Source organism: Panthera leo, chromosome D2 (genome assembly GCF_018350215.1).
Source record: "Panthera leo isolate Ple1 chromosome D2, P.leo_Ple1_pat1.1, whole genome shotgun sequence".
Classification (NCBI taxonomy): Eukaryota; Metazoa; Chordata; class Mammalia; order Carnivora; family Felidae; genus Panthera; species Panthera leo.
The window spans coordinates 44,958,018-45,060,909 of NC_056689.1; the positions used below are offsets into that span (position 1 = coordinate 44,958,018).

General features: G+C 47.7%; 2 protein-coding genes across 3 annotated transcripts; both read right to left on the minus strand.

Moving 5' to 3' along the window:
• Nucleotides 1-14,107: 14,107 nt before the first annotated feature.
• LOC122202548 (annexin A8) lies at nucleotides 14,108-31,453 on the minus strand. The gene is made up of 12 exons (XM_042908974.1): nucleotides 31,320-31,453; nucleotides 26,412-26,502; nucleotides 25,309-25,403; nucleotides 23,825-23,938; nucleotides 22,977-23,067; nucleotides 22,143-22,222; nucleotides 21,584-21,643; nucleotides 20,963-21,056; nucleotides 20,613-20,708; nucleotides 18,857-18,915; nucleotides 17,596-17,718; nucleotides 14,108-14,988 (listed from the first exon to the last, which is right to left on the minus strand). The coding sequence occupies exons 1-12, from the start codon at nucleotides 31,338-31,340 to the stop codon at nucleotides 14,929-14,931; spliced, it is 984 nt and encodes a 327-aa protein (XP_042764908.1). The 5' UTR covers nucleotides 31,341-31,453; the 3' UTR covers nucleotides 14,108-14,928.
• Nucleotides 31,454-42,672: 11,219 nt separating this feature from the next.
• Nucleotides 42,673-79,607, minus strand: LOC122201990 (anthrax toxin receptor-like). 2 transcript variants are annotated; one of them, XM_042908081.1, is made up of 18 exons: nucleotides 79,124-79,607; nucleotides 69,577-69,648; nucleotides 68,208-68,279; nucleotides 64,440-64,521; nucleotides 64,313-64,346; nucleotides 63,214-63,293; nucleotides 63,069-63,137; nucleotides 62,649-62,729; nucleotides 62,495-62,555; nucleotides 56,056-56,154; nucleotides 54,778-54,847; nucleotides 54,126-54,216; nucleotides 52,367-52,552; nucleotides 51,076-51,111; nucleotides 49,910-49,990; nucleotides 48,394-48,471; nucleotides 43,304-43,587; nucleotides 42,673-43,154 (listed from the first exon to the last, which is right to left on the minus strand). In XM_042908081.1, the coding sequence occupies exons 1-17, from the start codon at nucleotides 79,396-79,398 to the stop codon at nucleotides 43,333-43,335; spliced, it is 1,722 nt and encodes a 573-aa protein (XP_042764015.1). In that variant the 5' UTR covers nucleotides 79,399-79,607; the 3' UTR covers nucleotides 42,673-43,154; nucleotides 43,304-43,332. The 2 variants fall into 2 exon arrangements, with proteins under 2 accessions (XP_042764015.1, XP_042764014.1); XM_042908080.1 differs by lacking the exon at nucleotides 42,673-43,154 and having other exon boundaries at nucleotides 43,272-43,587.
• Between the last annotated feature and the right edge of the window lie 23,285 nt (nucleotides 79,608-102,892).

Below are 102,892 nucleotides of genomic sequence, written 5' to 3' on the forward strand. Positions count from 1 at the left end.
TTTTAATTCCTTGAAATTTGTTGAGGTTTGTTTTATATGGCCCAGGATATGGTCTATCTTGGCAAACAGTCCAGGGACACATGAAAAAATTATATTTTTCTATTGTTGGATGGATTGTTCTAGAAGGGCAATTAAATTCTTTTGGTTGGTTGTGGAGTTCTGATCTTCTGCATCCTTGCTGATTTTCTGGGTAGCAGTTCTATGGGTTTCTGAGACAGATGTTGAAGTCCCCAAATACAATTTTGGATTTGTGTGCTTTTCCTTCGAGCTTCATCAGTTTTTCCTTCATTTTTTTTGAAGGATTTGTTGTTTGGTGTGTATACATATAGGGTCATTATGTCTTCCCCCTGAATGAATGAATCCTTTTATCATTTTGTAATGCTCCTCTTTGTTTCTGGTAATTTCTTTATTAATATTGATAAAGATATTAATATAGCTGCAACTAATTTTTAAGGTTCATGTGTGCATTGTGTATTTTTTCCCATCATTTTATTTGCAGTCTATCTCTGTCACGGAAGTTGAAGTGAGACTTTTTGTAAGCACGATAGAATTGTTGTTTAAATCCACCCTGCCAGGCTCTGTTCTGCTCGGTGCAGTTAGACCATTGATAGTAGGGCAATTATTGATACGTTAGGGCTTAAATCTGCCATTTTATTATTTGCTTTATGTTTGTTTAGTGTGACTCTTGTTCTTCTGTTGCTCTTTTTTTGGGTCTTCTTGTGGGTTACTTGAACACTGTTTAGGATTTCATCTTGATTTATTTATCATGCTTAAGAGTGTATCTCTTTGTACGGATTTCATAGTGGTTGCTTCGGACATCACAGTAACTTGTATGTCTTATCAAAGTCATACCCAAACTGGATTTTACCACTTTGAGTGAAGTGTTAAAACCCTGTCTGTTCGAAGCCACTGTCAGGCCTGTTGAGTGAAAAGAGCTTCTCCTGCCTCTCCTGGGATCCTTAACAATATATTTGGCACTGCAGACCCTGCCCCCCAATTCTTTCTCTCCACACTTCGTGAACCTTCTGTCTTCCAGAACCGTGTTGCACTCTGTCACTTATTAATGTCCCCCCTCTCCTTTCGCTTCTGCCTTATTTTTGTTATTATTATTATTCCATTTTAAATCTACAAGCTTCGATTTCAGTGATGTCTTCAGAAAAACAGGAGATGAAGGAACAAAGGAATGGAAAACCCCAAGGGCCCTTTTAAAGACATACTGTAGGAAGAGCCTGGACTTGGGCTCTGGGCAAAGCTGGTGAATCAAGAGCTAAGCGCTGCTCACTCGCTCCAAGCGTGGCCCACGTGAGTGTGTGATCACACTGAGCCCGCGCGTCCTCCTGGGCGGCACACAGTGGTGCTGGAAGATGAGCGAGTGTGGGGAGTCTGGTTCAGGGCCTGACACAGAGCAGCTCAGTAAAGGGCCCTTGCTATCTGTGTGCCTGCACGGTGGTCCAAAGCGGGGGGCTGGGAGGGTGCGGCTTGTCTCTGTGGGGCCACCACCGGCCTCTTTCCCTGGCTCCTGAAACGGGGCTGACTTAGCCACTTTTGGTATCAAGGAATGTCTCAGAAAAGGAGGAGTGTCCCCCTTGGAGGGGACAGCGGACTGGTGGCTGACCTGAGAGCAAAGGAGTGGGTTAGGGCCATTTTAAGAAAGTCACTGGCCACTACACACTGTCTGTGGGAGGCCCCCCCAACAAACCACCACATCCAACATCATTAAATGCAGTGTATATATAATGATATAAGTTATATATAACTACTATATATATAGTACACATATATTTTTCAGTAGGCTCCATGCCCAACATGGGGCTTGAACTCACCGCCCTGAGGCTGAGAGTTGTATGTTCTTCCAACTGTGCCAGCCAGGGGACCCAGTATTGAACTACTCCAAAACACGTTCACCAGGTGACATAATGCTGTATATCGTAAGACCTTTCATTAATGAGACATTTTTTGCAGTTTTATTTGAGTATTTCAGAGGTCCCGATAGTTCCCCATGCCTGAAACATTTTTACGAGCCCAGGAAGAGCCCCGAAGGCTCTCATTCTCAGCTCACAATGAATGAAGCAGCCCTGCACAGTGTTCTCGGGAGGGTGGTGAGGGCCCGGTCCGCTGACGGAAGCCTCGGCCGGGACGCTCACCGCACCAGAGGCAGAGCTTTGTGCCACCACGATCAGGTTGCGTAACGCACCTTCAGCAGGACTGATCCCACGGAACCTGCAGCAACTGGCTGGTGAGCAGGGCACAGCAGGAAAGACATCTGGGGGACGAGCAGGTGAAATCCTGGCTCTATTGCCTCCTGGCTGTGTGACTTCAGTCAACTTATTGCCCACTCTGAGCCTCAAATGCTCTAAAGTCCTTCTACCTCTAAAATCTCTAGGACAAGAATGGCCATGAGGTTCTGATTTGTTGGTCGCTGCCCCTTATTTACTCTTTTTCTCAAATATGGGTGGTTGAGTGTACTTAAAAGGGGTATTTCTGTGTACTGTCCTTACGCCGAGACCATGAGGAAACCCACCGTGCAGAAGGAATGGGGGTACTTGCACTGGAAATGCCTTTGTCTTTTTTTTTGTTTTTAATTTTTTAACGTTTATTTTTGAGAGAGACAGACAGAGTGTGAGTGAGAGAGAGGCGGAGAGAGAGGGAGACACAGAATCCAAAGCAGGTCCAGGCTCCGAGGTGTCAGCACAGAGCCTGATGCAGGGCTTGAACTCACAAACTGTGAGATCAGGACCGGAGTTGAAGTTGGACGCCTAACTGACTGAGCCACCCAGGCACCCCTGGAACTGCCTTTGTCTTATTGGCAAATGGAAGGGGAGAGAGGGGATAAGGTGCTGGATTTATAGAGAATGAGGGTCACACCCCTTTTCTTGGAGTAGAGATATCCCTGGCTTCTTTATCTCCCCTGTTGCAACTCCTGAATTGCTAAGGCCTGAAGCTTCCAGGTTGGCCTGACAAATGCTCTCCATGCTGATGGGAGTGAAGGAGACTGAGATATTTCTCGGGCGAAGGGAAAAGAAAGGCCAGTTGAAACGTACCCAGCATCCCACTGTGGGGCTTGAAAAGAGTAGGCACCATCAGCAGGTGCTTCATGAAACCCAGGTGGGCAGCTCAGGTGGGCCTGAAAGCTTCTGCTTGTGTTTGCTCTGGGCCGGCCAAGTCAGGGTTTGGGAGGAGGGCCATGCCCGAGAAGATGGGGCTGTCTCTGGGAACATACCTAGGCTGCCATTACTCAGTCCAGGAGAAAGGCCAGGCTGGTGCAAGAGCCACAGGCCAGAATCTAGGGTCACAGGATGGCCATGGCCTGGTGCCCTTCCCAGCAAGGGTGGGTCCAAGCCAGGAATTATTTCTCTTCTGACAGTGAAGTCCAGGTATGGGGTCAGGATGGGAGAGGGCGAAACTATTTCAGCTCTTATTGCTGTTATATTATTGCTGGTGTTGGAAACACACGTTGAGCTTCCTTGTGGTGGGCATGGGACATTAAACACGAATGACAAAGTATCTCTCTGATGAGGCTCACATTCCAGGGGGAGACAGACATCCCCTCCCCTAATAATCAGGCAAGTGCAAAATGTAGTACTTCCTGGAGAGAAAAGCCAAGAGATGGAGAGAGAATAATGGTGGTAGGGTTAGGTTAGAGTTCAGAAAAGGAAAGGAGGAGTGGTCTCTGCTGAGGAGTGGGAAGGAGGAAGCTGAGGCTCAGAGAAGTGAAGTTACTCACCCACGGCCACCTGCTGGTCATAGCAGGGCTAGTGGGCTTTCCCTCTCGCTTTGCCCTCCTCAGTATGTCTACCCACTGGGACAGGGTCTGAGCCAGGACAGAAACTATGGCACTAGGGTGTGGAGACGGTGAAGGGCTTCATGCAGGCCGTCAGGCTCAACCTTCAAAGGAATAACTCGGAGTCCAGTGTCCTGTCCCCTTTCCCATTACCCTTGACTTTTCCTGGCTCTGCTCCAGTGGGCTCAGGAGTGAGGCCCACCCTTTGCAACATGTGACTGAGGAGAAGTCAGATTGTAAAGGAGAAGTTGGAGAATTCTAGGATGGAGAAAACAGGTACAGAGGGGGTGAGTGATTTGCCTAAGGTCACACAGCTGACCTGGAGTAGTCTCCCCAGGAGTCCCCTAGTACTCTTCCCACTGCCATGGTTATCTTCCCTCCCAGTGAACTTATAGGGACCCCAAGGAATGCGTCACTAATGATGTAATTTCACGGAATGTGGGAGCGAGGGGTGTGTGTGGCACAGACACAGTGTACTAACAACGTAATGTGAAACTAGCATATGCCTGGCACATGGTAAGCCCTCCATGAGTGATTGCTTCCCTCTCTTTCATCACCTGGTTTGGGACGTGATGTCAGAGCTCAGAACCTTGCACGTGGTTGGCACTCTACTCAAGTTTGCTCATTGACGGCATGAATGCTGAGGTGTGGAGATGGGCTCCTTCCCACTTACTTATACTCAAAGGACGCTATTTATACACCTGCTGGGGGGAAGGTGTAGAGGGAATCAACTTTCATTTCCTCTCCCCCAATTATACGATCCTGCCTGCACCTGTGTACCTGTGCACATGTGTGCATACACACACACGTGCACACACACATACAAGCTTTGGGGATTAGTGAGGAACATAGCCAGGTCTAAGATTATATTTGTTGGCCTCTTTTTTTTTTCTCATGCTTTAGTAGAAAAAGACATTCCTCCAAGCCCACAGCTGCAATCTTCCTGAGCAGTGTTCAGTCTTTAATCATGTTGCAGAGGACAGGATGATCCGTGACTCAGGAATCTGCTTCGTTGATAACTCAATTCGGTGGCTGGGTCACATTTGTAAGCAGTGATAGCACATTCTACGGAAACCCGGAATCCAATTAGGGCTAAGGGCTGCATCATTTCTCATCCCTCACTGTCTTCCACAGCCCCCGGCCGTTCGTCTTTCATGGTTGAAGGCTCCCTGAGGTCTGCAGGGCCAACCTCTGACCCTCCCATCAGGGGCCTTGGCTGCTTTTCTCATCTTCACAGCAGCTGCGAGTATTGGAACCAAAGCTTGAGGGGACAGGCTCTTCTTGTTCCCTGGGCCTGGGCCTCTCAGGACAATCCCAGGCTTTTGGTGGTTAAAGGTATTTCATTACCTCGATCCCACGTAGTCTTGGAGGTCCTGGGTATTTTCAAAGCCCACTCACCAGAGAGTCATTTGTTTGAGGCTGTGTGCATTAGTTATTGGCAACAAATGTTGAAGCAGAGACCATTAGAAAATCAGACGTGAGGGTTTTAACAACACAGAAAGCAGACCCCAAATAGGTTTAATTGGTTGCACTCATATAAAAGTGCCAATAGATAAGGGTTACATGACTGGGCCACAGGCCATAACCAGAAGTTTCTGGATTTTTCTGAGATTCATACTCAGTTCCCAGATTCTAGGACTATTGAGGATTTTTTTCCCCCAGAAATTTCTGATGGACTACATTGATCCCATGGTCTCAACCTCCTCATTTTATGAGAACTTCACTTGTTCCACTACATTTCCCCCTCCCTCAGTGTTCATTCAGCTTCTTCATTTAATGAACTATTTAGATAAGTGACAGCAAATAACTTTCAACTTGCATGTCAGCTCCAATAGATCGGTAGTGGCTGCTCTAAAAACTGGGTCTAGAAGATTCTGACCTAACTGAGCACAGAGGGGAAGAATGCCATGTTCAATTAGCAAAGCCCTCCATGCCTGCCAGAGGGTGAGAAATGGCATTGTATGTCACATCATTTGCTATCTTTGCACTGAGCCATTCTAAGCTCTGAGAGGGGCCCTGTTAAATAAGATGAACAGACCTGGCCCTCACCTTGTTCCCAGTGTCTCTCATCTTAGGGATGATTAGCAAGCAAGTGTTCCCAGATCAATCGGTGGTGCCCTGGTCGAGGCAGATGTAAGTATCACTAAGCCATCTTGTCGAAGCACATGGACTTTGGAGTTGGATGTTCCTTAGTACAAATCCTGCTTCTGGCACTTCATGGGCAAGGGGAGGGCAGTGGGCTAGTTATCTAAGTGCTCTGAGCCACTCGCTGTATCTTCAAATGTAAAATGAATACCTATCTCACAAGAGAGTTGTCATTAAATGGCATCAGATTTTGAAGTATAAGGTGCTTACCTTATGTTAATGATTACTATTATAATTATCATTGGTTTGGAAACACAGATAGGTCTCTAAATTTTGTCTTGGGTACAGAGAAGTCTCCACAAAGATGCCTTCTTTTGAATTGCAAGCGGTACACAGGCATCCTTCAGTAGAAGACAGAGACCATTCAAACAGAGGAGGACATTCTGCTTCTTGGTTAGGGAAACCTGAACTATGGAATATAAAAAAACTTTTAGGGTTAAAATTCAAAGCAACTTTCCTGAAATAAAAGAAGACTTGAATTTATTGGCTGAAAGGAAAATTGATATAGAGTCGTCAACACTGAAACAGATGCTAAGAAATGAATGCTTGACTTCAAAGAAAAAAAATTCCAGTGAAAAACCATCCCTTCAAAAACCAGGTAAAACCCCCCACAAAACTCCAAAAGAACAATCACACAAAATCTCAGACCAAGAAAAGCACTTCCAGAGTGGCAGAATAATGACCTCTGAAAATATACATCTTCATAAAAGCAATGAGAACACTAGTGAAAGTTGTCCAAGTCAACTGTTTCAGAGCTCTGGAAATTAACCAAAGGCTTTCAACAATCTGGGTATTATTGAAGAAAAATGGATGAATTGTGGTAAGAATAGCAAGTTTTGTGGTGTTTTAACTTGCCTTACTCCCATCCTCCTTTCAAGGGCCATGGTGCATTTGAAAACCAAAATTCTCACAGCCGTGGTAAGGAGAGCCAGCAGCCTGGCAGCCACTGGAGAGGACAGAATGGGTTTGGAGCTTTCCAAAAAACCCCATTCTCAGAGAATTGTCACTATTTGATCTGACAGCTCCCTGGAAAAGCTCCCTTCTCAGGGATTATCTTTATTTGACATGGATCAGTGCTTACTCTATGCAAACAGCCCTATCCTGAGGGCATTTGTCAAAAACAATCAGCAGCTTGGGGTAGCAATACCAGTTGGGGCTAACAAGGGGCTGATCAAAGCACTAAAAAGGCAAAACTGGAGAATGAAATGTCCATAGGGACTTGGAAAAGCTCTGGCATGTTCCTGGAATTCTAGAAGGCCACATGTGTGTGCTGGTTTGTACATATACCCAAGAAAATCCTGTGTAAGGCTTAACCTATTATTGACCTTGAGGCTCTGAGAAGGCAGGAAATAAAGACTGAGAGTTGGAAGTTGCTTACTGGTGTGTTGAAGACATACCTCAACACACACACACACACACACACACACACACACACACACACACAGTTTCATAGCAAAAGTAGGGAGTCTTAGTGGTTCAGGTACTAGAGGAAATCTCTGTCCAGTCATTAGGTGACCATTAAATTAACCAGTGAGAGACATCAGTAGCCACGTGTGAGAAAGAATATAGAATTTAGATAATTAGTCCAGCAAAATCACGAAACAAACAAACAAACCAACAGAAGACACCAGCAGAACAACAAGAAGAACCCTGGAAGACTTTTGATTTCCAGACTGGCCACATTATATAATTAAAAATGTCCAATATTCAAGAAAAAATTATGAGAGATAAAAAAGAAACAAACAAACAAACCCAGAAACTAATGGTCTATTCACAGAAAAAAAAAAAAGTAGTCTTTAGAAACTACCACTGGGGAAGCTCTGACATTGGAATTATTGTCAAAGACTTTTTGACCAACTGTTATAAACATCTTTAAAGAACTAAAAGAGGGGCGCCTGGTTGGCGCAGTCGGTTAAGCGTCCGACTTCAGCCAGGTCACGATCTCGCGGTCCGTGAGTTCGAGCCCCGCGTCAGGCTCTGGGCTGATGGCTCGGAGCCTGGAGCCTGTTTCCGATTCTGTGTCTCCCTCTCTCTCTGCCCCTCCCCCGTTCATGCTCTGTCTCTCTCTGTCCCAAAAATAAATAAAAAACGTTGAAAAAAAAAAAAAAAAAAAACTAATTAAAGAACTAAAAGAAACCGTGTCTAAAGAACTAAAAGAAAGTATGGTGATATCTCACCAAACAGAGAATATAATAAACTTTTCTATAGAAATTACAGAAAAGAGCCAAATAGAAATTCTGGAGTTGCAAAGTACAATTAGAAATGAAAAATTCACTAAATGGCCTCAAGACAGATTTAAGCATGAAGAGGAGAGAATTTAGCGAAGGTTAGTCACTTGAAGATAGGTCAATTGAGATATACATCAGAGACCTGTGGTACATCGTCAAACATACCAACATATGCATAATGGGAGTCCTAGAAGGAGAAGAGAGACAGATTTAAAAAATGGCAGAGCAAATATTTGAAGAAATAATTGCCATTAGGTTTTCAAATTTGATGAAAAATGTTAATCAACACCCCTTGTACTCCATCTAAGATAAACCCAAAGAGATCCACACCTAGGTACATCAGAGTCAAACTATCAAAAGTTATGACCAAGCAATTCTACTCCTAGTATATACCCAATAATTTGAAAATGTATGTACATGCAAAATCTTTCATCGTATATTCGTAGCAGTTTTATTTATAACAGCCTCGAAGTAGAAACAATCCTAATGTCCATCAGCAGATAAATGGGCAGACAAATGTGGTATTCCCTTCCAGGAGTGGGGAAGGATTGATGAGGAAAACATGGCTGACTCACTAAGCTCCACTAAAAGGAAGGATCTGAGCTGGCAATTCACAGAAAAACCAATACAAAGGGCTTTTAAATATATAAAAAGCACCATATGTTTAAAACCGTTTGTCATCATAGGAAGATTATGCTTTACCCATCAGATTGACAGTGATCAGATTGTGAAAATTTACTGTGTTAGTGAGAGGATTAGGAAACTGGTTCTTTTCTTTTCTTTTTTAGATGATGCAAATGTCATTTTGGGGGCAATTTGGCAAAATTCCTCTCAATTACAACTCCACATGACCTTTGATCCATGCACTATATTTTAGGAGTCTATTGCCTGACTGCAGGGTAACAAGCCTTACAAGAATATTCATTGGAGTATTATTTCCAATAGCAAAAGCCCCCAAACACCCTAAATAAATGTCCATTGAGCAAAGAATTGCATTTACTGGGTTATTCGGCAATCACATTTCTGGGCATTTCTCAGAGACATTAATGTAAGTCCACCCAAAAATCTGCACACAAGTATTCATAGCAGCTTCATCTATAATATTTGTATCGATGGCTACTTTACATACAATGAAATGTACCATTCTTAAGGTTTACAATTCTATATGTTTTGGCAAATTCATACTTGCCTGTAGCCCACCCTTTATGGTATTTAAAACATTTCCAATACCCCCTAAAGTTCTTTTGTGCCCTTTCTATTTCATCTCTGTCCCCTCAACCCACCCTCAAATCTCAGGGCAAGTACTAGCCTGATTTCTTTCACTATAGATCAGTTTTCATATAAATGGAATCATACACTATATGTTCCTTTATGTTGGCTGTATTTGTTCAGGAACATGTATCTGAGATTCTTCTGTGCTGTAATGTGCGTTGATAGCTCACTTCCTTTTCTGAGCCACCCAGGCACCCAGTAAGGCATATGTTTACACTTACGAGAAACGACCACATTTTTTTTTCTAACGCATTGCATCATTTACTTTCTCACCAGCCAAATAGATGGGCCTATTTGAAATTTTTAATGAGCATGCAGTTTTCATGTGCGTGTTGGCCCTTTGCATATATTCCTCTGTGGAAGTGTTTGCTCAAGTCTTTTGTCCATTTTTGAATTGGGCTTTTTATTACTGAGTTGTGAAAAATTTTTTTCCTCCAGCTTTATTGAGATGTAATTGGCATATAACACGGTGTAAGTTTAAGGTGAACAATGCGTTGATTTGATACCCTGATATATTGCAAAATGATTGCCACCATAGGACTAGCTAACACCTGCATCTCGCCACGTAGTTACCGTTTCTTTCTTGTGGTGAGAACATTTAACATCCACTATCTTAGCAACTTTCAGGTATATAACAAAGTAGGAATTCTTAAACATTCTGGCATGAAGTCCCTTAGTTGGTATGTTTTGTGAATACTTCCTCCAGTCTTTGACTTGTCTATTTATTTTCTTATCGGCAAAGTTTAAAATTTTTGATAAGGTCTGATTTATCAGTGTTTTTGCATTGTAGTTTCTGCTTTCTGTGTCTTGTCTAAGAAATATTTTCTTTCCCTAAGGTGGTTAAGATATTCTGTTTTATCCTTTAAACTTTTAAGTTTATGTCTTTGCTTTATTTCCGATGTTTGAAAAACCAGATGTTTACGTTACATTTAATATTTAAAAAATAACTAATTAAAGGGAAACATGTAAGAGAGTCAGTGGGAGCTGCACTTGGGTTTTGAAGCCCAAGATGTAACTTGGTTGTGTCCAGCCAGGTGGCCTTGGGCAGATCACTCCCCAGGGAACAAAATGGGCCAAAGAGTATAACAATGGCCCACTGAGGGTCCGTATAGGTAAGTGGTTTTGAAACCTAATTGGAGAAGGCTGCGGCTCAGCGGTGAGGACACACAGCCCACTAGAGCTGGCATCCAAGAAAACACAGAACGTCCCCCACATAGTGATGAAGAAGAGGGCCAGGTTTTCCCCTCCACAGTCCCTCAGCCTTCTCTGCTGGGCAGTGGGGGTCAGCTCCTGGCTGACAGTTAGCCTTTCAGCCACAAGAGGGCACTGTGCGAGCAGGTTTCTAGGCCAGCTGGGCGCTGCCTTGCAGCACGGATTCAGTGCTGGGTCCAGATAGCAAAGGTGGTGGTGTATTGGCTTTCCAGCGGCAGCGGGAGGCTTTATAAGTCATGTGTGGTCACACGGAGAGGTGGAGAGGAGGGCAGAGCAGTGCCTTCACCGGTGATGTAGAAGGCCCAGCCAGTGTGTTCCCTCCGAGCTGGAGGCCTCAAGATGGTGCCATATCACAGCCCAAGGGCCAGGAAGGGGCTGGTGGAGGAACGAAGGTAGAGGCCACTGGGCCATCATCAGACAGAGCCCACTTTGGCCCAATACCATGAGGAAACTTGGACACCAACATGGGCCATGAAAGTCCCTGGACCCTCACTCTGATGCCGAGAGCCACCAAGCTATTTCAGCTGTTAATGTGCTGAAAGGGGAGCTGTGGAAGGTCAGCACTGCTCCTCACCACAGGGTCAAAGATGCAGTGGCCTGGGGCTACATCAACACCATGTAAAAGATTTTCCCACACCGGGACAGAAGGTGGCCAAGGCCAGTCTCCTCCTAAGGAAGTAGCTTCAGGACCACAGGGTACTAGGCTGGGAGGTTGGAGGGAATCACTGTTTGTAGTTGCAGCGGCCACAGCACTGGGCCCGTTCCAGACTCATGCAGGTGAACTCGTCATCTGTGGGGTTGCCAGAAATCGTACCCAAATCCATCCCAGATGCTCCCTTTCCCGATCCCTTAAAAGCTCCCATTGTCCTTTGAGCTTCTCAGTCTGATAGCTTGAGTCCTCCCTGACTTGACTCCTGAAAACACCTTTATCTTTTGACTCTCCCACCTTGGGAGGCCTGAACACACCGTTCCTATAATCTGATGGAGCCCAGATCTGCCCTGCTGTGTTTGCATTCCTCCCTCTGCCTGGAATATCCTCCTCTATCTTGTCTACCTGATAAGCCTGAGTCATCCTTCAAGACTCTGCTCAAGGGGCACCTGGGTGTCTCAGTCAGTTGAGTGTCCTACTTCAGCCCAGGTCATGATCTCACGGTTCATGGGTTCGAGCCCCACATTGGGCTCTCTCCTGCCAGTACAGAGCCCGTTTCAGATCCTCTGTCCCCCTCTCTCTGCCCTTCCCTTGCATTCACTGTCTCAAAATAAATACACATTTAAGGGAAAAAAAAAAAGATTCTTCTCAGGCATCACCTTTCTTACAAAGCCTTACCTGGTCAGCTCCAACCTGGCTGCAAGTAGAAAGCTTGGCCACGGAACAAAAGTACAGGGTGCTGAGCACAAATCTGTTCCCCCCTCTACTCCTTGCCGAGACAATCCTGATTTTGCCCAAGTATTCAGTCCTCAGCAAGGTGACACTTCCCCTGGTCAAGGATAAACATGGAAGAGGCCAAGCCCAATATGGTTCTGGCCATGTCTGCATGGCCCACTGGACTGGTGGTTGGTGGGTGGGGAGGGCTGAGCTCTTCCAAAGGGACTCAGACAGGGACGGATCCTGCTGGGCTTGTTCGTCATTGCATGGTCAAAATCTGAAGCCGGGCCTGGTGCTAAGCAGGTGCCACAGGAGTTGAGAGAAGCTGTCTTCTCCATCAGATCTTTTAGGACTATTTTCATTAGGGCTGGTGAGTAGGTTTCCCTCCTCCCAGAGTCTAAGAGGCCCAGGGTGTCTTCTTAGACTCAGAGGTGATGAAGGATTAATTCAGGTCCCGTGGCTAATTGGGTCTTCTGTCCCCAAAGCCTGTACTCTTGTTTGTTTTTGTTCATTCAAAAACATTCATCAAATGCCTGCTATATGATAGGCATGGAATGTTCAGGAATGGATAAAACCAAGTTCCTGCCCTGCTGGGGCTCCTAGCCTTTTTGAGGGACACACATAAACAGGTAATTATCCTCTGATGCCATAAGGGCATGGATTCTTCAGAATAGAGAGACTTATTAGTTGCTCATTAGAGCATCCACTCTGGACAGTTTAAGCAGAAAAGGAATTTATGAAAAGCCACAGGACAGCTCACAGAATCCTGTGCCAAATGAAAATGATGTCTCAAATCATGCCATGAGACAAACCCGAACTCAGTTTACTAGATCAGGTCCTCCTTCCCTACCAGCTGGTATTACAGAGGAAGAGACCAGGTCTAGCTTCTGAGGATAAGGAAGCTTGGATCTGAGGATTGAGAGGGAGTTTATTAACATATGATTTCCTGTAGAGAAGTACAGATAACAGTTTTCATTATAGAGTTATGGCAAGGCTACAATCAGGGAGCACCTTGCTTCTCCTTTTCCTCCTTTGCTGAACTCAAACCGATCAGACCCCAAAATATTATTTTTTACATTATTTTTTAATTTCAGTTTTTACATTTACATCCAAATTAGTTAGCATATAGTGCAACAATGATTTCAGGAGTAGATTCCTTAATGCCTCTTGCCCATTTAGCCCATCCCCTCCCCCTCAACCCATCCAGCAACCCTGTGTTTGTTCTCTATATTTGAGTCTCTTATGTTTTGTCCCCCTCCCTGTTTTTATATTATTTTTGCTTCTCTTTCCTTATGTTCATCTGTTCTGTGTCTTAAAGTCCTCGTATGAGTGAAGTCATATGGTATTTGTCTTTCTCTGACTGACAGATTTTGCTTAGCATAATACTCTCTAGTTCCATCCACGTAGCTGCAAATGGCAAGACTTCATTCTTTTTGATTGCCGAGTAATACTCCATTATAGATATATCCCACATCTTCTTTATCCATTCATCCATTGATGGACATTTGGGCTCTTTCCATCCTTTGGCTATTGTTGATAGTGCTGCTATAAACATTGGGGTGCATGTGTCTGTTTGAAACAGCACACCTGTATCCCTTGGATAAATGCCTAGTAGTGCAATTGCTGGGTCGTAGGGTGGTTCTATTTTTAATTTTTTGAGGAACCTCTATACTGTTTTTCCGAAGTGGCTTTGCCAGCTTGCATTCCCACCAGCAATGCAAAGAGATCCTCTTTCTCTGCATCCTCGCCAACATCTGTTGTTGCCTGAGTTGTTAATATTAGCCATTCTGACACCAAATTATTTTTAAGAATACAGATGCATTAAAAAGAAAAAGGACAAAAGAAAAAAATCCCAGAGCAACTGTAAAAGTACCTTAGGACTATGTCTGTTTTATCTGAAGTGCCCAAAAAGTTATTCTAGCAAAAATGATTTGGAGGTGCAGAGGACACTTTCAGTGCCCTGGCCATGTCCCCTTTCCCACCTGTGTGCTCAGGTTTGTTTCAGCGCCTCCCCACCCCCATGACAAGCTCTTAAAGATCACATTTCTTTTATGAACGCGGACAAATTAAGTTGGGCCTGGTCTGGCCACTGATAAAAATCCAAAGGCACTTAGATTTGAACGTACAAGTCTTTATTATTCTGAAAAGCACAACCCAGGCATCTCAGCTTTAGCTGCCATTGCCATTTGGTTGGAATGAGAGATGCTCCCTGCTCATGTCAGGGGAGGAAAGAACAGCTTCTTTGATCAAGGATTGGATAAGCCCGGGCCCCTCAGAACACAGCGTCCCTGGGGTGGGACATCGATTTGCAGCTTTCTCTATTAGTTAGACAGCAAGGGAATTTTTATTCTACCTACAGACTCAAGTTGTGAAGAGTTTTTAGAGGAGGCTCATGAATGAATGTGAGGGACCTCCCAGTGGGCCCGAATGTGTGTGTGTCTCTCTCAGCGGCTCACATGCATGGGCTCTGAAACACATGGGTTCCTCTGGCCTCCCTGGTGGCCTTTCAGAGAGGCGTATCAGCTGAGATGCTTATGCAAATTCCATATTCTCTGGTCTTCGCAGATCTTGATTTAGTACACGGGGTGGGGCTGTGTACCTGCGTGACCTGGGCACAGGTGACTCTGGCACAACTTGGGAAGCTCCTTGTGTGGAGGAAGAAACAACCCCTTCACACCAAGGTGTCTGTCAGGCCAGATTATACTCAGGTTGGCAATGTGCTCACATCCAGAACTGACTGGGGGAGGGGGCAGTGGAGGGAGGAGCCCCAGGCAGAGAAGCTGGCTGGAAAGCACTAGAAGCTGGGAGACAGAAAACTGAAAGGCAAGTTGTGCCCCCCCACCCCCACCCCCCCAATCCATGGCCAAGGTTGAGCAGGCAAGACCCTGTGGCTCCGGCTTCGGCCTTTGCCCCACTCTGAGCCTTCAGGAATCACTGCCCACCAGGTTCAGCAGGGCGTTCTTGTAGTCACCACTGGTGTCTCCCTGAGGACAGGAGGGACAAGAGAGTCACAGGGGTATCTGTCAGCTGCGGTTATTACTACAAGTCATGGTCTTCGGGAAGAGACCTGACACATCCCCTGTGGGTTCCCATGACACAGGCCCACGCTATGCCACCCACATTTTCTTGTTTTCCATTTCAGGCTATTTCTTTGTATCTCCTTTGATTCTCTTATGAGTACAGGGGAGCTTAATGTAGAAAATGAATCACAGACACAGTTCTGCTCTGGAGCAAGGAAGGCATTTGGATGGTCCCCTACCCCCCTTAGCTGTCCCAGGACTCTTCCCCATGTCAGGACCTGGGCAGGCCCCACCACTCATTTATTTGACATGACCCATCATTTATTCAACACCTCCTATTGCAGATCAGGGAACCGAGGTTGGAAGTAGGGCCCCCAGGGCCATATACCCATACCCACATACCTAGAGGCAGTGGGGGAGGTGGTGAGAGCCCCGGCTTTGGGTCCACGCAGAACCCAGACCAAAACTCTGTCACTCACTGACCCTGTGGCTGAGGCAAGTCCTGTCTCCACCCTGAGACTCCCGCTCATCTGTCAGCTGACATTGATGCTGATAATACAAGCATTGCTAAGATGTGCTGAGGAGTGACTAGCAGGGGAAACGTGGGCTTGCCTGCATAGCAGGTGGCTCACATAGGGGTGCAGCAGCTGTCTCCCAATAGGATAGACCCCACAAGGCCAATGGCTGAACCCCATATGTGTGGTCTACCAGTCCCCTTTAGCTATGAGGCGGGTCCTGATAGGTCTGGCTGGTCCAGGATCTGCACACAGAGCCAGGGAGAACAGGGGAGGGCATATCATCAACTCCCTTTTTATGCAGTTGAGGAAAAGGGGAGGGTGAGGATATAAGTGATAGGGGTGGGCCAGTTTCCCTTTCCTATGCGCTACAGCAGTTTATGCCTCATGAGAATCACCGAGTCCTTATCGGTTTAGTCAGCTTTGCTTGTGCAATCATTTGGGCGTGAAATTTTCTTGTAGATTTTTAACCACATTTAAAATTTCTTCCTTCCTTCCTTTCTCCCTCCCTCTTGTCCTCCCTCCCTCCCTCCCTCCCTCCGTTCCTTCCTTCCTCCCCCTCCCTCCCTCCCTCCCTCCTGTCCTCCCTCCCTCCCTCCTTCCTACCTTCCTTCCTTCCTTCCTTCCTTCCTTCCTCTTTTACTATTCACAAAACAATTTTTGTAATATAGCATTTTTGTTTCTGTGTTATTTTGCTTTTTTTCAGAAAACTATTCATGGTGTCTATCTTTTTAAATGTGTGGGTATAAAGTTATCCATGGTTTTTTTTTTTAATTTTTCTATTAATTTCTATACAGAAGTTTTTAATGCTGGTATCACCATTGGGCATCATTTTTGCTTTGATGACAACTACAGAAAGTGGTCTATATTAAAAAGAAAATATTTGGCAATTCCAAGCAAATTTTCGTAAGTGACAACAGTAGGCAAAACCTAACGAGGGCGGGCTTTCTTGTATGTCTAGACGGGGGACTAGATCATCGATGATATTTTTCAGGCGCTAATTAGCCTGCTAAGTCTCCATCATGAAGTCTACACACTGGATGCATCAGTGTTTCTGTTCCTCTGAAGTCTGCCTGTGGCTCAATCTAACTGTGATGGTGAGAAGGTAGAGACATTTCCCTGATGCCATAGAAACCATGTATCGTTGAAAATTTTCCTAACACTCTCCTGGGACTGGAGGCTGGGAAAGCCATTGCTGCAGGTGACACATCAGGAGCCAGGGCTGGGTTTTGGGCAGCACTCCTGTCTTTTGACAACACTGGCTGGAAAGCCAAAAACAAAACAAAGAATAATCCCGCGGTCCTTCACCCCCACCTACCCGCTGGCCCATCCTGAGACATTTTAAAGTAGAAATGTCTTTTTACCATACTGTGAGCTATGTGTTTCTTGGAAAGAGTGGCTGACAACAGATATTTGTAGAATAACTAGAGACTTGACTTGACCCAATGGAGACTTAGGGGTATACTTCTCGAGGTTTGACTTCTGTTCATGAAACTGTCAAGACGTCATTTGCATTAATAACTAGAAGAGCTATTACAAAATTATAGCGGTGTGATTATCACTGCATTTTCTCGGGTCCAGAAGGTTTACTGACCAGCATCTGGTTTGGTAGTGTGCTGGAGCCCATCTGACTTATCTCCTTAAAATCATGCTGCTAGGATTAGATGTGAAGTCTAGATTTGAAAGCTACTGCCTCAATTCCTACCAAACTATATACTGTCATTGACATTCGGACATGGCTTCCTCCCTCTGAAATGATTCAGTGTGTCATTTTCAAAAGGACGACCATAGCTCGAACGCAAAGCCAACTCCGGGTGTGATGTACACGGGCCTCCATGATCTGGTCAGTGTGCACCTGCCCAAGTCCCCTCCCAGCCCTAGCCACACTCACCCCCTTGCCAATCCCTGTACACACTGCATGGCAATGAATGCTCGAGTGTGACACCCACTGGGAAGGGATGGACACATGTGACTTAGGACTTTGGTCACAGCATCCAGGCCTCCCAGTAATGCCTCCGTTTCAAACTAGTGGTAGAATCAGGAACTCATGGCTTACCATGATCATGCTGCTGAGGGTCTTGCCGTACATCTTCGTGAACTGACACTTGATAAGATTTAAGTCAATTTCGCTTCTTGAAACGATGTTTCTTATCAGGGTTCCATCACGCGTCCCTGCTCCCTGGACAAGACACAGCAATCAACGATCACTGCTGGCCCTTCTGGTCCATCTCTGTGATGAGGGACGCATCTGTGCTTTGGGTGCAGGGGGCCTTACGGGGGGACGGAGATGCAGGAATGAGCCTCTGCTTCATCGGGTGAAGCACTGAGAGGGGTACTTTCGTAGCTCAGGATCTCCATTCCCTCAATCTCTTCTCCCTCACTGGCCCACGTATCAGCCCCTATTGGGAGCCAAATGTCCCAAAGTGCACTGTGTGTTGGCTTTGCCACATCAGATTCTAGGCACAGAATACTCACCACTAAAGGAATACGACGTCTTCCTAGGGTAGCGACATCATGAAGCTCGGCTCAACTGGCCAAGTCACAAGCAGGACCTTCCTGCTTACTTTCATCTTTGACTAGTCTCATGTCAGATGGCCAAGGGAACCCCATGCCCTCTCTCACTTCCTGGCCATAGAACTTAGGACTCTAGTTGCAGGTGGTACCAACAAGCACAGATCAGAGAAGGTGGCCACTGACTTCAGTCTCAGGGAATCACTTTGAATGTCTATCTTCCAGTTTGGTTCCAGGTGCCGGAAACTTCACCCGATACAAGTGGCTTGGATGTCTGTTTGAATGGCTAGTGCAGCCTCTTGGACAACAGACAAACCCAGATTGGCATATCTGGGATGCACACGAAAGTTGAGTGCTGCGTGTGACAATCTCCCTCTGAACTTCCATTCAAAGGGCGCCTTGACTTCCTGCTCTCTCCAGGAGGTCACATGGTGGGATAAAACGGACAGGTGGACTGGCTTGGGTTCAAATCAAGGCTCTGCCACTTACCAGCTGTGTGACCTTGACCACAAGCCCTACTTTCACCATCTCTAGGATGGCAGCTATGACACAGGTCTCACAGGATTGTGATAGAAGGTCAGTGCAATGAACACCTGCAAAAACACCTGCTCAGATTCACCCTCACGAGGTGTGGATTCCCTTCTCTGGACTCAGCTTGCCCTTTGAGAGCTACAGCATTCTGATCACAAGAGGTTGGAATAAGAGAAGACACAGGGTTGAAGACGGTAGTGGCTCTGAACACCTTGGCTTTGTAGTTGGTGCCGAGTAGGGCTGACAATAAAGGGCACAAAAGGCAGAATAGTTACCTTCAAGGCGTAGTAAAGTCGCTCTGCAAAGTAGCTGTGGAGGTTCTGGGTGCATTTCACTGACAAACAAGAAAGCTCTGTTACCACTAGAGGTTGTAGGTGGCATTGTGTACATGTTTATTTATTTACGTCCTGCCTTGGGTCTTAAGGGCCAGCATTATGCAATTCTTGGCCTATTTATTTATGCTTTGCCTCGTTCAAAAACAAGAGGCTTTGCGTTGGGTGGGGTGGGACAGGGAAGGAAGCCTGGGGCACTGGGCACAGGTCTGAAGGCACAGAGCAAGCAGGCAAAGCATGAGGTGTAAAGGCACTGGGGTCCATAGGGCTGGCCCGTGGGAGCTTGGCTCTGTCCAGGGCAGCCCCTAGGCTCTTACACTCCAGAGCCAGCTTTGCCAAGAATCCGGCCACTCAGCTCCACAGAAGAGCCATGGTTATAGTGACCACCGGCCTCAGAATGTCCACTTTACCTGTCGCTTATCAGTAAGGTCCCTGCATTTGAATTTCCATGTGACAGATGGGGCCCAGCCCCAGAGCACTAAGGGCATCAGAGGGTGGGCCCCACACTCGCTTTCATAGATGCTGCTGCAGAGACTCGGCATCTGGGTCAGGGAGGTTGGCACTCTAGCCCAGGGCAGCAGAAAGAGTGTGGGCTTTGCTTGAAGTAAGCCGGTGTTCAACAGCCTGCTGATGGCCTGGCATGACTTCATTGTCTGACCTGCCTGCCTTACCCAGTCCTCATCTGCGAGGGGGATGATGGGAGTCTTCAAGGAGAATAGGAAGTGGCCAGCACAGGAGGGAACTGCACACCCTGCTTTTCCCTGTCTGAAGATTTACCAGGAGGTCGTTCAAACTCCATGCAGGGGCTGACTGACTGAGATTGGAGCGGGGGGTATGCTGAGATGCTCCAACATAGACGGGTTTTTATCACAGCAGTCAAAGCCTGCTGGGGAGTGTCAGATGCCCCGGGCCACCCTGCAAGACCCAGGCACACCGTGGAGCTCCCCTGACTGCTCAGCACCGGATGGGGACAGCCTGGTGTGGAGGTGAGTGTCCTAGCCCCGGGGCCCTGACCTTGGCTCCATCATGGCAGGGAGGAGAGGAAAAGTCCCTCTGCCCCTGGGCCTCAGCTCTTTGCTGTGCCACGGTTCCCCTCCCTGTGATCTCAGTTCTGGCCCCCAAGATGTGGTCAAGCTTTAGGGAAGGTTCTCAGTGCTCCCCAGCATCAGCCCATCAATCACTCAGTTTGGACTCCAACTATGCGTCATCATTTCTTCGATGAGCAACCAGGGAAGAGACCAGGCTGCTGGCTCAGGTCTAGACAGGTGGCTTTCTTCAGGGCTTCACAGCCAGAACCAGAATATTCCCTGTGTGGCTGTTGGAGGGGAGCACAGGCCCTGGGTCTGACATAATCCTGCAAACGCACACACACATTCACACACTCACTTATTCTCACATGCCTCCTGCTCACACTAGCACTCACACTCACACTCGCACTCACATAGCACAGGGATTACGTGGGCAGTACTGAGAATAGTCCTTGGTGGGACACGCCACACGGAAGACACGGGGGGTAGAATAATTCCAGTGTCCTGGGCTGAAGGGTACATGTGTGTGGCCTGGCGGTGGCCAGCGGTGGTCCCTTGAAGGTGGACATAGGGACCCAGTTGCTTGCTATTGCCACCCCGGGCACAGCCCCACTGCCGAGCCCCGTGACTGTGGACGCACGCGTGTCTGAGCACCGAGCCCCATCTCTTACCCACTGTGAGCATGGCCTCCTCCAGGGAGCCGTGGGTCTCACTCTTGATGCTGTCCTCAATGCTCTTGCTGGCGATTTTCTCATATTCCTCAAACACTGTAGAGAAACACCCTTTCTTAAGGGATATGCGGTCTCAGTGCGACACCCCTGGCGTCTCAGATCAGAGACTGCATACCCATGTGCCATCCCTGACCTCCACCTGTTTACCGGGGAAAGGGTCCCTTTCCCTGGCTCTCACCCCAGCTGCATGACTAGACAAGGATGCACACTGGATAGTCAGCGTGAAGGGAGAGGCCCTGTGGCCAGGCCGCCCTGCGCCGCCTTACATTGCCTCCTTCCTTCCCCGGTACCTCTCATCAGGTGCGTGGCACTGCGTGTGCACAGGATGGTGATGAATTTCATCTCGTCAGTCCCGTGAATCTTCTCGCCCGCGGCGTACAGATCCTAGCATTGGGACAGCCGCAACAAGCCAGTGAAGGGGAGCAAGGAGGTGAGGTCTCCCCCCGACCCACCCACCAGGTCGGTTAAAATCCCTTCTGGATACCGGGCCAGAAGCCACCCTGCCAGCTCCCCTGCCTCCCCCTGGGGCTTTGCTCTGCCTCTGGGCATCTCCAAGCACTCTGCCAGCAGGCAGAACTATGGCGATCTGAATGTGCCCAGTGGGTCCTCAGAGGCCTAGAGTCCCCAGGTTGGGCTGTTCCAGGACAGAGCTCCAGTGGAACCCTCCCAAGTCACTCCCCTTCTTGCTTTCTGAGTGTCTCCGACAACCTCACTTTCCTCCCGGGACACCAAGGAGATAAAGGTCTGCAGAGAGCGGGGCGGGGTCCCCGCCTAGCTTAGTGCCAAAGAGAACCCGGATGGGCAGAGGGGCTGAGTGAGGCTTCCAGGCATCAGCCCCAGGAGTCTAGATGGCAGAGGGTGGGGCAGGAGGCCTGCAGGGCAGAAGCAGCTGAGGGTGTATGTAGCCTCACCTGTGCATCTTGGACGGCCAGTCCTGGGTCCACAAAGCCGCTCACGTCATCCCTGCTGCCCTAGGAACAGAAAAGGTGACGATGTAAGGCAGGCTAGCCCAGCAGAGCAGCTGAGGCAGAGGGGAGAGCTGGGCAGGAGGGAAGGCAGGGCTCTACAGCTTTCTGGCCATGGGCACTTCAGCAGGCCAGTTACCCTGTCCGGGGCCAGGTTTTCTCATCTGTAAAATAAGAGTAGTAAGGGCTGCCTCTGAGGGAGCTGGGGGAATCAGTGAGCTAAGGTAAGCAGAGTGCCTGGCAAGGGCTGCGTGTGTGAAGCACCCGCTAGGGGACAGGGCACTTTCCTCCCAGTTCTATGGCGCCCCCATGTGGCTGTCAGGGAGGTGCAGGTGTGTGAATCCTGCAACCACGCAGGGAGGTACCCAATGAGCCCAGGCCGCTGGGGCTGTACCTTGGCCCTCCCTCCACCCCACCCCAGCAGCTCTGCCCAAGAACTGCTCTCCGGGGCCCAGCTGATGGGGTCCTCCAGGCAAGGGGCTCCCAGCAGCCTGGGCTGTGATACCTGCAGGAGGCACACGAGGATCCTCTCCAGGTAGCCGCTGGTGTCTGCCTGGATGTCTTCCTCCAGGCTGGCCCCATAGTCTGCAGGGTAGACAGGACCGTGAGGCACAGGCCCGCTTTCCTCCTCCCAGCCCCATTCCCTGCGCTTCCCCCAGTTAAAGCCTTCTGGTAAGAACGAGTCACGTGGAGTGGACATACTCCCCAGGTGCCTGAATGGCAGAGGCCCCACCTCCTGGTGGTCACTCAGAATGAGGAAGCAACACAGACTGCCAGCCCAGCTCCGATCGCAAAGGTGGGTCAGGCCAGAGAGCCCCTCCAGGGGCTGCCTCCTGAGCTCTGCTTCATGTGCAGTTTGGCAAAGCCAGAGCCTTCAGGCACATTGCCCACCGGGCAGACCACGGGGAGGACATGCTGGCCTCCGTTTGCCTTGCATCCTGAAGACTCCATGATAGCTGGCCTGTGGTCTACACCCCCCATTGCAATGGGGCCCCCGCACGGTCCCCAGGGTCAGCCTGTGTCCAGCCAGGAAGGAGCCAGCCCCATCCAGCGCAGACACAGCTCGGGGCCCACCGCACTGCCATGCCCTCAAGGGGCAGAGAGTTTAGGGTGCGTGCCCCTCTCCCCCAGCAGCCCGTGGGCTTCAGGAGGCTTAGAGACCATCAGGCACAGGACTGGGCATACAGTAGGTGCTTAGCACCCATGTGTGGAAAGGCCCAGAAAGGGTCTCTTCCAGTGTGGCTCAGTGCACTGCTTGTCCCTCATCCCCTGCCAGGCTGCCAAAGCCTGTGGCCATTTCCAAGTGAGCCTCGATCTCAGGCCTCGCACCTTCCCTCACCTTCCTCGTAAGCCTTCATTATCTCCTGCAGCTGGTTCTTGGTCCGAGAAGCCAGGATTTCGATGATGACGCCCTCTTTGGTTCCCAAGCCCTGTGGATAAAAACCTCTGTCTGCTGGAGAGCTCTGCCCGTGCCCTCCTGCTCTGTCCACACCCTCCTAACTAGAGGCAGAACCCGTCACTGCTCTGCCCCCTCCGATGGGGGCCTTCACTGGGGGGTGTTTCTGGAGGAAGTCGCACGTGTTTGTCTCCAGTGGTGGATCCTGTGGGCAGGTGAGGCGATGGGAAAGTTCTGTTTTGGCTCCGCCCTCCATGCTGGTTGGTCTCCAGCCAGGTCTCTCCACCTCTCTGAGCCTAAGGCTTCTCTCCTCGGGATCAAAAGTTGCCCGCCCCAAAGGAGGATTAGAGATAACAGATGTCAAATGCTGGGGCCGCACACCCAGTGAGTGTCCTTTCTATGGAGATGATTCTTCTAGCCGGACCCTGATTCCCTCCTTGATCATCTGCCAGGGCGGAAGGAGCAGTGGGAGTAATAGGAAATCCGAGAGACCAGGCAGAGACCGCAGACGTAGCTCTCTAATTCTTGCACACCTGGTCTGGCGCTGTCCTGAGAAGTGCTGAGTTTGGCTTCCTTGTGGTGGGGGGACGGCAGAGGCCAGCCAGTCTGGGTGTGGGGGCAGTCAGGGCAGCAGGCTGCAGGCTCAGCCGGCCCGGTCATTTCAAAAGGTGGCTCAAGGGGAGCTCGGAGCTCCCAGTGCCAGGCTCTCTTGGGAAAGGTGTCCCAGGCAGTGCCCCCACCCAGTCCTCCTAGGTGTTTCTGCCCCTCCCCCACCCCACCTGCTTAGTTACCTTCATGGCATCGTGCAGCTCCTTGGCTTCGTATCTGTATGGTGGGTACATGAGGGCCACGATGAGCCTCTCAAACTTGCCACTCAGCTCCGACTTCAAGGTCTCGGTGAGATCCTAATGCAAGAGAAGGAAGGACAATGTTCTGGGTGTCCTGCCCACCTGAGTGTGGACAGCAGGGTGTGCCAGCCAGTCCTGGGGGCTCTGGCTGGACTCCCCTGTGGGCTCTGCCACGTGCTGGTGCTGGCTGGGGTTTCTTGGGCCAACCGCTTTGCCTCTCTGAGCATCATCATCCTTACCTGTGAAATGGAGACAGAGATGCTCCTGCTTTATACCATTGCTTAGGGGACTGGCCGAGAGATGTGTGTGGCTCGACTCAGCTCTCAGTGCGGTGCTGGGCCGAAATACACATTTATCATTGCTCATCATCAAATCCCATCATAGCCCATGGGCACTGAATAGATGCATGATTGAATTAAGGAATCTATCTCATGTGTGTCTCCTTCTAGGGACACTGGTCTCCAGAAGAAGCCACAAGACCACACCCAGCTGATCTGCACGACACAGCAAAGGACCAAGGACCTTGTCAGACCTGGATTTAAATCCCAACCTTGTTGCCTGTAGGCTCTGGGATCTTGGGTAACTTATTCCACCTCTTAAAACATCAGTTTCCCCTAATGCTGAATGCAGAGAATAATGCCAGTTGTGAAGATTAAGAGAAAGAAATTTAAAAAAAAAGTTAAAAAGGACACTGGTGCCCCCTGGAATATTTAGACTTCATCATTCACTTTCCTGCGTCAAATCTTCCAACTCATGGCATGCGTTGGTGGAGGTTTCCTCCAGCCATGGCTATGTGTGCCTTTGTTCCTGTGTTTGGCTAGTGCCCCAGTGCCTGGCTCTGACCCGAGCTGGTGGAAGGAAAGGGGAGAGAAGAAGGGTCCAGCCTGTGTGCTCCCTGGAGCTCCCTTGAGGCAGAGAGAGGAGGCACAGGGCACAAGAAGCTCCAAAATGAAGGGAGAGTCCTGTGCCATAGAACGGAGCGGAGCTTGGCCTGCACCTCTGTGCGTGGGCAAGAGAAGGGCGTTCCAGGCTGTGGGAACAGGGTGAGCAAGGTACAGAGGCCGGGAAACAGCTCAAGGACAGGGCTGTGGAGCCAATGTCAAGGAGCTCGGTGAGAGAGACGGGGGTGGAGAGGAGGAGGCGGGCAGGCTGGACTGTAGAATGTCTGACACCAAGCCAGGGGTGTGAGGAGCCATAGGTAGCTTTTCCCAATAAAACGCAGGATGGCTAGTGAAATTCTAACTTCAGATAAGCAATTAATAATATTTTTGGTGTAAGCGTGCCCTATCCGCCCCATGGTTCTAGAAGCTGGCCTCAGACAAGGGCCTCACCCAGAAGAGAGCTGCCCCCCCCGCAGGCTGTCTCCGGCCACAGCAGTGCCCGCCCACCCCCACCCCGAGGAAACCGGACTCCCGTCCCACCCTTACCTTGCCAAACTGCGCCTTGAAGGACTTGGCGATCTGTTGCCGCTGTGCGTTGCTTCTCTTCGTGAGCACATCAATGATGGCCTGCTCGTTGGTCCCTGCAGGGGGGCACAGTGTGAGCACCCCCACTGCTCCCAGGGAGGCTGGGGGCTGAGCAGGAAGGAGGGAAGCTGCCTGGTGGCCAAGAAGTGGGCACACACCTCCTAGATAGCTCCAAAACCTGACGATTTCATGGTGTCGATAAGACACCAAGGCCGGAAATCCTTCTGTCCTTTCCCCACCTCCTACCCACACAGTGTTGGGGTGCTGCCTGGGGCCAGTCTCAGGGTGATAGAATCTGAGGACCCTCTGGTCATCTGGTCTGCTCTGGACGTCGCCTGGGGCCTTTGGAGCTTGGACAGTGAGACCTCCCATCCTGTCTTCTCTTGTGCTAATGGCAGTGGGGGGAAATAGGACCGAGGGCCCAGCAAACTGGATCTTAGTCCCATCCCAGCAGCCGGTGGGCAAGCAGCCTCATCTCCCTGGGCATCCCTTTCCTCCTTTGGGAAGTGGAGATGATGGCAGAGATCTCACAGGAAGTAGAGGTCATGAGCATGCTGTCAAGGTTCACCTAGAAACGGCGCTTCCAGGCCCTGGCTGGATTCAGGAATGCGCACACTGGAGACAAGGAAGGAGGCCCCCTGTGCCCAGCCCAAGCAGAGGGGGGAAGCTGAGTGTCCCAGTTCAACCCTACAGAACCTTCAGCTTCATCCCTTCCAAAACTTACAGTGACAGGTGGGTCCAGATTTCCTGAGGCCATTCTGTGAGAAGCCTCAGACCGAGCCGGGTAAAGTTGCCCACCCAGGGACGCATAGGCACGCACAGCAGATGGCCTCCTCTTCCCGCCCAGGGAGGCGCAACCACCTTTCCCCTTCTCCTGCCTTGGGGGGTGGGGGTGCACGTAGACCAGGGCTGGGGGAGGGGGCCTGTGTGCTTCTCTGGGTGCCGGGAGTCAGTCCCAGACTCCCAGGCTGTCCCCTGACATCCCCTTTGCAGAGCCGTGAGTGCAGCGGTCTTGAGCAGAGCGGGCAGGCGCTCCCGAGGGAAGGCGGAGGACATCCACTCACCAATCCCCTTCATGGCTTTGTAGAGGGTCTCCGCGTCGGGGTCTGGGTTAAAGTGGGGACTGCCCTTGACGGTAACACCCTCCTGTTCAATCTGTAAAAGAACCCAGGCCTGTTCAAAGTGGGAAGGCAGGGAAGGCAGAGCAGACTGCCAGCCCACCTCGCAGGCTGCCCCTGCAGGGCGAGCACACAGTTCAGCCTCTGTGGGCCACTGGTGGAGGATCTCAGCTTTCGGTGCCAGCGCCAGCCCTGGGGAGTTGGGGGACGCAGACTCGTGAAGGTGGCTGGCACTGTGGCCACTTTCAGAGCCGCCGCCCAGCCTCTGGTGTCGGGAGGAGGGAAGAACCAGAAGGAGGCCCTAGGATGGGGGGCTGGCCTGAGAAAGGAGCAGCAGGGGCTTGGGGGGACCTCCTTCAGAGTCCAGCAATGGTTCTATCGGGATGACAAAGGCAATTAACCACGACGTGCTCCTGCCCACCTGGCTGCCTTCGGAAGAGGCTTACAGTTTCCCTGCCTCAATGTTCTCACCAGACCTGTTTTTGGATCTTCTGTGAGAAGAATCCTGAGGCTGGGGAGGAGGTTTACCTGAGGTGATGGGAGCTTGGGAGGAGAAGGGGGGGCCCTGCAGGGTGTGTGTACAAAGGAACACGAATGGCAGTATATCCTATGAAGTGTAGCTTGGGGTTAGACCTCCTGGGGGGTCTCTGACTCAGGCCAGCCGCCCAGGAGTCAGCTGTGTGGGGAAGCTACTATTAAGTGAGGGTTCCCTGAGAGACCACAGCCTGCCTGGCCTGGTTGTGAGGGGTCAGTGGTTCTCCTCTGGGCTCTGTGGGACTGCCAGATCACCTCCACAGAACCGCTCTTTGGTTAATAGGCTGGCACCACCCAGAACCACAGCTAGTGGGAGGGAGCCACATAACCTCTCCTGCCCCTGCCCCTGCCCTGGGGTGTGGGCTCCGATCAGGCCAGGCCTCTCCCAGCTAGTGCCATCTGAGGGCAGGGAGCAGGCCCCACCCACCACACCCCCCAGCTCCCTCCAGCATGGTTGACAGGCAGTGGGAAAGGACAACGCACCCCAAACCACAAGGACAATGAGCAAGCAAGGACAGGCTTCATGGAGTTGAACGCGCTACCTGGAGAGTGGGCAGACAAGGCTGGGAAGAGAGGCATGGTCTGAGCTCAAGCTGCCTCCTTTCTGAGAAGTGGGTACTTAGAAGAAGGTAGAGAGTCAGGGCACCCAGCTGAGCATCCTGACAGCTTAGGGCCTTTGCAAGTCCCCAGGCTCATGGAGGACAGAAGGTTAGGTTTAGAAAGAGCTGCATGGTGCTCTGAAAATTGTGATATAAACAAGATAACCAAAGTACTTGGGCCCTTGACCTGGGCCAAATCTTTAATTCAGGGCTTGCCCGAAGGCTCTTTAGATTTGTGCCCTGTAGAATTTCACAGATGCAAATGAATGATCTTTTTTAAGTATGTGTTTGTGGGAAAGGGATAGTAGAGGAGTGAAGGGAGATTGGACATTGGAATCTGAAGAAGACTCAAGAGATCCTTCAACGGAAAGGAGTTTAGTCCCATTGTGTTTGGTCTCTCGTGCACTTATACACCTACTTCTTCTATCTGCCCCTCATCCACTCATCTACTTTCCCACCTACCCACCCACCAGCCCACTCATTCATTCATCTATTCATCCATTCTCCACCCATTCAACAGCCACATCCACTCATCCATCCACCCATCCATCCACCCATTTAATCACCACATCCATCCTTCCTTCCTCCCTCCCTCCCTCCTTTCCTCTCCTTTCCTTTCCTTTCCTTTCCTTTCCTTTCCTTTCCTTTCCTTTCCTTTCCTTTCCTTTCCTTTCCTTCCTTCCTTGTCCTGATTAGATACAGGGCAGATTGCCATCTGTGGGGTATATATGAGGATATTCCTTTTGAGTAAGCGGTAAAAAGGCTTTCTATACCCTTTGGTTGAATTTCCAATGTCTGGTAACAAATTTTCCTATCTCATTTCTTAGCACCATGCACAAGAAACATTTCCTTGCTCAAAGTCCATCCAGAAGAGCCTGTGTAGTCCCAGAGGTTGCCCAATTGTGTGCATGAATACATTGTATCCCTTGTTTGTGGAGTCTGAGCTGCTGTTACTACCTGTAGCCATTTGATCATCTCCTTTGGGCCAGGCCCTCTGTGCAAGATGCTGTAGGTGTTGTAAGTGCAATGCTGCACAACTCCTTGACTTCTCCAATAGTTGCACTAGGTAGGTATGAATGCCCCATTTTACAGGACAGGGAGTTGGGCTCAGAGAACTTGGCAAGGTGACACAGCTAGTAAGTGGTGGTGTCGGCACTGGTCCCAGAATCTGACTCAGAAGTTGAGCTCTGTGTACTTCCCTCTTTCGATGATGACTATTGATGACTCCACCTTTTCGAGACAGTGAACTTCCCTAGAACCCTTCACTGAAGGAAGCCTTGCCCACAGGGTGTCTGGGGGCTCGAGCTCTGGGTGCCACCCGTGAGGGGCTTTCTCCCTGCCCCCAAACTGGCAGTAAACGTGCAGTGACCGAGTCACTGGGGAGCAGCCCACTCAGCAAGTCTGAGTTCAGCTCGGGCGGTGGTGTTAGTCAGCCACTCCCGGGGGGCGGGGGTGGTGATTTTGCTGCATTAAGAAGCCTCAGCCTCTCTGCCCACTCCGAGGTTTTAGGGGATAAAAAGTACAATTATCTGGAATCAGACCCCCGAATATTAGCAGGGAGGATAGAACTCCAGATCTTCCTATCTGAAACACTGCCCTGTTGGAGGAAGAGTCTGTCTGGGCCCCCTGCCTGGAGTGAGCTTGTCCAGACAGGAACATTTTCACCGAAAGGATGACAGCCCTGCCTGAGACTCTATCTGTAAGAGCTCTGTTCAGGGAAGCCGCCACACCTTTACCCTCCCTCGTCATGAGGCTGCCCTGGGAGACAGGACTTCATCTCAGTGAGACAGGCACAGACAGGCGCCCTCTAGCTGATCTTTCACAAGCCACCCTCCACCCCCACCCCCACCCCAGTCCTGGGCCTGGTCCTCGCTGGCAGCTCAAGCTGTCCCAGGTGGGGTCTACCCGCGATCTTGCTGACCCAAACCAGTTCCCCCCACTGGTTTTGGGGCAGCCAAGGTCCACCGTTTGGGCTCTGGAAATGGGTTTCTCAGAGTCTAACCCAGACTCTAGCACTTACTAGCATGGCCACCTTGGGTACCCGCTGAGCCTCCCGTGCCTCAGTTTCTTCATCTGTGGATAAGGACACTGGCGTCTACATTGTAGAGGTGGGACGAGGCTCAAGGGAGATATTGAATGTGAGATGCTTAGAGGGATCTCTGGCACACGACAGGTGCTCAGCGAAGGTCATCATTATCCTGCCAGGTTGGCAGGTCCCTGCAAGGAGGCTTCACCCTGGGGTTCCTTCCACACTGAGAGCAAGGCCCAGAGCCAGGCAGGCTAGGCCAGCAGCTGACAGTGGGAAAGTGCCCAACACCGGGCTCTCCCTGCCACGTCTGCGTCAGGCCAGGCCAGGCCAGGACAAAACTGGAGGCCACTGTAGCCCCTTGACCTGTCCTGGCTGCTTCGCCGGGACCCAGACAACTGCCCCACCATTGCCACTAGCTTCCTCTCTGTCCAGGCCTGGTTTGTCTGAACCCAACAACTCCTGGGTTGAGACATTTGTGGCAAAGAGATTTCCTGAAGCAGGATAAGCCTGGGTCACCCACTGCCCCTCACAGACAGCTTGGGGACGGGGTGGAGAGAGACCTGAATTCTAGCTAGATCCCTGCCTGCTAGCTGTGGGACTGAGCAAGTCACCCAGTGTCTCTGAGACTCAGTTTTCTCATCTGTAAAATGGAAAGAGCAGCCCTGATGTCCTGGGGTGCCTGGGGATGAAATGCAGGAGTCGTGCCTGGGCACAATGTCACCTGCAGGTGTCATCTGCTTGTCCTCTTTGTCCCTGTCTTGTGTTTTCAACTCCTTTGCATGAGATGGCCTCAGACTCAAAGCCAGGTGAAACACTCCCAAGAATCTGTTAATTCAGCTGGGACGCAGGAGACTTGGGGACAGGCTGTGCTGTCTTCCCCACCTCAGTCCTCCATGACTCTATAAAGCATGGATTTTAGCCACTTAAGGCCCCTGTGGGCCAGGTCCTCCTGCCCTCTCTTCTCTTTCTTCAATCTTGATGAATAAACACCACTGATCGCCGGAGGACTGCCTGCCCTCCCATGCCCTAAGGTGTAGGCATTGATGGGTCCGCCAACATCAGCCAATTTGATCGTGTTGCTCATCATCTCAAGGGTCTTCAGTGGCTCCCCATTACTCTTAAGGTAAAGCCCAAGCCCCTTGGCCTGCCATGCGAGGCCTTTTAGGACCTGCCCTGCCTGCTTCTTTAGGTCTCTCTGCCCCCATTCCTCTCTCCTCTCACCCAGGACCCTCTCTGGAGACACTTCTCTCCAAAGCCAAGCTGCCCACCCTTCTGGGCTTTTGCGTGTGTGTTCCCTCTGCAAGGAACCATCTGCTTGATTCTCCTCAAACACACGGATGTGCACACATACCACACGCATGCACATATGACTCACACATGATAACCCGTAGCTTCGAGCAGCCTGACCCCTCCCTGCCGGGGCTTGTCCTCTGGGCTTCCCCAGCCTCTCAGTTCCCCTCAGTGCATTTCAGGGTTTCTTTATCTGTCTGCCCCCCGCCCCCCACTACACACACACAACTTCTCTCCTAACTGTGAGCGCCTCCAGGGCTGGGACAGTCTCTTCTCTCTTGCCTCCTCAATGGGCAGTCTGGTGCATGGCCGGCAGGCAGCGTGATTGTTGACTGAGCTGTCTTCTGTCTACTGACACCCTGCAGGCACCCAACCTTCCACCTCTGCTTGCTCTGCACTTACCCAGGCTTTCCACCAGGCCATCTTGTTCACCTCTCGATCGTCCTTCCCCAGGGAGACGAAGTAGGACCGGTCCACCTTCCCTCTGCTCCGAGAGGCACAGGACTGGCCCTCCAGAGGAGGGGCCGGGTTGCTTGGGGTTGGGTGTGGTGGTGCAAGCAGGCCCCAGGCCCCACCCTGAGCCGCCCCCGCCCCCCTCCCTTTCCCTCTGGGCTCTGCCTGGCTCTGGGTCCCTCCTGTGCCTCCCAGGCCGCACCCAGGCACCGCCCCGGCCTGCCGGTGGAATTTTGCCACTCGCTGCCAGACGTCTGGGCTGTGGCTGTTATGCAGACTGGAAAGTCTGAGTCCCGACCTTTGAAGTCCCCACTTAGTAAACATCTTTACTAGATCCGATCTATATAAAAAAAAGAAGGAAAGCACCTCTCCCTTTCTTTTATGGCGCAGTTTCTATGCCATTAACAGGGCAGTGGGGAGCCCGGCAAAGGACATGGGCACTGGCGGCCTCCATTTGTTGGGGTGTCTCTAAGTCTGGACACCTCTTTAATCACTGCGTGCATTCTGTCCCCCTTATTCTTTGCCTCAACCCCAAAAGCAGGTGTGGGCGCCATGTGCTACAGTGAGAAAGAGGTTCCAGTGTTCAGATCCTTTGCACAAATCCTGCTTCTTGAGCTGTCATCCACCAGGTCTCTCTGACTTGTTCTGCGCCTGCTCTGTGCTGGGCCTCATAGGATGCCAGCGGAGGGAGGGAGCCAGCTCCCTAGGGAAGAGGTTCATTTTTTCCTCTCTGGAGCTTGGCTTCCCTGGGTCCCCTGACTAGAATGTTCCGCAGCACACTCTTTCTACCCAACTCTTAACCCGCCCTTCAGGGTAAACACAGTGGCTCAGGGTTACGGTGAGGCCCCTCCATCCTGGGGAGGCTCTCCCAGGGCTTCCAGAACCCCTGAGCGAAAAATAGCCCCACAGTGGTGTGATTGTTTCATGTTTAGTGAAACCTCTCAGGGTAACAGATAAAAGTGATCCCTTGATGCAAAAATCCTCTGGTTTCCTGACCCTGAGTCCAATACTCTTTGCTCCACACGTACGATGTCCCAGGCTGTTCTTTCTGGAAGTGTGGGCTGGGGTGGGTGGGGACAGAGCTGGATGCATAGGCTGAGGGAGGCAGCCACCACCCAGAGCTGCCTGAAGACTGGGCATCACTATTGCATAGCGCTGTGCGGTGCCATCAGAAAGTCACATGGACTTTGGAGGCCAACACTCCCAGGCTCCTTGGGAGCCCTTTGGGTCAGAAGCGAGGTGCCCTCAATGGTGGGGCTTCTCAGGACTTCAGCTGCCCATGCCCATGTGCATGTGGGGGCGTGCCCATGCTGTGGCATGAGTATGAGTGTCTAGTGAGTGCGTCCCCTCCAGGAGGCTGCGGTTGAAGTCTAGTTATGAGGATGACCTTAGACAGGCCTAGTGTGATGGGCCCTGGCAGAGCCCAGAGAGTAATGCTGGACCCTGAGACCAGGACAGGCCACAGAGTTTGGTACAGACACGATCTGGCCCTCTGAGGGGCCATCCTTCTTAGTCTCTTTATTACTACCCTAACTGACCCCTGGGTCTCCTTCCTGGGCCCTCTGTTCTTCCCCCTCCTCATCAGAGGTTCTGAACCTTGGCCGTCCTTTGGGATTGCTTGGTCACCTCCTACTCCAGGGACAAAAGCCCTGAGCCTTCCCCGTCTCCCATCCCCCCTCCTGCAGGGTCCCTTGACTCAGTAGCCCCATCCCTGGATCATCCATTGGGCCCCACATTCCTGTGGGCCTCTGACATCATGTGTTGTCACCATGTCCATTCTGGAGTCTCTCACTTGCCCCCTTGTGCCCACGTTCTGCCCTTGTGCCTATTTCTTCCTCCTGATGGCCTTTCCTCACTTTTGGGTGGATGTGGGCAGCTTGCTGGCCTTGGCTATAGTCCTCCACCCCATCTGGAGTGACACTTTGTCCCTGGATTACTGGGTCACTGAGTCAGGCAGGCAGAAGTTGCCTGAGGCCACGTTGAGTGCCTGAGCACAGTGCCTGCGCCCTGCTGAGTGAACTCTGGCCCAGGTGTCAGACAGAACAGATAGCTGGCCACCTCTGGGGTGCCTGTCTGAACACTTTGTGTAGGCTCCTCATGGGGGAAATCACTGCAGTCTGTCCTTCCCACAGCTCAGGCAGATAGTGTGAGGGCCACACCCAACAACAAGGCTGGCAGAACCTGGCCCAGGGCCTGGGGGTGCTCAGTACCTACCCAGGCTAAGCTAGACTTCTCATGAGCAGTGTTAGGAGCTTCCTGTGGGGTGCCAAGATCTCCAGCCACACGTGTCACTCATGGCACAAAGAATGATGGATGCTGCTGTGTTCCTGACACCCAGCTGTGCGGGGGAGTGGGAGGGTGCTGGAGAGCAGTGGGTGCCATGGAGCAATGCGGTTGGTATGAAGGCAACACGAGCAGAGAGTGGCCTTACCAGGAAGGCCGTGTGGGCCAAGGAAGGCGTTTTTAAGGCAGGAGGGCATTGAGCGTGTTTAAGTGCTCTTGGAATGTCGAGAAGGAGAAGTGAAGACATAGGAGAGAGAAAACAGAACAGTGACACCAGTTCCCTAAGAAGTGGGAGCCAGGGCACAGCCAGAGACTTTGACATTAGTTAGGAAGGAAAACCCCAACCCCAACCCCAACCCTCTTTGTCGTGATCTGTAAAGGAGATGGGCAGAGAATGAGGGCATGTCAGTAAGGAGAAGGCATTCCTTCCAAGTGTTCTCAGGTTGTTTTAGTCTGTTTAGCAGGAGGTGATAGAAAATGCTGAGTGTGGGGTGAAGTAGTGAGGTCGGAGGTTGGCCGAGGTTTGAAATTGTCATTGTGGTAAAAAATGAACCTACGGCGGATATCCAACTTGAATATTGGTCATAGACTTCGAATCACCCTGACGTGCCAAGCCTGAGTGAAGACCTCCCTGGTCCATATGAACATGGGACTTGTTTTAACCAACTGTGTACAGACCCAGGAACCCGTTCTGTCCCATCCAGAGAGCTAGTTCTGCCTCCTTGATCAGCCCCACGAGCCCTTCTAGAGCCTTCTGGAGAGTCTGCTGCCTCTCCCTCTCAGCAGACCTCTCAGTGGGTTTCTCTGTGGTGTTTGCTCTCTGGCCTGGTGAGTCAGCAAACGTGGATTTGTTCCTTTGTGTGTTTGAGTTCCAGGGCCTTTGTTTTATCCTTTGATCACTGGGGATGAAAGAATGAGCTGCTATGGCTGTAGTGTCTCATTCTCTCCTCATTTATTAATTTCCCTTTTCTGGTTTCCATCTCAGGGAAAAAACAGGGACAGCATCTGCAGATCCATCTCTCAAATTCTTCCATTTTTTTTTCTCTTCAATTATGTCTAGTCGTAGTAAATTTCTAAGTTAATGCCATTTTAAAACTTTGATCTTTGATAAGCTCTGGCATTTTCATAATTAGTTGTTCTTGTCTTACAGCCTTTCTTTCTTTCTTTCTTTCTTTCTTTCTTTCTTTCTTTCTTTCTTTTGTTTAAACCTTTCACACAATCCTATTTTAATGTCCCATTTAGACTTCTCTATTATCTCTACTTTCTGGGCCCTGAGTCTTACCGTTTCTTTTATCTGCTGGCTCTCTTTGGTTAGACACCTAGAATTTTTTCCCCTTGAGCTCCTTTTCAGCAGCAAATGTTCTCCAAGAGACCCCTATGCCCTGGATGGGGAAGGCATCTCCAGAGGGAGAGGGTCATGGTTGGTTTTGCTGAAACCTGGTAGATTCTGTTAGGTCCAGAAGGACTTTAACGCTAGGTTTCAGCTCATATTTTCCACACCCTCTCATACCACACTGGGGACTTAGGGCCCTAATTTCCCCTCATCTGGGCACTGGCTTGGGCTGGGGTTGAGGATTCTGGTTCTGTTTTATGGGGACCATTACCCTCTGCAGCTCTGACCTAAAAGGGAGTAGATCCAATCTCTATGTGCCTGAGGGCTGAGGCTTCACCTCTCAATGCATCTGGCCAGAGGGCCTTTGCTCTGACCAGATGTAAATATCGTGCTCAAGTCTTCAAGGCCTAATAGCCACACACCATTGTGAATTGACTTAACTTCAAGTTTCTTCCTCCTCCTCCTCCTCCTCTTCTTCTTCTTAAATTTCTGGCAATTAGAAAATGGCCTCTCTTGAGGCGCCTGGGTGGCTCAGTTGATTAAGCGTCCCTCTTCGGCTCGGGTCACGATCTCGCGGTCCGTGAGTTCGAGCCCCGCGTCGGGCGCTGTGCTGACAGCTCAGAGCCTGGATCCTGTTTCAGATTCTGTGTCTCCCTCTCTCTCTGACCCTCCCCCATTCATGCTCTGTCTTTCTCTGTGTCAAAAATAAATAAATGTTAAAAAAAATTAAAAAAAAAAAAAAAAAAAAAAAAAAGAAAATGACCTCTCTTATGTTTAGCCAGAACTTGTGTTGAAAGTTGTGTTCAGGGGCGCCTGGGTGGCGCAGTCGGTTAGGCGTCCGACTTCAGCCAGGTCACGATCTCGCGGTCCGTGAGTTCGAGCCCCGCGTCAGGCTCTGGGCTGATGGCTCAGAGCCTGGAGCCTGTTTCCGATTCTGTGTCTCCCTCTCTCTCTGCCCCTCCCCCGTTCATGCTCTGTCTCTCTCTGTCCCAAAAATAAATAAAAAACGTTGAAAAAAAAATTTAAAAAAAAAAAAAGAAAGTTGTGTTCAGCACTGAGGCCTCAGTGGCATAGGTTTCCCCCAGTAGTATTCAGTAGCCCAGGGCAGGCACAGAAAAGGCAAAGAACTGGTTTCATCCATGTGAATCAGAAGTTTTACGCGGAGCGTGTGACACAAAAAAATGGGACCAGAGAAGTGCATCATATTGGAGTGAGGTTGGTCTAGATGCTGGGCCCTGGGGCCTGTGCTGTAAAGAGAAGGGGAATGACTATGGATGGGCCGTCCTGATAGGGTTAAAAAGCAATGGGGTGGGAGGAACGAGTCAGTAAATTGGGAGCATACATGGTGTTGGTGAGAGGGAGAGGTCTGAATTGTGCAGTTAAGGGATTACGGGGCTCAGGGTGCATTCAGGGGTAGGGAGATGGAAGTTCAGTGCAGGAAGGTGGCCAAGAGGTCAAGGATTAAGAGGTCACGGCATTGGATGGGACATGCCACGAATGTTGAGGTTCCCTGGGATAACAGCATGCGTCGGACTGCATGGCTGTGTCAGCCAGGTGCCCACGTGTGCAGTCAAAGGGGAGGAGATGGGCGACTGGGGGGAGAAGGGAAGAGGGTGGCACAGCAGAGTGGGTCTTTCCTGAGCCTTGGCAGTGTGCAGAGCCCATGCACTTGGGCACACTGGGCTGGGGTACAGAGGCTGGAGTGGGCCCCCTGGCACAGATCTAGCCGCCCCAGCCATGAGTCTGCTGTTAAACAGGAGGCTATCTGTTTGGTGAGAGGCCTGTGGGTTGGAAAAGTGTGTGCTGAGGGTTTAGGGCATTTCAGGCCCCCCCAGCCCTGCCAATACTCTCCCATTTCTCCAGGTTTTAAAGACATATCTACTGTCTCCAGAAAAAGGAAAAATATGTGTGACGCATAATGGACGCGCAGTTAACTAAGTGGCGAGACAGAAGCCTCCATCATGTTTGTTCCATGGCTCTGTTTAACACGGACATTTTAAAATGGATTTTTAAGTTGGGCTAGTAAATGAATGTAAGCTCTGAGCGCCATCTCCTGGAACGATCTATCACATCATACTGGCCTCCGGTCATCCTCATCCCATCCCTAATGAGGCACCTGGGTACCTACTGCCCGAGGTTACAAGCAGGAAGGCTCCTGGGCTGGGGACATGGGGGAACACTACAGGAGATGCCCATCCATCTCTGCCTTCTGCCTCCTGACCCCCAGGGAACTTCTGCTGATTTAGCCCCGTCCCATCTCGGCCCAGCTCCTGGCCCTGGCTCACCTAAAGCAGGGCCCCTGCTCTTATCCTCCTTCCCCTTTATGGCCTCCTGTCTGTGTGGCAAACACCTTTCGCCACCAGCCATCTGCTGTCTGAGCCAGAATTTGCTTCCCAGGGATGTCCACCACCCATGGGTAGAGGAAAAGAAAACAGAAAGGTTCAGGGTTTCCAGTTACAAGGAACTGCACTTTTGGGTTTGAGCGTCCCAGCTCACCTTTGGGCTTAAGGACTGCAATGCTGGGCATTCTGTATGTCATTGGAGCCCCAGAACTTCTGCAAGGATCATGGACACGGGACCGTGGCCCCCAGAATGATGAGGCACCAACACTCTCGTTTTCAGCTCCTCATTCGTCAAAGGAGGTGATGAGCCCCCAAGGTCCCTTCCCTATCTTGCAGTCTGACCTGAGCAGGTGGGTCCTGACCCAGCATCGCCTCAAATTCCCAAGAGAGTGTCACAGGATCTGCCACTTCGGAGCCCCCACTCTGTGTGTGAGGTCAGGGAGCTTTGCACATCAGCACACTCAATCCTCACATGGCTGTAGTCTCTACAGAGGCAAGAGTCACCTGCCTGTTCTCCCCCAGCTTGTCCTTAACCATGGAGCTTTTTCACAGGACCTCCCCCATCTCCCCCAGACCCCCCACTTCAAAAAGTATCAGCTGATAAATAGCTATTAGGGGCTGAACTGTGTCCTCCCCAAATTAATCTGTTGACGTCCTCATCCCCTAGTACCTCAGAATGTGACTATTTGGAGATGGGGTCATTAAAGTAATAATAAAATTAACTGAGGTCATTAGGGCGGGCCCTATTCCAATATGACCACTGTCCTGAATGGAGAGGTTAGGACACGGATACACATAGAGCAGACACCTGTGAGGACACAGGGAGGAGATGGCCATTTATTTACAAACCAAGGAGAGAGGCCTCAGAAGGAATGAAACCTGCAGACACCTTGACCTTGGAATTAAGAAAATAAATTTATTTTTTTAAAGATTTAAAAAAATGTTTATTTATTTATTTGAGAGAGAGAGAGAGAGAGAGAGGCAGAGATAGAGGGAGACAGAGAATCCCAAGCAGCCTCCACACTGACGTAGGCTTGAACACATAAACAGCAATATCATGACCTGAGCCAGACGCTCAGGGAACGAGCCACCCAGGCACCCCAAGAAAATAAATTTCTTTTTTTTTAATTTTTAAAAAAATTTTTTTAAAATTTTTAATTTAAAATTTAAATTTTAATTTAAAATTTTAAAATTTAAAATTTAAAATGTCTCACTGACATCAGGTTCTGCCATGTAAATTCCTTTTTTGCTGATTAAAGGTGAGTGTGTAATATGTGACCCCTCTGAACAAACGTTTTTTGTTTTTAATTTTTTTTCTGTTTATTTATGTTTGAGAGACAGAGCGTGAGCTGGGGAGGGGCAGAGAGAGGGAGACACAGAATCCGAAACAAGCTCCAGGCTCTGAGCTGTCAGCACAGAGCCCGATGCGGGGCTCGAACCCGCAGACAGTGAGATCATGACCTGAGCCAAAGCCGGCTGCTCAACTGACTGAGCCCCCCAGGTGCCCCCCAGGTGCCCCAAGAAAGTAAATCTCTAGAAAAAAAAAAAAAAGAAAAGAAGTTTCTGCTGTTTATGGCCCCAAGACTCTGCTACATTGTTCCGGTAACCCATGCAAACAAGTGCCACTGGATATGCATACACTACATGTACTATTTGCTGTTAACTGAGCCCAGACTGCACATAAGGGACCAGACTTCTCTCTCCTCACACTTGCCCAAGCCCTTCTCTCCCAGCTGGCACGGGCCCAGTCTGTAGGTTGGAGGCAGCAGGCAGGTGTGGGACACTGGTAGAAGGGGCAGGTGCTGGGGGCAGGTGAGAGCAGATACTGAGGGGCTCTTACGTGCTCACACGGCTTCCTGGGGCATCAGGAAGACAAAGTAGGTGGGAGAAATGAGTGGGAGTGAAGGGGGTGGGGCGACCAGGGCCACTCGTGGAGGGACAGATGGGTCAGGCTCCTCAGCGTGTTGCAGACCACACTGGAGGCACCTGCTCAGCCTGCAGTCACACCGTCAACACTGTTCCCACACCCCAAGCTGGGACTGACAGCAGCCATGTGCCCAGGTGGATGTCTTTCCCCCATCAGTGTGGCACTGGGGAGCAGCCAGTCAACCTGAGCAGCGGACCAGCAACCGGGGGCTGTGGGGGGCTGGGCAGCTAAGTGCACAGGGAGGCGGAGATGGGGGTGAAAGAAGCAGATGCAGAGAGAGGGGGACGGACAGAGGCCACATGGCCCGGAGAGCAGGAGAGGCTGAAACAGAAAGCCAAGCATTGTTCCATGGGCTTTCCAGTGCTGCTGGGGCCTGGCTGCCTGTCTGACCCCAGGTCAGGACCTACAGCCACTGTTGTTCTGTCCTTCTGGCGTCTGCCGTGGGCTCTGCCTCTGTACCGCCCGGAGGCAGGGTCGGGTCGGGTCGGGCTGGGCTCTCCTGTCTGGAGAACTCTGATGGCAGGATTTCTTAAACTTTTCCATGGAAATTCCTCAACTGACGGAAGGCGTGAACAAGGTGGGGGTACATCCTGAAGCGGTATGTGAAACTTTTGCGAGCTTCGTGGTTCGTCTGAAAGATTCATGATTTAACAATGCAACTCTTCAAATTTCAGAATGTAGTTTTCATGTGCTCATTCCTCGTCCATTCTACCCCCTCGTTCTGAGATGCTAAAGCACTGCCCCTGAGAAGCTTCAGTCTTGACACAAGGTGGGAGGCAGGTGGCCTTCAGACCACTTGTCTCCCACTGAGACCAACCAGGCAACATCCAGGGCCTGGGTGCCTACTTGGAATGTGGAATGGAAAGCAGAGAGAGCGAGCGGAACTGAATGGACATTTCCGCAGATTGCTTCACCATGTGAGCAGATCGCCGAGCGCAGCACAGTTGGAACACCAGGCAGTGTCCGAGACAGTACCCTTCTTCCACCCTGACCTCGTCTACTTCCTGGGTCTGCTCTGGGAGTCCTGGTGCATGACAAGGAGGTGGGGGAACTGTTAAGGCCACAGCTTTAAGTGTGCATGCTCCAATATGGCGGTGGGTGTGCGTGGGTTTCTTTTTGCGTGCTTGTGAAGGAGGTTTGTGTCTGAGCCGGGTGGGGTCTGAGGGAGAATCCTGGCTTCCAGAAGCACAGGCTTTGGCCCAGGCTTGGAGGTCTGCTGTGAGTCCACGTGGGCTGCTTCACAAGACACCAACAGGCCTTCAGAAAATGTCTAAAATGAGGAAGAAGCATTGCCCAGCGTATTCTGTTTTGTAGACATGTCAGCTTGGGACGGCTCAGATGTCAGACTTGTTATAAAGATAGCTTGCCCCAGGTAGGAGGGGGAGGTGGGAGACCAAAGGCAGCCCACCTCTGAGTCAGCTGTGAGCAGCGGGCTATGCCCCTTTCTCTCTTCACTAAGGTGAGGAGCCCCCTGCTTATGACAAGCCAGAGGCTCTGCTGAGCTAGAACTGGGGAAGGCAGGGCAGGAGCCTGGGCCCAAGGAGGGATCCCCAATGAAATTCCCTTTTGCTGCTACCTCCTGATACCGTCACTCCTGGAAGCGAGGCCAGGGTCGGTGGCTGCGGATGGCCAAAGGCAGGCCGATGTTCCTCTAAGATGTCCACATCTATCTCCCTCTTCAGCTCAGGGATGAACAAGGTGTGATGAGACCTAGTTATTATCGGCTAAAAATAAGAAGGCTCTCGAGGTCCATTAATGAACAGATTTCATTCGCAGTCACATTAAGCCCTTTTATTGAATCACAGATACATTTCTCCATATAGGGTCACAGAGGCTGCGAGACGGGCCTGCACTGTCTTACAGTCATACTTGGATATGATGCAGAGGCACAGAGCTACTTTCAGAAAAGTGTCCTTGAACCTCTCAGGCCAGGACACTGCTTTCACACCAGTTACAGACAAAACAAAATATTCTACTTCTTGAGAAGAGATCAAAATCTCTCTCTACACTTTCATGCTGTTTCATTCTCTTTCTTTCCAATAAAAAAAAATGTTTCACACAGTTTTCTTGGTATTATAAGTACAGTAAACATTTTCCCCCTAGATTCTCAAAAGACCCATGGTCTTAGCCACCTTTTTAAAGCTGGATGTGGCTGTTCTTGGCTCATTTGTATATGACCCATAAGTAACTGCAGCTCAGTGGAGGCAGTCTAGAACCAGTGGGACCCATCCCGCACTACACAGGCATCTGAGACCCACCGGATGCCAGCCCTGTGGGGCCAGCCCTGTGTCACCTGCCAGCCTTGTTAACATGCTCTGTGCTTATACAGCTGGTGATTTTCACTCTTGCAACTCTAAACCAAAGCAGAACATTGGCTAAGGCCTCACAGTCCATGAAGGACCTCAGGAAGTGAGGCATGGAGGGGTTGCTTGTGGTCTTCAAGCACCTATCACTCACTGCTCTGGAATGAGTCGCTGAATGGAGTCCCAGTGAAACTACTGAGTCCCATGCCACAGGGGCTAAGCCCCCTCCTCTATTTCCTCCGTCTTGAGTTGGCTTATTTCTCTGAGACACCCCGTGCCTGGCATTTCGTGCCAGGAAAAGGCTTCCCATAAATAGCTTGCAAGACAGATGTACTGGCAGAGGTAGAAAAGGCCCACCATGCGGGTGGACATGTTCTCTGTCACCGTTCCTGTCCTGGCAGGACACTGATCTGCGGCCCAGGCTGGGACAGGGCAGATAAGTGGGGAAGGGTCCACAAGAAAGAGCAACTCCAGGTAAAAAGGCTTTGGAGAGTTACCCTGCAAACACTTTCCACATCCATAGCCATTCCAGGAAAACCGTTATTTATTTGTTTATTTATTTATTTATTTATTTATTTATTTATTTATTTATTTTAACGTTTATTATGAGAGACAGAGAGACACAGAGCGTGAGCAGGGGAGGGGTAAAGAGAGGGGGAAACACAGAATCCGAAGCAGGCTCCAGGCTCTGAGCTGTCAGCACAGAGCCCAACGCGGGGCTTGAACTCACAAACTGCAAGATCATGATCCGAGCCGAAGTTGGTCGCTTAACCAACTGAGTCACCCAGGCGCCCCCAGGAAAACCTTTTCTTTTTCTTCCTTTCTTTCTTTCTTTCTTTCTTTCTTTCTTTCTTTCTTTTCTTTCTTTCTTTTTCTTTCTTTCTTTCTTTCTCTTTCTTTCTTTCTCTTTCTTTTCTTTCTTTCTTTCTTTCTTTCTTTCTTTCTTTCTTTCTTTCTTTCTCTTTCTTTCTTTTAATTATGGGCATCGCTATGCAGCCATTTTAATCAATACAGACTAAGAACCCAAACCTGATGTATTTTTTTTACCTATACTTGTCTTACAGAAATTCTACTGAAACGCATAATTATGACATTCAAGGACATGAGGCTGAGGGTGCAGAGTACTTTAATTTACTATCGACATGGGTTAGAGATAACTGGTTGTGGTCTTGCAAATGGCAAATGACAAATAGGGGAGGTTTACATTCCCTAGGGAAACAGAGAGGATTCTCTAAAATTCTTCTGGGCCTGGGGACGGTTTGGGGTTTCTGGAAAGAGAAGTTATCCTGGCAGCTGGTGACCTTGGGGGAGGCTTGTCTCTTTCTAGGACACATTCAGAGTGTGGGTAGTGAAAAAAATGAAAACCAAGAACATGGAGTGAAGGAGGGTGAGAAACTCAAGTCGTTCTCTCTACACAAAATTAGGGAAGGAGACACAGGATTGGATTCCTATTTCAAAGACATGTTGGGCTTTTTTCAAAGAGCAGAATTTGGCTAAAATCCCAGGTGTCCCAGCCCTTGGTGACAGATGAAGAGTGGGCCGTGGGGACTGGGGCACATCCATGTCTGCATCCACAGGACACCAGGGTGCTTTGTCCTGGAAGGAAGCAGTATAGATCGTCTCATACAGTGGAGCAAAGCCCACCAAATTCTCTTGCTGATCAGCAACTAATTCCAACTCCCTTTGACTGTAAACCAAGACTCAAAACGTATGTCTAATTCAGTGCACAAAGGGCTCTTAATAACCTTGGGGTTTTGGTGCGATGGAGGCTGGGCTATGGGGGTGGGAGTGACAGAGTGGTTCCGCAGAGTGCCCGGGAAGAGGGGGCCATCAGTGGCAGCATCCTGGAGGGAAGCCGGGAACACTTGCGTGATGGGCATTGGCAGCATGAGTAGCAGTTGCTGATGGGGAAGCACTCCTGGCTGGGTGGAAAGCAGATCTTTGGGGTGCAGGGTAGAAGGCAGATCTTTGGGGTACAGGGATACTTCATGCAGGGGGGCCTCAATCGGGCAAAGTTGAGGCACCTCCTCTGTAGGGAAGAGAAGAGAGAGAAGGTCACTGAGAAACCAGTGGAATTGGGTCCAGAAAGCTGTGGTTTCTCTGGCTGCTGGGGCCTGTCGAGCTCCTTCTCTAATCACACCTGTGCTCTTCCTACTGCCCAGATCCCCAGTGATCCCCTGCTGAATCTGTCTGGGCCTGTCGGTCCCCAGAAGGTCCCACCAGTCCCCACAGGTGCTCCATGTAGTGGGCAAACTTTGGGCTTCTGTGAACCCATCATTCCCTCATAGTGTTATGCCTGAGTGCCTGAGAGTGACAAAGGGTACTGACCACTGCTTTCTTTTACTGAGACTTTCATTGTCATCACCCTACTGTTAAAAATCCTTACTAACCCTTTCGAATAATCTTGGTTTTCCCTCCTAACAGTAGCCACATTAGAAAAACAACACACCTAAAACCCCTTGAATTTATAAGTATGTTATTAATGAATCTGGGACACTTAGAGGCAGACCTTGTCCTTTCCCATATCCACAAGGATATTGATCCAATGAAAAGTTCAAGAAAGACACACACCCTTGGGGACCTGCATGCCTGTGTGCAGAGTGGAGCCAAGCCCACAGATGGGTAGGGATTCCTCGCTGTGACTTTCCCTAGCAGGACAGCAAGACTGACATACTTTGTAAAATGTCACTTTCTAGGCAACTTTCTATGTAATATCACCTTAGGCTTTATCAAGTTAATATTATTACCTTTTACAGATAAACATTTCTGCTTCTCTTGATCATAACAGAGATATTGTAGAGAGCCCAGACAATACAGACATGCACGAGGAAACAAAAGTTGTTTATTTCCCAATCCCATTCTCTAATGCCGCCTTTGCACAACCACATTCCAGGGCCGAATAGGGGACCCTCTGGTCCATAGCCCAGAGCACTGCAGCTGGGTCTCTTCTCAATACCATAGACTGTTTTGGGCCCATGGGCAGAGTCTCGGTCATCTGGCAGGACGTTCACCATCCCTGCCCCAGGATCACATCAAAAACTCCCAAACTATACTCAACTGTAATTTTTTTCAATTCATCCTTAAATCAGTTTGATCAAATTCCCTAAGCATGTTCATTACAATTACACTAAAGCAGAGCTAAGCGCATGATTCCTCTGGGAAAAGCTGACGATGTGGTCTAGGTTTTCACATATTCAAATCTTCTGTTATAGCAGTGAGTGAAGGTTTGTGGTTTCATTATAAGTCAGTACACTTGTGTTACACGTGTGCATGGGTGTGCTGCTACTGAGAACAGATCGGAATCTTTATCTTTATTTCAGGCTCCTTTATTTCTGCTTATTTACTCCTGAGCATAAACAGATTATCTAGACCTAGCAACCGCTGTGGGATCTCTCTGATTTCATCAAGGGATGACTGTGGGGCACCTGTGCGGAGGCCCGTCCTGTCTCCCACGCCTGAGTCCATCTCCGGGAGCTGCAGGCTGCATCTTCCCATGGACTGCTGGGAGAAAAGAGGGGCCCCACGTGGCAGGGGGAATACGGAGGGCCAGAGAGACCCTGAGACTGTGTTGCAAGTGTCATGGGCTGAGTGGAGGGGTCTGGGGGTGGAGGCGAGTCTCCTTCCTCTCTGCCTTCCTACCATTTGATGACCTAAGGCAGTGACCAATTACTGTTTACATCAGTTCAGTGCTGCACAGTGAAGGGACTAACCTTGGATCCACTGGCAAATGGGTGACTGTTAGCCCGAATCTCCATGCTTTGGGGCATGGGCTCCATTACCTCGTTTCCTGCTACTTCATGGGGAATGTGTGCATGTGTCAGCATGTCCGTGCACATGCTTGGGTTGCCTCTATGTGTGAGTGTGTGTGTGTGTTTGAGTTTCGGGTCAGGGGGAGGAGAGGGTTGCAGAACCCAGGAGAGCCAGTTGCATCACAACCCCAAGGTTATGATCTGAGATCTTCTCAAAGTTCACTGGCTTGACAGACAGCTATCAAGTTCAGTCTTCCTGGAGAGGGGAAACTACGTCCCAGCTTTGTCACACCCCCCTCCCTGATGGAGCTCCCTCCATGCCATGGGCAAGGACAGAGGACTCAGGAGCTCCTTGGCATGAATACATCATAAGGCCGATCTGTACCCAGGTTCTAATTGTTCCATGGAAGAACACTTTCCCAGCAGACATACATGAGCTCATATTTAGAAGGAGGTCTGTTATCAGCATACCATCAAAATAACATAGTGACATTCACAATTGTTTGCATATATAACACACTGTGCTGTGGACCGATGGACTCTGTGGACTCTGTGGACAGAGTCCAGATGTTTCCCTATGACCCTGGCAGCAGGATATGGGTGTTGGAGCCTAGACTTGTACGTGAACCTTCCGGGGGTCATCACCTGCCCTGCCGCACCTCTCCACAGCCCCGTCACATTGAGTCCATCACTAAAATTCAGGCGCTCAGTTTCCACAGCTGTGACATGCAGAGAAGTGACCACCTTGCTAGAAGAGAAGGAGCCAGGCTGGCAGTGAGGCGTCAGCTCCTGATGCGGGCCCTAGGGCTTCTGGGCAGGAGACTTCACTGTGCGGGGCCTCGGCTTTCTCCCCATGGAATTGTGGGGGGATGAAAGAGTTAGTTGTATTAAACACTTAGAACAGTGTCTGGCCTCAGGAAGCTCTGTGTCACTGGCAGGTGTGGTCCCTGCGGGGTGGCTGTGAGGAGGAAAGGAGACACTGTGCACAGGGCGTTGTGTGGGGGACATGCAGGGTATGTGCACTGGGACACAGCTCTGTGACCGTGCATCACGTGCAGTTGGGGAGGGTAACGTTGGCCACTGTTGGCCCGATTTCCTGGCGGACCTGGCAGTGGTCCAGTCGGTGAGCTAAAGGGCTTCCCTGGGATAAAGCAACAAAGGAAGAGAATCAGGACCTTGGATGGAAGCCAGGGTTTGACTCAAGATTAAGAAAGTAGACTGAGTCTTGTTGGGTCATTCTGTATATGTGCGTAGGGAGAGACGGTCTTGAAGAAAACAGCCACACTCGGGTCTCCAGGAGGACGGTCAGAGGGACAAAGTCACATGGGAGGGACCCAGGAGTGGGAAGGGAGCCCACACCCAAAGGGCCTACTTATGGGCTCCCAGCTCTGCTCAGGATGAGGGGGGTTACTTTAGATGGCCCTGGGTGTTGCCACTTGCTCTCTGGGTGGCCTCTGTGACTTTGCTGGCCTCTCAGGACTGTTTTCCCATCAGCAAACAAACGGGGTCACTGTCATTCCCAGCTTGAAGGAATACTGGGCTGACTCCAGAGCTAGCATGGTAGGGGCCTGGCAGAGCGCTGGGCAGCTGCAAGTGCCCCACAATCCATGACACTCCCAGTAGGGTCTTGGGAAAGGGACCATATCAGAGGGTGCCCAGTGCCCCTGCCCTCCCCTCGATGGGGTAGGATGGCCCTTTCTGGTATCTCTCCCTTGTCCTCCCTCTGGTCTTGGGCCTCCCTCCATGTCTTGCTCTGTCCCTCTGCCCGGAGTGGACGTGGCTGGGTGGGTTCAGGGCACAAGGCCGGTGTGGTGCTAGCGACCATAATGGGGCTGTGGCCCTGGAAGAGGCTCCAGGAGATCCAGATGCAGAATGGGCGTCTGTGCAAACATGGCTGGGACCGCGAGTTCTGTTCAGACCCAGAGCCAGGAGCCCAGTGGTCTCCTGAGGAGCCTTGAAACCTCTGACAGCAGACATGGCCCTGCTGGGTGTCAGCACACATCCATGAGTCTCCTCAGCAGGGTCCCCACCCCCAGGCGTGCCCAGGACTCCTAATGCTCACCTGACCACCAGGGACAGTCATGCTTGCCTGAACCAAGCAAATGACTAATGCAGCCCTCACTATAGATACTGGGGACACCACGTCCTCCAGGCACCTGGCCCAGTCTGAGGTTCTGATCATGGGGAAGCTTAGGCACATGAGTCCCAGGCAAGCCAGGAGCATGCTCTTCATGGGCCCTAATTCTGAGCCCTGCATTGGTTTTGGGGAAACCATTATGGTTTCATGAGTGCTGACCTGATGGGGGCAGGGCAGTGAGAAGGGTGGTGGCAGGCCCTGGGGTTCAAGTCCAGCTCTGCCACTCCTAGGCTCTGTGACCTGGGCACGTTGCTTGATTTCTGTGTGCCTTGGTCCCTCCTTGGTAAAACTGGCATATTAGTAATACCTGCACGTACAGTTACTGGCAGGATTGAATGTGAAATTATGGAAAGTTCTTAGACTGGCAGCTGGCATAGGAGGAACTCTAACAATTAGCCGTCACAACTAATAAATTCCAAGGGGGACACCTGTAACATGCAGGCTTCTCCCCACTGTCACAGGCAGTGGCACGTGGAGGGACTCTACTAGCTGGCAAAAGCACGCAATGTTGGTCAACAACATGGGGGTGTCACCATGCCCTCCAGCATTCCTGGCACATGAGGGAGCCGCCCAGGAGAGTCTCAGAGGATGAGGGTGTGGATCCAGCAGATACAGGTTGGGGAGCTCGGTGGGGAGGGATGATGGCTGGGGGTCAGGAGAACTTGTTGGCCTGCTTCCTTCTCCAGCCTCTTTCACTTAAGTTTGGAGGCACCGGGTAAAACTCTCCCCAAGAAAGCTTCTTGTCCTTCTGATGGGGACCAGCAAGGAAATGCAGGCGCCCCACCCAGAATCCACACGGGAGGCTCATGAGCACCGCGTCTCCTCGTCTGGGGCATCCTCCCGGCCGATGCCTGGACAGGGCTCTCTGACCCATAGTCCCTGAGCTCAGCTGCCAAGGCCAAAGAGAAAAGGGCGCCTGCCCAGGGAACATCCCTGTGCCCCTGCTTACCGCGTTCCTGGGCTGACACCACATCAATGGGATCTGGTTGCAGCCTTGCACAAAGTCACACAAGGTGTCCAGTTTGCCCTGAAAAGCAGATGTGGCTGTGAGGAAGCTCCAGGGCCTGGCCGTCACCTCCAGAGGGGTAGAGGCCCCTCTGCCTGAGATGGCTCCAGAGGGCTCTGTCCCCAGGAACACACCGAGGCCGCCCTGTAGTCTCCACCTGGGGCAGGGGCCTGGTGGCCTTGTGTGTTTCAGGGCAGGCAGTGTCACTGTAGGTCACAGATTGTTTTGGAATCCGAAATGAGTCTGTATTTCTGGTGTAGGAGGAGAAGGCAGGGGCTACTTTGAGAGGAAGGGTCCAAGGTGGGGGACATGCAGGGTCACAAGGAGAGGTCTTGTAGGGGAACGTGATGTGGGCATCAGGGAGCTGGGCAGGAGCTGGGAGAAGGGGACAAGGGCCTGCACTGGGGCACACCAGGAGCAGGTGGGGACGAGGGCTGATTCTGGGGCTGCTCTGGAGAGAGGAGGGGAGGACACCAGTGAGAGGCCCTGGACCCAGGGGCAGGTGGCCTCCTGACTTTAGGACCTGCAGTTCAGGCCTCTCTGGGCCCTACTGAGGGGCAGGTGGGGCTGTGCCTTGTGAGCAGGAACAAGCCCCAGGCCATGACCTTTGCCCTGTCTGGAGGCGGTTTGGCTTCTTTGAGCACCCAGGCTGAATGTCCACAGGCTTTCCAGCTGCCATCTGAGGTTCCTTGAGGGGTCAACAGGGAGACAGCCGGACTAGGACTAATGTGCCCGGGCCCTGGTACAGTGGTTCCAACTGGTGCATCACCTCAGATGCAGGACCATGAGGAGGCCAAAGCTCACGAAGGAAGATTATGGGGTCCTTCCTTCCTCAACCAGGGCCACCTGGGGCTTCCCCACCCTGTCTTCATGCCCCCCTGCAGGGCTGGGAGCTCCCACCCAGGGTGTGGCCCTAGCACTTCCTGTGAGGATATTTCCTCACAGCCTCCTCCTCCTTGAGGCCCTTGTCCCCATGTCAGTGTGTCCAAGGACAACGTAGTTAGCTTAGTCCCTCAGTTTGCTGAGCTGACTCATGGAACAAACTTTGCTCAGAATTTTCCTTAAAGGATTCTTTTTCTGACTTGTGGGAGACAGTTTGTGATTGAGCTTGTGTTTTACCCCTCTGCCTGCTGGCCAGGAAAATGGAAGCCATTGTTGGAGCCGCTGAAAACCTCAGACAGCCTGGGACTGGCGGGCTGTGGCCAGCCACCAACATCTGCAAACCTGGGCCCCTTCCAAGCCTGGTGCTGGGCTCCAAGTGGTGTTGGTGATGGCAAGAGCCCTCACAGTCTTGCCCTCTCCTGGGGCCCAGGATCGGGATGGCTTCTGCAGTTTTTCCTGTGCCCAGTGATCGATGTAGTGCCCACAAAGCTCATCTCCACCCAAGCCACGGTTCATGTAGGGCCATGGACTGGCTGCCCTCCCTTGTCCCTCAGCCCCACCTAAAGGCCCTTCTCACCTCTATCCGTCTTATCCCACCTCCTCGGCACCTACAAGGGACCACCACTGGGCGGGGCTGTATACATTCCCTCACGGGTGCCTAGGAAGAGAAAGTACAGTTTGCTTCCTGGTCTGACAGCTCCCGGGTGCAGACACATGACATCTGTCTGTTGCCCCAGCAGCTGTCAAGCACTGGCCACTCGACAAGGGGAATTTGGAGATACCAAGGACAAATGAGGAGCACTCTGTACTGTGACAGTGTCCTCCTTGTGAAAACAAGCAAACTCCTTTGGTTTGCAGATATGGCTTTTCCCCAAAAGGCCAACAAACTCTGTCCTGTCCCTCTGTGCCCTGGTGCCGCCCTTGGTGGAGAAGCCTGGTCCTGCGGCTATCAGTGGATAGGAGGGCCATCAGGGTAAAGAATTGGTGGAGGACAGGGCTGCATTCACCTGACCCTGGCACATCCAGTCTCCTCAGGTGACAATGTAACCTGCTACTGTACAGCCCCAGACACTGAGGGCTGTTTCCTACCAGCTCTCAGGCTCAGGTCTCCCTGTTTGGACACTGTGTCCCTGCCACTGAGTGAGCCATACCCGCTCCCCAGATCCCTGCTCTCTGTGCTAACCCGGCATGGGCCTTACTCACACTCCATGCCAGGGAAGACCCCTTCCAACCTTCCCAGCTCTGCACTCCCCACAGTACCAGCCCGGTCAAGCCTCTTGCCTGCCAGGTGACAAGGATAAAGATCAGTGAAATTCAGCCCGATATTCATTAGAGCCTGAAGGAGGCGACCTGGTCCTGAGACCTGAAGCTCTTTTTCCAAGAACTCACGTGAGACCGGGTGAAGGTACAGCTATGAACTGTCCTTTGGGAACTGGCAGAAGTTCCAATATTTTTGGGTCTACAGCCGTTGCTGAAATAGGCTACCCCAAGTTGCTAACTGAGTGGCACAGCTCTTGATCAGGCTGAGTTGCACACTCGGGAAAGGTGTTTTGAGTCCTAAGTCCTCCCGAGGGCCCTCCCTGCCCCTCCAACACCCTCTTCTTTCGGCCAGCTCTCTCTGCCCAGGTAGGTGAGAGGTGGTGGGGTAGGGGGTAGAAATATCCCACAGGCAGCAGGACCCCTTGTGTGAAGGTCAGCGTGGGCACCAGGCACACTGACATGAGGACAAAAATCAGGACTTACCATTACTATCTTCTGCACTGGTGGCTCCTTGCAGGGCTAGAATGTTAAAGAGACATGAACATAGGCTGGAGGAGCATGAGGGCACTGGCTCGGCCATGCAGACAGAAGGGGACCCTACTCAGCAGCAGTGGGACAGAACGTGGGCTTTGGGTGTCAGTCTGCGAGCCCACTGTCTATGGGATGTGGCCAACCGGCTCCAGCATCCCGAGGCTCAGGCTCCTGGGTTATCAAAGGGATATCGGACCTCCCTGGCGGTGGACAGGGAGACAGCCAGACTAGGGTGCCTGGTCCCTGGCGGAGGTGTCCACGCAGTAGTTTTCATTAGGAGCCCTTCCATGACATGAAGACAAGAGAACACATCCAATTCCCTTCCTCCTCTCCCCTCACCTCCCACAGCCCGCAGCCTTCCCTAGTCCCCACTCTGTGCTGACAGCCCCCACTCCCGCTTTCTGTCCTCACAGCTCCCCCTCCACAGCAATCTGGCCTGCTTCTGTCTTGCTGCTTTGCTCTGTCCTTTCCCACCTCTGTGGTTTCCTCTTCCTTCACCCAGCTCTGTCCCGGGTCCTTGCAAACCCAGCAGCCAGTACGTCTGCCCTTCTCCCTCCCCGGAGGCCAGTGTCTCTCCTTTGCTAGGGCCCTGATGCCACAGCCTATGAGGCTGACATTTTACCCGCCACCCCCAGGTACCAACACCAGAGCAGACACCAGACTGTGAGCTCCTGTGTGCAAGATGGTGGCAGCTCCTTTCCCATCCCTGTGTGCCAAGTATGGGGCCCATCATGTCCTGGCTCTTAGTAATGACTGAGAAAGGAAGGAAGGCACACTGGCTGTGCGCAGAGATCTGGTTTCCAAAGCTCAGTTGCCCCAGAGTCTAGGAATCATCCCAACCATCAGGATTGTCCCTCGGGGCCCCCAATGCCTCCTGTGACCCACTTTCTTCCCTCAGCAGCAGAGGCCTCTTCTGGTGCTTGGTCTCCCTGAGTTCTCCAGAAGCCTGGCTGCTGTGATGCCTCCCTTGTCACTGGGTACCGGGGTGGCTTATCCCCAGAGGACAGGGCAGCTCATAGGATGCCTCTGGAAACAAGCATGAAGCAGGGGGTCCCTGAGATGCAGGCTGAGTTTCTGCCCAGGAATGGTAGACACAGTCTGTGCCTTTGTTTACTCATCTCATGGCCTGGGAGTTTATGGGAACCCGCCCAGAGGCAGGATCATGGGGCAGGGGTAGGGGCTGTATCCCTCAAGTTGTTGGCATGGGCCTGGGGAATGGTACTATGTTCAAGATATCACTTACCTTTTTGCAACAGCATAGCCAGAAGCAGCAGGAAAGACACAGGACTGTGAGCACGGCTGCGAGGAGCACAACCAAGTAGATCGGTTGGATAGGTGGCATAAATGATGCCAGGTTTTCCGGGGGAGTCATGACTTCTGGAGAAGGAGGAGCTGCAGAGGGTGGTTCATCACCTTCTGATGGCATATTCTGCAGAAAGCACACGTCAAAAGTCTAGGGGAGATCTGGATGGTCCTCACTGGGTGCCTCCCCCCAGCACCTTACACTACACCTGCACATCGCCTGTTCCCACTCACCTCAGATTTCCCCACCTCCAGGGAGCACTGAAGGCCTGGAGGACAAGACTGCACTCAAAGAGCCGCTGCGGAGCCCTGGGCCACAGAGCCCACCACTGGCTTCGTTCCGAGGCTCTGGCCCAGAGCCCTGACAAGGACCGGAATCCCCATGTGTGACATGCCAGCCCTCACTGCACGCCTCAGCCGCACGCGGTGCAGTCCTGCCCTAAACCAAATGCTCGGCTTTCCCTGACGCAGGGGAGCTACAGGGGACAGAGTCTGTGCCCAGGAAGGGGAAGCAGGGTGGGGGCCCATGAACTCAGGCTCCTCCTGAGTTCTTTCCTAAATGTGCCTGCTGAGGGCGGCCTGTCAGTTAGGCTCCTGAGGGACAAATGGCTGAGTGTGGTCTGCTGGTCGGTGAGTGCCTGTCCTGGCACAAGTGAACACACAGTCGGAGGACTGTCCGTGCTGCTGGAACCCTCCCAGCTGGGACTGGACACTAGGCTGGTGGCAATCAGGCACGGGCATCGCTCCTCCCAGGCAGCCCTCTTCCTGTGCCTAACGTGCTCTGTCGCCCATGTCATGCTGCCCCGCCCCAGGTGCCCGGGTGACGTGGAGCTCCGAGAAGTGGGCACCTGGGAGCAGCACCCTCTTTCCCACGTGCCCGTCCCTGAGCTGAGTCCCAGGCCCTCCCCACAGCCCTGGCAGCTTCCCACCAAGTGCCGGAGAGCAAGGTCCAGCAGAGGTCAGAGAGTTAGCAGAGATGGAGCACGAGAAAGCAGCAGAGGCAGAGGGGAGGCTGATGCCCTCTGCAAAATGACAGGGGTGTTCCCCAAGTGGGCTTGGGCTTGCGGGCAGTGATGGGCGTGTGTGGGTTCAGCTGTGTCAGCAACTGCTGAAACACCCTGACTGCACAGGGCCACAGTGGGTCCCGCTCTCCAGATCCCCTGTGCCTGGGGCCCTGGTTTGGAGCACCTCGCTGCCCCAGAGGTTCTGGACTCGGGCTCCTAACACACTAGCCTCCCAGCCTCTCCCACCTGCCCAGCTGGAATGCAGGATGGAGCCCCGAGCTCCCCACTGCTATTCTTGGGCCAGCAGAGGTGGCAAGGGGCAAGGCGGGGTGGCAGAGCCCCAGCACCATTTCTGGACTCTGCTTAGAGCTCTAACTGTTCCCTTTCCTGTGCCTTCAGGGACACCTGGTTCCCAGAGAGAGAGAGCAGAGGTTCTGCAGGACCTGGACAGAAGGCTACATGGCAGGTGCTCTTGTGGAAGCACTCCCAGGGCATCTCACAAGCCCCATGTGTGGGCAGCTTGCCAATGAAGGGCTGAGGGCCCCAAACTGGCTCTGAGAAGTCATCCCAGCCCCCTGTCTGCACAAGGTACTTTCTTGGGCCATTGGCACTGTGTCCCTTCTCCTGCCTCCCAGGGCATGTGCTCCTTAAGTGTAAGTGCTCTGGACAGCCCCAGGAGGGAACCTGCCACCTTACCCTGGCACTCATACAGTTGTCGCTGGTGATGTTAGCATCACTCTTGATGAAGCTGATGGCATTATTCAGGCTAACTTCCACATGGACCAACCTGCAGCATAGAAATTGTGGATAGACAGAAATAGCCCCAACAGACATAGTTCTTGCATGTGGATCAAACCACATCCCCCATTTCTTCTCATTGTAACTGATCATCAGGGATTGGGGCCACCAGTGAGCACATGGCATGGGTAAGGAGAGCTCACACCAAGCCCTTGAGATCAATCTCTGCAGTGAAGACTGACCAGGCATGAGGAGTCCTGCCTGGGGTCAGATGCCCTCCTGGCCATGGGCTAGGTTTCCAAGGAGGGTGGATGGGTGTCACCATCCTGACTTTTCTCAATTTGCAGAGTATGTTGGCTTAGCTCTGATGGCTACCTGGAGCAAAGACTTTCCCTGGGAACATCATCTCCAGTAGTCTCCCTCCTTGGCAGAGACTGGGCTATAGCATATCCCTGAGCATCTCAGGTGACCACCAACAAGGAGAAGTGGAGAGTATGCCCTGAGACTTTGGGAGATACACATGTGCTGCCCCAGCAGAGGTGACATCCCACAACCTATATACTTCATAGTGGCAAAAACTGCACCTGTGGCCCTTGACCTGGGCACTTACTGGTCTGGTTTTTGTATCATTACTCCTGAGCATGTTATGGTGTTATCATCCACAGTGGTGGCTTTTTTATCTAGGAGAAAACCACAAGAGAATAATGTCAAGGAGCATGTCCATCCATCCATCTCCCCTCAGCTGGTCCTTGGCAAGCAGACTAACACTGGCAGATGCCAGCTTCTCTTTGCTGCCTTCCTCTGAGCCCCTGCCATGCACCAGGCCCTGTGCAATGCCTGGTTGGAATGGAAAAGGTTGAGTCCCTGCTCTCAAGGGCCCTACATTTGAGGGATGGGAGGGAGACAATGAAATAACAAAGAAGAAAATAAATGTGGAGAGGGACACTTCTTGAGACCACAATAAACAACAGAAGGCACAGCGAATAGAGGGGAAGGGACAGCTGCTTAGGAATGTGGGGCCTGTCCTGTTCCTAAGAGACACCATTTCCCTTAAGGGACTGAAACATTTACCGTGTAATGTTGTGATGTCTGGAGGTAGCTCTGGATTTACCAGATGGCCCTGCAGTAAGACATCACTGCACATAATCTCAGGTCCAATGAATGCACTGGGGGCTCAGTGGGAGATAGTCCTACTGTACCACCCTGCTCTCTGGGGAGGATCACACCCATCTCAGTGTGGGGGCACATCTATGTGCTTCTACTGGCCACTCACCCATCATGGAGGAATACCTGATGCCTGAGTATTTCCTTACATTATAGGCTTACATAGGTGATATGGTTTAGCTCGACTATCATATTGGCTTCATTTTGCAGTAGAGGAAAAAGAAGCTGAGAATAGAACCCTCATTTGGTCAAGGTCAGACAAGTAATGTGTGCCTGTGCCAGGATTCCTGGGCCTGGGCCTGGAAGCTGGCATCCTGTGTCAATCCCAGATGCACACATTCTCCTGTGAAGCTCCCAGTGCACCTGGTCCAGGGCTGCCTGTGTTTCTCGCCAGCAGACTCAACAGATTCGGGTCCTTGTCTCTCAGGGCCAGTGAGAGCTGAGCCAAGGTAGGGGGAATACAGCTCTGGGGCACACCCAGCACACCACAGCCATTCTTGGCAAGGGTTAAAGCCCTGCTAGGAGAGGCTCTTGTGGTTGATGACTTCCCAGCTTTGAGGTATAGGTCAACAGGCTTCCCAGCCAGGTCTCTCCTTTTACTTGATCTATCCTCACAGGACCCACAGTGAATGGTAAGCAAGGGCTCTGAAAACTTGGCTGGCTGAGGGGAAGGCAGCCTGTTGTAGGGAGTTTGTCACTTGGAGGCACCAAGAGAGCTACTTACCTAAGAATTTATCATCGCTGAAGCGGAATCTACAAATAACTTCCTCCTTGTTTATTGCATTATTAAATCCTTTTCCAGAAATCATAATTTCATAGTCTTCTGCAAAGCAACATTCAAAGGTCTGTGTAAGGTGGGGCTGAGGGCTGCCTTCCCTCTGTCTTACAAGGCATGTCCCCCCACAAAATGGAATTCTCAGGAAGCAAACATGTTGAAACAAACAAGGCTGACCTCTGGAGGCCAGATCCTCACCCAGTGTAATGGAGGGTCCACTCTGAGTAACAGGGGAGATTTAGGCTGTAGGGGGGCCTCTCATCTTCACCCCGATACTTGGAGTCCAAAAAGGGATCCAACCTCATCCTCTGTATATGCTAAGATTCTGGGACCCTGCACAAAGAATCCCCCATGGAAGAAATCCTGTCTTAGCTGTGGTTCTGGAAGTCTCACATGATTGCTCTTCCCCTGCCTTTGCCTGAGGCTTCGTGGACTACACATAACCCACCTGGGGTTCAGCAAGCACTTCCTCTTTGAGTGTGGAGACACTGATATGTGAGGTGCAGGTCTAGACCCTAGACCTTCACCAGGCTGCTGAGCCTCCCCTGAAGCAAACACTAGGGGATACAGAAGACAGCTGGTAGACTGGATCCCTAAGGATTTAGCCAGGATAACATGTGGGTCTTTAACTGCAAGCCCAAGGTCATTAGCCTCCATCACTGCCTCCTGTCCCAGACTGGGTCATTCCAATCCTGGAAGCTTGGTTTGCCCTAGCTCAATTTATTTATTTACACAACCTTTATTATAGCACAACCTTGGACCTGGCTGCCCTTATTTCTCCTGCTTCAGGTCTCCCTGCAACTCCCATTGATCAGGGCAGTGTTTGCAAATTCTCTGCTTTGAAGAAAATAGATTCTGGGCCTGTGGCTCAATGTTGGCTGCTGTTGTGGTTTGTTAGGCATTCAAGTGTCTTCCAAAAATGGGTATCAACACTTAAAGCCTTCACATTTTCCCTAATAACCCAGATCACTAGCATTCTTCAAAAATGGGACCACCTGGAAATGGTGGGTTCATACTTCTGCATGACAACCATTGGCTGGGCCCTGTTCACATCAGGGGAGCTCCTCAGGGGCCAGCGCCTGCCTTACTGCACTACACCCCACATGCAATCAACCATCCTTGGCTTGGCCTGACACATGCCTCCTGCTCACGGCACCGGCCTGGCCCCCGAGGGCACTGATGGCAGTGGTCCACCCAGCGGAGGCTTGATGTCTGTAAGTGACACGTCCTCTCCCACACACAGTAACCAACAGTACAATGCTGCTTTGAACTCAGTTGTGCCAGGCTGCCTGCTCAAGGCTCACACTTCATAAGGACCCTTCCCACCATGACACAGGGCTCTGTGATTGGCCAGGAAGGAGCAGTTGGGCTTATCTCCTGTGCACCCTTTCGCCAGCCTGGCTAGGGACACCCTGAGCAGAGCTTTGGCTCTCAGTCTCAAGGAAGTGTCATCTGCAATTTATATTCCAGGATTTTTTATTGCAAAGAAGCATTTCCTTGCAAGACAGAACTGTAAATTGACAGCCCACACTGTAATTAGATACAGGCAGAGAAGGGAACAGTCAGCTGGCTGCATGTGGACAGATCAGGCTCCAGAGGAGCCAAAAATAGTGAGTAGAGCCTTCCTGCCACAAGCACACAGGCAGAAGGAACCAGAAGTGGGCAAATCTGTGCCAGGCCAAGCCATGTAACACCGGTGTTCATCCAAAATGACACTCCTCACTAACTGAGCGTATACTATGGGCCGATCTACACTTTCCTTAACCTCTAATACCCGTGAGCTAGGCATTCCTACCCAAGCTTACAGAGAGGGAACCTGAGGCTAAGAGAGGGCAGGTGGCCTCCTCCAGACCCCTGGCAGGTACAGGGCCAGGACCTGACTTCAAGTACCCATTCCAGGACCCACTTCTGCCCCCTTTGCTCTTGTCTTAGTTCTGAGTAGCTATCATGAGGCTGCTTCAGAGGGATGGCCCCATAGTGCCTGCACTTCTCAGGAAGAGCACGTGCTGTCCATATGCCTGTGACCCCCTTCCCAAAGTGTGCACCCTGCAGCCTTCAGGCCCTGCTCAGTCACCACTTCTCCGCAGCAGCACCCTCTGTGTCCCCAAGGCACTGCCCCTTTAGAGGGTCTTATCACTCTGGCAAGTCTCGGTAAGTGGAAGGCAGGGTGATGGTGTCAGACTTTCGAGCAGAAGAGATGTGGACTTAAAGGATTTTGCTTTGTCTAGTAGCTGCTCCTTGGTTCCAACACCCTTCACCCAATTCCTCCAACAGTAACACACACAGGAGGAGAATGAAGCCAAGGATGGATGAACATTGGCTTGCAGGGAGCTATGTCTCTTAGGTAGAGTCCCACTGTGTACCTGCTCTCGGGTGGCACGGGGACCATCCAGTCCCTGGCAGGGAGACCAATCCTTCTTTATGAGAACTTTCTTTCTGGAGGAAGAGTTCTACATCAGGCCTCCTGGGGCTCCAGAGAGAGGAGCTGGGAAGGCAGGCAGCCCACTGACAAGGTCAGGAGGAAGCCAAGCAGTGAGGAAGGACAACCAACCAACCATGAGACTGACAAGGGCACCAGGTGGAAGTGACCTGTCCTGGGAGGGTTGGGCTCTGGGAACACCATCTGTTGCCCAGCACGGGCTCTTTGGGAGAAATTCGACTCTACTGACCAACGTTTAAGCTGTGTGTCCTCTTAATGCCACAATTCTACTTCTGGAATTGATCCGGGGAATCCTGACCCATGCCCACAGAGAGGTGAGCCTCAGGGTGTGCACAGCCTGCTGTAGCCACAATATCGACCAGGGGAGACTAATGAAAGAAATTTCCCCCATCCGTGTAATGGAGTATGTGCAGATGGCTGGAAAATGTTATGAACTGCATGATCCCATTAATGTAAAAATACCTTGAAAAGCTTATGTAAATATCTATTTGAATCTATATGATCAATTATATATGGTAGCTATTTCTGGGAGGCAGTAGTAGTAGAAAAAGGGGAACCTCATTGTAGAGGGACAGTAGCTATCCAAGCTGGTAGCAATGGTGTCTTTGCACTGCTTTTGCCTTCTGGGTCCTACTGCCCCACAGTCTGCCTTGCCTTCTGCACACAGTGAGTCTCCTGGCCACCCTGCAGGACCTGTCCATAAGCTCTCAGAGAAAAGCCCGCCTCTGCCCTGTGTCCTACTATGTGCCACCACTGATGTGCCATGGTTGTTGGGCTTTGTAGACACTCGCTCTGGGCCAGCCACACACAGGAAAAAGAATGAGAAGGTGCCACCTCTAGCTGTCCTCCCAGACACAAAAATCCAAGTATACCCAACAAACATACAGGAGTGATGATTCTCCAAACCACTGTGCCAAGAGTACCTGGCCAAACAGAATGTTTAAATACAATTTTCATATTACATGAGTCTACTGAGAAGAGATTTTAAAGGATTAAACAGCCTATGGAGGAAAAACTGAGAAGAATTGCCTTCAGGGGTTAGGGACAAGGATTGTCTGGCAAGTGATCTGAGGGGATTTTCCAGGGACAATGGTAAATTCTGTCTTCCTGGAGTGTGCATTTTTCAGAAGTTGTCAAAAAATACACTGAAGTTTGCTGAAATTTAAGGAGAGCTCTTAAGTAATATTTCTATAAATAAAGATATGCAGAATGATGGGCTTTAGAAGTGAGGTAGCCTGATGTCTGTAATTGACTTGAAACACATAAAAAAATAAGATGCACTGTGTGTGGTTGTGTGCGTGTGTGTGTGTGCGTGTGTGTGTGTGTGTGTGTGAGAGAGAGAGAGAGAGAGAGAGCACTGATTAGATAAATGTTAAAGAAATATGGTGAGATATTAAATATTAACTGCAAAATCCAGGTAGTGGAGACAGGGGTGTTCATTGCACAGTTGTTTCCACTTTGTTGTACATTTGAAAATTTCCTTCATAAAAGGTTGGTAACACATCAAAGAACTGAATGAGAAGAATCAACCGTGACACAGCCAAGCAGAAGTCATGGCACATTCAAGGTGAGAAGCGACTAATGAGAAGGACAGACCAAGGGCTGTGGGAATCCAGAGGGGCCAGTGAACCAAGAAAGGGACAAGGATGAACCTCCTGTGAGTGTGGCGTCAAAGGATGGATGGGCTGGACCCTGTAAAGTGGGGGGAAGTAGGGTCTTGTAGGAAGCCTAGTGACACCCCCAGCCTGAGAGCTGAGGGAAGACCTGACTGGCCCTGCTGTGGGGCCAGGGGCCTCAGACTTCCAGGCCAGGCTGGGGTTAGGGAAGGGGCTTTCTCAGTGCCCTGAGGTCCTGTGCGGAGCACAGGCCTAGAGGCAGGAAGGCCAGCAGAGGCCTCTCTGCCTCATCCTGGAGAGCACCCTGAGAGACTGAAGAGGTCAGGAGTGTCGTGCTCATGCCCTGTCTGCTTCCCAAGGCACCCTGACCCACTGATTTATTTCAAATGACAGCCTGATGAAATGGCTCTTTCTATTTCATTTGGGGTCCAGGTTCCTGCCTTGAGCTTTGCCTCCAAGTGACTGTCATGTCGTGTGGCAGCTTTCGTCAAGAGGGCGACAATCTTAAAGGTCAGAGCAGGAAATGCTGAGTTGAGCTGTCAGCGGGTGTGTGGCAGGCACCTGTAACCCTGGCCAGGCCGCCATGGGGGATCGACAACGACTGATGTCTGCACCTGCAGTTTGACATGCTGCTCAGACGCCATGACCTGCGTGTGTGCAGGGGACATAATCAGAGGAATGAAGCTGTCAGGTCGGCTGCACGGCGGGGTGCTTTAAAGCAGAAGCAGGGCAAGAGCCTACTTGTGTGGGAGTCTCCTGCCCGCCTCCAACCTCTCACTGTGAGTTGGTTAAGAAGACAGGAAGAGTCGGAGAGCTGCTGCCAACAGCTGGCTCAGCGGGAGACGCTTTCATACTGGTGATTTTATGTCCTCCCCCCCCCCCCCCCCCCCCCCCCGCCCATGAGCTCAGCCTTGGGGTGGAGGCGTCAAGGATGGTGGGACTATTAGTACCACTACTATTGGTTAGGGCTTCCCAGCTTCTAGATCCTGTGCCGGTCCCTGTAAGATCGCGCGGCCTTACGTCTTACGAGAGATGTGCTAGTGGGTGTTGTTGGAGACGAAAGGGGAGCTCACAGATATTTGGTAATTTGCTCCAGGTTGCAGCAGAGCCAGATCTGAACACAGCTGTGTCTGACCCCATGGTCTACTGCACGATAGCCTTACAGTTAAGAGCACAGAGGCCGACCCGGTCTCTGGGTCTGCGTTTGGCCAGATCCAGCTGTGTGTGCTGTTACCAGGGGAGTAAGTGTGCTTATCCACCCTCCTCAGTACCAGTCTCCATGATGAGACATATAAGCCTGTACACACAGAGCTCATCGCAGGGAGGGGGCTTCTATCACAAAAGTCACTGCACAGGATGTCCTCACCAGACTGACTCAGGGACCTTTGTAGGGGGGGGAGAGGGCACGCTTGTGAAGTTCCAGATGTCGGGGAGAGGCGTTCCCCACAGAACAAGGTGTGTTGTTTGCTGTATTTGTGTGGATACCTTTTGTCGGACTATGTTTCTAGTATGATGCTGGCCATTGAACTGTTCCAATTCTTTTATTCGTCCTTTGAGATAATCATGTTTTTCTTTCTTCATGTTGCTGATGTGGTAAGTTACACTGATATTTCAAATACTGAATTGACTTGCATTGCTGGGGTGATACCTAATTATTATTGATGGACTCTTCTTTTTACATGTTGTCAGATTCAGATTCCATTTGCTGGCATTTTGTTGAGGGCTTTCAAAATATACTTTTTCTTATTTCTTAATTAAACTTCTGGTTCTGATATTTTAAAAAGTTATAACAGGGGGCACCTGGGTGGCTCAGTCAGTTAAGCGTCCGACTGCAGCTCAGGTCATGATCTCGCGGTCCGTGAGTTCGAGCCCCGCGTCGGGCTCTGTGCTGACAGCTCAGAGCCTGGAGCCCGTTTCAGATTCTGTGTCTCCCTCCCTCTCTGCCCCTTCCCTGTTCATGCTCTGTCTCTCTCTGTCTCAAAAATAAATAAAAGTTAAAAAAAAAGTTATAACACTAAACGTATTGTGGTACTCATTTTGCAATATGTGTATGTGAAATCATGGTATATTTTAAACTTATACAGAGAGATATATACAAATTATGTCAAAAACAAAAACAAAAGAATTACACACATACCCACTTATCATTCCTGGCATGAACACCTTACAAAATGATACAGTTGCTTACATATCCAATGCACACGTCTATACAACTACGCATGCATACACACACCACACACTGAAACTGCATGCTCACATCACACCCACCACACACACAACACATACTCACAACATACATCCCTGTGTTTACAACAGTGACTCTAGCTCTTACCTCCTGCACACAAATGCAAAGGCTCTACTTTTGTAATTTCAATACACGCCTTACTTGTGAGCTGGAATAGAAAGAGGGGTGGCAGGTCAGGGACAGTGTACAGGAGGTTGTGGTGAGATGTCACCCCATCCCCTTTCTCACATCCCTTACTCACTGGTTCTACGATGCTTCTCAGTTCCTTAAATCCATTGTCCACTCCAATCATGTGTTCTGGGCTGTCTGCAATTTCCAACAGCTACAAGGGAGAGGAGGTGACTTGGGTGCATAGGTAGGGGATTAGGACCCAGAAGTCCCCATTCCAGGAGGCAGTCTCTTGGCTCATGCCGCGTTAGTCTCTGAGGGCCAGACCCTGGCCTTGGCCAGCAGCCCACCATTAGGGAAGGGAAAGCCCTTAGTTTACTTTACTTCGCACTTTGGGTGTGGAGATTTGACACGATACTTGTTATTCATTTCTTCCTTGTTAGCCATTATTCTCCTCTACCGAGAAGCATCCTTGGGCAACCCTGGGAAAGCCGTCTTTGAAAGTTCCTCATCTAGGATTATAGGTGGCACCTGGTTACCTGTTTGGAATTACCTGGTCTTTCCTATAGTCTTTTACACCAATGGCATAAATGGTTGACCCCATTTTCCGAGCCTTTGCAGCCTAAGAGAAGGAAAGTGGTAAGTATAAATCACTAACTATGTGGAACAAAATACTGGTAATGATGGACTAGACTCACTTCGTACTTAGTCTCATCAAAGGACTCTGGTAGCAGTGTTCCCTCTGTCAAGGAGATAATCATGGAAGGAACTTTGTTTTCTGCAGAAAAAGCAAGTGGCCTGGTCAGTAAAGGCACCCAAGTGACACTCTGTAGGCTGCTGGGTCCACAGCACTGTTCCTCACACCTCCTCCTCCAGAGGACAGGCAGCCGACCTTAGCACCCAGTATCAGAAGTGCCTGGAGGACTAGAAGCCCAGTCCTGGAAGGAGGAGGGGACTTAGACAGGACCAACATTACAGATGGTACTGAGCCCTGCTCCAGCCCTTCCTACTACGGTCACTATGACCAGACTCACAACCTTTGCCCTGAAAGGCAATTCCATTGGCTTCACTGGACAAGCGTCAGCCTTTTAGATGAGCAAAGGGAGTGACAGCCAGACTCGACTGTACAAGGTGTCTCGCAGCTCGGTGGAAGGCGGGACTCTGGCTCAGGCAAGCACGTGCAGAAAGACCTGCTGTATCCACAGGCCCAGGGATCCAGAAGGTGAGGTCAGAGGCTCTCGGGCTGAGGATGCCGTGCCCAGCTCAGTGCCTTTCCCCACCAGGCCCATGCTTCTTTCCTGGCAAGAGCTGGAGCCCTAACCTAGATGAACATGGTTCCGGGCAGAGCACAGCCGTTTCCAGTGTTGGAGGCACAGTCACAGGATGACATCAACCAAAGGGAAGGAACCACAGGGAAAAGGCACCAGGGCCAGAGATGTGATGGAGACAAAGTGTGGGCAAAGGGGAAATCCAGCTCTTTTTTTCTGAAAACAGAATCCTGTCTGCTCCTGGTTCCCTTGGCTTTTCTTGTTCAGGCAGCCCAAGTGTTGGTCAAGCACCTCACAGTTACCAAGAGCCTAGATGGTACACACATGATCCCATGTGGTTCTGAGACTCATCACTGGGGGTGGTTTTCATCCTCACTGCACAGAGGAGGAACCTGTGGCACAGAGAGGGCAAGCACCTTGCTCTAAGAATCAGCGCTAGGAAGGGGCAAAGGAGGGTCTGCACCTCGTTGAGGTCCAGGACTAGCTCTGTCCCCACACCTGCCTGTAATGAAGTCACCAGGAAGCTTACCTCCAGAGTTTGCTTTTTCAATCTGCTCATTTGCCTGCAAGGAAATGAAGGAGTGTTGGAGTCCTGGGTGGGAGGACCCAGGATACTCTAAGAACTCCATAAAGCATCTCTGCTCTAGATTCGGTACCTTTTTAAATCCTTCATGCATGTTTGTGGCTCCAGTAGGCACTGTATTCTGAAGTTTATTAAGACCATCACTTATTTCATTTCTGAAAAAAAAAAAATCAGAAAAGGGATTGTGGTGGTATGAGGTATTGACTATTAAAAAGAGCCCAAAGCTAACCTTTGTGCACTGCTGGTGGGAATGCAAACTGGTGCAGCCACTGTGGGTAAAATTATGGAGGTTCCTCAAAAAATTAAAAATGGAAATGCCATATGATCCAGTACTGGGTATTTACCCAAAGAAAATGAAAATGCTAATTTGAAAAGATACAGGCACCCCTACGTTCATTGCAGCAATATTTACAATGACCAAGGTCTGGAAGCAACTCGTGTCCAATGATAGATGAATGGATACAGAAGATGTGGTGTATATATTCAATGGAACATTAGCCAGCCATGAAAATTAACAGATCTTGCCATTTCCAACAACATGGATGGATCTAGACGACGTTATGTCGAATGATTAAGTCAGACAGAACGATAAAATACTATATGATTTCGCTTATATGTGAAATCCAAAAAACAAAACAAAGAAGAAAACAGACAAAAATCAGAAACAGACTCATAAATACAGAGCATTATCTGATGGTTGCAGAGGGGAGGGGAGGGTGGGGACGGGCAGAATGGATGAAGGGCAGTGGGAGATACAGGCTTCCAGTTATGGAATGAAAAAGTCACATGAATGAAAGCTACAGCAAAGGGAATATAGTCAAGGATGTTGTAATAATGTCGTAGGTGACAAATGGTAACTACACTTGTGGTGAGCACAGCTAATGTATAGAAGAGTCAAGTCACTATGTTACACGCCTAAAACTAATGTAAAACTAATGTGTGTCAGCTATATTTCAATAAAACGAAAAAACAAAACATCTCCAAGCCATCCTGGAGCCACTGTGCACTGTGCAGACCTGTCTAGTCGGGACAGAATACAAATCAAGTAGCCTGGTCATGACCTTATGCTCTGTGTCCTTGATATGAACAGGCCTTGCTCAGGCCTCCTCTGTCCCCCATCTGGTGAGCATGGGGTGGGGGGAGGCTGCTCTGCTGCTCCCATGGGTATGGCCTGGCTTTTTCTGCACTCACCACTGTCTCAGGCACACTACCTGGGGGACCCTCAAGAGCCCTGCCTTGATCATCCATGGTGAATGTGGGGCACACCCATGGATGTGCCACTGTGAATCTGTACTCGCAGTGTAACTGGCAGGGCTTCTAGCACCTACTGGGTCCCTTGGGAAGGCACACTCTTCCTTCAGCAGGTAAGGCTGAGTTTGGAAAAGGTCATCCTGCTGATAGCCCTGCCCTGTCCCATCTTACCCTATCACAGAATCCTGAGGTTGGCTCGTTGCCCTCCCACCACCCCAAAAAAGCCACTTCCCCTTCTGGATTGACACCAAAGGAAGAAGCAAGCTGCTTAATGAGAGAACTAGGGCTCCTGGGTTCACGTACTCCTGAAGAAAAAGGCCAAAAGCTGGGGAAGTGCCTCGAGGGCTGCCCATGCAGGTGGAGGGGCAGTGCTCCCCTTGCTGCCATGGGTATGTGGCCAGGCGGCTGCTGTTAAGGGGGATTTCACAGGTGGGACTGGGGCCCTAGGTTCAGGATAATCCCATGTGACAGGCCGAGCTGGCACAGCAAGGCTAGGAGAGCTGGGACCCTGAGAGGGCTTCTCACTGTGGGAAGTGGAGATGTTGCTGTGGGGTGAGATCTGAGAGCCCCAGGTCCAGTCCCACCCAGCCCAGGAGGTGAGGCCTGGCACCCATGGACAGTGGAGGCCAAACCAGGTGCTGTTCCACTCAGCAGAAGCCCTCTCCCTCCTCACCACATACCAGAAGATTTTCTTCCACCCCTTCCCAGTGTCTAGCCTAGGAGCCCCCAGGCTTTTTCTTGCCCAAGCAGGCTCTCCCCAGGGAGTGTTGCTCCTCTAACTTTGCTCCCAGCTATGTCCACGGAGGGGATACCAGCTCCTTGTCTCCTAGAGTCCTTCTTACTCTTTAACATCTGTCTCAACCCCTTGGATCCCCTCCATCTCTTCCCTGTCGTCACCCTCCTCACCATCAACCCTGGGGCTTCCTAGCCTCTGGGCCCCTGGCTTTTCTAGTACCCAGAACAAACCCCCTTTCAACTCTGTCTCCTCAGCCTACTCTCTCCTAGCAGAAAGGGCTCAGAAAGCATTAAGCAGGGTCCCATCCCTGCTCCCACATTCTCTGCAGACCCTCCAGAATCACACCTATATCAGGCTCTAGTGTCCCCTCCTGGATTCTCTCTGCATGAGGTCCTTCCCAGGCTCCCTGCCAAAGGCCTCCTCAACTCCTAGGCAGTGGAGCATGTTTAGGAAGGCCAATCCAGGCTGAGCCCAGCTCCAGTCAAGGTCCTGTGGGGGTTTGGGAGCTGGCAGCTTTAGGGCCCTGATCTGAGTGTGAGTTGTCTTCCCAAATGCACATCTTGCCCCTTCCCACCAATTTCACACCATTTCCACTCCCCTAGGCCCCACTCCCACTCCTGAACCCTGGCTTGGGGAAGATGTTACTTTGTTCACTCTCCAGAGATGACCATGGAGACCCTACCTGGGCCCCCCCCCACAGCTTCTCACATCTGGGCCCTGAGCCCCCCACCTTGGAGGAGGCAGAGGTCTTACCCTCCCCAGTGGGCAGCTCTTCCTCCAGAGCCCCCTGCCCAGCAGCCCTGTATCTCTCTGCCACCTGCCAGCGTCTCTCTTAATGGACTTGCTTCCTTCCACCTCAACCCCACTCAGGTCTCTCTGTCCTAATGCAAAACCCCACCTATGCACAAATTTGTGCCTCCACTAGTGCTTGGAGCTGTCAGCCCTCTCTTCCTGCTTGTCCTGGAGTCAGGCAGGAGAGTGCTGTCTCCATGCACTGACACCACCACACCCCTCCCCTGCAGGTTGGCTGTTCACTCTGTTGCTCTTGGCTTCTTCCCATGGTCCTGAATGCGGTTCTGTGCCACAAATACTGGGGCCCATCTAGTCCTGAGGGTGCTCAACCTCTCCTTGATGCTTAACTTTCTCTGAATTGGGCTCCAGTCATTTGTGCTTTTGAGAATCTTAACCTCCTTACCCAGCTACTCAAAGCTCCATAATTCCCAGTTTACAGACTTTGGGAAAACTGCTGGTCCCACCATGGCCAACCTAGGATGGTGGTCATGACTTTCTCAAGCACCCTCTCCCAGCCTGATGCTTAGGACCCCACTCTTGGGGTCCCATGTCTCAGACCCACTTAAGGAACAAGATCCCTTCACTGAGACCATCAAAACTTTGATGCTGCTCAACCCTTCCTCCCTGGTTATGACTTTTTCTCACTGGAATCCCCACTGGCCCAAGGTAGAGAGTGACACACAACAGCAGGTTCTTAATGCAGGTCACCATTTATAAAGAAAACATACACCTGCTCCAAAAAATTCTGGGAGTCCTCACAGCCAGCCTGTTCTAAGAACAGGGAACAATGAAGATAGAAGGACTCAGGCAGGTGAAAGGCAAAGCTTAGAGGGGGTGGAGATAGTCAAGCTGCACAGGGTTGGCCATTGTCAGAGCAGCCAGGGGTCTGAGAGGGCAGGGGAGCTAGACCTGGGCATCAGGGTATACAGTGGAGTCCAGGCCTGCCCAGTAGTCTTCACAGCAGTGGGTTCCCCACTGTGATCTCAGGGAACCCATTTTCCCCCTGGCTGTTTCATCAGTCTCACCCACTGGGCCTGTCTTGGGGATCAATGTGGCACTTACTTATCTGAGGTGAGTTTCATGAGGGTGTGGCCCTCTGTGGAGTAGGTGATGAAGGATATCCGCAGTTTCGGGCTGGGGAGAAAGCACATGCTTGTGAGAAGTCACCAACACAGGTTGCAAATGATGAACGAGCAGCCAGGGAGAGGTGCATGACAGTTTCCCTGCCCCATCCCAATTCTTCTGCTTTGGGGTCCATTTCCCAAACCCCAGAGCTTCCTATAACCTTAGTAAGGAATTCTGAGGTCTGTAAGATGTGTGGCCTTCTGGGAAGGGAGGAGTGTCCATCCTTACACTCACAACACCCCAATAGTGTTTGTCTGTTTGCCTGTTTGTCTCTCTCTCTCATGTGCGCATGCATGTGCACGCACACACACAGGCACTCACACAGATAGTTGCTCACACAGACAGCTGCATGCAAAAGGAGATAGACATCTACACACTCTTGCAGGAGGGACTTCCACTTGGCCTCTCTTCTGTAACATTTTTTGGAGCTTCACTGCCCTTCCTTCCTTGCCTGTCTTCCCCAGCTCAACTCTTCTCATCTCAAAGAAATTATCTTCCCCCTTGCCAGCCATTCATATACATCCCTCTCTTTCCTGCTCCTGTCCACTGTCTTCTGGTTTGTTGACCCTCATTATCCCTTGGCTAAATTGGTACCATAGATCCCCAGCTGAATTCCCTACTGCTTTTAGCTCTTGTTCCCATTCATTTTACCCACTTTTGCCAAACTTTTCTTCTTAACGCACTACCTTACTCATGTCAGACCTCTAATCATGAATCATCTGTTGCTCCCTATTGCTCACAGCAGGAGATCTAGGTCCTGTGTGCTGGCACTATGAGCTGCTATGGCCATGGCCCCAAGCTGACATGCGCAGCCTCATCTCCCAGCCCTACCTTGAGTTAAACCTACTCTGCTGCCAAACAGACTACTCACTCCACAAGAAGTCTCCCTGATGGTTCCTGTTACCCTGTCTTTCCCATCCATCAAAGCCTAGTTAATATTGCCACATCTTCTGGAAGCTATCCTTGAATTAAAATTCTTGCTTTTTCCTTAAGCTCATCATATAAGCCCTTTGCCTTTTCTTTTGACCCCTGACACCTTTAAACCAGGTGTTTAATTATTATGTTACTGGTTTGCCTGTTTCTTAATCTATTAGGTCCTCAAAGGCAGACTGTGTCCTCAGTCATATAGCTTCTCAGGCAGGAGCCAAGTAAAGCTGTTGGGGCCCTTGGAATCACTGCGATTTGTCTTTTCCTCACTGTGGGCTCTGTGCTCCTGCATGAAGGGACTCCAATTCTCACTGAGTCCAAACAGCTCTGTGCTGGGTTTAGCAGAGGAAATCACACTATTAACACAGAGAAGCCATACTTTTCGAACTTTTTGACAAAATCTTCCACAAGGTTGTAAATGTCCATCCAGTTGTTGTTCACACTGCCTGACCTGAAAATGAAGAAACATGAGTGAGAGGGATGAGTTACATCTGTCGTGTAGGAATAGTTTCTGCCTTCTCTGCCCTCCTGCAGGCTCTTCAGCAACCTCCTCATCCCTACTCTCTTCCACATAGCTAAAGTCTGCCACACACCTTCAGTGACTTCAGCGGGTCACCCTGGTGGTGACTTTCATCAGTGTGAATTATGGGAGACCTGTGTGCTTGGGACTGAGGGACCTCTGAGGTTGCCACCTCTGGTGGCAAACCAGGATATTTGGTCATGCTAGGTGAGACTGTTGGACAAGAAACAAGGGGGATGCATTGGTTGGCAAAGCCTCCACCAGTTCTGATCTGTTGGCTCTCCTGGTTGCCATTGTCTCCCAGATGAATGCTCCTTCCCTGCCCCTTGAAGGTGTGGGTGGTTTGGTGTGAGGCAGAGCTCTTTGGCACCACATCCCTACAAAGTACTCTTGGCTTTTCCTTTCCATTATTCCTTCCACCTCTTCTAGGCTATATCTAAAACTGCCAGTAGATGATGAGGAAACTAAGGATAGACGTTCCTGATGATGTCAGGATTATTATTCATGGACACATACATACCAGACACTTTACATGCATGATTTCCAATTCCAGAGCAACTCTATGATATCAGCATTATTCCCATTTTACACATGAGATTCACAGGTCATGACATTTGCCACATTTCCATAGTTAGCATGGATCTGAACCCAGATCTAGCTTCAAAACCCATGCTCTACCCATCGTACTAGGCAGATCAGGGTGAATTAGACAATTGCTGGGTAGCAAATTACTAGACTCTGACAACCAACCTATGACGCAGACTTTATCTCAGAAGCTTCCATGCTAAAGTGCAGGACAACTTCCTTAATTAATGGTAACCCTTTCCATGCTCCTTCTTATTACTTTTCTTTCCTGTTTTCCCCCTGTGTGAAAAGGATCTTCCAAAGAAGATTTATAGGAAACAAGAGTCTACAACTCACCTACTTACTCTGGGGAAGTTTCCAGTTTGTGATGATTTTGAAGAAAGGTTTAGACTCTAGAACATAGACAAACATGAGTATTCATTGGCCATAGAAGATACCACAGGACTTATAGATCCCTAGGAAGGAGGCAGTATGGAAAACAACCATGTGGGCTTCTAGTACAAAGAGCTCCAGTCATGTTCTAGTGACTCACTCTTAAATGAGAATGGAGATGATTAGCAGATATTTGAAGATATTGCTATCATTGAAGCTTGCGGCCAAAACACCTAGTGATACAACTATGCTGGGAGAATGGAAAGGATGGGTAAAAATCAGATAGGGGAGCTGAGCTATAAGAAAGCTTAATTCCCTTTCCTCATAATAAGAAGTCAATAGAGAATGAGTAAATCTCGAACAGCAAAAAGCAGCATCAGTACTAACATGTTATTAGAAACAGGGTCATATTACCAGAAGAAAAATCTGCAAAATGATGGACAAAAACACAAGTCCCAACTAATTGCTTCCTGCCAGAGACTCATTAAGCTTTAAAGACACATGTAGGTTCAATGTGAAGGAACTCAAGATATTCCATCCAAGTGAAACCAAAAGAAATTAGATAGTTATACTTATATCAGACAAAATAGACTTTAAGCCAAAAATGGTAACAAGAGTCAAAGAAAGTTACTACATAATGATAAAATGGTCAATACATCAAGAAGATATAACAATCATAAATACATATGTACGCAACATCTGAGCACCTAAATATATTAAGCAATACTAACAAATCTGGAGAAAAGATAACAATACAATAATAACAGGCAACTTCAATGCCCCAGTTTCAGCAATGGATAGATCATCTAGGCAGAAAATCAACAAGGAAACATTGGAATTGAACCATATCATGGTCAAATGGACTTAATAGACATATATAGAATATTTCATCCAACTTTTGCAGAATGCACATTCTTTTCTGGTCCACACAGATTATTCTCCAGGATAGATCATATGACAGGACACAAAACAAATTTTAGCAAATTTAAAAATACTTAAATCATACCAGCTATCTTTTCCAACTACATGGAATAAAAAACAAGAGGAAGGAGCACCTGGGTTGCTCTGTTGGTTGAGCATCCAACTCTTGGTTTCAGCTCAGGTCATGGTCTCATGGTTAATGAGATCAAGTCCTGCATCGGGCTCTGCACTGACAGCACAGAGCTTACTTGGGATTCTCTCTTTCTCTCTCTCTGTCTCTCTGCCCCTTCCCTGCATGTGCTCTCTCTCAAAATAAATAAACAAACATTTAAAAAGCAAGAGGAAATATGTAAAGTCTACATTTATGTGAAAATTGAGCAACATACTTTTGAACAACCAATGCATGAAAGAAAAAAACCAAATGGGAAAATAAAACCTTAAAAGTAATGGAAATGGAAACAAATAGCAAAACCTACAGAATGTTGCAAGCGCAGTTCTGAGAGGAAAATTTATAGTGATAAATGCATATATTAGGGATATAGCAAAATATAAAAAAAAACCCTTACTTTACATGTCAAGGAACTGGAAAAAAAAGAGAACAGACTAAGTCCAAAGTTAGCACAAGAAACAAAATAACAAAGGTGCTGAAATACATAAATTTAACTTAAATTAGAAATAGAAGAGGAGACATTGCAACTGACACTATAGAAATACAGGATCATAAGAAACTACTCTGAATAATTACATACCAACAAGTTAGAAAATCTAGAACAAATGGATAAATTCCTAGAAACACACAAACCTGCCAAAACTGAAACATGAAGAAATATAAAATTTGAAAAGACCTATGTCTAGTAAAGAGATTGAATCAGAAAACACAAATCTTCCCAAAGAGAAAAGCCTGGGACCAGATGGTTTTGTAGGTTACTGTCACCAAACATTTAATGAAGAGTTAACACCAATCCCTTCCAAATTCTTTCAAAAAATGGAGAAGAGGGAACACTTCCAAACTCATTCACTGAGGCCTGAATTACCTTGATATCAAAGCCTGACAAATACTACAAGTACAGACCAATATCCTATAGGAATATGGATGCAAAAATCTTCAACAGCAACAAAAATCTAGCAAACTGAATTTAGCAACATATTAGAAGATTTTTATTCCATGACCAAGTAGGATTTATTTACACAATGGAAACATGGTTCAACATGCAAACATCAAACAATGTAATTAACAGAATAGAAGAGAATTAGCAGAATAGATTGGAAAAAAAAACCAACTACATGATCATTTCAATTGATGTAGAAAAAGGATTTGATAAAATCCAACATACTTCCTTCACAAAAATACTCCCACTAGGAATAGAGAAATGTTGTATGACAAACATAATAAGGGCCATATATGAAAAACCCACAGTTAACATATTGATGGTGAAAGACCAGAGCTTTTCCCAAGATCAAAAGTAATACAAAAATGCCCAGTTTCATAATTTCAATTCATTGTAGTATTGGAAGTCTAGCCAGATCAATTAGGCAAGGGGAAAAAAAGGCATCCAAATTTAAAAGGAAGATGTAAAATGATCTCTTCTTAGATATGATCTTACTTGTAAAAAACCCCATAGATTCCACACACAAAAAACTATTTGAGCTAATAAAAGAATTCAGCAAAATTTCAGGATACAAAATTAACATATAAAAATCAGTTGCATTTCGATATACACTAACAATGAACATTCCAAAAAGGAAATCAAGAAAATAAATCCATTTATAATATTATCAAACAGAACAAAATATTTATGAATAAATTTAACCAGAGGCAGAAGACTAGTACACTGAAAACTACAACATATGGCTGAAGGAACTTTATATTTGTTTAATGTTTATTTATTTTGAGAGAGAGAGAGAGAGAGAGAGAGAGAGTGGGGAAGGGGCAGAGAGAGAGGGGGAGAGAGAGAATCCCAAGTAGGCTTCACACTCAGCACAAAGCCCGACATGGGGCTTGATCTCACGACAATGAAACCATGTTTGGAGCTGAAATCAAGAGTCAGATGCTCCACTGACTGAGCCACCCCTTAGACCCTATGGCTGAAAGAAATTTAAAAGACACGAATCACTGGAAGAACATCACATATTCATGGACTAGAAGAGCTAATATCCTAAAGCTGGCAATACTAGCCAAGGCTATCTACAGGTTCAATGCAATCTTTATTAAAATGTCAATGACGGGGTGCCTGGTGTCCAACTTTGGCTCAGGTCATGATCTTGCAGTCTGTGAGTTTGAGCCCCACGTTGGGCTCTGTGTTGACAGCTCAGAGCCTGAAGCCTGATTCAGATTCTGTGTCTCCCCCTCTCTTTGTCCCTGCCCTTCTCATGCTCTGTCTGTCTGTCTCTCTCTCAAAAATAAATAAAGATTAAAAAAATTTTTTTTAAAGTCAATGACTTTTTTCTTGCAGAAACTGAACAATCCATCCCAAAATTCATATTGAATCTTAAGAGACCTTAAATAGTTTTAAAAAATCTTGAATAAGAGCAAAGGTTGTGGACTCACATTTTCTGGTTTCAAAATTTATTACAAAGCTACAATAATCGAAATAGTGTAGTACGGGCATAAAGACAGACATATAGACTAATGGAATAGAATAAAGAGCACGGAAATAACCCCTCATATATATGTTCAGTTGATTTTTGACAAGGATGCCAAGGCCATTCAATGTGGGAAAGGACAATATTTTCAACAAATGGCACTAGGAAAACTGGATGTTCACATGCAAAACAATGTAGTTAGGCTCTTATGTCGTCCACAAAAATTAATTCAAATGAATCAAAACCTAAATGTAAGAACTAAAAATATTAAACTTTTTAGAAGAAAATATAGGGGAAACCTTCATGCTGTTGGATTTGGTAATGGTATTTTGGATATGGCAACAAAAGCACAGGTAATAAAAGAAAAAACAGATCAAACTACATCAAAATTAAAAACTATTGCATGATTCCACTTATATGAGTTACCTAGAATAGGCAAATTCATAGATATAGAAAATAAAATAGAGGTTCCCACGGTTTGGGGAAGGATGAATGGGGAAATAGTGTTTAATGTATACAGATTCCAATGACTTCTGTCCTCATCAAAGCACATAAGCCATGGCTAGCTTGAGGGGTTGTGAGGGGTCCTGAGAAGGAAAAAATAAAAGGCATGGGATAGTTCACCAAAAGTGGTACACAGATCAACAGACTGTCCCTGCATAGTCCTGTTCTGTTCACCTGAGCTGAGGGAGAAGCTATGAGAACACAAACATGCTGAGTACGGATGCTCTTTCAAGGATGCTCCTTCAGCTGTCATCCCCTCTAAGATCCTTTAACCTGCAGAGTTGCCTTACCTAAGAGCATGCCTTTCCTGAGGTTCCCACCTGAAGTGACGGATGGCCCAATCGTTTGGCCCAACTTGGCACAGCCCTGAAGGCACCTTTTAGCTCCAAAGCTCCCCATGAATCAGGTGAGGCTGTCATGTCTGCATTGAAGCTCCACTGAATCCTATTTTTGCCTGTTCCCTTGCACAGATATTAATGTCAAGGCATCCCCTAATGAGCATCCTGCACAGGCTTCGTCCTTGGTTTGGATGGGTCTTGAAGCTCTCCCTCTCTCCTCTATGGAAACCCCTCTTCCTCCACCAGTGCCACACATGTGGGTGCTCCCTAAATTCTGTCTGCCCTTTCTCCTCTCAGTAGACACACCTGTTCTGAGCTTCTAATTTTTTCTCCAGCCTCACAGTCCTCCTGGGACCTTCTAGGCCCTTCCCCTTTCCACTCCAGCCATGCTATCATCCTTCCCCCTTCCAATCTATCCTTCCCAAGGCAGCCAAGAGGTATTTTTGAAAACACAGGTCTGATCCTTCTCTCTTTTGATAAAAGTGATTCTTTAAATAATGTCCATATGCCCTTGAAGTGAAAAACACACCTCTACATGTGCGCAAGGCCTCACTACTGGCCTGTGCCCTTCCCTTCTCCCCCTTCTCGCCCCGCCCACAGGATCCTCTGAGGGCCTCACTTCTCAGGCCTTTGCACTGGCCACTCCCTCAGCCTGGAGCTCCCTGGCCCACCACCTCCCTGGTGCCTGAGAAAATAGTGCAGGCACACAGCAGGGCTCACTAATTTTCATCCAATTCAATCTAGTGTATGACCAAATAAATAATGAATCTAATGAATAAGGTTGGAGTGAACCACTCAAGGCTTTCCTGCAGGTGACAGACTATGTTTGCTTCCAAAACCACCGCAGGGACCCACTCAGCCTCAGGGACTTTGGAATGGGCTTTGGAGGGAGACATTCCAGAGTTTCAACTCCTGTTCCATGTCTTCCCATCTGAGGGCTTTAGGGGGTCATTCCTTGGCCCTGCGTGGCTTCCTTCCCTCATCTGTGAAATAGGGGTAATAACATTTACCTACAGAAGACTCAGTGATGAAGCTGCTTCCCCCTTTACCCTTGTCCCCAGTCCAGAGAAATGCCCCAGTCATGAGCAACTCCCTCATTCAATATGTATAGATTCTTCAAAATAGATCCAGAATCTGTCCACTCAGCACCTCCACCCCTACCCTACTGGTCCATACTCCCATTATCTCCTCCCTGAATCCCTGCATTAGCCTACCCCCCGACTCACCACCACCACCACCACACTGGTCTGCCCTTGGGCCCTTCATTTGTGATCTTTTCAGCCAAGACCCAATGGCATGCCCTCTCTGCTCAAAAACACCTTCTTATCCCCCTTCGCTTTCTAGTCTGTCAGCCCCACCTTCCCAGATCACCTCTTCAGAACAGGCCCTCCCTCAGCACTTCCCATCTTTCTGCCCTGATTCCGGCCCCCACCTCCAGCCTGTGCTAATCCCATCTGACACACTACTTCCTCTCCTCTTTTATTTATTTCCTCTCTCCTCATGGAAACTCCAGGAAGTGTTTGATGCCTTATCCCCATGCCCAAACAGTGACTAACATACTCAGTTGATCAGTCATTATTTGTGAGTGGACGAATTGTTAAGGGAATGAATGAACAAATAGAACTGCTCATCACATGGGTGAGAGGTCCCAGAGAGCCTTGGGAGAGTCAACAAGCAGAGGCATTTGACCTCTACCCTGGCACCCCAAAGGGCAGTTCAGAAGAGAGCTGATCCAGGGAGGAGAGGGGGGCCCTGCAGTTCTGGGGAGTTCCCAGCCCCAGTGTGCATGACTCTGCCTTCTCTAGTAACATTTTATACTCATCTTCCACAATTGTATCTGCTGCTGTGCTGGGAAAACTGCCTCCAAACTTGCCTTCATCCTCATCACAACCTGGTGAGGTGGGTATGAAGATCCCCATCATACATACGGGGACCCTGAGGCACAGAGAGGTGAAGCAGTTTGTTCAGGGGTTCGTGACTGGTGAGTGCCGTCTGCCTGACTTGCACACTTGGGGCTGCCCCCTCAGTGGTCATTACTCCCCTTTCCCCAAGAGCCACAGGGAGAAGTGCCTGAGGGAGTCTGTCCTCACCCTCCAGGAATCTCTCATCAAGCTGGCCCTCAAAGGAAGTGTAAAGCCTTCTTCAACCAGACTGGGTGTGCGCAGGTCCTGGGGAGATGGTGTTATTTCCCTGGGGCTGAGGAGTTTGCTATGGTTTCAGACAAGCCTGGCCTGGTAAACCACAGGCAGGATCTAGCTGGACTCCTCACTGATGACCTGGGGCTGGGAAGGGGGTGTGTAAGGGCTCTTTCATGGTCACCCTCAGTTCCTCTCCAATCCACACAATCCAGCAGGATTCAGTCCTGACACTTGTTATTCTGGCTTGTCAAACTGAATGACCCAGAGAAAGGCTGTCAACCCCCTTACTGCCTTTCTACCCCCAGCCCTAATGCCTAAGAGAGAAACCTCCATCCCCCTTGGCCGTGCCAAGTATCACTGAGGCAAGACCTGCCCAAGGCAACTCAGAAGTCCCTCCACAGGACAGTGAGGAAGGACTTATTCCAGTGGGCAGGGTGGCTCCCATCTCTGCAGGCTTTGCTTAGAAGCTGGTGGCTGGACACACATCCCCCTAGTCATCAGCCTCCATGGAGAATAGAAGGACACACAGGAAGCTGAGTCTTGCCATGCCCATCAGCTTTGGGGCTACTTCATCTAGCCTTTAAATGCCATCCCCTTTCCATGAGATCACAGATGCAAATGCCTCTCTACTCTACATTCCACGGTGGTTTTGTGGATGACAGAAGTGCAGTGGAAGGGCTTTGGAGACCAAAATGTGCTTCAACAGTATTATCGACAATCATATCACTGATAGTATTGACTCACTAAAGTTCATTCTCAATCCAACAGACAAGTTGCAAATGGAACCAAGGCAATGTCTCCAATCTCTCCAAGCATGAAGATCCGTCCCCTTTTGAGGATCACAAGGTGCCCTGCTTCCCAGGACAATACCAGGTCAGACATAACTGTTCTCAAAGTGCAAACAAACTGTAACTAGTCTCCAAGCAGTCGAAGAAGAAAGCAAAACCGTTGGCAGGAAAACAAAGGGCTTTCTTTTCTTTTCTTTTCTTTGCCTTTTCTTTCTTTCTTTCTTTCTTTCTTTCTTTCTTTCTTTCTTTCTCTTTAAAGTTTATTTATTTATTTTGATGGGGTTGGGGCAGAAAGAGAGAAGGAGAAAGAATTCCAAGCAGGCTCCTGGCTGTCAGGGCAGAGCCCGCTGAGGTGCTTGATCACTGTGAGATGGTGACCTAAGCCAAAATCGAGAGTCAGTCACTTGGGGCGCCTAGGTGGCTCAGTCGGTTAAGCATCTGACTTCAGCTCAGGTCATGAGCTCATGGTTTGTGAGTTCGAGCCCCACTCAAGCCCCACTCGAGCCCCACTCAAGCTCCACGTCAGGCTCTGTGCTGACAGCTCAGAGCCTGCTGCCTGCTTCAGATTCTGTGTCTCCCTCTCTCTCTCTCTCTCAAAAATAAACAAATAATAAAACATTAAAAAAAGGAGAGAGATGCATGACTGAACCACCCAGGTGCCCCGGGAAAACAAAGGAATTTCCAAACTGTGACACTATGAGAATGCCCAGTGGAAGCAACACATAATCTCTCTGGGGCCAGTAAAAATAAAACTTTCCACTCACTTGGGTGGAAAACAACATAAGCAAAACACCTCACAAAGTAGAAACTGAAACCCAGCGAGCTTCTAACAACTGCTGAGAAGGAGCTCCTAGCAATCACTTGTCTATCCAGCTATTTAAGGGGCATGCAGGCCACAGATCCAGTCCATGCTGGTGGGAGGACTTAGAACCATTCAGAAACCTTATGGTGGCCTTTTATTCTCTCAAAAAGGAAAAGTCCCAGAGAACAAATTTTGGGGGCATTCCTTCTCCCTCAGGAACAAGGGGAGACATACAGGTTCCTTGGCTCTGACCAAGGTTACTCCCTGGCCCCTCCACTCACAGAAGCTGGCATCCCCTTTGGCCATCACCTGCCCATATTGACTTCAGGGACCACACCACCCTGGGGCGCTGGGTAGGGCAGGAGGACCACTCACTTATCCAAGATGAAGTAAAGGTCATATGCGCTCTGGCAGGATTGCCTTGTATCTTTTTCCGGGTTATCCCAGGAATAGTGGCTACGGAGGTGGTGGACATTTCCCCCCTTTGGACGGAGGTAGTTATGGAGGCTTTTCCCACTTAGAACGAGGCCATGCAGGTCTCTGGAGCCCCGGACGCTGTGCTGCAAACTTCCGGCTTTCAGCAGTGGAGGCCGCAGCACAAGCAGCAGAAAGAGCACGGGGCCCGGCACACCCAGGCCGTGGTTCCCCATTTTCCTGGCCACCTTCTTGGAGCTGCTGGCTGCTGGCCGCTTCAGGTCACCTCAGGCGGCTGCCTCCGGAGACTCCACCTGTGCCCTGGGGCTTTGGCTCCCGCCAGCACTTTCCCAAGGCGCACTTCAAGCCTGCACCTGCTATCTGCCCTTTGGGCGGAAGAGGCAAACAGCTGGCTCTGGGGCGATGGGCCCAGTACCTGCTGGCCCTTCCCCCACGCAGCTGGGGCAGAAGGCCTTGTTATGATGGACAGGGGGGTTGGCATGGTGACTTTGTGACCTACAGCTCTGCTCAGTGTCCTGCCTGTTGACAACCCCAGGCAGGAGTCATGGTATCTTTAGATGGGGGGTAAGATGAGGCCTCCATTTGTCTCTTATCCTAAACCCTCACAGGTGGCCATTAAAATCTCCCAAGACTCTTTTTTTTATAATTCAAAGAAGGCAGCTGAGGTGGCTTAGATGAGGACATCCCTGTGAGTGTTCACGAGGTCAAGGAACTGGGAGACTAGAGTACAATAATTAATGGTTATTGGTGAATACTGAAGTCACCTGTGGACATGGAAGGATCTAGAAGGAGAAGAAGGCAGTGCAGTGTTACCATAGTCCTTTGTGAATGAGGGACATTCCTGTTACCTACTCCTGTGTAACAAACTACCCCCAAATTAATGACATAAAACATTTTATATGTGCACAGTTTCTGTGGATCAGAAATGCAAAGAGGGATGAATAGGGATGGTTTGTCTCTGCTTCATGGAAAAACATGGAAAACCCATTTGGTCTTTCATATAAATTTTAGAAGCAGCACATCCTCAGTGCTCCCCCAATCTTCTTAATGCTTGATTACAGTAACATTAAATATATAGATACACTTGGATGGATTTGAATCTGCCCTCTAGACTCCCCTATCAGTGAACCTGGCAATGTTCTCATTTATCTACTCCTTTTCCAGCACCTTAAATAAACTTCCCTATGAAGAGCTTCACTTTTTTTCTCAAGTGCCTTCCCTAAATATCTTATATATTTGCTGTTATTGTAAATGGCATTTAAAAAATAAAGCTTTTAAACTGTTTATTGGTGTTGTGGACAAATGTATTAATTTCTTGATTATTCACACAGCTTGTTAAGCTTCTTTATTCTAAAATATATCTGTAGAGTGGTTTTGGTTTTTCTATAAAAACAAAACCCAAAAAACATTGCTCTGACGAGTTCTCCAATGACATGTTGCTGGAAGGTGTGATGGAGGTATTATTGATTTTAAAGAGAATACTTCTGGGGAAGAGCAAAGATGGCAGAACAGCATGGATGTTTTTTGTGTGTCTCGCGTCCAAGAGATACAGCCAGACCAACACTAAACCATCCTGCACACCCAGAAAACTGATCTGAGGATTAACACAACAATCTGCACAAACTGAACCACAGAACTCAGCAGGTACACAGTGTGGAGAGGTGAACTTGGGGAGAGAGAAGCCACGGAGGACAGGGAGCCGTTTTGCATGCGGAGAGAGGACAGAGATGGGGGGAGGGGAGAATATGGGAAAAGCACCCCCCTGCCCCAAAAGCAGCTGGAGAGAAAGTGGGAAAGTGGAAATAGCCACAGGGACTGAACTAAAAAAGGATAAAGGAGAAAGGAGAGGGTTTAAATTCCATTAAGACTATAAACAGGGGAGCTCAGAGACTGAAACTCTGAAGCTTGATACCTGGAGGAGCTCTGGTGGGAAGGGTGAATCCCCAGGAGCAGAGTGGAGTCTGGGGTTCTTCAGGCCACATGGGGAGAGGTGGTTCCCTTGCTGAGAGGACACCTGAGAGGACACTGTGGGTTTCCCATAGGCAAGGCCCCAGTGTACCTAGGAGAACAACCACATTCGCTGGTGCTGGAACAAGGTCGTTAAGGGTGAAGCCTGGTGCCAGATGTGTATTGTGATTTTCCCTAATCCCTGAAACGCTGCTGGTACACTATTTCGCAAACTTTTTCTGGGGTGGGCTGGCACCCAGCCACAGTTTCTGGGTACTGGCAGCAGCATGGTTCTGCAAATGTTCCTGGGTGCAGCCGGCACCCAGCCATTGCTTTGTGAGACCCTCCACAGAAGGGCAGAATGGGTCAAAGCCGCTGTCCCTCAGAAGTAAGGAGTCGGGAAAAACAGCCACATATCAGACAAAACTCAGGAGGGAAGTGCTTCCTGGGACTTGGTCACAACAGTGTAAAAGTGGGGAGTGGATGAAAGCTGAAGACAAAGGATGGGTGTGCGATTGTTGATTGGGGAGAAGAGAGTTCTGATACTAGAGACTGGGTAGTTGGGTGATGCCATTTTCACCACTCCTGCTCATGCGCATATGCACCTACAAGTGCCATAACAATCCACCCCAGTAAGCTAAGCAGCACTATCTAGTGGAGAATGGAGCTGTTACACTAAGCCCCACCCAAATGGGCCAACCTTGCTCTTCAGGATTACAAGTCTCTCCTCCTGCTTAGTTTATGGACTATAAAGCACTTCATAGTTTGACTTCTAGGGGAAAATGAAGTAATTTCAGACATATTTCAGTGTGTTCACTGGTCCATCTAAAAACTTTCTTTTTTTCTTTTTTCTTTTTCTTTTTTTTCCTTTTTCATTTCTTTTCTTTTTCTTGAATACAGAAAGAGAAGAAATTCATTTTTATTCTCAATTTTTATTAAATATGTTTCTTTAATTTTTTCTACTGTATTTTTTACTTTTGTGTAAATTTTTTCAAATTCTATTTTACTTCCATCATTTCATTTTAGTCTCCTTCTGTGTATTCATTTTCTCAAATTTTCAAACGATTTCCTTTTTTTTTCTTTCCCCTTTTTTCTCTAATCTACAAAGCTCCTTTCAACACCCAGACCAAAACACACCTCGGATCATTTATTCGATTTTTTTGTGTGAATGTGTTTATTTTTATTTTTTTTTAATTTTAATATTTTTAAAATTTTAATATTTTTTAAATTTTAATTTGTTTTACCCCATTAATTCCTTTTCTTCCTTCAAAATGATGAAATGAAGAAATTCACCCCAAAAGAAAGATCAGGAAGAAACAACAGCCAGGACATAACCAACACAGATACAAGCAAGATGTCTGAACCAGAATTTAGAATCAGGATAATAAGAATACTAGCTGGAGTTGAAAATAGATTAGAATCCTTTTCTGCAGAGATAAAAGAAGTAAAAGCTAGTCAGGATGAAATAAAAAATGCTATAACTGAGCTGCAATCTCAAATGGATGCCATGGTGACAAGGATGGATGAGGCAGAGCAGAGAATCAGTGATATAGAGGACAAACTTATGGAGAATAAGGAAGCAGAAAAAAAGAGGGAGATTAAGGCAAAAGAGCAGGATATAAGAATTAAAGAAATCAGTGACTCATTAAAAAGGAACAGCATCAGAATCATAGGGGTCCCAAAAGAGGAAGAGAGAGAAATAGGGGTAGAAGGGTTATGTGAGCAAATCATAGTGGAAAACTTTCCTAACCTGGGGAAAGACATAGACATCAAAATCCAGGAAGCACAGAGGACTCCCAGTAGATTTCAACAAAAACGGACCATCAACAAGACATATCACAGTCAAAGTCACAAAATACTCAGGCAAGGAGAGAATCATGAAAGCAGTAAGAGAAAAAAAGTCCTTAGTCTACAAGGGAAGACAGATCAGGTTTGCAGCAGACCTATCCACAGAAACTTGGCAGGTCAGAAAGGAGTGACAGGATATATTCAATGTGCTGAATCAGAGAAATATGCAGCCAAGAATTCTTTATCCAGCAAGGCTGTCATTCAAAATAGAAGGAGAGATAAAAAGTTTCCCAGACAAACAAAAATTAAAGGAGTTTGTGACCACTAAACCAGCCCTGCAAGGAATTTTAAGGGGGACTTCCTGAGGGGAGAGAAGATGAAAAAGAAAACCCAAATAAATAAAGACCAAAAGCAACAAAGACTAGAAAGGGCCAGAGAACACCACCAGAAACTCCAACTCTACAAGAAACACAAAGGCAATAAATTCATATCTTTCAGTACTCACTCTAAATGTCAATGGACTAAATGCCCCAATCAAAAGACATAGGGTAACAGAATGGATAAGAAAACAAGACCCATCTATATGCTGTTTACAAGAGATCCACTTTAGACCTAAAGATACCTTCAGATTGAAAGTAAAGGGATGGAGAACAATCCAGCATGCTAATGGTCAACAAAAGAAAGCCGGAGTAGCTATACTTATATCAGAAAATCTAGACTTTAAAATAAAGACTGTATCAAGAGATGAAGAAGGGCGTTAAATCATAATTAAGGGGTCTATCCACGAAGAAGACCTAACAATTGTAAACATTTATGCGCCAAATGTGAGAACACCCAAACATATAAATCAATTAATCACAAACATAAATAAACTCACTGATAGTAATACCATAATAGTAGGGGACTTCAACACCTCACTCACAGCAATGGACAGATCATCTAATCAAAATATCAGCAAGAGGGGCGCCTGGGTGTCTCAGTCGGTTAGACGTCTGACTTCGGCCCAGGTCACGATCTCACGGTCCGTGAGTTCGAGCCCCGCGTCGGGCTCTGGGCTGATGGCTCAGAGCCTGGAGCCTGCTTCTGATCTGTGTCTCCCTCTCTCTCTGCCCCTCCCCCGTTCATGCTCTGTCTCTCTCTGTCTCAAAAATAAATAAACGTTAAAAAAAATATATCAGCAAGAAAAACAATGGCTTTGAATGACACATTAGACCAGATGGACTTAACAGGTATATTCAGAACATTTCATCCTAAAGCAGCAGAATATACATTCTTCTCCAGTGCACATAGAATGTTCTCCAGAATAGACCACATACTGGGATACAAATCAGCCCTAAGCAAGTACAAAAAGATTGAGGTCATACCGTGCATATTTTCAGATCACAACGCTATGAAACTCGAAATCAACCACAAGAAAAAATCTGGAAAAGTAACAAATACTTGGAGACGAAAGAAAATCCTACTAAATAATGAATGGGCTAACCAAGAAGTTAAAGGAGAAATTAAAAAGTTCATGGAAGCCAATGAAAATGATAACACCACAACCCAAAACCTCTGGGATGCAGCAAAGACAATCGTAAGAGGAAAGTATATAGCAATCCAGGCCTTCCTAAAGAAGGAAGAAAGATCTCAGATACACAACCTAACCTTATTCCTTAAAGAGCTGGAAAAAGAACAGCAAATAAAACCCCAAACCAGCAGAAGACAGGAAATAATAAAGATTAGAGCAGAAATTAATGCTATCAAACCAAGAAAACAGTAGAACAGATCAGTGAAACCAGAAGCTGGTTCTTTGAAAGAATTGACCAAATTGATACCCCCTAGCCAGTTTGATCAACAAGAAAAAGGAAAGGATCCAAATAAATAAAATCAAGAATGGAAGAGGAGAGATCACAACCAACACAGCAAAAATAAAAACAATAATAAGAGAAAATTATGAGCAATTTTAGGCCAATAAAATGGGCAGTGTGGGAGAAATAGATAAATTCCTAGAAACATATACACTCCCAAAACTGAAACAGGAAGAAATAGGAAATTTGAACAGACCCATAACCAGTAAGGAAATTGAATTAGTAGTCAAAAATCTGCCAAAAAACAAGAGTCCAGGGCCAGATGGTTTTCCAGGGGAATTATACCAAACATTTAAGAAAGTGTTAACACCTATTTTCTTGAAGCTGTTCCAAAAAATAAAAATGGAAGGAAAACTTCCAAACTCTTTCTATGAGGCCAGAATTACTGACCAGCATTATCTGACCTGCCAATTACCTTGATTCCAAAACCAGACACAGACCTCACTAAAAAGGAGAACTATAGACTAATTTCTATGATGAACATGGATGCAAAATCCTCAACAAGGTACTAGCCAACCAGATCCAACAATACATTAAAAAAATTATTCACCACGACCAAGTGGGATTTATACCTGGGATTCAGGGCTCGTTCAATACCCGAAAAACAATCAATGTGATTCTTCACATCAATAAAAGAAAGGACAAGAACAATACGATCCTCTCAATAGATGCAGAGAAAGCATTTGACAAAATTCAGCATCCTTTCTTGACAAAAACCCTCAAGAAAGTAGGGATAGAAGGAGCATACCTCAAGATCATAAAAGCCATATATGACCCAACGCTAATATCATCCTCAATGGGGAAAAACTGAGAACTTTCCCCCTGAGGTCAGGAATAAGACAGGGATGTCCACTCTTGCCACTGTTATTCAACATAGTATTGGAAGTCTTAGCCTCTGCAATCAGACAATGCAAGGAAATAAAAGGCATCCAAATCGGCCAGGAGGGAGTCAAACTTTCACTCTTCGTAGATGACATGATACTCTATATGGAAAATCCAAAAGGTTCCACAAAAAAACTGCTATGACTGATTCATGAGTTCAGCAAAGTGGCAGGATGTAAAATCAATGCACAGAAATCAGTTGCATTCCTATACACCAACAATGAAGCGACAGACAGAGAAATCAAGGAATTGATCCCATTTACAATTGCGCCCAAAACCATAAAATACCTAGGATTAAATCTAACCAAAGAGGTGAAAAATCTATACACTGAAAACTATAGAAAGCTTATGAAAGAAATTGAATAAGACGCAAAAAAAAAAAAAATGGAAAAAGATTCCACGCTCCTGCATAGGAAGAACAAATATTGCTAAAATGTCGATACTACCCAAAGCAATCTACATATTCAATGAAATTCCTATCAAAATAACACCAGCATTCTTCAGAGAGCTAGAACAAATAATCCTAAAATTTGTATGGAACCAGAAAGGACCCCGAATAGCCAAAGCCGTCTTGAGAAAGAAAACCAAAGCAGGAGGCATCACAATCCCACACTTCAAGCTGTACTACAAAGCTGCAATCATCAAGACAATATGGCACAAAAACAGACACTCAGTTCAATGGAACAGAATAGAGAACCCAGAAATGGATCCACAAACGTATGGCCAACTAATCTTTGACAAAGCAGGAAAGAATATCCAATGGAATAAAGATAGTCTCTTCAACAAGTGGTGCTGGGAAATCTGTACAGCGACATGCAGAAAAATGAACCTGGGCCACTTTCTTACACCATACAAAAAAATAAACTCAAAATTGATGAAAGACCTAAATGTAAGACAGGAAGCCATCAAAATCCTCAAGGAGGAATCAGGCAAAAACCTCTTTGATCTTGGCTGCAGCAACTTCTTACTCAACATGTCTCCGGAGGCAAGGGAAACAAAAGCAAAAATGAACTACTGGGACCTCATCAAAATAAGAAGCTTTTGCACAGCGAAGGAAACAATCAGCAAAACTAAAAGGCAACCGACAGAATGGGAGAAGATATTTGCAAACGAAATATCAGATAAAGGGTTAGTATCCAAAATCTATAAAGACCTTATCAAACTCAACACCCAAAAAACAAATAATCCAGTAAAGAAATGAGAAAAAGAAGGACTAGTTACTTCTCCAAAGAAGACATCCAACTGGCCAGCCGACACATGAAAAAATGCTCAACATCACTCATCAACAGAGAAATACAAATCAAAACCACAATGAGATACCACCTCACACCTGTCAGAATGGATAAGATTAACAACTCAGGCAACCACAGATGTTGGCGAGGATGCAGAGAAAGAGGATCTCTTTTGCACTGCTGGTGGGAATGCAAACTGGTGCAACCACTCTGGAAAACACTATGGACGTTCCTCAAAAAATTAAAAATAGAACTACTCTATGACCCAGCAATTGCACTACTAGGTATTTATCCAAGGGATATAGGTATGCTGTTTTGAAGGGACACATGCACCCACATGTTTATAGCAGTACTATCAACAATAGCAACAATAGCCAAAGTATGGAAAGAGCTCAAATATCCATCGATGGATGAATGGATAAAGAAGAAGTGGTATATATATACAATGGAGTATTACTAGGCAATCAAAAAATGAAATCTTGCCATTTGCAACTATGTGGATGGAACTAGAGGGTATTATGCTAAGCGAAATAAGTCAGTCAGAGAAAGACAAATACCATTCACTCATATGAGGAATTTAAGATACAAAACAGATGAACATATGGGAAGGGAAGCAAAAATAATATAAAAACAGGGAGGGGGACAAAACATAAGAGACTCTTAAATATGGAGAACAAAGAGAAGGTTACTGGAGGTGTTGTGGGAGAGGGGATGGGCTAAATGGGTAGGGGGCATTAAGGAACCTACTCCTGAAATCATTGTTGCACTATATGCTAACTAAATTGGATGTAAATTAAAAAAATAAAATTAAAAAAAGGAAAGTATATCAATTTTTAAAAGAAACAAAAAGTGAATACTTCTAATATATCACTATTAAGAATAATATTTATGGAAGGCTTTTGGTAGAAATTCTTTATTAAATTATGGAATTTCCTTGCTCTTCTTGGTTTTCTACAAATTATGAATAAGGGATGAATTTTATCCAGATTGTTTTTCTGCATATTTTGTATGAATATATATTTTCACCAGTAATCTATTAATATTTAATTACATCAATGCATGTAAAACTAATTTTAACATTTTACAAATAAAACCTAACATGGCCATAGTAATTTTTTTAAAAAATGTTTATTTATTTTGAGAGAGAGAAAGAAAGTGTGAGTGGGGGAGAGGCAGAGAGAGAGGCAGTGAGAATCCCGAGCAGGCTCGCAGAGCCTCACATAGGGTTGATCACATGAACTGTGAGATCATACCTGAGCTCTAAATCAAAAGTTGGATTTACTTAGCTGACTGAGCTACCCAGGTGTCCTGGGAATGGCAATTTTTTAAAACATTGCTGAATTGAGTTTCCCACTAGTTTAAATCACAATCATGAGAGAAGTTGGCTTATAATCTCCTTTTTTTGTCCTGTCCTTATCTGGTTTTGATATTATGTAATATTAGCCTCATAAAATGCACTTGGGAGTGTTTTTATTTTCTTTTCTCCTGGAAAAACTTTGAATATGAAAGATACAATTTATTTAGTATGTGCTGAATATCATGGACTGAATTCTGCCCCTTCCTCTGTTTATACTTTGAAGTCCTAACTGTAATTTGACTGTACTTGGAGATAGGGTCTTTAAGAAGGTGATTAAGGTTAAATGAGATCCTAAGTGTAGTCACCTAATCCCACAGGAGAGGGGTCCTTACAAGAAAAGAAACACCAGAATCTTTTCCTATGCACACACAGATAAAGGGGCCATGTGAGGGCACACCAAGAAAGTGGCTATATATAATCCAGGAAGACAATCCACACCAGAAGCTTAACATTGATGGCGCTTTGATCTTGGACTTCCAGCCTCTAGAACTGTGAGAAAATAAATTTCTGTTGTTGAAGCCACTCGCCTATGGTACTTTGTTATGACAGACCAAGCAGACTAACACTGGATTATTTAGTGCTTGTATTTCTTTTATAAGTCATTTTAGGTATCACAATTTCCAGGAATTTGAACATTTATTTGCATATATTGGTATAAAGTTGTTTGATTTTTATATTTCTGCTCTATCTGCAGTTATATCTTCTTTATAATTCCTACTGTAATTTACTTATGTCTTTTCTGAACGCTATACATTGACAACAGGGAAGATACTGCCCTCAAGGAGATGAAAATTAGTCTTACCTTTTAAAAGTATGAAGCACAGCACATAAAGAGATATAGACTATATCTGTGGTATTCCATTATTATTGTTGTTGTTGTTATTAGTTTGACCTTCTTTTATATCATCCAATTTATGTTAAAAATTTTTTTGTAGAATTTCCCACATTTCAGATTTGGTTGATTGTTTTCTAATAGTCTAATTAACTTTTATCCTATTGTCAAATTTCCTGTAAGCCAGTAGTTAGAAGCTAGAAGCTTGCTGAATTTCAGGTTCATTTTTGTTGTTGTTGATGGTGTTATTTTTCCTGCATTACATCAGGAGACACATATTGTTTAACAGTTGCACTTCTAGTGATGCTAAATGGGTCAGTGGGATCAGGTTTGTGAGTCTGCTACCACCATTAAACATGAAACAACATTTCTACTTATGGTTATATCCCCTGACATTAAAAAATTTTTTTAATGTTTATTTATTTTTGAGAGAGAGAGAGGAAGACACAGCATGAGCAGGGGAGGGGCAAAGAGAGAGAGAGAGAGGGAGACACAGAATCTGAAGCAGGCTCCAGGTTCCGAGCTGTCAGCACAGAGCCCGATGCGGGGGTCAAACCCACGTGCCCACAAGATCATGACTTGAGCGGCGTTGGACGCTTAACCAACTATAGCACCCCTATATCCCCTGACATTTTATCTGATGGTTAAAACAGTTATTGGTAGATGTCTGAACCTATTATTTTAATAGATTCAATAGCTGTCTGAATCTATTATTTCAATTGCAAAAATGGTGATTTCTAATTTTCTTATTTCTTCTGCATTTATTAACCGAGATTCCCCTTTTCCCAGTCTTATTTAGATATAATTGACATATAGCACTGTGTAAGTTTAAAGTGTGCAGCAAAATAATTTGGCATATATTGTGAAATTAATACCACAATAAATTTAGTTAGCATCCATCATCTCATACAGATGCAGAAAAAATTTTTTTTTCCTGTGATGAGAGTTCTTAGAATCTCCTCTCCTGACAGTGTTCGAATATACCATAAAGCAGTGTTAACTATATTCATCATGTGCATTACACCTCTATTCCTTATTTATCTTATAACAGGAAGTTTGTACCTTTTGACCAGCTTCATCCAATTCCTCCTCCCACCCCTGCCTCTGGTAACCACAAATATGATTTCTTTTCCTATGTTTCTAAAATTTGATGTAGATTTCACATATTAAGAGATATCATACAGTATTTTTCTTTTCCTGATTTATTTCATTTACCACAATGCTCTCAAGTTCCATCCATGTTGTTGCAAATGGCAGGATATCCTTTATTTATGGCTGAATAATATTCTTATTGTTTATATATGTTACAACTTCTTTATTCATTCATCAGGTAATGGCCACTTAGGTTGCTTGCATATCTTGGTTATTGTAAATAATGGAGCACTAAACATGGGGATGCAGATATATTTTTGACATAGTATTTTTGTTTCCTTCACATGTATTCCTAGACGTGGGAGTGCTGGATCATATTGTAGTCCTACTTTAAAATTTTTGAAGAACCTCCATACTGTTTTACATATTGGCTATACAAATTTCCAATCCCACCAATAGTGCACAAGGATTACCCTTTTTCCACATCGTTGCCAGGATTTGTTACCTCTTATTTTTTTTGATGATAGTTATTCTAACAGGCATGAGGTGAAATATCATTGTGGTTTTGATTGAATTTCCCTTTTGATTAGAGATGTTGAGCACCTATCCTGTATCTGTTGTTAATTTATATATCTTCTTTGGAAAAATGTCCTTCAGGTTCTTTGCTTATTTTTAATAGGATTATTAATTTCTTTGCTATTGAGTCATATGTGTTCTTTATATATTTTGGACATTTTAACAATATTAATTCTTTCAATCCATGAACATGGGATACCTTTCCATTTATTTGTATCTTCTTCAATTTCTTTCATTAATGTCTTTAAATTTTCAGTGTAGAGATCTTTTGCCTCTTAGTTAAATTTATTCCTAAGTACTTTGTTTTGATGCTATTGCAAATAGGATTGCTTTCTTTATTTCTTTTTGGACTATGTGTTGTTAACTGCTTCTTATCATATATATGATTTGCAAAATTTTTTCCCATTCTGTAAGTTTTTTTCATTTTGTTTATTGTTTCTTTTGTTGTGTGGAAGCCTATTAGTCTGGTGTACTCTGACTTGTTTATTTCTGCTTTTGTTGCTTGTGCTTTAGGTGTTATATCCAAAAAATCCTCACCAAGACTGATGTCAAGGAGACTTTTCCTATGTTTTCTTCTAGGAGTTTTATGGTTTAAGGTCTTATATTTAAGTTTTTAATCCATTTTGAGTTAATTCTTGTGTTATAAGATAGGGGTGTACTTTCATCCTTTTACATGTGAATATCCAATTTTCCCAGCACCATTTATTGAAGAGACTGTCATTTCTGCATTGAGTATGCTTAGCTCTCTTGTCAAATATTATTTGACCCTAAATGCGTGGGTTTATTTCTGGACTCTTGATTCTGTTCCATTGGTCTATGTGCCTGTTTTCATGATAGCAACATACTATTTTGAATACTATAGCTTTTATAGTATACCTTGAATTCAGGAAGTGTGATGCCTCTCACTTTGTTCTTCTTTCTCAGGATTGTTTTGGCTACTTGGAGTCTTTTTGTGGTTCTGTATAAATTTTAGGATTGTGTTCTGTATTCTTGTAAAACTGCAATTGGAATATTAATAGGGATTGCCTTGAACTTATAGATGACTTTGGGGAGTATGGATATTTTAGCAATATTAATATTTCCAACCCATGAACGTAATACCTTTCCATTTATTTGTGCCTTCCATTTCTTTCATTAATGTCTTTAAGTTTTTAGTGTAGAGACCTTTCATTTCCTTGGTTAAATTTATGCCTAAGTATTTTATTGCTTTGATGTTATTATAAATGGGATTGCTTTTTTATTCCTTTTTGGATAATTTGTTGTTAAATGCTTGCATTCGTATAGAAATGTTACTAATTTTTATATGTTAATTTTGTATTCTGCAACTTTACTGGATTCATTGATTAGGTATAACTTTTTTTTTAGTGGAGTCATTAGGATTTCCTACATATAAATTCATGTCAACTGAAATGGGGCCAATTTAACTTCTTTTCCAATTCTGATGCTTTCCCCCTCCCCCCTTAGCTTATTGCTTTGTCTAGGACTTCCTACTATGTTGAGTAGGGGTGGTGGGAGTGGATACCCTCATTTGCTTCTGATCTTAAAGGAAAATATTTCGACCTTTCTTTCCTATTGCATCTGGTAGCTATGGGCTTGTCATATGTAGCCTTTATTATGTTGAGGTAGGTTCCTTCTATACTTAATTTGTTAAGAATTTTTATAATGAATAGGTGTTGAATTTTGTCAAATGCTTTTTTTCTTCATCTGCTGAGATGATCAGATGATTTGTTTCATTAATATGATGTATCACATATATTTATTTGTGTGTGGTGAACCCATCCTTGCATTCTGTGGATAAATCCAACCTGATCATGGTTAATGACCCTTTTAATGTACTGCTCAATTTGGTTTGCTAGTGTTTTACTGAGAATTTTGCATCTATATTCTGTATTTGCATCAAGGATATTGACTTGTAGTTTTATTTATTGGTAGTATCCTTTCTGGCTTTGGTATCAGGGTAATTCTGACCTCATAAAATGAGTTTGTGAGTATTTTCTAATCTTTGATTTTTTGGAACATTTGGAGAAATATTGGTATGAAATCCTTTTTAAATATTTGGTAAAATCCACCAGAGAATTCATCTGGTTCTGGGCTTTTCTTTGCTGGGAGATTTTTGGTTACTGATTCAATCTGCTTATTAGTAATTGGTCTGTTCAGCTTTTCTAACTTTTCTGATTTAATCTGGGTAGCTTGTATGTTTATAAAAATTTTTGCATTTCTTCTAGGTTGTACAGTTTGTTGGTATATATTTATTCATAGTAGACTCTTAGGATCCTTTGTATTTCTGTGGTATCAGTTGCAATGTCTATTTTTTCATTTATAATTTTATTGATTTGGGTCCTTTATCTTTTTTTCCTTAGTTAGTCTAGTTATATGTTTGTCAGTTCATCTTTTCAAAGAACCAACTCCTAGGTATGTTAATTTTTCTATTGTTTTCCTCTTCTCTATTTCATTTATTTCTGTTCCAGTCTTTATTTATTTATTTTTCTTCTGCTAATTTTGGGCTCAATTTGTTCTTCTTTTTCTAGTTCCTTGAACTGAAGAGTTATGTTGTTTATTTGAGATCTTTCTTGTTTCTTAATGTAGATATTTATTGCTATAAAGTTCTCGTTTAGAGCTGCTTTTGCTGCATCCTATAAGTTTTGGCTTGTCGTGTTTCCATTTTCACTTGTCTCAACATACTCTTAAATTCTCCTTTTTTAAAAAAAATTGTTTATTTATTTATTTTGAGAGAGAAACAGAGAGAGCAAGCAGGGGAGCGGTAGAAAGAGAGGGAGAGAGAGAATACCAGTCAGGTTCTGTGCTGTCAGCATGGAGCCTGATGTGGGGCTCAAATTCACGGACGATTCCTTCTATACTTAACCTGAGCTGAAACCAAGATTCAGACACTTAACTAACTGAGCCACCCCAGGTACCCATTAAATTCTCCTTTTAATGTCTTCCTTCATCTATTGGATTATTCAGGACAGTAGTTAGTTTCTATGTATTTGTGAGTTTTCTAGTTTTCCTCCTGCCATTCTTTTTTAGTTTCTCACCATTGTGGTGAGAGAAGACACTTGGTATGACTACAGTCTTCTTGAATTTGCTAAGATTTACTTTGTGGCCTAAAATATGGTCTATCCTAGAAAATGTTCCAAGGGCTCTTGAGAAGAATTGTATTCTGTTGTTTTCAGATAGAATGCTCTGTATATATCTGTTAGGTCCATTTGGTCTATAGTCTTGTTCACATCCACTGTCTCCATATTGATTCTCTGTCTGGAGGATCTAGCCAGTGTTGAGAGTGGGGTATTAAAGTTCCAAAATATTATTGCATTGATATTTATTTTTCCTTTTAGTTCTGTTAATTTTTGCTTTATATATTTAGGTGTTTCAAAGTTGGGTGCCTAAATATTTACAATTATTATATTTTCTTGATTTATGACCCCTTTATCATTATGTAATGACCTTCTCCGTCCCTTTTTACCATTTTTAGGTTGAAGATTGTTTAATCTGATATAAGTATAGCTACCTCTGGTTTTTTTTGTTGTTTGTTACAATTTGGTTGAAATATCTTTTACCATCCCCTTCCTCTATCTATATGTGTGTCTTAAAGGCTAAAGTGAGTCTCTTGTCGGTAGTATATCATTGGATCTTGGGTATTTTTTTAAATCAGTTCAGTGATTCTATGTGTTTTGATTGGAAAATTCAATCAATTTATGTTTAAAGTAATTATTGATAAGTAAGGACTTATTAATGTCATTGTGTCAATTGTTTTCTGTTTTGTAGATACACTTTTCCTTGCTTCTTATCCTGCTGTATTTTAAAAAAAAATGCTTTGAGGGGTGCCTGGGTGGCTTAATCGGTTAAGCATCGGACTTTGGCTCAGGTCATGATCTCGCTGTTCATGATTTCAAGCTCCATGTCAGGCTCTGTGTTGACACCTCAGAGCCTGGAGCCTGCTTTGGATTCTGTGTGTGTTTCTCTCTTTCTCTGCTCCATCCTTGCTCATGCTCTATCTCTTTCTCTCTCAAAAATAAATAAACATTAAAAAAATTTTAAAAATGTTTTGATGTATTTTGATATCAGTATACTTTGACTTCTTTATCACATTATTTTGTGTAATTATTATAGGTTTTTCCCTTGTGGTTACCATGAAGCTTATTAAAATTGTAGCATCCTATTTTAAACTGGTAGCAACTTAACATTGACAACATTCCTAAACTTCACACTTTTGCTTCTCTTTTTCCTCACATTTTAGGTTCATGTTACATATATATTTAAATTTAAATTTATATTTGTAATTTATAATGTTGTGTATCCAATAACAGACTATTGTAGTTATGGTTACTTTTACTATGTTTACTTTTTAACTTTTAAAGTAGGAAGTGAATTATGCACCATCATTACTATATTACAGAATCTAACTTTGATTATATATTTACCATTACAAGAAGGAGTTTTACACTACTTTCTTATGTTTTTATAATATTAATTAACATCTTTTTACTTCTCAAAGAACTCTCTTTTGTATTTCTTGTAAGTCAAGTCTGTTAATGATGAACTCTCTCAGTTTTTATTTGCTTGGGAAAGTATTTCTCTTTTATTTCTGAAGGACAGCTTTGCCAGATACAAAATTCTTGGTTGACAGGTTTTTTTCCCTTACAATATTTTGAATATGTCACTCCTTTCTCTTCTGGCTTGAAATGTTTCTGTTGAAAAATCTCCCAAAAGTCTTATTAAGTTTCTGTTATATGTAACTTCTTTCCCCTCTGTAGCTGCTTTCAAAGTTTTCATTGTCTTTGACTTCTACAATTTAATTATAATGTATCTCAGTGTAGCCCTGCTGCGATTTAACCTGTTTAGAAGTCTTTTGGATTTTATGGATCTTGATGTCAATTTTTCCAAGATTTGGGAATCTTTCAGCCATTATTCTTTTAAATATATGTTCTCTCCCTTTCTGTTTCTCTTCTCATGTTGGAATTACCATAGTGTGGATATTGTTTCTTTTAATTGTGTCCCATAAGTCCCATAGGCTTTCTTTACTCTTTTCCATTCTTTGTAATTTTTGCTCCACTGGCTGGATAATTTCAAATATCTTGTCTTCTAGGTCATCGATTCTTTCTTCTGCATGGCTGAGTTTTCTTTCAAAGGTCCCTATTGAATTCTTCATTTCAGTCATCATATCTTTCAGCTCTAGGGTTTTTATTTTATCTCTTTTGATGGTTGCTATTTCTAATTGAATTTCTTACCTTGTTCATGTATTGTTGCCTTAAGTTTATTTAGTTGTCTGTGTGTTCTTGTAGTTCACTTCTTTAACAAGATTATTCTGAATTCTTTGTCTGACATTCATAGTTCCCAATTTCTTTAGTATCAGTTATTGAAGTTTTGTTAGTTACCTTTGGTAACTTTGATTTTTTGTGATTCTTGATTTTTTTATGTTGGTATCTTCATGCTGGAGTAAGTGATCTCCTCTTCCAGACTTTACCGGTTCACTTTGGCAGAGACAGTTCTTCACCAGCCAGCTCAGTTTGGGTTTCTGGATATATCTGCTGGTCATATCCTTGGGCAGGTAAAGCTTGCCACCAGTCCATTTTAGGGCAAGGCCACTGACTGAGCTCTGAGTTCAGGGTGTCAGTGCTAGTGGCTGAGAACAGTTGGATAAGACTGTTGGCTTAGTTATTTCCCCAAGTGAGACTGTGGGATGGGTCTGCAATTGCCTGGGTTCTCTGGTCAGGCTTACTCTGGTTAGAACTGATACTATATGCAGTAGTAGGTGGGGGTCTAAATTAGTTTCCCTGCCCTGGTATGGCAGCAGAATGGGCCTCAGGGCCAGCATGGCTCACTGTTTAGGGACCTGAATTGAGAAAGACTATGCATTAAATTCCCTGTCCAGACAGGGTCACTGGTTTTGCTACACAGATGGGGAAAGGCATGGGCTGTGTTCTCTGTTCAAGTGCCACTATAATGAGGGCTGGTAGATGGCATACGAAGTCTCCTGTGTGCTCTGGTTAGGTTCCCTGCTAGGGAAGGCTGAAAGTTTTATTCAGCAATTTGTGGGGCTATGGATGAATTTCCTTGTCTGGGTAGAGCAGTGGAACCAGCCCCAAGACCTATAAGGCTTTATTTGTGCTTTTTATTTGTGCTCTTTATATGTGCTCGTGACTCAATCCAACTCAACCCTAAGTTCCCTGGCAAATCATGTCTGTAGCTTTGCTCTGCAGATGATCGGCTTTGCATGCCAGAATATTTGCTCAAGTGTTGCTGGGCTAGGACGTTTTCTGGTGTTCTAGCTAGGCTTTCTGGTTAGGTGGGCAAGGAGCTATGCTCAGCAGTGGGTGGGGCTATGAATTAACTCCCCTGCCTGGACAGAATAGGAGGGCCAGCTCCAAACCGTCTTCCAGGTGTTCCTGGTCAGGCTTTCCGGTCAGAGGGGCTGGGAGCTATGCTCAGCAGAGTGTGTTGGGTGGGACGTGGGGAGGGACTATGGATTAGTTCCTAAGAAGAGTATGGAAAGGATATAGCTCCAAGGCCAGAAGAGATCTTTGTGGTATTGAAACAAGCCAACTTGCTCTCCAAGTTTTCTGGTTGAATGGTGCCTCTGGCTTTGCTCTGCAGATGACCAGCTCTGCCTGTTTTACTCTCTGCTCAAGTGTTGTTGGGCTGTGCAGCTGCCAGGTGTTTTGGACAGGCTTTCTGGCCAAGTGAGTCTAGGAGCTACACTCAGCACTGTCCTGGGCTATGACTCAGCTCCCATGCCTGGGTAGGAGCAGACCTGGCTCCAGGGCCACCCAGAACATTTATTGAATGATTATAGAAGGAGCAGGGACTCAGGGCTGGTTTCCCTTTAAGTTCCTCCAGAATTTTCTCTTGCTTAATTCTCATCTGCTCTGCATCCCTGGCTCAGCTCAAACAATAACCCAATTGGTGCAATTGCACCAACAATTTCAGTTATGTGAGACTCTACTTCCATTTTCTTTTCATTCACTATAGGGGACAATTCTAGGTTTTTCAAGCCTGGCACAAAGGTTGCATACTCAGAAGCCATTCTGTTTAATCTCTAGGATCTCTATCTTTGCTAGTCGAACCCTCCATGGGGAGTTAAGTTCCCTGAAGTCTTTGAATTCTGTGAGGTCACAGACCTCATCAGTATCTGGAACAGTGCTGCCATTTCACAACTGAGGAGGCTTGGAAAAGGCATAGAGGCAGGACAGCTCTAGAGCCTTGTAATGGGTAATAAACAACGACGACAACAACAACAACAACAAACCACGTGCTTTTCATATCATGGGGTGTGTGATGGTTCATTCTTCACAATGAAGCACTTCCTAAGTTGGTTAGTAGAACCCTGGTTGGCAGCCCAAGAAGGGTGGGACCTGAGGGAGAAGTATCCCCTTTGATAGGGAAGGGTGGAAATGGTCAAAGGTCCTGTCAACATGGGGAGTTCAGTTTCAGAGTTTCAAAAATCATTACTTCATGATCCCATGCCCTAGGGCTCATAAAAGGTTGGACAGTCTGGGATTATTTTGTAGTTTATTTCATTGTAAAACATGGTGTAGTACTGAAATATGTCTGTGTGGCTCAGGGGGTTGTCTTGCCAAGCTCAGACTGAAAAGAACCAAAGACAAGAAAAGCCTTTTTCAGGACACATAACAGAGACACGAAGATGAGTAAATAGTGTCAGGGGGTGACAGTCCAGAATGAACTGAGGCTATTGAGGACAGTGGAGGGACAGCAAAGGGCCCCTTAAGATTGCATAGGAACAAGGAGAACAAGGGCTGCATACATCCACTGGAATGTCTGGCTGGGAACCGTCTCTAGTGGCAAAGGGCATGGGTAGGTCCACGTAGGAAGAAGGAGCAAGGCAGCACCAAGCTGCTGTGCCTGTGATCTCCTGACTCAGAACTCACTGGCCAGGGCATGATGTGATCCCAGAGGTGACATCATGCATCTGCACAGGTCACCTGAGTGCTGGATCACAGGTCATCTGAGTGCTGGATCACAGGGGAGGTGCATGGAGCCTGGAGCTGGATGAGACCCAGAGTCTGATGCTGACCCTGGGAAAGGGCCTGTGAGTCCTTCAACAAGAAGAGACGAGCATCAGGAGCTAGCACAGGCTCACTGGGGACAGGCCACGCCAGGCACATGTCATTTTCGGCTGTGAGAGGTTTCAATCTGTTAATGTCATAGACAGTGGACCAGTTAAAATTTTTTTAATGTTTATTTATTTTTGAGAGAGACTGAGACAGAATGAGAGTGGGTTAGGGGCAGAGAGAGAGGGAGACACAGAATCAGCACACTCCAGGCTCTGAGCTGTCAGCACAAAGCCCAACAAGGGGCTCAAACTCACGAGCTGTGGGATCATGACCTGACCTGAAGTCAGACGCTCAACCGACTGAGCTACCCGGGTGCCCCAAGAGTGGACCAGTAAGAGGGAGCCCCAGACAGAGTTTTGTAGGACATTGTTTGCACTTGCCTGAGTGACCTTACCTCAGCAGTGCTGATGCATGAGACAGAGGTGACCCTCCGGGAGCTTGGTCATGTCAAAGGTCTCCAGCCAGTTCAGTACTCTCCTCCTTTTCATCTTCTTCTTCCTCCTTGTTCTTCTATTTTCATCTCTTTTTCCTCCTCCTCCTTGTATAATAGTTGTTGTTATTATTATTATTATTATTATTATTATTATTATAACATCATCTCATTTTCATCTCCCCCTTCTTATTATTGTTATTATATATTCATCATATGATTTCTTCCTCCTCCTCTTGTTCCCATTAGTAAGACTTGGGTGATACCATAGATGGAGCTAGAAGTATGGATATCTAACACTGCAATTGGCAGAATCTAGACACACAATGGTCTCAAGAATCTGGCAGGCTGTGTTTAAGAACATGGCATTTGGTGGGTTGGAGATGATGCACATGTGGCTTCCTATGTGTGGTTGTTAGGAAAATTACATGCAATAAAGAGAATTAAGCCTTCAGCATGTAGACACTTATGTAGTCAATAAATGGTGACTTCTGTAAAGGAGACACCATTATTTCCATCTTTTCAATGAGGAAATTAAAGCAGAGATAAGTAACAGCCAGTGAATGGAGAAACAGGTTGCATTCACATTTCAAAGATATTTTGGGCTTTTTACAAAGAACAAAATTTGACTCAGACCCCATGCATCCAAGCCCTTCATGACAGATGAAGACCAAGCTGTGGGGAGTGGGGCACATCCACGTCTGCATCCATACATACCAAGGTGCTTTATCCTGGCAGAAAGAGTATAGATACATTTCCTACAGTGGCACAATGCTCAAAAAGTAACAAAGTCTCTTGTTGATAAGCAACAATTTTAACTCCTTTAGACCGTAAACCAAGACTCAATTTCTATGTCCAATTTGGTACACAAAGAGCTCTTAACATTCTTGGGTCTTGGGGGTTTTAGAGGCTGGGCTATGGGGCTAGGAGTGGTAAAGTAGTTCTGGAGAGCACGTGGGCAGGGGGAGGCAGCAGTGGCAGCATCCTGGAGGGTGGCCGGGAGCATATGGGAGAGGGGTGTTGGCACCATGAGCAGCAGTTATGGAGAGAGAAGCATTCCTGGCTGGCTGTAAGGCAGATGTTTGAGTCACAGGGCAACTGCCTGCAGAGGGGATTCACTAAGGTAAAGTTGAGGCATCGACCCTGCAGGGAAGAGAAGAGAGAAGTCACGGAGAATACATTGGAGCTAGAACCAGAAAGCTGTGGTGCCCTTGGCTCAAGAGGTTCAGGCTCATGACCCATCAGGGCCCACATGGTAGGACCTTCATGATGCCCTTCCTCTTCCTGGGTGCTGGCCTCCAGGCTGGGCTGTTATTTCAAGGCTCAGTTGGAGTCTGCCCTGCCTCCTTCAGGCAGCTCCAGTGTTCTGACCCTGGACTCCTTCTGTTCTGGTATTGAACTTGTCTGCTCCTCCCTGGACTGGGAGACTCAGGAACAAGAACAAAGCCTGACTGCCGCAGCAGCATGAGCCTTGCCCAGACTCCCCTCCCTCAGCAAATGTATGCTGAAGGGTTAAGTCCTCACTACAACTCTCAGGCCAGGCTCTGGGCTCCCAGGGCAAGGGCAGCTAGGGGCATCCTCGGACTGGAGATGGGCTGTGGAGGCAGCAGCAAACATGAACCCCTTGGTTTGGGAAAAGAACAACACAGATGCTTCGGGACAGTGAACTTTGCCCCTAGTTTACTGTCATCCCCTCCTTGTCCCTAGCTCTGAATCAGCTGAGAACTCCTGGGTGAAAGGCTCAGATAAGCCAAAGAGGGTGGCCTGGGCACACTGGCCATCTGGCAGTATCTCTGGCCACTCTAGACAGTGATAAGAAAGGGCCTGCATCTTCCATAGGCAGCACACCTGAGAGGAGGGAGACCATGTTGGCCTTTCCCAGACCTCCAGCTCCCTTCTAGCAAGTAGTTCCTCTAGGGCCACAGGGTCTGCTTTTAACTCAAACAAACCTACCAGCACACCAAGGTAGCCAGACCTTTAGGAACACTGACTGGGCAGTCTCTGGGCATGGCCCTTCCTTAGTGTGGTCTTTGCACACCCCCCTCCACAACAGGTACACTTGCACCTTCAGGCCTTATGACCCACTGCTCATTCTGTGCTGCACAAGGTGCAAAGTGCCAAATTGGACAGTCCCTGCTCTCAAAGGAGCTTCTAGTTCATTGGCTTGCTGTGGTCACTTGAACAATGGCCCTGACAGATACCCAGGTCCTGGTCCTTGGAACCTGTAGCTGTTTTGGGGTTACACTGGAAAAGGGCCTTTGAGGTGTGATTAAGTTAAGGATCTTGAGATGAGGAGGTTATCCCGGGTTATCTGGGTGGCCTGCAGGCGACCACAGGGTTCCTGTGAGAAGGTGATTTAACCACCGAAGAGGAGAAGGTGTTGGGAGGGGGAGGAAGAGAGATTTAAGGTGCTGCTCTGCTGACATATAAATGGAGAAAAGGGCCAGGAGCCAGGGAACCCTGGGAATGCAGCTCCAAAAGTAGAAAAGGCAGGAAGGGGATTATTCCCAGACCCTCCAAAACGAGAGCAGTTCTGGCGAGAACTGGATTTCTGCTCAGGAAAACCCATTTCACGCTGCCAGGCTCCAGGACTGTGAGAACTCTGGAACTGAAAACCTATTGCTTTCTGCTACTAAGTTGGTGACACTTTGTTAGAGCAGCACAGGAAAGTAGTGCACTTGCTCAACTCAGGACTCACAATGCGAGCAGTCATGCAAAGCGCTGGAGGAAAGAGCAGACTTAGCCTGGAGAGCACACCCCGTTTAGGATTCATGCTGAATCTTTGGAGTTGTGCACACCATTCCCCTGCCAGCTCCCACTTGTGTTGTGCATGTATTATGAGTGGCTCAGGCCACGAGTAGGGTTTCATCCACAGAGGAGGCGGGCAGACTCAGGAAGCAGGAGAGGGGGTACCTGTTCTGGCCCAGCTGTCTTTTGCCTGAGGGGGCCTGGGTAGGCTTTGACCCTCAGTGTTTTTCTCTGGAAAATACAGATCATGCTGCCAGGGATACAGCAGGGATGAGATTAAGGCAGCAGACGTAAAAGAGCTGTGTTAATGACACATGTGGTGACAGGCCAGTTAATAACAATACTGTACATACGGAGTGACCTAAGGATAGGGAGAGAGCTGTTGCTATGACACACAGGTGCTTCTGTGCCCCACCTGGGCTGGGCCCCTTGTCCTGGCTTCTGTAGCACCCCTGCCCCCCAATTCTGATGTCTGCTGTCATGGTCCTTACATGTCCCCATTTGTAGCCTGTCTCACTCTTCCCTATGGTCTTTTGCCTTGACTTCCAGTGGCCACAACCAGCTGTTAGGGCAGCCTGCACATGAAGACTCACAGGCTCCAGCACAAGGAGAAAAGGCTTTTCCTGGATGAGAGAATGCATGTCCTCTGGCACAAACTTGTGGCTGAGTGAGATGCTGTGTCTGAGCAGTTGTCAAGCCAATAATGTCACAGCCAGACTCACAGTGGAACTGAAGAGAAGCCAAAGAGAACAGAATGGGGAGGCTTCATGTCCATGCTATGTTCCTGATCTGGAGTCTCCTGGGAACGGAGGAGGATACAGGGGCCTTGGGAATGCCGGACGCTACAGCTCTTTGTCATTTTTAACACGGGTTTATTCAGGCCTCTATTCAGTGTGGATGCTG

What these genes read in the sequence shown, in the direction of transcription:
- LOC122202548 (XM_042908974.1), bottom strand. Translation starts at nt 31,340, where the DNA reads ATGGCCTGGTGGAAAGCCTGG. An exon ending in CAAAGCCATGAAGGGGATTG is followed by an intron (nt 25,404 to 26,411) that starts GTGAGTGGATGT and finishes GCCCCCCTGCAG; the next exon opens with GGACCAACGAGCAGGCCATC. An exon ending in AATGAAGGCTTACGAGGAAG is followed by an intron (nt 22,223 to 22,976) that starts GTGAGGGAAGGT and finishes TCTACCCTGCAG; the next exon opens with ACTATGGGGCCAGCCTGGAG.
- LOC122201990 (XM_042908081.1), bottom strand. Translation starts at nt 79,398, where the DNA reads ATGGGGAACCACGGCCTGGGTGTGCCGGGCCCCGTGCTCTTTCTGCTG. An exon ending in TGAGAAGCATCGTAGAACCA is followed by an intron (nt 62,556 to 62,648) that starts GTGAGTAAGGGA and finishes TTTCTATTCCAG; the next exon opens with CTCACAAGTAAGGCGTGTAT. An exon ending in GGTGTCAGCCCAGGAACGCG is followed by an intron (nt 43,588 to 48,393) that starts GTAAGCAGGGGC and finishes TCTTCCCTACAG; the next exon opens with AGGAGGTGCCTCAACTTTGC.